Source organism: Ranitomeya variabilis, chromosome 1 (genome assembly GCF_051348905.1).
Source record: "Ranitomeya variabilis isolate aRanVar5 chromosome 1, aRanVar5.hap1, whole genome shotgun sequence".
NCBI classification, from domain to species: domain Eukaryota; kingdom Metazoa; phylum Chordata; class Amphibia; order Anura; family Dendrobatidae; genus Ranitomeya; species Ranitomeya variabilis.
This window is the reverse complement of record NC_135232.1, coordinates 215,664,926-215,809,104: the sequence shown is the minus strand read 5'-3', so window position 1 is coordinate 215,809,104 and position 144,179 is coordinate 215,664,926. Positions and strand designations below refer to the sequence as shown.

At 43.3% G+C, this 144,179-nt stretch overlaps 2 protein-coding genes and 1 long non-coding RNA gene across 4 annotated transcripts; 1 reads left to right on the top strand and 2 right to left on the bottom strand.

Annotated features, from left to right (window-relative positions):
- Positions 1 to 29,304: 29,304 nt before the first annotated feature.
- RPL6 (ribosomal protein L6) lies at positions 29,305 to 34,622 on the bottom strand. Its single transcript, XM_077292427.1, has 6 exons — positions 34,448 to 34,622; positions 34,271 to 34,369; positions 34,034 to 34,177; positions 31,349 to 31,397; positions 30,566 to 30,750; positions 29,305 to 29,495 (listed from the first exon to the last, which is right to left on the bottom strand). The coding sequence occupies exons 1-6, from the start codon at positions 34,595 to 34,597 to the stop codon at positions 29,343 to 29,345; spliced, it is 780 nt and encodes a 259-aa protein (XP_077148542.1). The 5' UTR covers positions 34,598 to 34,622; the 3' UTR covers positions 29,305 to 29,342.
- A 1,507-nt stretch (positions 34,623 to 36,129) lies between these two features.
- Positions 36,130 to 135,122, top strand: PTPN11 (protein tyrosine phosphatase non-receptor type 11). Of its 2 annotated transcripts, none has more exons than XM_077292414.1 (16): positions 36,130 to 36,659; positions 59,078 to 59,200; positions 59,710 to 59,904; positions 60,527 to 60,719; positions 76,875 to 76,991; positions 77,755 to 77,868; positions 85,341 to 85,437; positions 88,495 to 88,574; positions 88,662 to 88,820; positions 92,082 to 92,213; positions 93,926 to 94,080; positions 99,178 to 99,245; positions 109,841 to 109,992; positions 113,970 to 114,094; positions 130,898 to 130,997; positions 133,102 to 135,122. In XM_077292414.1, exons 1-15 carry the CDS (start codon positions 36,646 to 36,648, stop codon positions 130,965 to 130,967), a joined length of 1,794 nt encoding a protein of 597 aa, XP_077148529.1. In that variant the 5' UTR covers positions 36,130 to 36,645; the 3' UTR covers positions 130,968 to 130,997; positions 133,102 to 135,122. The 2 variants fall into 2 exon arrangements, with proteins under 2 accessions (XP_077148529.1, XP_077148533.1); XM_077292418.1 differs by having other exon boundaries at positions 130,898 to 131,009; positions 133,102 to 133,219.
- On the bottom strand, positions 95,203 to 133,654 carry LOC143809347 (uncharacterized). The gene is made up of 3 exons (XR_013222226.1): positions 133,525 to 133,654; positions 113,696 to 113,758; positions 95,203 to 95,325 (listed from the first exon to the last, which is right to left on the bottom strand). It is a non-coding gene; the product is annotated as an uncharacterized LOC143809347 (long non-coding RNA).
- Positions 135,123 to 144,179: the final 9,057 nt, after the last annotated feature.

The window sequence follows — 144,179 nt, the reverse complement described above, 5'->3', positions numbered from 1 at the left end:
CTGGAGGTGTGTTTGGGGTCATTGTCCTGTTGAAAAATAAATGATGGTCCAACTAAACGCAAACCGGATGGAATAGCATGCCGCTGCAAGATGCTGTGGTAGCCATGCTGGTTCAGTATGCCTTCAATTTTGAATAAATCCCCAACAGTGTCACCAGCAAAGCACCCCCACACCATCACACCTCCTCTCCATGCTTCACGGTGGGAACCAGGCATGTAGAGTCCATCCGTTCACCTTTTCTGTGTCGCACAAAGACACAGTGGTTGGAACCAAAGATCTCAAATTTGGACTCATCAGACCAAAGCACAGATTTCCACTGGTCTAATGTCCATTCCTTGTGTTCTTTAGCCCAAACAAGTCTCTTCTGCTCGTTGCTTGTCCTTAGCAGTGGTTTCCTAGCAGCTATTTTACCATGAAGGCCTGCTGCACAAAGTCTCCTCTTAACAGTTGTTGTAGAGATGTGTCTGCTGCTAGAACTCTGTGTGGCATTGACCTGGTCTCTAATCTGAGCTGCTGTTAACCTGCGATTTCTGAGGCTGGTGACTCAGATAAACTTATCCTTAGAAGCAGAGGTGACTCTTGGTCTTCCTTTCCTGGGGCGGTCCTCATGTGAGCCAGTTTCTTTGTAGCGCTTGATGGTTTTTGCCACTGCACTTGGGGACATTTTCAAAGTTTGCCCAATTTTTCGGACTGACTGACCTTCATTTCTTAAAGTAATGATTGCCACTCGTTTTTCTTTACTTAGAATTTGTATTATGGCAAGAAAAAGCAGCTAACAGCCTATTCAGTAGGACTATCAGCTGTGTATCCGCCAGACTTCTGCACAACACAACTGATGGTCCCAACCCCATTTATAAGGCAAGAAATCCCACTTATTAAACCTGACAGGGCACACCTGTGAAGTGAAAACCATTCCCAGTGACTACCTCTTGAAGCTCATCAAGAGAATGCCAAGAGTGTGCAAAGCAGTCATCAAAGCAAAAGGTGGCTACTTTGAAGAACCTAGACTATAAGACATATTTTCAGTTGTTTCACATTTTTTTGTTAAGTATATAATTCCACATGTGTTAATTCATAGTTTTGATGCCTTCAGTGTGAATGTACAATTTTCATAGTCATGAAAATACAGAAACATCTTTAAATGAGAAGGTGTGTCCAAACTTTTGGTCTGTACTGTATATGCATTGTATATGGGCAGGTGGAATTGATTGTATGCAAATGTCCACCAATGAAAGTCTCAGAGGAAACTACTTAATTGTAATATCTTGCTTCTAATGCAGATCATGACTAAGACCACAAGGTCAAAACGCATAGATCGTCATAAGGTTCTATAGCCAGTGTGTACTGAGTGCTGGATACCATATATATGGATATGTTTTTAATTTATTTTCATGAAAAGTTATTTTTTACCTTCACCACTCGCTGGACACACCTGCTTTTCTATTGGATTCATTGTGGCTACTTCACCCTGGTCCATGCGAGGTGTTTGGAGATCACACAGGAGGTCAAGATGAAAGACATGGTGAGCTGATTCTTTTTTCTCCTCTTCAGAATATTATCCGTCTTTCTATCTATCGGCTCTCTCAGGCTCGAGGAGTCCTGAAATGGTATAGAAGTTTTCTTAGCCACCTTGGCCACAGGCACATCAATCTTGGGGATATCGTCCCATATCTTAATGTCCTCAAGTTCAAAGGGCAAACGAATCCTGAAGTCCCGGGGTATCACCAGACATTTCTCTGCATCCTCCTATTACTCCAGGATCATAGCACTGATACGATTGTTTACTGGGAACACCCATTTGCTTAGGGGATTTGAGACCCCCAAGCAACTTGTCTTGGATTGACTGCGGTGTTGTGGCTTCCTCTACCTGCATAGTGCTTCTGACCGCCTGGATAAGCTTGTCAGTCTCCTCAGAGGCAAAAAGATATCTCTTGCCCGAATCTGGATTCTCCAGGGCTACCTCTCCTTCCTCATCCTGATACGATCCTAGGAACTGGAGCTCTTCCTCTGAGCTTAACTCCACCTCCCATCATGGTCTTTTAGCAAGTTAACGTGGATTGGTAGACTGTGGTGGAGCGAGGCTAGAGATAGAAGCCTGGACCTCCTCTTGGATCATGGACTGCATCTCTGAAAGAAAGGACAGCTGTCCTTCTCTAACAATTTTTGTAGTGTAGCCCTCACAAAGTAGTTTTCCATAAGCATCATGTAACTTCACATTACAAACAGGGCATTTCTTGGACTTCATAGAGGCTTTGCCAGACCTCTCAGGTGTTGGGAATGCAGTGGCGGGGGTTCCCTTATTCTGATTCAGGACAGAGAAAAGGGGAATAATCAGGCTGCTGTAATACAAGTGGGACTGCATCAATATACAGTAACTTACCAACAGGGGTGCCTTCCCGACCCATGACGCCTATGCGGCGTCATGGAATGATCGCATCCCTGCAGATCGGGTGAAAGGGTTAATTCCTATTTTACCCGATCTGCAGGGAGAGGGGGAGTTGTACTTCAGCCTAGGGGGGGTGGCTTTGCCCCCACGTGGCTACGATCGCTCTGATTGGCTGTTGAAAGTGCAACAGCCAATCAGAGCAATTTGCAATATTTCACCTATGAAAATGGTGAAATATTGCAATCCAGCCATGGCCGATGCTGCAATAGCATCTGCCATGGCTGGAAATCATGTTCTGGCCCCCCCCACCGCCCCCGATCTCCTCCCCAGTCGTCCGTTCTGTCAGGTACCCCCCTCCGTCCCCCTGTTCGCTCCCCCGTGCTCCTGTCCGCTCCCCCGTGCTCCTGTCCGCTCCCCCCCGTCCTCCGATCCCCCCCCCTGTGCTCCGATCCACCCCCCCACCACCCCCTCATACTTACCGATCCTCCCGGTGTCCGGCCGTCTCCTCGCTGGGCGCCGCCATCTTGGAAAATGGCGGGCGCATGCTCAGTACGCCCGCCGAATCTGCAGGCTGGCAGATTCGTTACAGGTACATTTTGATCGCTGTGGTAGGTTCTACCACAGCGATCAAAATAAAAAAATAATAAATAAACCCCCCCCTTTATCACACCCATAGGTAGGGACAATAATAAAATAAAGAAAATATTTTTTTTCTTTTACCACTAGGGTTAGGGTTAGAACTAGGGGTAGGGTTAGGGGTAGGGTTAGGGTTACGGGTAGGGTTAGGGTTAGGGGTAGGGTTATGGCATGTGCACACAGAGCGGATCGGCCGCGGATCCGCAGCGGATCGGCCGCGGATCGTCCGCGGATCCGCAGCGGATCGGCCGCGGATCGCAGCGGATCCGCAGCGGATCGGCCGCGGATCCGCAGCGGATCGGCCGCGGATCCGCAGCGGATCGGCCGCGGATCCGCAGCGGATCGGCCGCGGATCCGCAGCGGATCCGCAGCGGATTGGCCGCGGATCTGCAGCGGATTGGCCGCGGATCCGCAGCGGATCCGCAGCAGATTGGCCGCGGATCCGCAGCGGATCGGCAGCGGATCCGCAGCGGATTGGCCGCGGATCTGCAGCGGATTGGCAGCGGATTGGCCGCGGATCTGCAGCGGATCCGCAGCGGATTGGCCGCGGATCTGCAGAGGATTGGCCGCGGATCCGCAGCGGATCGGCAGCGGATCCGCAGCGGATTGGCCGCGGATCTGCAGCGGATTGGCCGCGAATCCGCAGCGGATTGGCCGCGGATCCGCAGCGGATTGGCCGCTGCGAATTCGAAGCAGTTTTCCATCAGGTTTACAGTACCATGTACACCTAAGGAAAACCAAATCTGCTGTGCCCATGGTGCGGAAAATTCCATGCAGAAACGCTGCATTGTATTTTCCGCAGCATGTCAATTCTTTGTGCGGATTCCGCAGCGGTTTACACCTGTTCCTCAATAGGAATCCGCAGGTGAAATCCGCACAAAAAAACACTGGAAATCTGCTGTAAATCCGCAGGCAAAACGCAGTGCCTTTTACCTGCAGATTTTTCAAAAATCGTGCGGAAAAATCTCACACGAATCCGCAACGTGGGCACATACCCTTAGGGTTAGGGTTGGAATTAGGGCTAGGGTTGGAAATAGGGTTAAGAATAGGCTTGTGGTTAGGGTTACGGATAGGGTTAGGGGTGTGTTGGGGTTACAGTTGTGGTTAGGGTTGGGATTAGGGTTACGATTGGGATTAGGGTTAGGATTAGGGTTGGAATTAGGGTTACGGTTGTGTTGCGGTTAGGGTTGTGGTTAGGGGTGTGTTGGGGTTAGGGTTGTGATTAGGGTTATGGCTACAGTTGGGATTAGGTTTAGGGGTGTGTTGGGGTAAGTGTTGAAGTTAGAATTGAGGGGTTTCCACTGTTTTAGGCACATCAGGGGTCTCCAAACGCAACATGGCGCCACCATTGATTCCAGCCAATCTTGCGTTCAAAAAGTCAAATGGTGCTCCCGCCCTTCCAAGCCCCGACGTGCGCCCAAACAGTGGTTTACCCCCACATTTGGGGTACCAGCGTACTCAGGACAAACTGGGCAACAACTGTTGGGGTCCAATTTCTCCTGTTACCCTTGCAAAAATAAAAAATTACTTGCTAAAACATAATTTTTGAGGAAAGAACAATTATTTTTTATTTTCACGGCTCTGCGTTATAAACTTCTGTGAAGCACTTGGGGGTTGAAAGTGCTCACCACACATCTAGATAAGTTCCATCGGGGGTCTAGTTTCCAAAATGGGGTCACTTGTGGGGTGTTTCTACTGTTTAGGCACATCAGGGGCTCTGCAAATGCAATGTGACGCCCGCAGACCATTCCATCAAAGTCTGCATTTCAAATGTCACTACTTCCCTTCCGAGCCCTGACGTGTGCCCAAACAGTGGTTTACCCCCACATATGGGGTATCAGCGTACTCACAACAAACTGGGCAACAAATATTGGGGTCCAAATTCTCCTGTTACCCTTGTGAAAATAAAAAATTGCTTGCTAAAACATCTTTTTTTGAGGAAAGAAAAATGATTTTTTATTTTCACGGCTCTGCGTTGTAAACTTCTGTGAAGCACTTGGGGGTTGAACGTGCTCACCACACATCTAGATAAGTTCCTTGGGGGGTCTAGTTTCCAAAATGGGGTCACTTGTGGGGGGTTTCTACTGTTTAGGCATATCAGGGGCTCTGCAAACGTAACATGATGCCCGCAGACCATTCCATCAAAGTCTGCATTCCAAAACGTCACTACTTCCCTTCCGAGCCCCGGCATGTACCCAAACAGTGGTTTACCCCCACATATGGGGTATCAGCGTACTCAGGAGAAACTGGACAACAACTTTTGGGGTCCAATTTCTCCTGTTACTCTTGCAAAAATAAAAAATTCTGGGCTAAAAAAATATTTTTGAGGAAAGGAAACACATTTATTATTTTCACGGCTCTGCGTTATAAACTTCTGTGAAGCACTTGGGGGTTCAAAGTGCTCACCACACATCTAGATAAGTTCCCTTGGGGGTCTAGTTTCCAAAATGGAGTCACTTGTGGGGAGTTCCTACTGTTTAGGCACATCAGGGGCTCTGCAAACGCAACCTGATGCCCGCAGAGCATTCCATCAAAGTCTGCATTTCAAAACGTCACTACTTCCCTTCCGAACCCCGACGTGTGCCAAAACAGTGGTTTACCCCCACATATGGGGTATCAGCGTACTCAGGAGAAACTGGACAACAACTTTTGGGGTCCAATTTCTCCTGTTACTCTTGCAAAAATAAAAAAATTCTGGGCTAAAAAAATATTTTTGAGGAAAGGAAACACATTTTTTATTTTCACGGCTCTGCGTTATAAACTTCTGTGAAGCACTTGGGGGTTCAAAGTGCTCACTACACATCTAGATAAGTTCCCTTGGGGGTCTAGTTTCCAAAATGTAGTCAATTGTGGGGAGTTCCTACTGTTTAGGCACATCAGGGGCTCTGCAAACGCAACCTGACGCCCGCAGACCATTCCATCAAAGTCTGCATTTCAAAACGTCACTACTTCCCTTCCGAACCCCGACGTGTGCCAAAACAGTGGTTTACCCCCACATATGGGGTATCATCGTACTCAGGAGAAACTGGAAAACAACTTTTGGGGTCCAATTTCTCCTATTACCCTTGGGAAAATAAAAAATTGTGGGCTAAAAAATCATTTTTGAGAAAAGAAAAATTATTTTTTATTTTCATGGCTCTGCGTTATAAACTTCTGTGAAGCACTTGGGGGTTCAAAGTGCTCACCACACATCTAGATTAGTTCCTTGGGAGGTCTAGTTTCCAAAATGGGGCCACTTGTGCGGGAGCTCCAATGTTTAGGCACACAGGGGCTCTCCAAACGCGACATGGTGTCCGCTAATGATTGGAGCTAATTTTCCATTCAAAAAGCCAAATGGCGTGCCTTCCCTTCCGAGCCCTGCCGTGCGCCCAAACAGTGGTTTACCCCCACATATGGGGTATCATCGTACTCAGGACAAACTGTACAACAACATTTGGGGTCCAATTTATCCTATTACCCTTGGGAAAATAAAAAATTCTGGGCTAAAAATCATTTTTGAGGAAAGAAAAATTATTTTTTTATTTTCACGGCTCTGCGTTATAAACTTCTGTGAAGCACCTGGGGGGTTATAAGTGTTTACTATGCATCTAGATAAGTTCCTTGGGGGGTCTAGTTTCCAAAATGGGGTCACTTGTAGGGGAGCTCCAATGTTTAGGCACACAGGGGCTCTCCAAACGCGACATGGTGTCCGCTAACGATTGGAGCTAATTTTCCATTCAAAAAGTCAAATGGCAAGCATCGGATTATGTGTTTACCGTACTCATTGGGAGGTCTGGGTGTCCCGGCGGTTCAATCTTATTATAAAGCGGCGATCCTTGAGCCCCTTAAAATATGGTGGGAAGGGGGTTCACGTCTACCCTGGTTTCTTATCGAATCTCACTTTGCCCCCCAAAATTCGTTAAAATTGCTCTTGGAACTCCAGTTTCTCCGGATTCCCCTTGTGGGCAGGTGTCTCCGCTCTGTCAGGACTGCTACAAAACTGTGGTCGCTGCTCATTCCCTCTCTACTGGGGTTCATGCATGATCATGTCTCTCTAAGGGCTCTGGAATATGCCATTGGACACATATCTCTCTCCTCTTGGAGGAGGCGCGGGGTGCTTCGGGTGGCGGACCTATTCGGCTCAGATGGCCTTCTGTCATTTGAGGTGCTTTCGGGGAGGTTCTCCCTGACCGCCTCTGACTTTTTTCAATACTTCCAACTCCGTAGTTTCCTCAAGTCTCGTCCCTCATTCGGGGCCCCCCCGCCTTTGACAGAGGACTTGGTCCATAGATTTTTTAGACCTTCCACTATACTGTCCCATGGCATTTCCATTATTTACAAAGCCCTCCTATCCTGTGGCGTTGCTGACAAATTTCAATTCATGACCTCCTGGGAGTCCTCGTTGGGTTTTGAGGCTTCCCTGGAGGACTGGCGGTTTGCAATGATACATCCCGCTAAGTTCTCTTCATGCATTGGCCACTTGGAACAGGTAAAAAAGATACAATTACATTGGTATATTACTCCGTCCCGTCTGGCGAGGTTCTCCCCATCTTCCTCCCCCCTCTGTTGGAAGGGTTGTGGTGCTGTGGGGTCGGCTTCCCATGTCTGGTGGTCATGTCCGCGGGTTCGGGCTTTTTGGCGTGAGGTGGAGGCACTGATTTCTGAGCTGACGTGTCTCCCCCTTCTGCTGAGTGGGCAGCTTGCGGTTCTGGGTATTTCTCTCATCGACCTCCCCTCCTCTCTCCGGCCCGTAATCTCTAATGTTCTTGTGGCCGCCAGACAATGTATTGCAAAGTACTGGAAGTCCCCGGCCCTCCCCTCCAGAGCCGAGTTGATTGCGAAAATTGAACTGCATTTCTGTTATGAGGTGATTATGGCGCAGGATCTATCGCGGAGGTCCAGGGTTCTTTCGTGGTGGGACCCATGGATCTCCTCCACACACATATCTCAGTCGGCACTTGCCCTCATCTAGCATTTTAATTTAAAATTTTGTTTTTCATTTAAAGTTTAAAGTTTTATGCAAGGCCTCGCGTCTACTATTGTCGCTCGTCATGACTGACTCTATTATTGTGGATTTTATGTGTTTTGCTTTGTCTACATTATGGTCCTATTGTATTATGTACTGGGGTTTTTGTTGCCCTCCTTTCCTTGTTCTCTCCCCCTCCCTTACTCCTCTCCCCCTCCTGATGTTTCTTTTTGAAATGTTGTTTGATATACAATCTTTCAATAAAAATTTATTGGTTTAAAAAAAAAAAGTCAAATGGCACGCCTCCCCTTCCGAGCCTTGCCGTGCACCCAAACAGTGGTTTACCCCCACATATGAGGTATCGGCATACTCAGGAGAAATTGCCCAACAAATTTTAGGATCCATTTTATCCTGTTGCCCATGTGAAAATGAAAGAATTGAGGCTAAAAGAAATTTTGTGTGAAAAAAAAGTACTTTTTCATTTTTGCGGATCAATTTGTGAAGCACCTGGGGGTTTAAAGTGCTCACTATGCCTCTAGATGAGTTCCTTGGGGGGTCTACTTTCCAAAATGGGGTCACTTGTGGAGGAGCTCCAATGTTTAGGCACACAGGGGCTTTCCAAACGCGACATGGTGTCCGCTAACGATGGAGATAATTTTTCATTCAAAAAGTCAAATGGCGCTCCTTCCCTTCCAAGCCTTACCATGTGCCCAAACAGTGGTTTACCCCCACATGTGAGGTATTGGTGTACTCAGGAGAAATTGCCCAACAAAATTTAGGATCCATTTTATCCTGTTGCCCATGTGAAAATGAAAAAATTGAGGCTAAAATAATTTTTTCGTGAAAAAAAAGTACTTTTTCATTTTTACGGATCAATTTGTGAAGCACCTGGGGGTTTAAAGTGCTCACTATGCATCTAGATAAGTTCCTTGGGGGGTCTAGTTTCCAAAATGGGGTCACTTGTGGGGGAGCTCCAATGTTTAGGCACACGGGGGCTCTCCAAACGCGACATGGTGTCCGCTAAAGATTGGAGCCAATTTTTCATTGAAAAAGTCAAATGGCGCTCCTTCCCTTCCGAGCCCTGCCGTGCGCCCAAACAGTGGTTTACCCCCACATATGAGGTATCAGCGTACTCAGGACAAATTGGACAACAACGTCCGTGGTCCAGTTTCTCCTTTTACCCTTGGGAAAATAAAAAATTTTTTGCTAAAATATCATTTTTGTGACTAAAAAGTTAAATGTTCATTTTTTACTTCCATGTTGCTTCTGCTGCTGTGAAACACCTGAAGGGTTAATAAACTTCTTGAATGTGGTTTTGAGCACCTTGAGGGGTGCAGTTTTTAGAATGGTGTCACTTTTGGGTATTTTCAGCCATATAGAACCCTCAAACTGACTTCAAATGTGAGGTGATCCCTAAAAAAAATGGTTTTGTAAATTTTGTTGTAAAAATGAGAAATCACTGGTCAAATTTTAACCCTTATAACTTCCTAGCAAAAAAAAAATTTGTTTCCAAAATTGTGCTGATGTAAAGTAGACATGTGGGAAATGTTATTTATTAACTATTTTGTGTCACATAACTCTCTGGTTTAACAGAATAAAAATTCAAAATGTGAAAATTGCGAAATTTTCAAAATTTTTGCCAAATTTCCGTTTTTTTCACAAATAAACTCAGAAATTATCGACCTAAATTTACCACTAACATGAAGCCCAATATGTCACGAAAAAACAATCTCAGAATCGCTATGATCCGTTGAAGCGTTCCTGAGTTATTACCTCATAAAGGGACACTGGTCAGAATTGCAAAAAACGGCAAGGTCATGAAGGGGTTAAGGATAGCCAGGGCCCCGGGCTGTTCAGACATTGTGGGCCCCCCGGTCATGTGACGGGGGGTCATGTGACGGGGGGTCATGTGACAAAGATTTTGTAAGCCGCCACCATAATACGGTAGACACTTTTGGCCAGGCCCTACTCTACTGTAACCTATTAAATATTTGTTAAGATATGCAATACAGTTTAAGTATATTTTGATTTATTTTTCAATTTTTAAAATGACCAATAATATCACATACAAGGAACAAATACCACCGCACCATGACCAGACCACATATTACAACTACAGTGATCGAATAATATCACATACAAGGAACAAATACTGCTACACCATGTCAAGACCACATATTACCACCACATGGTGACCAAATAGCACATACAAGGGACAAATACCGCAACACCATTTCCAGACCACATGTTACCACCACATAGTGACTGAATACTACAATACTGATCAGTGATAAAAAAACAAACAAAAAAACCCACAATACTATCACCACCATAAGTGCCAGTATTCACAGGAGATCTATACTTAGTATGCAGTGTCTGTGTAGAGGTTATACAGTGATCACCGGTGACATTATACACAGGAGCTCTGTATATAGTGTATAGGTAATACAGTGATCACTGGTGACATTGTACACAGGACCTCTGTATATAGTATACAGTGTATAGTGTCAGTGTATAGGTAACACTGACTCACCAGTGACGTCTCTAGGTGAAGTCCTTCATCTTTCATCCAGCACAGACCGCCATCATTTCTTCCAGCCAGGGCTCGTCTCTGCAGGAAATAACACAGTTATCTAGAGCTGCGCTTGCAGAACACATTACTTAATTTTTCCCAACTTCTACATTACACAACATGAAGAAAAAAGGCGACATAGTGTCACTCTGCAAAGTAACAGGACAGCCCCCCCATTTAAAACAATATACTCAAAATAAAATAAATACATCACTGCAGTAATAATATCCCTTAATTAGCCCCTATGATAATAATATTTCCCATCCTGGCCCCGTGTGTCTCATTCCTGGCTCCAGCCATATGTTCTCGCATCCTGCCCTCATGAGTATCCATTCTACCCCATATGATCTCCCCATCCTGCCCCCATCTATCCCCATCGTATCCATCCTGACCCATGATCCTATCCTGCCCCATGTCTTTCATTCTACCCCGTGTCTCCAATCATGCCCCATATCTACATTCTGCCCATGCCTCCAGTCCTGCCCCCAGTGTGTCCAGCATACTGCCTGTTGTGAATTCTGTTGTGGGTTCTGCTCTTGGGCTCCCTCCGGTGGTTATAAGTGGTAGTGCTGCTGTTTGTCCTTCACAGCAGTCATCAGGTGCTTCCACTTTGGACGGGGCTATTTAGTCTGGCTTCACCCTTTTGGGAGTGCCAGTTGCCCATTGTTTTTCTGGAGGATTCACATCTCTGCTTGGTTTCTCCTGCTGGATTGTCCAAATCATCAAAGATAAGTCCTGGCTTTGTTTTTGCAGTCCACATGCGGTGGACTTTATAGTTCAGTGAATTGCTATGTTTTTTCTTGTCCAGCTTTGTCTGTGTAAGGATTTATTCAGCCAAGCTGGAAGCTCTGGAGTCGCAGAGTTACCCTCCATGCCTTTAGTTAGGTGTGGAGATTTTTGTATTCTCTGTGGTGGATTTTTGTAGTATTTTAATACTGACCGCACAGTACTCTGTCCTGTCTTTTCTTTCTAGGTAGCGTGGCCTCCTTTGCTAAATTCTGTTTTCAGTCTGCGTTTGTAATTTCCCTCTCCTCTCACAGTCAATATTTGTGGGGGGCTGTCTTTCCTTTGGGGATTTTCTCTGATTTTCTTCACCAGTTTATTAAAAAAAGGTGTTTTTTTTTCTATTTTTCTCCTCAACATTTGGGATGCTTCTTAAAATCCGCTGCATTTTGTAAACTGCAAAATACAGTATATAGAATATATCCTACAACCGGTCATCTGGTTTGCATTGCTGTTGAGAATACGCAGGGATGGAACATGGGAATGGTCAAATAAACAGCAAGATTTCCTCCGTTTTGAGGACTGAGACATAGTAAGAGTTTAATCTGTATGGATGAAAAGAGACAAGAATGGATTAATATACTGTTAACATTTTACTTTTTCAAAATGTTACCCTTGTGGAGAACTGTTTATGTATCCTTTTTTGCTTTTTCATCTTTGTGGTTTGTTGTCTTTTTCTTCCCCTACATTTCCGGTAACTAACGCCTTTTTCCTGGTACAGGATTTAAGAATGTACACACAATTATTGATATTCATTTACTGACACAATTATTCACGATACCATTATTTATGAGATGTTTTGTTTCTTTTTGGCATTCACACACCTTTTCCTTTGGTTTCATTGGGATCCTACTTGCCATTTTATATTATCACACTACACTGTAATCTTTGTGTTTTTATAGTGCATTGCTTACACACTATGGCAGTATTGTTTGTGGTTGCATATTTAGGGTCAGGTGGTTTATTGTGCGTGATTTATTATTAGTTGTGAACACTTGTAACATTATATAGCATTTATGCATAATGATTCATCTTCATTTATTTTAGTCATTTACATTATTTTTCTGCTATTTTTTCTATTATATCTTGTTCACTATTTGAATGTAAAGTATATTAATAGGCACACTTATTGACATCTAAGTAGATACCTGCATGTTTTATCTTTTGTCACGAAAAAAAAGCTCTTTATATTTTATATCTATTTCTGTGTTTCTATTCCACTAGAGTTTTTTTCCCTGCTCTTAATTCCTTTTTGGATGACATTCCCATATATTGACATGGAGTACAAGCTCACCTATGGAGATTTTTTTTTTCCCCCTCAGTTGAACATTCGTTCTCCGTCCCCATATAATATGGCTGACTCACAATGTTATTGCCTTAAAGGGGTATTCCTATCTCCCAGATCCTGTCCCAATAAGTACAGTCATGGCCAAAAGTTTTGAGAATGACACCAAAATTATATTTTCACATGATCTGCTGCCCTCTGATTTTTATTAGTGTTTGTCTGATGTTTATATCACATACAGAAATATAATTGCAATCATATTATGAGAACCAATAGGTTATATTGACAGTTAGAATGAGTTAATGCAGCAAGTCAATATTTGCAGTGTTGACCCTTCTTCTTCAAGACCTCTGCAATTCTCCCTGGCATGCTCTCAATCAACTTCTGGACCAAATCCTGACTGATAGCAGTCCATTCTTGCATAATCAATGCTTGCATTTTGCCAGAATTTGTTGGTTTTTGTTTGTCCACCCGTCTCTTGATGATTGACCACAAGTTCTCAATGGGATTAAGATCTGGGGAGTTTCCAGGCCATGGACCCAAAATCTCTATGTTTTGTTCCATGAGCCATTTAGTTATCATCTTTGCTTTATGGCAAGGTGCTCCATCATGCTGGAAAAGGCATTGTTGGGCGCCAAACTGCTCTTGGACGGTTGGGAGAAGTTGCTCTTGGAGGACATTCTGGTACCATTCTTTATTCATGGCTGTGTTTTTAGGCAAGACTGTGAGTGAGCCGATTCCCTTGGCTGAGAAGCAACCTCACACATGAATGGTTTCAGGATGCTTTACAGTTGGCATGAGACAAGACTGGTGGTAGCGCTCACCTCTTCTTCTCCGAATAAGCTGTTTTCCAGATGTCCCAAACAATCGAAAAGGGGATTCATCAGAGAAAATGACTTTGCCCCAGTCCTCAGCAGTCCACTCCTTGTACCTTTTGCAGAATATCAGTCGGTCCCTGATGTTTTTTCTGGAGAGAAGTGGCTTCTTTGCTGCCCTCCTTGAAACCAGGCCTTGCTCAAAGTGTCTCCGCCTCACAGTGCGTGCAGAAGCACTCACACCAGCCTGCTGCCATTCCTGAGCAAGCTCGGCACTGCTGGTAGTCCGATCCCGCAGCTGAAACAGTTTTAAGATACGGTCCTGGCGCTTGCTGGTCTTTCTTGGGCGCCCTGGAGCCTTGTTGACAACAATGGAAGCTCTCTCCTTGAAGTTCTTGATGATGCGATAGATTGTTGACTGAGGTGCAATCTTTGTAGCTGCGATACTCTTCCCTGTTAGGCCATTTTTGTGCAGTGCAATGATGGCTGCACGTGTTTCTTTAGAGATAACCATGGTTAACTGAAGAGAAACAATGATACCAAGCACCAGCCTCCTTTTAAAGTGTCCAGTGATGTCATTCTAGCTTAATCATGACTGATTGATCGCTAGCTCTGTCCTCATCAACACCCACACCTGTGTTAATGGATCAATCACTAAAACGATGTTAGCTGCTCCTTTTAAAGCAGGACTGCAATGATGTTGAAATGTGTTTTGGGGGTTAAAGTTCATTTTCTGGGCAAATATTGACTTTGCAAGTACAGTAATTGCTGTTAAGCTGATCACTCTGACATTCAGGAGTATATGCAAATTGCCATTAGAAAAAATGAAGCAGTAGACTTTGGAAAAATTAATATTTGTCTCATTTTCAAAATTTTTGTCCATGACTGTAGAAGGTGTAATATTAGCAGATATCTCCAATTGGAAATGTAATAGTTTGATTCGCCATGTCTTTCCTCATGTGCAGGACCTTAATGTATCAGTGGTTGTAACCATGGATACCTGAGTTAGCTAGTTTCTAGTGGTCATAACCATGGATACCCAAGGTCCTGTAATGCCTGCACACTAGGGAAAGAGACACAGCCAATCAGAAAAACTATACATTTCTAATTGGAGGTATTTGCTAATATTACTACAGCTCCTACATATTAATAATAATAATAATAATAATAATAATAATCTTTACTTATATAGCGCCAACATATTCCGCAGCGCTTTACAGTTTAACAGTTTCAAACACAAGTCATAGGTAACAATGTTAACAATACAGTAATAAAGCAAAATAAGACAAAATAAGACGACCCTGCTCGTGAGAGCTTACAATCTACAATGAGGTGGGGAGATACAAAGCACAGGTGTGTATTTACAATTATGTATTTACAATGATGGTCCAACCATCTTCAGGGGGTGGGGGGTAGATGGAGAAAGTGAATGGGCTACACACACACACAAACATAAAATGACTGATTAGGGAACATGATAGGCCGCTCTGAACAAATGAGTTTTGAGCGAGCGCCTAAAACTATGCAAGTTGTGGATGGTCCTAATATCTTGGGGTAGAGCATTCCAGAGGATTGGCGCAGTACGGGAGAAGTCTTGGAGTCGGGAGTGGGAGGTACGGATTAGTGCAGAGGTTAGTCGAAAGTCGTTTGCAGAGTGCAGCGGTCGGCTAGGCCGATAGACAGAAATGAGGGAGATGTAAGGGGGTGCCGCACTGTGGAGAGCGTTGTGGGTGAGAACAAGTACTTTGAATTGTATCCTGTAATGAATGGGCAGCCAGTGTAATGACTGGCGAAGAGCGGACACGTCCGAGTAACGATTAGCCAGATGGACGACCCTGGCTGCTGCATTAAGGATAGACTGGAGAGGGGAAAGTCGCGTGAGGGGGAGGCCAATTAATAGAGAGTTGCAGTAGTCCAGACAGGAGTGGATTAGGGCGACAGTGAGAGTTTTTGTTGTCTCCATGGTGAGAAAAGGGCGGATTCTAGAGATGTTCTTTAGGTGTAAGCGGCACGAGCGGGCAAGAGATTGTATGTGGGAGGTGAAGGAGAGATCGGATTCAAACATAACACCCAGACAGCGTGCCTGCTGCCTAGGCGTTATTATGGTGCCACCCACGGAGAGGGAAATGTCAGATTTAGGGAGACTAGTAGAAGGCGGGAGCAGAAGAAGTTCAGTTTTGGAGAGGTTGAGTTTCAGATAGAGAGCGGACATGATGTTAAAGACTGCAGACAGTCAGTGGCGTTCTGTAGTACAGCGGGGGTAAGGTCAGGGGATGATGTGTATAGTTGTGTGTCATCAGCGTAAAGATGGTACTGAAAGCCAAATCTGCTGGTCTGTCCAATTGGGGCCGTGTAGAGGGAGAAGAGAAGGGGGCCAAGGACTGAGCCCTGAGGTACCCCAACAGTGAGAGGAAGAGGAGATGAAGTGGAGCCGGAGAACAGAACACTGAAGGAGCGTTCAGAAAGATAGGAAGAGAACCAGGAGAGAGCAGTGTCCTTAATGCCTAGTGACTGGAGCCTAGAGAGTAGGAGAGGGTGGTCAACAGTGTCGAAAGCTGCAGAAAGATCGAGGAGAATGAGCAGAGAGTGGTCACCGTTACATTTTGCTGTCAGAAGGTCATTGGTCACCTTGATGAGTGCAGTTTCTGTTGAATGTAGGGGGCGGAACACGGACTGTGAAGGGTCTAGGAGGGAATGAGTGGAGAGGTAACGGGTAAGGCGGGAGTAGACTAGGCGCTCCAGGAGTTTTGAGATGAACGGGAGGTTGGAGACCGGTCTGTAGTTGTTTGCGCATGATGGGTCAAGGGTGTTTTTTTTTTTTTTTAGTAATGGAGTAATGATAGAGTGTTTGAAGGAGGAGGGGAAAATGCCAGAGGAGAGGGAGAGATTAAAGATTGTAGTTAGGTGAGTTGTGACGACTGGAGAGAGAGACTGGAGGAGGTGTGAGGGAATGGGGTCGGTGGTGCATGTAGTCGGACGAGGAGAGGAGCTTGGAGACTTCTTCTGTGATGGGATCGAATGTGGAGAGTGAGCCAGGGGAGATGCAGGGAGGAATGGGAGTCATTGCACTTGGTGTCTGGGAGCGGATTTGCTGACGGATATTGTCTATTTTCTCTGTAAAGTGGGAGGCCAGGATTGGGATAGGATCACCCCTGTAATCTCACTTGTACCCATAGAATGGAAGTCTGCAAGGACAGGGTCCTCTCCCCTCTGTACCAGTTCGTCACTGTAAACCTGTTTACTGTAAACGATATTTATAACTCTATGTAACCCCTTTCTCATGTACAGCACCATGGAATTAATGGTGCTATATGAATAAGTAGTAATAATAATACTTAAACTAGCAGCTAGGAGCTCAGCGTCGCTGTCTTTGGCAATGCGTCCACACCGCATCTTGCTCGCGCCACCCCTCCATGACACTGTCGGTGGCACGTCAGCACCACTTGGTTTGTGGGGAGCCTGCACGTATCTGCTTGCTGCATGGAGGACATGTGATGCATCACCCCAACTTGTGTCTGCCCCATATTACAAGGCAGTTTGCTCCAATATGTGTGTAAAGTGCCAGTGCTTTTAGATTTCAGAGGCATGTCATGACACCTGCTTGTTATTTCTAATATCCAGGATTAAGACCCCATAGCAGTCTACGGATAAGCCTTTTCCATGTGGGTTCTTAACATGTTTAAAGATAAACTAATAATATACCACTAGGTGTAAACATTGTAACATCGTGTTTAAAGCCATTCTAGCTTTTCTCCATGTGGGCCCTTTACATTTTCAGATGTATATATGAATTGTTTGCTACTCTAGATGGCATGTATATATTCTTCAAGACATACATAATTAACTCTTACCTGAGACTAGAGTCTGCAGTTTAAATCTCTTACTTGATTTTGTGCATTAATTTGTCAATTTGAATCACTTAAGATGCAATTATTTTAATTGTGTATGGGAGTATCTTTTTTGCCTTAATATTATACGTGCAATGCTTTAACGCAATGTACTTGGACAGTGTGGGTCTCTGGCCTGAAATTCCCACCTCCTTCAAGAAGGCACATGGACACCAGTTTTTTTTTCTTCCTGTCTGCTCTGTTGATTTAACCATGTATAAGCGAGGGAATCGCAAGAATCCCGAGGCAAGAGATTGCTGGTAAGTTCTTCGGTTCATAGACAAAAAAAAAAAGTACCAGATAACCCCTTTTCAACGGTTAAATGCAAAAAGACACAGAGGCCGGCTACATAATGCAACTGCAGCATATGGAGAGATCTCCACACAACGGCACCCCAGTACCAACATTTTTAACTGGTTTTTTTTTGGCAGTAGTGACTGATGATGGCTCTCCTGAGAAAGCATTAAGCTACTTACGGGTAGCGGCATTTTTCGGAGGCCCATGACAGCACTACGAGAGAGGGGATCCGCCCTTCAGGAACAGGAAACCTACAGACACAAAAGGGCGGCACCTCTCCCTATGCATCAGTTGTATATTAGAGCCTGAGAGGACAACCCGGTTAGTAGCACACAAATATTATATACAGTTTATATACAAAACTAAACCAATGCAAATACCACACGTGAGATCTATATATATCTCATTATATACATTATAGGAAGTGCAACCCCCACGTGAATAGGGAGGGAACTAAGGGTGCTGTCATGGGCCTCCGAAAAATGCCGCTACCCGTAAGTAGCTTAATGCTTTATTCGGACTCCCATGACAGCACTACGAGAGAATTACAGAGATGTAAAACTACCTTAGGGAGGGACTATAGCTTGCAGCACCCTTAACCCGAAGGTGAGATCAGAGGAGCACCCCAAGTCCAACCGATAGTGCTTGAAAAAGGTGGAAGGGGACGACCACGTAGCTGCCTTACATATCTGGTCGATTGATACTCCAGATCTTTCCGCCCAGGATGTAGCCATGGCCCTGGTGGAATGTGCCCTCAGATTCTGCGGAGCCGGACCTCCACCTGCAGTATAAGCCAGAGAGATAGCCTCCCTAATCCACTTCGCTAGTGTGTACTTCGAAACTCTAAGCCCTTTCCTAGGACCTTGGAAGGATAAAAATAACGCATCCTCTCTCTTCCAAGCGTTAGTGACTGTGATATATTCTAACAGGCATCTCCTAACATGTAACGTATGGAGTAGTTCTTCCTTAGTATTAGAGGGGTTAGGGAGGAATGATGGTAACACTATCTCCTGTGATCTGTGAAAATGTGAGGCGACTTTTGGCAAATAGGCGGGGTCCGGTTTTAGGACTACTCTGTCCTGTAGAAACTCTGTATACGGGGAGAGTCTAGAGAGCGCTTGTATGTCCCCTACCCTACGAGCAGATGTTATTGCTACCAAAAATGCTGTCTTGAGGGACAATAATTTAACTGAAGCCGAATGTAAGGGCTCAAACGGTTCTCTAGTCAAGGCTGACAGGACTAGGTTGAGATCCCAAGGTACCGACCTGTTCTTGTGTATAGGTCTAGCTCTACTAGAAGCTTTTATAAACCTTGATACCCAATAATTATTAGCAATGTTACAAGAAAACAGGGCCCCTAGGGCTGAGACTTGTACTTTTAACGTACTTGTAGATAGATTTAGCTCTAACCCCTTCTGCAGGAATTCTAAAATTTGGTTAATTGGTAACCCTTCTTCGATTCTAAAATCTGAAGAGGCCAAGAACTTCCTCCAGGTTCTAGAGTAGATCTTTGTTGTTATATTTTTTCTACTCTTCATAAGGGTATCAATTAAATTTGGGGAAAAACCTCTGTTTTTTAATAATGACCTCTCAAACTCCATGCCGTCAAATGGAGCCCTTTCACCTGCGGATGGGTGATCGGACCCTGATGGAGTAAATTTGGAATGTCCGGGAGTACCCAGGGGTCTTCCACCGACATGGTCCTGAGCCAAGCGAACCAAGCTCTCTTGGGCCAGAAAGGGGCGACCAGTATGACCCTTGCTCGGTCCTCCCTTATCTTCCTGACCACAAGAGGTAATAGGCCCAGCGGGGGAAACGCATAAGCCAATTGGAAGTCCCATTTGATCAGGAAGGCGTCCACTGCCAACGGATTCTCCCTGGGATTCAGGGAACAGAATTTTTTTGTTTTTCTGTTGTCCCTGGTGGCAAACAGGTCGTCTGGATGACCCCACATGTGGACAATCTGACCGAAGATGTCTTTGTTCAGGGACCATTCCCCTTGTTTTAAGGTGTTGCGGCTTAGAAAATCCGCTTTTATGTTTTCTTTCCCCTTTAAGTGCAGAGCAGTTAAAGATAGTAAATGGTTCTCTGCTGTCTGGAGAAGGCGGTCCGCTACTCCCATCAGAGATTCGGAATGTGTTCCACCCTGGTGATTTACGTAGGCTACTGCCACCTGGTTGTCGGAGAGGATCTTGACGTGGTGACCCTGTAGATACACGAGGAGTTCCTTAACTGCCAATGCAATAGCCATTAACTCTCTCTGATTAGAAGAGGCTGATGTTTGAGGGTCCCATAGCCCTTGAACTACGATGTCACCCATGTGTGCCCCCCATCCCGTAGGGCTGGCGTCTGTTATTACACAAGTCACATGCGTCACCCAGGGAACTCCTGCCGATAGATTGTCTTCTACTAGCCACCATCTGAGAGATGTAAGCACTACCGGACTTAACTTCACCTGACCCTGCAAGGACCCCTGTAAGGCTCTATCATTATCCAGAACCTCAAACTGTAAAGGTCTGGTATGGAATTGGGCCCAAGGGACGGCAGGAATGCACGAAGTTAGGGATCCTAACCGTGACAGCCTGTCTAAGGGTCATGGATGGTTTATTAATCGCCTTTAACACCTGTTGTTGAATGTGGAGCAATTTATCAGGCGGCAGACAGCATTGTTGGGTTTCTGAATTTAATAACAGTCTGAGGAATCTCTGAATTTTTAGGGGCTGTAAACGGGATTTGTCATAATTTATAATCCAGCCCAGACGTTCTAGTTTGACTATGGCTGTCTTTGCTTGTGAAAGGCAATGATCTGCTGAATTCCCCACAATAAGAAAATCATCCAGATAAGGTATTATGAGGATATTGAATTCCCGCAAATGTGCCATAACCTCAGCGACTACTTTAGTAAATACCCTAGGTGCTGCTGAAGTGCCGAAGGGAAGGGCTCTATATTGAAAATGACGAACAATTCCCTCTATAGATACCGCCACCCTCAGGAACCTCTGGAAGTTCTCATGGATAGGTATATGATAGTATGCGTCCTTAAGATCTACAACTACCATAAAGCAGTGTTTGAACAACATCTTTATTGTAGAACTGATAGACTCCATTTTGAAGGTTTTATTAACCAGGAACTCATTAAGGGATTTAAGATTAATGATAGTTCTAAACGACTTATCTGGTTTTTGAATCAGAAATAAAGGAGAGTAGAACCCTCTTCCTTTTTCTGAATCTGGAATCTCAATCAGCACTTTTTTAAGACATAGATTCATGACTTCCGCTTCCAAAGCTGTCTGTTCCACAGTGGAGGAACGTAAGGGGGTTAGTTTAAATTTATCACGAGGCCAATGGTTAAACTCCAGTCTCAGACCGTCTGATATAATGCCTCGGACCCAGTCACTATTAGTGATGTCAGACCATGCGGAAGAGAAGGCTGCCAATCTCCCTCCCACAGGGATTGCTAGTCATTGGTCTGACTTTTTCCGTTCTTTTGAGGAACGGCGGAACATATAGCCCGTACCTCTCTTGCGTCTATCCTCCCATCTGAAATTATCTCTAGAGGGTGAGGACGCGCGTTTCCTTCAGCGACCAAACCTCCTCCTGTTGAAAGGGCGACGGTAAAATGCTGATGCCAGATTAGGGAACTTCTTCTTATCATCTCCTGCTTTTTCAAGCAACTCGTCCAGAGTTGGTCCGAAGAGATATTCCCCCTTGCATGGGATAGCGCAGAGCTTGGATCTTGACTGGATGTCACCAGACCAACACTTTAACCATAAGGCTCTACGAGCCGCGTTGGAAAGACCTGCTGCTCTGGCCGCCATTCTGACAGAATCCAATGAAGCGTCCGACAGGAAGGCCGCAGCATCTTGAATTACTGGGAGCGCATTCAGGATTGTATTCCTGGATGCACCTTCCTTAAGTTGTGACTCCAACTGATCCAGCCAGACCATTAAAGATCTGCCTGTACATGTTGCGGCCACTGCTGGTCTCAGAGATCCGGCCGCCATCTCCCAGGTACCTTTAAGGAAGGTGTCTGCCTTCCTATCAAGTGGATCTTTAAGGGTCCCCATATCCTCAAAGGGTAATGAGGCTTTTTTGGACGCCTTCGCCACCGCAGCATCTAGTTTAGGGGCCTTGTCCCAGGTATCAACGGCTGCATCCTCAAAGGGATACCTGCGTTTTAATGCTGGTGGTAACGAGCCTTTCTTCTCCGGTTTCTTCCACTCTCGGAGAATTAAATCCTGAACTTTATCAATCACCGGAAAAGATCTACGTATTTTATGGTCTAATCCGCTGAACATTATTTCCTGTCTGGAAGGTTGCGTTTTAGGCTCTTCCAGGCCCATCGTACTTCTGACTGATTTAACTAGTTTATCAACTCGGTCCAGAGGTAGACAAAATTGGCCAGAGTCCTCTTCCGATGACGAGGAAGAGGGAATAGAGCCATAGGAACTTTCCTCTCTTTCTTCCTCCAAAGACTCAGAGATTAAGGGAGTTTTATGTTTCGAACCTCCCGCCTGGGATAGACTGCAGGGATTCCCTTACTTCCATACGGATCATCTCTTTTAAGTTAGCCGTACTTGCAGATTCTTCCGCTATCTAGGGGAGGACAATAAGGTGATACCATCTATCCGACCTGATGTCCCTTAACTCCTACCACACCTGTAGACCTCACCGTCTGCTGTATACAGGGGGAACATAATTTTTTGGGACAAGAATCTGGTAAAGGGATTCCACATAGGGCGCACTCCTTATGTTTCGTCTTTGCACTTTTCTTTCCCTAGAATGACAAAGTATAAGGGGGGCCCGCGTCACTGAGTGAACATTCACGTAGATCACTTACCAGCGTACGCCAAACAAAGGTACCGGAACACAAGGGGGTTCTTTCCCAGTCGAAGCTCTCGATCCCTGCTTGGACGAGCTTCTGCGGCTGGATTGGTCACTCCTGACATGCTCCTTCTCCAAGGGCTTCTGTCGCACATCCAGTAGCTGAGGCTGCTCACCATCACTCACCATGATGGAAATGTGGCCAAAAGCAGGGCTCTAAATCCGACACCTGCTTAAATCCCCCTGAGTTCCGGTCAGCAGGCTGCCTGGCGTCATCCCATTGGATTCTGCTGACCAGACCGCAGCTGGGAGGTCAGCGGTGGTTAATGAGGAATCCGGTGTCCAGGATCGATGGGTGCCGCCATCTTGGATAGAATGCGCATGCGCAGCCATCCAGTAACCCGGAAGCTCCTGCTGACTCCACCCCCGGCATCACAGCACTCCGGAAACGCTCCTGAGAGCGGTGCAGGACGCCGGAGATGTACAACAGCGCTCCGGTCGGCGTTTCTCTCCTGCCACCGCTACCCCACCACACCGTCGCACTGCTGCATGGACCAAGGGGGATGGTTATACTCACCAACGCCGGCACAGAATGGAGATCAGGAATCCTCCGGACCCTGCTCCCTGCTGCAACACGCCACCGACGTGCAGTCCAGCCAGGACCACCGTGGCGTCTCCAGGGAGATCCGCAACGGCCGAGGTAGGAGACCCCCCCGCTACCAGATTCGGCCGGCCGGCCTCGGATCCATTACGAGGATTTTCATCTGTAGGATCCTGTCCCTCCAGGAACAGGAAACCAACTGATGCATAGGGAGAGGTGCCGCCCTTTTGTATCTGTAGATTTCCTGTTCCTGAAGGGCGGATCCCCTCTCTCGTAGTGCTGTCATGGGAGTCCGAATAAAAAGAGGACTTAAAACTCTATAGCGCCACCTGTTGGAAGTAGCGATCCTACAAGTCACAATCAACCCTTTAACGAGTCGTGCAATATGACTTAGGATAAAAGCCAAATCAGTATCGCAATTCGCAGACACGGTGTTTTGGGTTGTTGGCCCTCGTCAGTGCGAATCATGAGAACTAATTTGGCTAGATGAGAGGCTCTGGACTGGGGTCTAAGGGGTAACGTTTCTCCTTATGGAGAGTGACATACCAGCTCTAATGATGGCAAAAGTCATAGTTACTCACCGTTAACGGTGTTTCTCGGAGCCCATGACAGCACTACGGAGAGAGGGGATCCGCCCTTCAGGGACAGGAAACCTACAGATAAAAGGGCGGTACCTCTCCCTCGCATCAGTTGGTTTACAGAGCATCAGAGGACCTCCAGGTTAGTTACAACAGAGAGAACATTATATTTATAACATTCCTTAAAAGAGGAACCCCGTGCCTAAACTATAGTATATACATCATATAAATTATATAAATTATATTTTAGAAAAAGTGCTCACCGCACTCGTGATGGGAGGGAATAAGCAGGTGCTGTCATGGGCTCCGAGAAACACCGTTAACGGTGAGTAACTATGACTTTCTCGGTCTCCCATGACAGCACTACGGAGAGAATTGCAGAGATTAAGCTTAGGGAGGGACCACCGCCTCAAGGACCCTTCGTCCGAAGGTTAAGTCAGATACAGAGGCTAGATTTAGTCTATAGTGCCTAAAAAAGGTTGATGGTGATGACCAGGTGGCCGCCTTACAGATTTGCTCTATTAATACCTCTGACCTCTCAGCCCATGAGGTAGCTACTGCTCTTGTGGAATGCGCTTTTATACCATCCGGGATTATATTCCCCGAAGATGAATATGCCAAGGCTATTGCCTCCTTAATCCATCTGGCTAAGGTCCCCTTGGACACCCGGAATCCTTTTCTGGGACCCTGAAAACAGATAAACAAAGAGCCTTCCTTCCTATACTCCCTGGTGGAATCTAGGTATTGGACTAGGCATCTTCTAACGTCTAGATTATGGAAGTTTAGCTCTTTCTCGTTTTTTGGGTTTGGACAGAAAGATGGCAGGGATACTTCTTGTGACCTATGAAATTTTGATGCCATTTTCGGCAAATAGGCTGGGTCGGGTCTAAGAGTGACTCTATCATCCAAGATCTTAGTGAAAGGTGGATTAGAGGAAAGGGCTTGAATGTCACTTATCCTGCGTGCAGATGTTAAAGCAACTAAGAGAATAGTTTTGAGTGATAATGTTTTTATCGGAATCGTCTGTATAGGTTCAAATGGAGGGCCCGTTAATGCTGAAAGGACTAAATTTAGGTCCCATGAGGGTGTTTTTTGAATAACTAAGGGTTTTGATCTTGTAACCGCCTTAATAAATCTTATTACCCATGGGTTAGCAGCAATGTTTTGGTTATATAAGGCTCCTAAAGCTGCTATTTGTACCTTCAGGGTACTGACTGCCAGCCCCTGCTCCAGACCTTTTTGTAGGAACTCCAGAATTTTAGGAATTGAAGGCCTGTCCTGGATCTTTACCTTGGAGACAGATAGGAATTTCCTCCATGTCTTCCCGTAAATTTTAGTGGTGATGGGCTTTCTACTTTTTAAGAGTGTAGCCACTAAGTTATCTGAGAAACCTCTTTGTCTTAATAGTCCCCGTTCAAAAACAAGGCTGTCAAATGGAGGTTCGACTCCTGTGGGTGGAAGATTGGACCTTGATGTAGAAGGTCTGGCATGTCCGGTAGAACCCACGGGTCTGATATCGATAGTATCCTTAGCCAGGAAAACCATGCTCTTTTTGGCCAGAATGGGGCAATCAGGATCATTTTTGTTTTGTCCTCTCTGACTTTCCGAATGACTGCTGGAATCAGAATGGTTGGCGGAAAGGCGTATGTCAGTTTGTGTGTCCATGGAATCAGAAAAGCATCCAGAGCCTGGGGATTCCCTTCTGGGCTTAGAGAACAAAATTTGCCTACTTTTTTGTTTTTGCAATTGGCGAACAGGTCTATTGTTGGTGTCCCCCACATTTTTGTGATCTGATTGTAGATGGATTGGTTTAGGGACCACTCGCCTTGTTTTAACTGAGTCCGGCTCAGGTAATTTGCCTTTTCGTTGTTTGAACCCTGGATGTGTAGTGCCGAGAGGGATAGTAAGTTTTCTTCCGCCAGTTTGATAATTTTGGCTGAAGAACTCATCAGTGAACGAGACCTTGTTCCCCCCTGGTGGTTTATATAGGCTACAGTCACTTTGTTGTCCGAAAGAACTCGGACATGGTGTCCCTGAATATCGGCTAGGAAAAAAAGAAGAGCATGATATACTGCCCAAAGTTCTTTTTGGTTTGAGGATGCCAATAATATTTGATCTGACCAATTTCCCTGGGCTATTTTGTCCCCCAGGTGGGCCCCCCACCCTTTGGGGCTCGCATCGGTTGTTATTATCCGAGAGATGTTTGGTACCCAAGTGACTCCCTTTGACAGGTTTTGGTCTTTTCCCCACCAGAGAAGGGAATGAATAACTGATGAATCTAGGGTGAGCCGGCTTTCCAATTTGTTTTTTAGTAACAATTGCCATTCCAGGATATGCCACTGAAGCTCTCTTGTATGAAATTGCGCAAAGGGTATCGCTGGTAGGCATGAGGACAGAGAGCCCAGAAGCGACATTGCTCTCCTTAGAGTCATTGAGGGATTGTGTAACGTTCGCGCTATCATGGACAATATGTTGTCTTTTTTGGGACCCGGAAGCCGGCATTCTTGGACCCGAGAGTCCAATGTCAGTCCTAGGAACTCTTGTACTTGACAGGGTTCCAATTTCGATTTTTTTATGTTTATAAGCCATCCCAAGTCCGTCAGGATGGTCATCACTTGGTCTCTCTTTTCTCTGCAACTTTGTGCTGAGTTGCTTGTGATAAGAAAGTCGTCCAGGTAAGGGACTATTAGTATATCTTGTTCCCTCACGTGGGCCATCATTTCCGCTATTATTTTCGTAAATATACGTGGGGCTATTGAAATCCCGAATGGAAGAGCTTTGTATTGAAAAAACCTTATTTGGCCCTTTATGGAGACTGCCATCCGGAGGAATTTTTGGGATTGATTGTGGATGGGCACATGATAGTATGCGTCGGTTAGATCTATTACGACCATGTAGCAGTTCGGGAAGAGAATCTTTATAGTGGACCTTATCGTCTCCATTTTGAATTTGTGATTTACGACGTATCTGTTTAGGTTTTTTAGATTTATGATTGTCCGAAAGGACCCGTCGGGCTTTGGTACTAAAAATAGAGGGGAGAAAAAACCTTCCCCTATCTCCTGAGGAGATATTTCCCGAATCACTGATTTTTGTAGTAGGGACATAATTTCCTCCTCTAATGCAGTTTGTTCTGCAGCCGAAGATCTTGTTTTTGTTGTTACATAATTCCGGGGAGGGAAAGAGACAAAATCTATTTTTAGACCATACCGTATGATATTTAAGATCCAGATGTTGTTGGAAATTTTTTCCCAGGCGGGAAGGAATGATGTCAGCCTTCCTCCCACCGGAGGGTAAATGTCATTTGGAGAACTTTTTATCACGGGAGGTGTTGCCAAAGAGGTAACCCTTATCCCTTCTCCTTCCTTCTTCCCACTTATTCTGCTCTCTGGGGGGTCTACGGCGAAAAAATCTGCGGCTCCGAAAAGACTGTTTAAATGGAGTCGGACCCAGATTTGGAAACCCCTTCTTCTTATCTCCCGCCTTTTGGAGAATGTCATCCAGGGTTTCTCCAAATAAAAAATTTCCCTCACATGGGATAGAACATAATTTTAATTTTGTTTGTAGATCCCCCGGCCAGCTCTTTAGCCACAAGGTTCTTCTGGCAGCGTTGGAAAGAGCAGCGGCCTTAGATGTTAGGCGTACAGAGTCCGCCGAGGAGTCCGCCAGGAACGCTGCTGCTGCTCTCATTGCAGGGAATGAATCCAGCAATTGTTTTCTGGGTAACCCGTCTTTAGCTGGTCGATCCACACCATAAGGGATCTTGAGGTGCAAGTAGCTGCAACTGCAGGTCTCAGGCTACCCCCAGCTGATTCCCATGCCCCCTTGAGGAAAGTGTCCGCTTTTTTATCTAATGGGTCTTTGAGGGTACCCATGTCCTCGAATGGCAGCGCAAATTTTTTCGAGGCTTTGGCCACTGCAACATCTAGTTTTGGTGCCTTATCCCAGAAAGAGGAAGCCTCATCCTCGAAGGGATATTTTCTTTTAAGGGAGGGTACCGAGGAATTTCTTCTATCTGGTTTCTCCCATTCCCTTTTAATTAATGTTTGGACATTAGGATTTAGGGGAAAAGTCCTTCTCTTTTTTTGTCCCAGACCTCCAAACATCACATCTTGGGCCGTTTTGTCGGGTTTGGGTTCCTCTACCCCCATAGTAGCCCTAACTGCTCTCACTAAGGAATCCACTTCTTCTAGTGGGAAGCAATGTCGGCCAGACTCTTCCTCAGAAGAGGATAGGGGGGATTTTGAATCGTCCGAATCAGCATTTTCGGATGACGATCGGGCCGAGTGGGAATGTACCGACTCCTTCACCCTCTTCACCTCTTTTTTGGAGGATAGAAGGGCATTCTGAACCTCAGACCTGATTACATTTTTAAGTTCAGAGGCGAAGTCGGGGGTCTCCTCACATAGTAAGCTCTGGATGCATGACTTGCAAAGCTTTTTCTCCCAGGTTACTGGTAAAGCTTTGTCACAGGTAGGGCAGACCCTATTTTTCCTTTTCTCCAGGCTCTTCTTACCCTAGTAAGGGAGAAGAGGGAGCCCCATTATAAAATATGTACATTCACGAAGGTCACTCACCACTCGGATATGGAGGCAGGTACCGGTTCTGGAGGGGGCGGGCCTGTTAAGGAAGGCGCTTGAGACGGAGTATCAGTCTTCGTAGCTGATCTGCTACGCCGTGTGGAACGGCTGCTGGATCCACTCCTGGTGCTCTTTGTGCGGCGCTGCTGTCCTGGCTGCAGCTCCTGTGGATCGCTGTCCTCCATGGTTACAGGGAGAAAGTGCGACTCCCATGTGCGCACAATCAACCTTTTTGAAACCGGCGCCAATCCCCCGGCGTCTGCCGCACTTCCGGTTCCTGCGCTCCCAGGGAGAAGATATTACTGCGCATGCGCGCGCGATGACCCGGAAGTCCTGCCGCATTTCCGGAGCGGCGGCCATCTTTGTGCACCCGGAGTGTGCGCTTGTCGGCGCAGGAGCTCCGGTGATCCAGCGCCCCGCCTCATTTGATTCGGCGGCGTTCTCCCCTCGCTCACCCTGAAGGACCCCTCGGTCCCAGCGGTGGCGGCTTCGGGAGCCGGACAAGCCGCGGCAGGAGCCTCCTCGCTGCCGGTACTCGACCGCCCGGTCCATCGGTCTTCATGCAGGTACCGTCCGAAGAGAGGTTCCCTGTCAGGGACAGGAAACCAACTGATGCGAGGGAGAGGTACCGCCCTTTTATCTGTAGGTTTCCTGTCCCTGAAGGGCGGATCCCCTCTCTCCGTAGTGCTGTCATGGGAGACCGAGAAACATTTATTGTTAATTATATAGGACTAAAATGTGTCTACAAAACTCCCACCCTACTATACTTTTATTTATTTAACTCCGTTATCTACAATCATGCCCAGAACATGTCAGTGTGGTCCATTCATTACACACTGGCATAACAGCCTGCAGGGTACCTTGATCACGCCAACATATCACATGACTTGAGCCCTAAGGCAGAGGATTCTCACATCCTCCAAGGTAAGCATTGTATTCATTCTCGCCTGATCTTTATTCTCCTGATAAGAGCCAGAATCTGATTTATTTTTGCTATTAGGACACCACTTTCCTTTAGCACAATATGAACATTTGCTTTTACCAACTTACAGCAGCCCAAGGAAAGAATAAAGATTCCATGATGCGACAGGGGATTTTCAGAAAACACAAAACTCAAGTAGAAGATGTACATCTTTTATTAACTCTGTGACGTTTCTTAGAAAACCAGTTTGTGTGGATACATTCCGTTTGACAGATAAAACATGGAGCGCAGGTATCCACGAAGCTGGGGCTCTTTCTTGATGACTGACAGGAGTTGCGAGTCAACAAACTTCTGGTCTGCTTTGCGTTGTTGTGTAACTGCGTATTTCTAAGGAGCAGATGAAACAAAGGTCACATACAATGCTCAAAACATTTATGTAGTTTGCTCAACAGAAACTCCTTCTAACCACCCTCCAAAAAAACAAAAACAAAAAAACCCCCTTAGGTTAATGGAAATGTTACAGCATGCCAACAGAAGGGTTTTGTAAATCAATGGCACTTTGTAAGTGTAGTGGTATAGTTCCAGTAATGGAAATCTAAGTGGAGCCTTTTTGGTTCTGGTAACTGGTGGTGTTCTAAGCTTTTGGTCTTCACCGATTGAGCCAAATTGAATCAGAAAACCAATCGCTCAGTGGTCATATGAAACAAGTATACTTTAAAAACAAAAAACGTACAAAATTAAGTGATTGTTATGCTTTTATTTCATAAAATCATAGTACATGTGAAAATAAGAAACTAATATATATTAATCAGAGAAATAAACTTCCTCTGCCAAAATTGATCATGATCAAAATTCTCAATTCCGGTTCAATCTATATTCGTTGAAGACCCTTTCCCATTACTGGCATAGGAGATGGCAGCTGCTACTGAGAAGATTCTGTGTAGATACTTGGGTCCGCTGCACCCTGTCAGTGCAATTGTATTGAGGCCCATTTAGACAGGTAAGCATATCTGCCTGTTTTTGGTTTGTTTTCTTGAATATTGGAGGATTTTTCCTCTTTTTGTGGTTTTCATGAGAAGATTCTGTGTAGATACAAGGGAGGAGCCCTGCCTCTAGCTCCTTCCTCCATCTACATAGAAGTGTATACATAGCAACTGCCATCTCCTATCCCAGTAATGGGAAAGTGTCTTCACCGAATATAGATTTTACCGAATTAAGAATTTTCATAATGACTGATCAATTCTGGCAGAGAAAGAAGCAAATTTTTCTGATCAGATATATCAAAGTTGCTTATTTTCATGTGCACTATGGATTTATAAAACAAAAACGACGGATACTCTAAAATTCTACCCAAACCTCCAAGTTGTAAGTAGAATTCCTATTTTTTCCTATGCAGGTTCACACTGGGCAGTGCAAGGAAAGCTTTTTGCTTTGATCCTTTATGAGCAATTACTTACTTCCTTCTCTGTGTCAAAGATCTCTCCCTCCTGGTGCTTGGGTTTTCTCAGCTTCTTCTTCTTGAAGTAGGAGTCAGTTAGGTGTTTTGGGACCTTGACTTTGGAGACATCAATTTTAGTGGATGTGGCAATAACAAATTTCTGGTGAGCTCTTCTGAGAGGAACTCTATTGATGGTCAGGGGACCTAATTTAAGACAAAGGAATACATTAAAGTTAAAAAAAATATATACATCTATTGCTAACTAATCAAGAATGGCATTTTCTTGTCAGTCTCTGTGGCTCTGGAGTAAGAGGTGCCAAATCCATTAAAACGTGGGATCGACTGGTTGTGAATTTGGCAGACGTGGTTGTCCACGACCCTCCCTCCTCCTGTGATGCTCAACGACTGCAGAGCTGGCTGGGACGGTGTAAAAATGGCACAACATTTTTGCCCAACTGTAATTTGCAAGATTTTGACCTGGTTTATGCCAGTATTCTGGCAACAACTGATGAATCGGGAACACAGGATTTGGAATGAAAGATATTAAACATGACCATGAGAATTATAAAGTGTATAATACTACTTTGGCTTTGTCCCATCAATTGTATAGGCGAAGTTTCACTCACTTAGAACCCACGCTGTTCAGTGCGGTGATATTTAGTGTGCACGAATCAGGATGACGTGACGTAGGGCTTAGCACAAGCAGAAATTCAGGATTTCATTGTAGAAACTTAATTCTAGATGATTTGATCAGATAATATATTACAGACTTGTAGGGAGAAGTGCACAGCGCGACACTTACCTGATACCAACAGAAGACCAGTCTGAAGTTGCTTCAGGAAGACAACACGCTGCAAGAAGAAAAACCATACATTAGCCCGGGGTTGGGGCGCGCTCCCTGGACATCTTGATCATATTGACTCTAAGGTAATAATATTGATGATTTGTATTTAGTTGCCTCGGAATTTCAACTATTTCAAGGAGTGATCATGGTGGATAGTGGTTTATTTACGGATAGACTGGCTTTGTGTATGTTGGTAGATGAGCATTATTGATTAGAGAGCCCAGTCATTATTATTATTATTATATTCCTAGTATTAGATGCCCAAGGAGACGCGCTTTCTTATTTTGCACAGCATTTTTCTATGGTCATGGTTTTGCGTCTCATTCCCTTTCACCCATGTTTGTAATTTTAATAATCAAATTTGGTTATTTCTTGAGTAATTTGGACTAGATTATCATCTTTTTCTATATGGTGGTGTTGTAAATGATAGTGATGATAGGTCACATTGTCCTCTGCATGTATGGGTATCTGTCTATGATATTATGATTTTTTACAATATGCAGATACGCCTTATAAGCTGTTATTTAAGTCTTGAGAAGTGTTCATTACTCAACTTTGCCTAGAGTGCTCGGGTATGCATGGAGTATCGCAGGTGCTCCAGTGACAAGTCTGCGTCCCTGTGGCTGTTCGACAGGTACATAACATGCAGCCTCAAACATGTCACTCGGGCACCCGCGATACTCCGTGCATACTCTGACCACCCTAGGCAAACTCTAGTAATGAGAACTTGCGCTCATCACTAGTCTTGAGGAAAGAAGCGTGCACGCAAAACCACTTTGGCCTGAAGTACTTTTAGGGCAGGTTCACACCTTAAATATTCGATGCAAATTTTCCATGCGGAAACGTTCATGACATAATATTGTACCAGCTAACTAGCAGCCCAACAAATTTATCTACGATACAGTTGTCTGGAGATAGACCTGTGGTGTGGATTTAAAAAGGAGTTACACGATCACCTGCTCACACAAGGGCAATACTGTGGAATCACAAAATTGCATATTTGAGTCTGCACTGTTACAGCGACTGCAGAATTGTGGCCCAAGTATGGACAACCCCTTTAAGTTTGTAACATGCCAATACTGTGTGGGGATTCAGCCGATTCAATCCTATGCAATGGAAAGTTAAAAAACAAAAAAACAAAAACACTGCCAAATACATTGATTTTGCTGCAGAAAAATGCACACTAAATATGCAGCATGTGAACCAAGCATCTTCTGCCTCCATCACTGCTGGTAGAACAGCTGTAAATCCAGCTAAGGATCTCCATCAGCGTCTCCCACTCACACGAGCCTCACTTGGGCGAGCACTCCAGGCACTGACCGACGTATTTCAGGATTAACGATGGACTTGTGAAACTTGTGAAAATGGACATGTATGATCGACATCTCTCCCAAGAATCAGTCGGCTGGCACCCCTGTACGCATTAGACAGTCGGCCCAAACCGTCAATAGCAGCGGCTTCAGCTGACATTAGTCCAATGTATATCGGTGCCCTTTATCAAAGGGGCAACTGATAAAAACTCAGTTCAACCATTCCCTCAGCTGCACACACACAGCAATGGTGCTGGTAGATAAGAATGCACACGTTTTAAGGTACCGTCACATTTAGCGACGCTGCAGCGATCCAGACAACGATCCCGATCGCTGCAGCGTCGCTGTTTGGTCGCTGGAGAGCTGTCACACAGACAGCTCTCCAGCGACCAACGATGCCGAGGTCCCCGGGTAACCATCGGGTTACTAAGCGCAGGGCCGCGCTTAGTAACCCGATGTTTACCCTGGTTACCAGCGTAAAAGTTAAAAAAAAAACAGTACATACTCACCTTCCGCTGTCTGTCCCCCGGCGTTCTGCTTCTCTGCACTGTGTAAGCACAGCGGCCGGAAAGCAGAGCGGTGACGTCACCTCTGTGCCCTGCTTTCCGGCTGGCACTTACACAGTGCAGAGAAGCACAGCGCCGGGGGACAGACAGCGGAATGTAACTATGTAGTGTTTTTTTTTTTACTTTAACGCTGGTAACCAAGGTAAATATCGGGTTACTAAGCGCGGCCCTGCGCTTAGTAACCCGATGTTAACCCTGGTTACCAGTGAAGACATCGCTGGATCGGTGTCACACACACCGATCCAGCGATGTCTGCGGGAGATCCAGCGACGAAATAAGGTGCTGGCCTTCTAGCTCCGACCAACGATGTCACAGCAGGATCCTGATCGCTGCTGCGTGTCAAACACAACGATATCGCTATCCAGGATGCTGCAACGTCACGGATCGCTAGCGATATCGTTAAGTTGTTCAGTGTGAAGGTACCTTTACTCCAGTCCTAGGTAAAGAGCACAATTGTGCTCATTTCGGTGAACTACAGGTATGTCAGGTCTTCCTTTAAAACCTTCCCCTTACAGCACATAGTTTGGAATTGTATTACAAGCACATCGCCATTTGTCAGCTCATCTGTAGGAGGAACATGCTGGGCACAAGCTTGTCCATGTGGCAGTAATATTTCAGTTTTAATGGCAACCTCCATTCATGTGCCCTTTTCTACAGAGCCGTTGTTATGAATGCACGGTGGCATTTCACATATAGGGGTCTTGTCCTGGTTAACCGGTGCCATCGCTCTACACTAGTTTCCACTTCTTGTCCCAGAAGCTACTTGCCTTCCCCCTGTGACGTCCTTGAAGAAGAATCAGCACAGTCCCAGGGGTGATGCTGGAGCGCAGATTGCGCTTGTGCTCGCTGAAGGGTTTCTTGCCGTGATTCAGAAGCTTACGTGGAACATCTTCAGTAGGATAGTAACGGGGCTGAAAGTAGGAAAACGGAAAGCCAAGTCAAAGACCTCTCGTTGTACCCGTCCCCCAATATGGAGGCAGACACAAGCGGAGAACACCACTTACCATTTTGCGCTGTTTAACCACACGTGTTCCTCCATTCTTATCTCCACCAACTGTCTTACTCACGGTAGCACGGGGCCTCTCCCGCTGCTTCTTCTCAATCTAAACAAGTCAAACAATATTATACGGCAAGAAAGAAATAAAATCATATTAACCTGTATAACAAGCAGGGCTGCTTACCTTCGTCTCTGGGGCTTTGTACTTGCGCTTGTACAGTGCTTTCCTTGCAATCATTGCAGACCGGGAATACTTCCCAATTCCATGTACCAGGACTGGGTTGCGGCTGCCATGATGCTTCCTGACCTTCTTCGCAGCCTGTTCTTCTGCCATCTGTAACAAATAAGCTGGTTAGAAAGAATTGGACTCTGAAGCTAAAACTGGTAACTCAAAATCACGAAGGTGGAGAGGCATACTGTAATACTACAGAATCAAAATCACATCAGGTGGGGTCCGATGTAAACATGTGACTGAGCTCCGTGCAACGGCCGCTGCCGCACATCAGCTGTGGCTCCATGTTTACCTCCGGCCGCTTATCAGCAGGGGACGTGGGGGTCACATCCTCACCCACCTGATATTGGTGAGCAATGCTTAGGACTGGTGAGACGCATGGAGAAGGCTTTGCACCAATTTTCTAAAGATAATTTACTAGAAGATTCATTTTTGTGTCATTCAGATTGAAGTCAATGTCTTAAAGGTTTTATCCTGTGAAGACAAGTTATGGCATATCTGCTGATTAAGTTGCAACTCACTGATTCATGGAGGTCCGACCGCTGGGACTGAACCCTGTGAGCAAAGAGGTAACGTGCACGCTCAACTGCTGCTCCATTCATTCCCTGTGGAGCTCATGAGCACTATGGTCCCATCAGTTTGACAGAAAATGAATGGATCAGCACCGAGGCCCCCCCACCACAGATCAGCACGGTATTACCGATCCCAGAGATCAGCAGCGAGGCGCCCCCCACAGATCAGCAGCGAGGCGCCCCCCACAGATCAGCAGCGAGGCGCCCCCCACAGATCAGCAGCGAGGCGCCCCCCACAGATCAGCAGCGAGGCGCCCCCCACAGATCAGCAGCGAGGCGCCCCCCACAGATCAGCAGCGAGGCGCCCCCCACAGATCAGCAGCGAGGCGCCCCCCACAGATCAGCAGCGAGGCGCCCCCACAGATCAGCAGCGAGGCGCCCCCCACAGATCAGCAGCGAGGCGCCCCCCACAGATCAGCAGCGAGGCGCCCCCCACAGATCAGCACGTATTACCGATCCTACAGACAGGATAGCTTGTTTTCCCCTGACAAGCCCTATAACACACAAGCTACCCATCAAGCACCAAGAAGCATAAACGGGTGTGAAGCTGGTGAGCCCTCAGCGCGGCCCGTACTGTTCCCTGCATCAGTGATGTGCCCGACACACTACACCTGGCACAGAGGGTCCCGGGCTCCTAACGGGGGCACACAGGCGCACCACAGCCCCCTGGGGCCCTCACTCCCTGCTGCCCGATGGTAGCGCGAAGCTGCGCACACTCTCGGCTCTGCGACACCTGACCAGCTCACTAGTGATCTCCGCGGACACAACGAGACGACAGCCCCGGGAGCCACGCACAGCTCCGGCATGTACACAGCACCAGGCCGGCACTACACCCCGGTAACGGGCGATATCGGGCCCGCAGTGCAGCGCCGCTCTCTGCCGACAGCCCCGGGTAGTGCGGGTGGGCGCAGGCGGGCCCCCGGGGCAGGATTACATCGGATTACACGGCCAGGGCCCCGCTCTCACCACAGAACATCCGCCATTCCTACCTTGGCTGAAAGGAAAAAGGGTTAACATCCGGGAAATGGCGGTATAAGAACCCGCCGCTACGTCACTTCCGCCGCACAGGATTCTGGGAGATGTAGTTCTCCCTCCTGGGCTGCACTCTCTCTGGACGACTTGCCGCCCGTCTTTGACGTCACGTTACCGCGACGTTGCAGGAGGAATTAGTTCATTCGGACGATGTTTTTGTAAATGATCCGGTCGGACTCGAGTTTGATGCGTATTCCGGGAGAGGCGTGTGCACGGAGCCCAGAGGTTGCGGTTTTCATCCAAACTGACGGCTTCCGCTGTTTCCACTAGTTTCTCCATGGCCGTCCCAGTACGGAGCCGCACCACATAGCATTGTCCGGCGCTTTCTGCTACTTCTGTCATTCTGAGAAAAGTTACCGGAGCGCTGTGTGTGGTGGCGCGGTCTGATGACGTCATTGGTGGCCGCCCGGGTGGTGGAGCTGCTGCTGGAGGCCTGCATCTGATCTCCGCCCGATTACTAGCTCTGCGCTGGGAGTAGCGCCGCTGTGTGGAGGCCCCGGGGCCCTGATCCCAGCAGCCAGGAGAGCCTGCAGCTGAGCTGGTACAATGACATCCAGGAGGTGAGACCGCTGCTGCCCCTGTGGGTGCACCACTGCCCTTGTGTGCGCTGCGCCGCTGCTGCCCCTGTGCGCTGCGCCGCTGCTGCCCCTGTGCGCTGCGCCGCTGCTGCCCCTGTGCGCTGCGCCGCTGCCGCCCCTGTGCGCTGCGCCGCTGCCGCCCCTGTGCGCTGCGCCGCTGCCGCCCCTGTGCGCTGCGCCGCTGCTGCCGCTCCTGTGAGCGCTCCACCGCCCCTGTGCGCGCTGCCCCTGCCGCCGCTGCCCCTGCTCCAGCTCCTTCAAGTTCCATGGTTTCCTCTGGTGAACAGCAATCTTCAAGTCTGACCACAGATTCTCAAAAGTTTAAGGTCTGGGTTTTGACTAGGCCACTACTAAACATTCACACGTTTCCCCTTAATCCACTGAAGTGTTGTTTTAGCCGTATACTTTGGGTGATTCTTGTTGGAAGGTGAACCTCCATCCCAGTCTCACATCACTGACAGACTGAAACAGGTTTTGCTCAAGAATATCCCAGTATTTCACACCATCCATTTTCCCTGTCCCTGCTACCAAAAAACATCCCCACAGCATGATGCTGCCACCACCATGTTTCACTGTGGGAATGGTGTTCTTGGGGTGATGAGCAGTGTTGGTTTGGCACTAGACATAGCGTTTACCTTGGTGGCCAAAAAGTTCAATTTTGGTCTCATCTGACCACAGCACCTTCCTCCTATATATTTGGGGAGTCTCCCACATGTCTTTTGTCAAACTTAAAACAAGCTTTACAATTTGTGTGTAAGTAAAGGCTTTTTTTCTGCCCTCTCTTCCATAAAGGCCACCGCTATGTAGTGTACGGCTTATTGTGGTCATATGGACAGATACTCCCGTTTCTGCTCTGGACTCTGCAGCTCTTTCATTGTTACCTTTGGTCTGTGTGCTGCCTCTCTGATTAATGCCCTGTTTGCCCAGGCTGAGAGTTTTGGTGGACGGCCCTGTCTTAGCAGGTGTGTTGTGGTACCATGTTCTTTCCATTTGAGTATAATGGATTTGATGGTGCTCCGGGGATCATCAGAGATCATGATATTTTTTTTCATAACCCAACCCTGACTTGTGATTCTTAATAACTGTTTCCCTGACTTATTTGGAGATCTCTTTGGTCTTCATGGTGTTTGGTTAGTGGTGGCACTTGTTAATGGTGTTGCAGCCTCTGTGGCCTTTCAGTAAAGGTGTGTGTATATACTGACAGACCAGGTGACACTTGTGACTTATGACGGTAATTGCTTGCACCAGAATTTTTTAGGAGCTTCATCACCAAAGAGGTAATTACATATGCACATGCCAATTTGTAGCTATTTGATCCCATAAATTTAACTTATGCCTATATCTTCCCCCTTGTACTTCACCAACTTTAGCCTAATTTAGTTCTGATGCATCACACACATCAGATTACAAAAATATTTAAATACAGGTTGTAATGTAAAAAATGGGTAAAAAGCCAAGGGTGTGAATACTTTCGTGAGCCACTTTAAGGCTGCCCAGTTCAAGTCAGGAGACTCTTGGCCTGTCCGTGCATCCCGATCCATATTCTGATGGTGGCACAGGGAGGTGTGAATGCTGCCTATAACATATATACATTTTATTCACAAGAAGAGTCCGTGGCGGCCCCAGCGGTGCACTTGGGGTCCAATATGCTATACCAGGTCCAGGTGACAACAAGTCGTCCAGACCTGCTGCGATCACCCAGTTTCTAGGTGTAGTGTCTTTGGCATCTTGCTCTAGTTTAGGACTAGCATCCACTCCCTTTCCTGCCCCCCTTGAGACGTTTAGAGGGGCGGCTGCCTGGGGTGGAGTATGACTGTTGGGCACTTGGTTTGGGGCAGCCTTTTCCTGTCTGTGGTCAGGTTACTACGAGTTGTGCTGTTACTTCTTGCGTGTCTGTGGAGAGGAAGTGTCTGCATGACGGGGATAAAGCAATAAAGACAGATTGCATTCGATTGTTCATACTTCCCTGAATATGAAATTAATGGCGCTTTCACATTGTGTTTTGGCACCTGTTCAGTGGCTGACATTGGAGCTAACGTCTGAAACCTCCCCCTTCCCCCCAAAAGCAGAATTCGGACGTGTGAGCTAGTGGGGCCATAGAGTACTGGTTCCGGCAGAGCGAACGTGCATGTATGCCTACTGGAGGCGGACATTCTGACATAGTAGACTGTGCCTGTAAATGATGTACGGCATAGCGCACGTTCACTCTGTCGGCACCATTGTAGTGTATGGCCTCGTTGTCATGTAAGCCACTGAACGGCGTCCTAAACGCACCACTTTTTATAAAATTATGATCTCCACGTCATGGAGACTGCAGAACACAGACTTAGACTGATGGCCATATATTCGTTTTCATTGATGTCCTATCCCTAGGATAGGTCATCAGTGTCTTATCAGTCGAGGTCCAACACCCATCACCCCCGTCGATCAGCCGTTATCGGTGGCGACGGCCGCTGGACAGAAATGCTCACTTGCGGAGCTGTTCCAGCTTCTGATAGTTGTTGATTTGAATTTTCATTAATCAGGCGCCGGTTACTTCTGCAACAGCCGTTGCTATAATGGCAGACTTTAGAGCGACTTATCAGGCTGCCCCACCTTAGCGACTACAGTGGGGAAAATAAGTATTTGATACTCTGACAATTTTGCAAGTTTTCCCACTGTCAAAGAATGGAGAGGTCTGTAATTTTTATCGTATGTACACTTCAACTGTGACAGACAGAATCTTAAAAAAAAAAAAACAGAAAATCATATTGTATGATTTGCACATAAATGGCATTTTGTTGCATGAAATAAGTATTTGATCGACTACAAACCAGCAAGAATTCTGGCTCTCACAGACCTGTTAGTTTTTCTTTAAAGGGAACCTGTCACCCCCCTCAGGCGTTTGTAACTAAAAGAGCCACCTTGTGCAGCACAAATGCTGCATTCTGACAAGGTGGCTCTTTCAGTTATGATGCCTGCACACGCTGAAATAATCACTTATAAAATGGGCCTGTGCGCGCCGGGTGCCGCCTCCTCTTGCTTTATTATCGTCCCCGGCGCCTGCGCATTAAGTTTTTTTTTCGGGCGTGCGCAGTTGCTCTGCCCTTTGTACTTACGGCGCCGGGGATGATAATGAAGCAAGAGGAGGCGGCGCCCGGCGCGCACAGGCCTGGAGTGACGGCTGTGCTGCGTCTGATTAGGAAGGCGGGACCCTCCTCCCTGGCGGATTCAGGGTAAGAGGGGGCCCATTTTATAAGTGATTATTTCAGCGTGTGCAGGCATCATAACTAAAAGAGCCACCTTGTCAGAATGCAGCATTAGTGCTGCACAAGGTGGCTCTTTTAGTTACAAACGCCTGAGGGGGGTGACAGGTTCCCTTTAAGAAGCCCTCCTACTCTGCACTCATTCCCTGTATTAATTGCACCTGTTTGAACTTGTTACTTGTATAAAAGACACCGGTCCACACACTCCAACCTCTCCACCATGGCCGAGATCAAAGAGCTGTCTAAGGACACCAGAGAAAAAATTGTAGTCCTGTGCAAGGCTGGGATGGGGTAAAGGGCAATAGGCAAGCAGCTTGGTGAGAAGGCAACAACTGTTGGCACAGTTCTTTGAAAATGAAAAAAAAAAGAAAGTGACTGTCAATCTTCCTTGGTCTGGGGCTCAGAAAGGTCAGGAATCAGCACTGAACTACCAAGGAGAACCTGGTCAAAGTACAAAATTAAAGGAATAATATGATTGAATAGTATGATTGCATAAACATTAGTATATTTTAAGATACAAAGGTTAGGTACATATAAGGATTAAATGCATATAATGATTAAGTACATATACTCAAATCATCCGTCACCAAGGAGCTTTTAAACATCATCCGTCTTGAAAATCAGAGAAGCAACACCAAGACAGAGAACCCCTGGAAAATTCACAACACTGCACGGGCGTCCCCAATTATGCAGGTATCACAACACTGTACACATGTAAGTACAGGTACACCAGTTTATGCTTCTGCCTTAAGGTACCGTCACACTCAGCGACGCTGCGGCGATATAGACAGCGAGCCGACCTAAACTAGATCGCTGGAGCGTCGCTGTTTAGGTCCCTGTAGAGACGTCAAACACAGCAACTCCAGAACAATGCAGGAGCGATCCAGTGACGTAACGGCAACTCACTTCTCGTTCTCGCTGGTTGTTAGCTCCATGTCAAACAGCCGGAGTGTACCGACTGGCTAGAAGTAAATATACATGAGGGCGTCTATCCATTTCTAGGGCATGGCCAGCTAGTTAATCACTCTTATTTCCCCTCCCCATTGATCCTCCATTTTAGATGAAGGCATCTTGGTAGGAGAAAATGATAGACCCCTCAGTTGGGCTTTAAATTCTTGTATCAAGGATTTGACTTCAGCATAAAGATCCTCAATCCCCGGTGCTGTGGGCTTTGACGGAGACGAAAAGGGAGTGGGCCCTCTCTCTCCCCGTGTCCTCTCTGGCCCCTGCTGTGGAGATTCAGAATCTTTTACTGTAACCTTTTTATTATGTGAAACATCTGACTTTTTATTAATTCCTTTCTTTTGATACAATTTCCACATCTCGTCAGTACCAATCCCATCTATTTTATCCCTGTGGACGCCATCCTTTATTAAGGCCCTAAACATATATTTCCGTGTAATACGGGTCCTAGGATTGTAATTACTTTTTACATCATCATGCTGCTCTTCAGAGGGAAAATTACCCTTTTGTTTAGGACCCCAATCTCCCAGATCCCTTAACTGTCGAATTGCCTCCAATGTACTGGCGATTGTTTTCCCAGTCTGATTTACCATTAGCGTAATCATGACATGTTTATAAGCTGCAGGGGCATTTCTAATTATACGATTTCTAACAGATACACTTACAACAACTTGCATATAATCATCATAGGTGTTTGCTGAAATAGCATTTTTCATGACCTCCTCTTTCAACCTCTGAGCACAATCTTTCAACGTAAACCATGGTTTTTCATTGGGCGGCCAGTCCGCCTCAGATGGGTATTTATGCTGCAATGCCATAGCCACAACATCAAGCATACTACACACCACATGTGGTCGCTGGATTATCAAAGTACGGAATGCCTCCTTCACTACAGGCTCATGACTGAGTTGGACAAATTTGGGGCCATCCACAGCGTCCACCTGTACTCCATGAGCCCCCATCTCCCACAATCTGACTGCCCAAGCTACCAGGGATTCATTTGACTTTTGAGAAAAACGATCATGAAGGTCATTAAGCTCCTGCTGACTGTAATCCTCTACTGCAGTCTCATTCCGTCTGCCTGTCGCTGTCTCTACAATCCGTCTCCGATATATAGGATGAGCTTTCACTGGGTTAAGAGGAGGATCAATTTCCCTCTTCCCATCGAAATGTTCATCCTCAGACTGGGATCGGTGATGATTTCGGAGTCAGTTGAATTCCATACATCACCATCCCACTGATCAGGGTTCCACTCTATCCCTGCTTTGGCTATGGCCAAAGCTACTTTTGTTTTATTCACCTTCACTCGCCTCCTTCTGTACTTTTACTCTGCTACACGCACGGCAGCCTTTTCTGCCACATGCTGATACCCATCACATCTGTCCATTAATAACTTATTCTGACATTGGGCTCTAACCAATGCATTCTGGGCCTCACACAACTGTTTTTCCAATTTCTGGACTTTTGTTAACATACGTATTCTTTTCTCATGCTGTTTTCTATATGCAGACAACAATATCCATCCGCGCCTAGCAACAGCGCCCAACTCTTTACCTTTCTCCACTTTCACTTTCTGCAAGCATGCAACAACATCAGCAGGTTCAGCATCCTTCAAACATGTCTCCCATGCTTCACCCAAACCAGCACTGTGCGACCACTTGGTTGCCAAAATATGATAAGGAGCCCGTTCCCAACCTGGAATCTCAATAGACTCACTCACCGCCACCTTTTTCTTAAAGAGAGGCATGTTTTACACAATATCACACTATCACACACAGTCCTGCTAATATTATAAACCTCTGAGCCTTCTGCGTATCCTGCCGACTACGCCAATTCTGTATTGCCAAGTTTTTAACACTAAGGTTCGGATACGGCTTTAAAGAAGGCTACTATTTGCGATATAACGCAATTTTATTTCAAAGTACAAAATTAAAGGACTAATATGATTGAATAGTATGATCGCATAGACCTTTGTATATTTTAAGATACAAAGTACATATAAGGATTAAATGCATATAATGATTAAGTACATATACTCACATCATCCGTCACCAAGGAGCTTTTAAACATCATCCGTCTGGAAAATCAGAGAAGCAACACCAAGACAGAGAACCCCTGGAAAATTCACAACACTGCATGGGCGTCCCCAATTATGCAGGTATCACAACACTGTACACATGTAAGTACAGGTACACCAGTTTATGCTTCTCTTAGGCCATGTGCACACGTTCAGGATTTTTCGCGTTTTTTTCGCTATAAAAACGTGATAAAAACGCGAAAAAAAACGCTTACATATGCCTCCTATTATTTACAGGGTATTCCGCATTTTTTGTGCAAATGTTGCATTTTTTTCCGCGAAAAAATCACATCGCGGAAAAAAAAGCAACATGTTCATTAAAAATGCGGAATTGCGGGGATTCCGCACACCTAGGAGTGCATTGATCTGCTTACTTCCCGCACGGGGCTATGCCCACCATGCGGGAAGTAAGCAGATTATGTGCGGTTGGTACCCAGGCTGGAGGAGAGGAGACTCTCCTCCACGGACTGGGCACCATATAATTGGTAAAAAAAAAAAGAATTAAAATAAAAAATAGTGATATACTCACCTTCGATGGCCCCCGGAGTCTTCCCGCCTCTCCGGTGCATGCTTTCTCTTCGGTTCCTATAGATGGTGTGGTTCAGGACCTGTGATGACGTCGCTGTCTTGTGATTGGTCGCGTGACCGCTCATGTGACTCACGTGACCAATCACAAGCCGCGACGTCATCGAAGGTCCTGAACCACACCGGCATCTATAGGAACGGACGCCGCTGAGGAGATTGGCTGTCTGCAGAGGGTGAGTATAACCATTTTTTAATTTTTTTTATTATTTTTAAACATTCTATCTTTTACTATAGATGCTGCATAAGCAGCATCTATAAGTAAAAAGTTGGTCACACTTGTCAAACAGTATGTTTGACAAGTGTGACCAACTTGTCAGTCAGTTTTCCAAGCGATGCTACAGATCGCTTGGAAAACTTTAGCATTCTGCAAGCTAATTACGCATGCAGAATGCTTAAAAAAAACGCGAAAAAAACGCGAAAAAAACGCAAAAAAAAAAAATGCGGATTTCTTGCAGAAAATTTCCGGTTTTCTTCAGGAAATTTCTGCAAGAAATCCGAACGTGTGCACATACCCTCAGTCACGTTTCTCTGGCCTTATATAGTGATTTGCGCTATGCTTCATTTGGTTTCACCCTGCCCTTCAAGTGGCCAGCTTTCAAGATAAGATGAGACCAAGATATCAGTCATACATCAGACAATGGGCCATAAACCCATAGATATATAAAAGCCCACAAGGGTTAACGTATCGTCACACTCAGCAACTTTGCAAAGAGAACGACAACAATCCGTGACGTTGCAGCGTCCTGGATAGCGATCTCGTTGTGTTTGACAAGCAGCAGCGATCTGGATCCCGCTGTGATATCGCTGGTCGGAGCTAGAAGTCCAGAACTTTATTTGGTCGCCAGGTCGGCGTGTATCGTCATGTTTGACATCAAAAGCAACGACGCCAGCAACGAACATAGGGGGCATTGCAGCGTCTCCTTCTAGCCAGTCGGTACACTCCGGCTGTTTGACATGGAGCTAACAACCAGCGAGAACGATCAGTGAGTCGCCGTTACGTCACTGGATCACTCCTGCATCGTTCTGGAGCTGCTGTGTTTGACGTCTCTACAGCGACCTAAACAGCGACGCTCCAGCGATCTAGTTTAGGTCGGCTCGTTGTCTATATCGCCGCAGCGTCGCTGAGTGTGACGGTACCTTTAGATAAAACTACCACAGACAGAGGTTAATTAAACCTTAATGTTTTACAATAATAAACAGAAACTTAAGGGCTTGTTCACACTTTGCAGATTTTGCTGCGGATTTTTCCGCAGCGGATTTGGAAAAACCGCAGTGCAAAACCGCTGCGGTTTTCCCTGCGGATTTTCCTGCGGTTTCTTCTGCGGATTCCTCTGCGGGTTTTCAAGAGCACTTTCCTATTGGTGCATGTTGAAAACCGCTGCGGAATCCGCAGAAAGAAGTGACATGCTCCTTCTTTTTTTCCGCAGCAATTCCGCGCGTTTTTTTCTGGGATTTTCCGCAATGTGGGCACAGCGGTTTTTGTTTTCCATAGGGTAACATTGTACTGTACCCTGCATGGAAAACTGCTGCGGATCCGCAGCGTCAAAACCGCTGCGGATCCGCAGCAAAAACCGCAAAGTGTGAACATAGCCTAAAACTGTTTGTGAACTGAAAGGTCTTCAGACAATAAATAAACAGTTCTCAAGATTGTGTCACAATGAGCATTGTCTGTCTGTAAATGTATGACAAGAAATGCTGCTCTGTAATCGTCTAAATGCATTCTATATATTTCAATATGGGCTCAAAATAGCCATTTTTATATTCACACTACATCAACCCCATAGAAAATCTTTAGAGGGAGCTGAAACTCTGTGTTGCCCAGTGACAGCCCAAAACCTGAAAGATCTGGAGAAGATCTGTATGGAGGAGTGGGCGTAAATCCCTGCTGCAGTGTGTGCAAACTTGGTCAAGAACTACAGGAAATGTCTGACCTCTGTAATTGCAAACAAAGGTTTCTGTACCAAATATTGAGTTCTGTTTTTCTATTGTATCAAATACTTATTTCATGCAATAAAATGCTAATTAATTATGTAAAAATAGGGATGAGGAGGACATGCAGACCAGGATGGGGATGAGGGGGCCATGCATACCAGGATGGGGATGACTGTGCCATGCATACCGGGATAGGGATGAGGGGGCCATGCATACCAGGATGAGGGGGCCATGCATACCAGGATGAGGGGGCCATGCATACCAGGATGAGGGGGCCATGCAGACCAGGATGGGGATGAGGGGGGCATTCAGACCTGGATGGGTATGAGGGGGCCATGCAGACCAGGATGGGTCTGAGGGGGCCTTGCAGACCAGGATGGGTCTGAGGGGGCCATGCTGACCAGGATGGGTCTGAGGGGGCCATGCTGACCAGGATGGGTCTGAGGGGGCCATGCTGACCAGGATGGGTCTGAGGGGGCCATGCTGACCAGGATGGGTCTGAGGGGGCCATGCTGACCAGGATGGGTCTGAGGGGGCGATGCTGACCAGGATGGGTCTGAGGGGGCCATGCTGACCAGGCTTATACTCGAGTCAATAAGTTTTCCCATTTTTTGTGTGGTGAAATTACTGTATTTTTCAGACTATAAGACGCACCAGACATTTTGTGAAGGCTCGGAGCCCCCACACATCCATCCCAACCTGGTGTGCAGCAGTTTTGGCGATGCTCAGTGGTGTGGGGGCTCTGCTGACATTTTGTGACAGCCCAGGGCCCCCGCACTTCCATTGCTGTAATGCAGTGGCCTCCAGGAAAATGGCTACTGGAGGCAGCGCATGCACAGAATGAGATCGCGGCACCGAGATCTCGTCTCCCAAGATCTCAATCTGCGTATGTGCCGCCTCCAGGGGCAATTTTCCTGGAGGCCACCGCATTACAGCAATGTAAGTGTGGGGGCTCTGGGCTTTCACAAAATCATGCATCGCCGAAACTGCCTCGTAGCACCCTGTGATGGATGTGTGGGGGCTACGGGCTTTCACAAAATGTCGGAGGAGCTCCCACACCACTGAGCATCTCCAAAACTGCCACGCACCAGCCTGGGATGAGACTCCTGGTTAGTACATCCGGACTATAAGACGCACCCCCATTTTCCTTAATTTTTTTGGGAAAAAAGTGCATCTTCTAGTCCGAAAAATACGGTAGGTACCTTGGCTTATATTCGGGTCGTCTTATACTCGAGTATATACGGTACTTCTTTTCCCGACTGTATATGGTTGCTGTCCATTTAAGAGCGACTCTTTGGGCGCTATCGCTTTAATTCTTTAAGACCCTTTGGGCAAAAACTGTAGTTTTGCATTTAACACAGACACCCTTTTCTCATTTATTTCTATAGAGCATAATTTTAGGGGGCCAAATCTTGCGAGGGGGTAAGAGATTGTGTTTTAATATTCTCATGTATTTTTAGTCTGATGTTAAAGATAGGTTGTGCAAAATATAACTCAAATTGGGTGAAAAAATGTGGTTTTGTATTTAACGGGCTGAAACACAGAGATTTTCTGCTTTATAAATAAGGGCATACAGGTTATCGACTGCTGAAAAGTGTGATACCTGTATGCCTCATAGCAGATGTCTTATTGCTGAGAAAGCATCTTTTATCACTTTATATAAATTACCTTTTCCAGGCTCTGGGGCGGATGCTGCCATGTAACTGCCTCCTCCAGAGATTATTTTATATGAAGGACTTTTTGGCAATGCCTTTCTTTTGTTTATTTAGAGGTATGCTTCCGGCTGCTGTGCTAAAAGGCAAAATTCCTCTTTGTCTTATGATTTTTAGCAGAGGCCTGAAGGTTTTGTTGCAAAATTGATATTTGAAACTGTCAACTGTCCAGAATTCCTTCCACCTTGACTAAAGCTCCAGTTCCAGCTGCCAAAAAACACCCAAAAGCTTAATGATGCCTCCACCATGCTTCACTGTGGGTATGGTGCTCTTTTGGTGATGCAAAGTGTGGGCTTTATGCCAAACATACCTTTTGTAATTATGGCCAAAAATTTCAACCATCGTCTCATCAGACCATAACACATGCTTTTGGCTGTCTTGATGTAAGTTTTGGCAAAACATAGCCAGGCTTGACTGTATGGGTATGTGCACACGTCAGGATTTTATGCAGAAATTTCCTGAACAAAACCGGAGATTTTCTGCAGAAAATCCGCACACGTTTTTCTAGCGTTTTTTGCATGGTTTTTATGCGGATTTTTTGTGTTTTTTTTCTGGAGCTTCCCAATGCATTAAATAGCGGGAAATCCACAATAAATCCGCAAAATTAATGAACATGCTGCGTATTTTTCCGCGATACGTTTTGTATCGTGGAAAAAACGCAACGTGCACAAAAATTGCGGAATACATTCAAAATGATGGGATGCTTAATGTATGCGTTTTTTTAAGCTTTTTTGCTTTGGAAAACCGCCAAACAAACGCGAAAAATCCGGAACATGTGCACATACTTTCACTCTTTCTAAGAAAAGGCTTCTGTCTTGATACCCTATACCACAGGCCAGTCAAGGCAGTAGATTGTCACATGTAATACACAACCAGTATTTGCAATAAATTCCTGAAACTCCCTTAATGTTGCTGTAGTCCTCTTGGAAGCATCCTAAACCAATTTTCTTCTAGTCTTCATCAATTTTTGGGGGGCATCCATTTCTAAGTAATGTCACTGTTGTACTAATTTTAAACCACTTATTAATGACCGTTTTCACAGTGTTACATAGAATATGTAATGGTTTGGAAATTTTTGTTGTACCCTTCTCTTGACTGATATCTTTCAACAAGGAGATCCCTTTGCTGTGTTGTAAGCTGTTTACGGCCAAGGCTTTTTAAATGCAACTAAGAAAATGTCAGGAAAATCCAACTAGAACAGCTAAACTGTTTATATGGGGTTAATCAGAATTAAAGTAAATGATGGCAGGTATGCAGTGACTACTATTGAAAATGAGTTTAAGGGCACAGTCAGACAGTCGTATAATTCGGACGATTGCATTGTAATGCTTTGATCCGAGCGTGAAAGCTGCATAGAAATACATGTTGTCGTGCTTGGGTCTGGAGAGCCACTGGACAGTTCTGTGATGTGATTGTCATAAGTGTTATACGGCCGATTATCGAATTCTGATCACAACCACATAGAGGATGTTGACACCTATGCAACCAGTTTATTATAGTTCTGTATTTTATTTCTTTCACACAAAAAGATTTCAGTTTATTTTTCAATATAATTGTACAGATCTTGGATGGCATTAAAGGTGGAAAATGTTGTGAAATGATACTTCTTGTCATGATCTTTTTTTCTTTATATGACAAAAATCTGGAGTTTTCATGCATGTGCAGACATTTTATATCTGCCGCAAATCAGGTCAGGAGACGTGTTTTTTGTTTTTTTTTTCAAGCTGGTTGTCTAAACTAAGTTTCTCGCAAAACCCGTAAATTGAGTTTTTTTTCCTTTAAAGTCCCAAGTTAAAGGGCCACTGTCACCCCCTCCAGCCTTTATAAACTAAAAGAGCCACCTTGTGCAGCAGTAATGCTGCATTCTAACAAGGTGGCTCTTTTAGTTTTAGGTGCATGTATTCCCAAAATAAAGGGTTTTATATTTTCGCCAAAATACCTGTCTTTCGCCAGGTAGGCAGGTCCTCACCCCCCTGCTTGTAACGCCACATTGCCGTCACTCAAATCTTCAAGGGCGCCGGGCACTGCCCCCTCAGCGCTGTTTACCCATGAAATCCGGCGCCTGCGCTGTGTATCGCTGTTTGGTGCAGGCGCAGAGAGCTCTGGCCGTCTGACGTCACAGCCAGGCTTGCAGACTGCGCCTGTGCGGCCGCCCTGCTTGTGAATCCCAGCCCCGCACTCTGCATAATGCATAACACACTGCGGGGCTGGGATTACCAAGGTGGGTGGCCGCACTCGCCGCACAGGCGCAGTCTGTAAGCCTGGCTGTGACGTCAGACGGCCAGAGCTCTCTGCGCCTGCACCAAACAGCGATACACAACGCAGGCGCCGGATTTCATGGGTAAACAGCGCTGAGGGGGCCACCTTGTTAGAATGCAGCATTACTGCTGCACAAGGTGGCTCTTTTAGTTTATAACGGCTGGAGGGGGGTGACAGTGGCCCTTTAATAATTTGGTGAAGTTGTAACGTGCTTGAAAAAAAAGTTTACACCTTACCCCTTGTTAAGAGCTTAGAGGATTTTTAATAACGGAAGGATTTTTAACACTCTGGTTTACAGCTTGTTGCTTGGGTTACCCTGCTATCCCAGCATGGATAGTTACCTAGGCACGGAGTGCGCATCGTGGTCAGGTTCTACGTGCTGCCTACTTGCCTTGCTCTAAAGCTGCCGGGATTCAAGGGAACCTGACAGCTGGTAAATGCTGCCCAATTGATCCATGGGCAACATGTATCAAACACTGGTTGCATGATTTGTATAAAAGAACCTGTCATGTGCAACATTTTTAAAGCCATCACTGAAAGCCCGGCTACCGGGAGGAAATTAACTTTATTCGTCAATGTAGCATCTGGCTGTCAGTCATGGAGGCATGGCTTTAGTCACTGTTCAGTACACAGTGAGCGGCGTCTGTAACCGCATGCCAGCATTGACTGACACCCAGCCCTGTACTGACTGACTGCTGAGGCAGCTGTCACTGCCGGGGAATGGTTACACCTGCTGCCGCTCATTCTGTAGTGGACAGTGACTGAAGCCGCGCCTCTATGACTGAAAGCCAGAGGCCACTGAGAGGAATGCACTTAATGTTCTTCCGTCAGCAAGGCTTTCAGTGTGGCACTTGCATGACTTTGGAAAGCAATAATCCTTCAGATAAATCCCGCATCATCAGGTTATTAGCATTTTTTTTACATGACAGGTTCCCTTTAATGCGTTTCAGAGGGAAACCTGGTTTAACAGCCACTGTGGACCAAGCTGCATAAGAGATTAATCGGACAGATGGGTCCCAGCAGCTTTTCCGCTGGAGTGACACGCGCATGCAGGGAGAGCCCCTTTTGAAGGGAAGCCGCAGTGTTTCAGGGAAAATGATACCTGGCTTCAGTATGCAGCCAGGCTCTGATTCATGAGATCCTTGGTTTAGGCAATGTGACCCATGTGACAGGTTTCCTTTGAAAGGAGTAATTCTGATTCTTTATAATTTATGGTTTATCCTTGGAAAAGACCATACATTTTAGACTGTTGTACTGTATGCCTGAATACCGGTATTCAGGGCTTCGGACAGAAGCTCCAGCAGAGCCAGACGTGTGGCTAGTATGTGAGGTGAACCCGGCCTGGTGCATATTGACATAGAGTCCAATGTGGCTGTGCCATTAAAGTTTACGAATTCTACCCACCCCCAAAGCTCCGCTCCACTATTATACCATGGCAGTCTATTCCAGCTGTTTTCTTTATTAAGTAGGGTTAGATCGTGGGCTTCATGTGGCCACGTCCTGACAGTCGCAGTGGCTGCTAAATAAATGATAGATAAATGAGATGGTTTTAGTGGTCTTTTTTGTCATTTTGTACATGCATTTTTTGTTTTCTAGCTGTTTTCAAGTCCCATGGATAAAGGTACCTTCACACTGAACAACTTAACAACGATAACGATAACGATCCGTGACGTTGCAGCGTCCTGGATAGCGATATCGTTGTGTTTGACACGCAGCAGCGATCTGGATCCCGCTGTGATATCGCTGGTCGGAGCTAGAAGTCCAGAACTTTATTTCGTTGCTGGCTCACCCGCTGACATCGCTGAGTCGGCATGTGTGACGCTGATTCAGCGATGTCTTCACTGGTAACCAGGGTAAACATCGGGTTACTAAGCGCAGGGCCGCGCTTAGTAACCCGATATTTACCCTGGTTACCATTGTAAATGTAAAAAAAACAAACACTACATACTTACATTCCGGTGTCTGTTGCGTCCCCCGGCGTTCGCTTCCCTGCACTATGTAAGCGCCGGCCGGTCGTAAAGCAGAGCACAGCGGTGACGTCACCGCTCTGCTTTATGGCCGCACAGTGCAGGGAAGCGGACGCCGGGGAACGCGACAGACACCGGAATGTAAGTATGTAGTGTTTTTTTTTTTTTTACATTTACACTGGTAACCATGGTAAACATCGGGTTACTAAGCGCGGCCCTGCGCTTAGTAACCCAATGTTTACCCTGGTTACCCGGGGACTTCGGCATCGTTGTCTAGATCACTGCAGCGTCGCTAAATGTGACGGTACCTTTAGGCTACGTTCACATTTGCGGTCAGCGCCGCAGCGTCGGGCGCCGCAGCTTCGCCGCATGCGTCATGAGCCCCTATATTTAACATGGGGGCGCATGGACATGCGTTGTGCTGCGTTTTGCGCCGCATGGCCGCAAGCGTTGGACGCAAGAAACGCTTCAAGTTGCATTTTTTTTGCGTCCAACTTTCGGCCAAAAAGGACGCATGCGGCGCAAAACGCAGCGTTTTAGCGTGCGTTTTGCCGCGTTTTTGTTTGCGTTGTGCGCTGCGGCGCACAACGCAAATGTGAAAGTAGCCTAAGATCTGGGATAAATACTAGAAAAGTGCCATACCAGAGCTTACTGCATTTTGAACAAATAGGCCAAAATGTATGTAGGTATGTTGTCACTATAGGCTTTTAACAACTGTCTGTAGGAATAATAATAATAAAAAAGCCATGTTGCCTTTTTTCACAAAAGCACATTGTGTGTGTGAATTTTGGCCTTGAAGAAAATTAACCAAAAGTGTCAATAAAGGTACAAACATAATAAGCACTGTTTGTGGGGTGCTTTATAATTCACCATAGAGGTTTTGTGTGAAACCACCCTTATATAGACAGGAGATATCCCTTGTGGCCTTTTAGTGTTTGTACAAAACTATATTCTTTTACCTACAAGACTTGCCATTATGTGTGACAGTCTCAGCTCTGTAAAGCAACATTGTACCACAAGAGGGCGCCCAGTGTCTGTGATAGAGACGTCACCATTGTACAACTGGGGCTGCTGAATTCTCCAGTACATGTTCTACATCTTCTACATGGTGCGTGTGTGTGTGTGTATGTGTATGTGTATATATATATATATATATATATATATATATATATATATATATATATATACACACACACACAGTGGGGCAAAAAAGTATTTAGTCATTCAGCAATAGTGCAAGTTCCACCACTTAAAAAGATGAGAGGCGTCTGTAATTTACATCATAGGTAGACCTCAACTATGGGAGACAAACTGAGAAAAAAAAATCCAGAAAATCATATTGTCTGTTTTTTTATCATTTTATTTGCATATTATGGTGGAAAATAAGTATTTGGTCAGAAACAAAATTTCATCTCAATACTTTGTAATATATCCTTTGTTGGCAATGACAGAGGTCAAACGTTTTCTGTAAGTCTTCACAAGGTTGCCACACACTGTTGTTGGTATGTTGGCCCATTCCTCCATGCAGATCTCCTCTAGAGCAGTGATGTTTTTGGCTTTTCGCTTGGCAACACGGACTTTCAACTCCCTCCAAAGGTTTTCTATAGGGTTGAGATCTGGAGACTGGCTAGGCCACTCCAGGACCTTGAAATGCTTCTTACGAAGCCACTCCTTCGTTGCCCTGGCGGTGTGCTTTGGATCATTGTCATGTTGAAAGACCCAGCCACGTTTCATCTTCAATGCCCTTGCTGATGGAAGGAGGTTTGCACTCAAAATCTCACGATACATGGCCCCATTCATTCTTTCATGTACCCGGATCAGTCGTCCTGGCCCCTTTGCAGAGAAACAGCCCCAAAGCATGATGTTTCCACCACCATGCTTTACAGTAGGTATGGTCTTTGATGGATGCAACTCAGTATTCTTTTTCCTCCAAACACGACAAGTTGTGTTTCTACCAAACAGTTCCAGTTTGGTTTCATCAGACCATAGGACATTCTCCCAAAACTCCTCTGGATCATCCAAATGCTCTCTAGCAAACTTCAGACGGGCCCGGACATGTACTGGCTTAAGCAGTGGGACACGTCTGGCACTGCAGGATCTGAGTCCATGGTCGCGTAGTGTGTTACTTATGGTAGGCCTTGTTACATTGGTTCCAGCTCTCTGCAGTTCATTCACTAGGTCCCCCCGCGTGGTTCTGGGATTTTTGCTCACCGTTCTTGTGATCATTCTGACCCCACGGGGTGGGATTTTGCGTGGAGCCCCAGATCGAGGGAGATTATCAGTGGTCTTGAATGTCTTCCATTTTCTAATTATTGCTCCCACTGTTGATTTCTTCACTCCAAGCTGGTTGGCTATTGCAGATTCAGTCTTCCCAGCCTGGTGCAGGGCTACAATTTTGTTTCTGGTGTCCTTTGACAGCTCTTTGGTCTTCACCATAGTGGAGTTTGGAGTCAGACTGTTTGAGGGTGTGCACAGGTGTCTTTTTATACTGATAACAAGTTCAAACAGGTGCCATTACTACAGGTAATGAGTGGAGGAAAGAGGAGACTCTTAAAGAAGAAGTTACAGGTCTGTGAGAGCCAGAAATCTTGATTGTTTGTTTCTGACCAAATACTTATTTTCCACCATAATATGCAAATAAAATGATAAAAAAACAGACAATGTGATTTTCTGGATTTTTATTTCTCAGTTTGTCTCCCATAGTTGAGGTCTACCTATGATGTAAATTACAGACGCCTCTCATCTTTTTAAGTGGTGGAACTTGCACTATTGCTGAATGACTAAATACTTTTTTGCCCCACTGTATATATATATATATATATATATATATATATATTATGTATATATAGATACAGTGCCTTGCGAAAGTATTTGGCCCCCTTGAACTTTTCAACCTTTTACGACATATCATGCTTCAAACATAAAGATACCAAATGTAAATTTTTGGTGAAGAATCAACAACAAGTGGAACACAATTGTGAAGTTGAATGAAATTTATTGGTTATTTTAAATTTTTGTGGAAATTCAAAAACTGAAAAGTGGGGCGTGCAATATTATTCGGCCCCTTTAACTTAATGCTTTGTTGCGCCACCTTGTGCTGCGATTACAGCTGTAAGTCACTTGGGGTATGTCTCTGTCAGTTTTGTACATCGAGAGACTGAAATTCTTGACCATTCTTCTTTGGCAAACAGCTCGAGCTCAGTGAGGTTTGATGGAGATCGTTTGTGAACAGCAGTTTTCAGCTCTTTCCGCAGATTCTCGATTGGATTGAAGTCTGGACTTTGACTTGGCCATTCTAACACCAGGATACGTTTATTTGTGAACCATTCCATTGTAAATTTTGCTTTGTTTGGGATCATTGTCTTGTTGGAAGACAAATCTCCGTCCCAGTCTCAGGTCTTTTGCAGACTCCAACAGGTTTTCTTCAAGAATGGTCCTGTATTTGGCTCCATCCATCTTCCCATCAATTTTAACCATCTTCCCACAGCCTGCTGAAAAAAAGCAGGCCAAAACCATGATGCTGCCACCACCATGTTTGACATTGGAGATGGTGTGTTCAGGATGATGAGCTGTGTTGCCAAAAAGTTCAATTTTGGTTTCATCTGACCAGAGCACCTTCTTCCACGTTTGGTGTGTGTCCCAGGTGGCTTGTTGCAAACTTTAAACTACCCTTTTTATGGATATCTTTGAGAAATGGCTTTCTTCTTGCCACTCTTCCATAAATGCCAGATTTGTGCAGTGTACGACTGATTGTTGTCCTATGGACAGACTGTCCCACTTCAGCTGTAGATCTCTGCAGTTCATCCAGAGTGATCATGGGCCTCTTGGCTGCATCTCTGATCAGTCTTCTCCTTGTTTGAGATGAAAGTTTAGAGGGACGGCCGGGTCTTGGTAGATTTGCAGTGGTATGATACTCCTTCCATTTCAATATGATCGCTTGCACAGTGCTCCTTGGGATGTTTAATGTTTTGGAAATCATTTTGTATGCAAATCTGGCTTTAAACTTCTCCACAACAGTATCACGGACCTACCTGTTGTGTTCCTTGGTCTTCATGATGCTCTCTGTGCTTCAAACAGAACCCTGAGACTATCACAGAGCAGGTTCATTTATACGGAGGCTTGATTACACACAGGTGGATTATATTTATCATCATTAGGCATTTAGGACAACATTGGATCATTCAGAGATCCACAATGAACTTCTGGATTGAGTTTGCTGCACTCAAAGTAAAGGGGCCGAATAATATTGCACGCCCCACTTTTCAGTTTTTGATTTTCCAAAAAAATTTAAAATAACCAATACATTTCGTTCAACTTCACAATTGTGTTGCACTTGTTGATTCTTCACCAAAAATTTACATTTGGTATCTTTATGTTTGAAGCCGGATATGTGGGAAAAGGTTGAAAAGTTCAAGGGGGCCGAATACTTTCGCAAGGCACTGTATATTTATGTGTTACGGTTCCAAAGTTTAGGGTCACCCAGACAATTTTGTGTTTTCCATGAAAACTCATACTTTTATTAATCAAATGAGTTGCCAAATGAATTGAAAATCTAGTCCAGACATTGACGAGGTTCGCAAAAAAAAAAAAAAAGAGATTTTTATTTTTATTCTTATGTCAAAGAATACTCCTTTTGCAGCAATTACAGCATTGCAGACCTTTGGCATTCTAGCAGTTAATTTGCTGAGGTAATCTGGAGAAATTTCACCCCCTGCTTCCAGAAGCCCCTCCAACAAGTTGGTTTGGCTTGATGGGCACATTTTGCGTACCATACGGTCAAGCTGCTACCACAACAGCTCAATGGGGTTGAGATCTGGTGACTGCTCTGGCCACTCCATTATGCTACTTTCACACTAGCGTCGTGCACTGCACGTCGCAATGCGTCGTTGTGGAGAAAAAACGCATCCTGCAAAGTTTTCTGCAGGATGCGTTTTTTCTCCATAGACTTTTATTAGCGACACATTGTGACGCAGTGCCACACGTCGCAACCGTCGTGCGACGGTTGCGTCGTGTTTTGGCGCACCGCCGCCACAAAAAAAGTTACATGTAACTTTTTTTGTGCGTCGGGACCGCCATTTTCAACAGCGCATGCGCGGCAGAAACTCCTCTCCCTCCTCCCCGGACCTTACAATGAAGCAACGGAAGCGTCTTAAGACTGCTTCCCCTGCCAACGTCGGGCATTTTTTTCACAGTATGCTCGGTACGTCGGGCCGACGCAGCGCGACGGCCCCGTACAGACGCTAGTGTGAAAGTAGCCTAACAGATAGAATACCAGCTGCCTGCTTCTTCCCTAAATAGTTCTTGCATAATTTGGAGGTGTGCTTTGGGTCATTGTCCTGTTGTAGGATAAAATTGGCTTCAATCAAGCGGTGTCCACAGGGTATGGCATGGTGCTGCAAAATGGAGTTATAGCCTTCCTTATTCAAAATCCCTGTTACCTTGTACAAATCTCCCACTTTACCAGCACCAAAGCAACCCCAGACCATTACATTACATCCACCATGCTTGTCTGTGTTCTTTTGCCCATATTAATCTTTTCCTTATATTAGCCTGTCTCAGATATGCCTTTTTCTTTGCCACTCTGCCCTGAAGGCCAGCAACCCGGAGTCACCTCTTCACTGTAGACGTTGACACTTGCATTTTGCGTGTACTGTTTAATGAAGCTGCCAGTTGAGGACCTGTGAGGCGTTGATTTCTCACACTACAGACTCTAATGTACTTGTCTTGTTGCTCAGTTGTGCAGCGGGGCCTCCCACTTCTCTTTCTACTCTGGTTAGAGCCTGTTTGTGCTCTCCTCTAAAGGGAGTAGTACACACCGTTGTAGGAAATCTTCAGGTTCTTGGCAATTTCTCGCATGGAATAGCCTTTATTTCTAAGAACAAGAATAGACTGTCGAGTTTCACATGATAGTTCTTTTTTTCTGGCCATTTGGAGAGTTAAATGGAACCAACAAATGTAATGCTCCAGATTCTCAACTAGCTCAAAGGAAAGTCAGGTTTATAGGTTCTCTAATCAGCCAAACTGTTTTCAACTGTGCTAACATAGTTGCACAAGGGTTTTCAAGGGTATTCTAACCATCCATTAGCCTTCTTACACAGTTAGCAAACACAAAGTACCATACTGGAGTGATGGTTGTTGGAAATGGGCCTCTATACACCTATGAAGATATTCCATTACAAACCAGATGTTTGCAGCTAGAATAGTCATTTACCACATTAACAGTGTATAGAGTGTATTTCTGAATCATTTAATGTTGGCTCCATTGAAAAAAAACTGATTTTCTTTCAAAAATAAGGAAATTTCTAAGTGACCCTAAATTTGGAACATTAGTGTGTATGTGAATATATATATATATATAAGTGTACTAGGGGTACCGACTGCTGGAGAGACGGAATGTGCAAGGGGAACCATGCACTGGGGGGTACCTACTGCTGTAGAGACGGAATGTGTGAGGGGAGCCATGCACTGGGGGGTACCTGCTGCTGGAGAGACGGAATGTGCGAGGTGAACCAGACACTAGACTGGGGCACCTGCTGCTAGAGAGACGAAATGTGCAAGGTGAACCATGCACTGGTGGTGGTACCTGCTGCTGGAGAGACAGGAAATGTGCGAGGGTAACCTAGCACTGGGGGGTACCTACTGCTGGAGAGAGGGAATGTGCGAGGGGAACCAGCCAGTGGGGGGTACCTGCTGCTGGAAAGAGGGAATGTTACCATCCACCTTTCGTGTCTTCCCTTTTCCTCATAGATTGTTAGCTTGCGAGCAGGGCCCTCATTCCTCTTGGTATATGTTTTGATCTATGTGTTTAGTGTTTTGCTGTAATGTCTATTGTATGTACAAGTCCCCTCTAAAATGTAAAGTGCTGCGGAATATGTTGGCGCTATAGAAATAAAATTATTATTATTAATAATATGCGAGGGGAACCAGGCACTGGGGGTACCTGCTGCTGGATAGAGGGAATGTGCGAGGGAAACCAGGCACTGGGAGGTACCTGCTGCCGGAGAGAGGGAATGTGCGAAGGGAACCAGGCTGTGGGAGGTACCTGCTGCTGGAGAAAGGGAATGTGCGAGGGGAACCAGGCACTGGGGGGTACCTGCTGCTGGAGAGGGAGTGTGCGGGGGGAACCAGGCGCTGGAGGGTACCTGCTGCCGGAGAAAAGGAATGTGCGAGGGGAACCAGGCAGTGGGAGGTACCTGCAGCTGGAGAGAGGGAATGTGCGAGGGGGAACCATGCACTGGGAGGTACCTGCTGCCAGAGAGAGGGAATGTGCGAAGGGAACCAGGCAGTGGGAGGAACCTGCTGCTGGAGAGAGGGAATTTGCGTTTGCCTCTGCACCTGTTGGGGTAAGTGGTTGATGGGTTGGCAGAGGAAGTTGCAGCTACTGAGTGACACATGCAACTAGTGTCTCACAGCTTTCCTTTTGGACAAAAAAATTAACTTCAACTTTATAGCCTCACGTTCACTGAGTAGAAAGATCTCCGATTCTTAAAATTCTTCTCGTAGTAAGAATGAACACAACGCCTTATTGTTATGGTTCATGAATGTTCTACAGATGCAGCTCTCATAGTTTGACATAACCTTTTCTTTAAGGTCTTCTCGATCACACCACTTTCATGCTGATACACTAGAATTAATACTGTTGAATGTCCTCCTGTTACAGATGGTTCCACCCCAATATCACCGGCGTAGAGGCAGAAAACCTTCTGTTGACCCGCGGTGTTGATGGTAGTTTTTTGGCTCGGCCCAGTAAGAGTAACCCGGGAGATTTCACACTGTCTGTAAGGTAAGAGCTTCATGTGTTTGCCATCTGTCAATGTGACAAGAAGTATAATTACTATTATATTCCAATTTAGCAAGAATATCCGTAATGAGAATGCAATGGGTACAATTATTATTGGAATAGTTCTTGGAGAATCTTTGATTGAGTCACATAAGTAATGAAGACCTATCACCAGGTCTGAAGCTGCTCTTATTTTATTCCTTCTGTTCATTTACATTTTACCAAATATGAGAATAGTGTCTAATTCTGCTAAATATCTGCTCTACTATGAAGTAAGAGATCCTGTCTTGTGCTTTCCGAGCTCCTGTCTTTAGTACGGGGTCAGTACCATGGGGTGTCGTGAGACTTAAATCGTTTTTCAGTACCCTGCCAGGTTTATTATTGCCAATATCAGTCTTTTCATCCCTGTTGTCAGCATTTCTATATGTGACCGGATATACTGTACACTTAGTCTATCCTGCTGATTGATACAGTAGCCATATCTTACAGTGAAGGCTTATTTCTCTCTTTAGGAGGAACGGGGCAGTGACCCACATTAAGATCCAGAACACGGGCGACTACTATGACTTGTATGGAGGTGAAAAATTTGCTACACTTGCTGAGTTGGTTCAGTATTACATGGAACACCACGGACAACTTAAGGAAAAAAATGGGGACGTTATCGAGCTGAAATATCCTCTAAACTGTGCTGATCCCACATCTGAGAGGTGAGTGAGCGGTGATTGCATAATACAGAGTTACATGCCGTTTTCTGCACTGGCCAGTATAATGTATATCATGATATGCCTGTGTGCATGTTTTTACGGACAAACACGTAATGTACACGGCAGAGGCACCCAGGGCCATCCTCATTTTGCTCCTGAAATCTGCTTGAAAACATAAATGTTTATGGCACAACTGATAACTTTATGGACTTTTTCCATTTTCAACACTGGAGCGGTGTAGAGAAAAACGTACCCGGCTGCAATCGGGGTCTTGGGCAGCATGAACCAACTGATCGATTCGTTTTAATGGATTTTTCAAACAAATAGGGGTCCTGGGGCCCTGCTCCTAATTACATGACTGCATTGAGAAGTTGCAGTGGAGCGGACCTCCCGCATGTGCCCTGCCGCTCTGTTCACGGCCTGTGACCGTTGTGGGATTACCCCTTCATCAGATACATTTTTTTGTCCCGTAAGTGACGCAAGGTGAAAGGATATAGGATGTTGATGTGTCCATGAATGTATGTTTTCTCACTGATCCATCCCAGAAGCTGTACATATAACATACTTGGTGCGTTTGTAGATAAATCCATCCAGAATATTGTTACATTTTCTGTTTGCCATTTAGATGGTTTCACGGTCATCTCTCAGGGAAAGAGGCGGAGAAGTTGCTAACTGAGAAGGGCAAACATGGAAGTTTTCTGGTGCGTGAGAGCCAGAGCCACCCTGGAGATTTTGTCTTGTCTGTGCGCACGGGTGATGACAAAGGCGAGAGCAACGATGGCAAGTCTAAAGTGACACATGTCATGATAAGGTGCCAGGTAATCTATCTTAGGAAGCTTTTTACTTTATGTATCGATATGTGAAGAAACGGAAGAACATTGTTTAATAGGAGCCATTGCTCTTTCAAAAATTCATCTAATAAAGTTGCAGTATAATTGGGTACAAGCTCCAGAGATCATGACGACCATCTAGCAATCTCTATAATTAATTGCCCCTCAATGCCACCACGCAAGGATGTTGCTATAGAGAAAGGATACCATGAATTTTCAGATAGAGAGGACTAAATAGTTATTTCATGGGGGATGACAAATATTTACTAAAACAGAAATTTTAGAAGAGCTGATAGCGTCCCCCTAAGCCCCTTGTCAACATCCGCCCTAAATGTACAGCTGAGCCTGCATTATACACGCCGGGTGCCAGCTGCGTTACACAGCCATTGCCTGTCTGTAGCTGCAGCAGTACTGGAGAATTACAGTATATAGCACAAGCAATCACTGGCTCAAGTTCCTTAGGGGAATATATAATATTTTTATAATGATAACAACATTTGTTAAATTACATTTTTTTAATAACCCCATTTTTCCCAATTCAAAAATTAAAGAAGTGGAAAAATACACATATCTGCTATTGCCAAGTCTGCAAAAAGTCTGATTGATCAAATATAAAATTATTCAAGCCAATGCGGTATCATACCCTCAGAATTGCTGTTTTTCAGTCACCTCTCTCCGCACCCCCCACCAAAAAAAAGCAATAAAAAGTGATTACAAAATCATATGTACCCTAAACTAATACCAATGAAAACTACAGCCCTCACCCAAGTCCAGAACAATAAATGCGTTCTTATGCAAAACGGCCGTCGCCCACTCTGCCTCTCCATGCATGCCTCTGTAACCTGCACATCATGTTTTAGTCCTAATCCCAAGGAATGGAATAAAGGACTTTTCACATTAATTCTAACTGGTGAGTGCCGCATCTTTTTTTCTTCAATATTGTGCATGATCTATTGTAACGACTTTGGGCTCCCTGTGATTGTACGGTAGAAAAATTATGCAATCTAGAGGCTCCAATTTTTACAACATACATTATCCTTATATACCGCCTGCTTGCACAACTACACAAAATCTAAACATTTCAGGTAGAACTCATTGATCACAGTCCCAAGTAGCCCATCATCAGAGAAGTTTTATTAGTCTATGTACCGGTATATACAGGTGAAGAATGTGTGAGATCAGTGCTGAAATTTCTTGAAAAATGACATTACATGCTGTGAAATTTTAAAGTCACCGTATATCCCTATCTATGTGGATTTCTTCTGAACATTCTTATATGACGCACGCTACAAAAGATGTAGTCTTCGTCGAAATTTGCCTTTAAGATTCTTGTATGAACATGGCCCCAGGCTAGGCAAAAGTTCTTACAACTATTCTGGCTTGCTAGTGTTCATTCTATATGACCACATCAAAGTTGAGCTTACCTTTTATGATTAAAGGGAACCTGACAGGTCTCCCATGCCCTCCCACTAACCAGCATCAGACTATTTGTTGTCAAACACCCTGCCTAATAAGCCCTTTATAGTGTTTAACCCACCCCTAGACCCAAGTTTTAACAAAAGGCTTTATAAACTTTGCGCTTCATATGCTAATTAGCCCTTTGAATAGTCCATGGTGCATGTCATTGCATTCATATCTTAGGGACATATCAAATTTGCTGAAGAAATTGGATGGTATTACTGCTGGGAAGAATGTCATTTTGGCCTCAATAGACGTGGAGGCATTATACAGTTGCATACCTCATGGTCCGGGTCTGAGTGCAGTGCAACACTTTTTGAGCACTAGGTCTATTGAATGCAGGAGACACAATGTGTTTGTGGGTAAACTTCTCCACTTCATACTGCATCATAACTACTTTATTTTTTGTGGTAAGTACTTCCACCAGCTCAGGGGCACAGCGATGGGGAGCCCATGTGCTCCCACGTATGCAAATCTGTTCCTGGACTGGTGGGAGGAAACCAGCATCTTTGGTGAGGATGATGCTTGGTGGAATCCACACATCAGCCTCTGGGCCAGATTCATTGATGACATCTTTGTGTTGTGGTCTGGCCCTGAGGCTGATTTTCTAAGATTTGTGTCTTGCATAAATGAAAATCAACTAGGTCTCAGATTCACCTCTGAACATGATGTTAACAAGATAAGATTTTTGGATCTTAATATAAGCAAAGATGAACGAGGCTTTCTCAGGATGGATACATATCGCAAACCGACAGCCACGAATGGACTCCTGAGGTGGGATAGTCATCACCCCCCAGCATTGAAACGTGGTATTCCAAAGGGACAGTTCCTTCGTATCAGGAGGAACTGTTCCAGAAAGAAGACTTTCAGATACAGGCTCGTGATCTTGATATGAGATTCTCTGAGAGGGGTTGCCCTTCACATATCTTGAAAGAAGCCTATCGATTTGCTTATAATCAGAGAAGAGAGGTTCTCTTCCAGCCAAGCAAAAGGGAAAAACAGGACAATCAAACCAGAATTATTGAAACATACGATAATCAGGCGAGCAAAATATATGAGGTTCTTAAAAGGCATTGGAATGTCTTATTAGCTGATCCTGATCTTGTTGATATCTTAACAAAACCACCCAGTGTGACATATAGGAGGGGTCGATCAATTAAAGATAAGCTTGTACATAGTTTATATGAAAGAGCACTAGCCAGAATCACATGGCTGGACCGTAGGGTATGCATTTTTTTCAGATGTGGTGACTGCTGTATTTGCAGATGGACTACTACCCCATGTAAGTCCTTTTCCAGCTCTGCATCAGGAAAGATGTTTTGTATTAAAGACTTTTACAATTGTAAAACATCTGGAGTGGTTTATAAAGCCACATGTACATGTCCCCTGGACTAAGTCGGAAAGACCATTGGGGAATTCCAACGTAGAGTAGGGGAACACCTGGGTGATATTCGACACCAGCGTGATACGCGTATAGCACGTCATATGAATCAAGTACATAATGGTAGGACAGAAGAAATCTCTTTCTGTATTATAGAGGGTGTCGGGAATAATGTACGAAAGGGTGATCGTAAAAGGCATATTCTACAAAGAGAATGCGAGTGGACCTTCAGGATTGAACGAGGTGTTGTCCTATGGTAGCTTTCTGTAGTGGAAACCTGCTTGGCTAAATAAGCCACTTATAGATATTCTTTTTGGATTATCCCATGCTTGCCATGCTATGAGTTCTCGTTCTATGAACTCTTTATTAAATATTAATTGTTCATATCATGTATTGATATCATTATCAAAATTATGTATAGGTATTTTTGTTTCTCACCTTGTTTTTTGAATGAATCCCTTAGTTGGGTTGTTTCACTGTATGGGGATTAATGCGATATCCTTACTTGACAGTTTTTGGCCTCGATTGTAGTTCATGATAGCATGGTTGTGCATTTTATGATTGGCCATTTATGATACTGTAGTGTTACAATATTAGATTGCGCAGATTTATGTATAAAACATTATCAATACGCAGCGCAGCATTAAGTCTGTCTGGTGCACAGTACCGGTAATGATGCTATGCAGTTCCCAGGCATTGAGCGGCTTCAAGTCTTGTGAGTACACGACACCGGGGATGGCGCGGTTACAGGTATTCTAAATGTATAGTACCGGAAATGATGTTATGCAGGTCCTGGTTCAATAGCGCATTATGAGTCTAGTACGGTATATGGCGCGGCTTCAAATATCTTGAATGCGCATGAGGTTACGAGGGTCCTATTCTAAGATTGTGTACTACTTCCGCATGCCGTAGACCACGTGCTAAAGGGGTGGGGGATATAAATGGAACTAATATACTACAAAATTTAGCATCGTGAGTCTTGTTTATGACCACAGATACGATCGATTTGGCCTCCTGATGGACCTTTTCTGGGGAAATGTGTCGAGGCGTTCTATAGGTGATAAGTAGACCCATTGAAACCGTTATATAGCCTGTTCCGTTCTGGAAATATTTTTTATGCCAATATTGCATTTGTGTGATTGGTGCATATATGGCATAGGAATGTAGTTTTTTTTTCTAATCAATCAAGTTGTTACCTCCATATCAGTTTTGCACAAAGCACAATGCACTTTTCTCTGTATATGTAAGTATGCCACTCAGCAGCATATATGTCATTCTGTTCAGTACTTCATCTGATATAACGTTATATTGTGGACTGTACTAATTATTTGCTTGCAGTAAACTGATCTGGGAATTTTCTTGTTTTTCCCTCATACCATTGTTGCATTTATGAGATTGGCACATGTATGGCGTAAGAATGGAGTTATTTTCTTATCAATTAAGTAGCTACCTCCATATCACTATTGCACAGAGCACAATGCGCTTTGTTTTATATATGTAAATATGCCATTCGGTGACATGATTTGTTACATATGTCAGTCTGTTCAACACTTTATCTGATACAGGGCTATGTGGTGAACTATATTGATCATTTGTCTGCAGCAAGCATTTGAGTTGCTATGTTATCATTGGATGATATAACAAGAGTTGCATCCACAACTGATATTTGAAAGGCCATCAATTATATGGTTTAATTAGCTTTTTTGGTGTTATCATAGGGTTTCTATCATATTTTAATGTTTTGTCCACAATATCCCAAGACATGACAACTCTTCTATATATATAATTGTCTAAGGGGTACTTCCGTCTTTCTGTCCTCAACTTCCGTAGCGGAAATCCCGCGTCGCTGATTGGTCTTGCCAGCTGCCTGTCATGGCTGCCGCGACCAATCAGCGAAGGGCACAGTCCGATTAGTCCCTCCCTACTCCCCTGCAGTCAGTGCCCGGCGCCCTCATACTCCCCTCTGGTCACAGCTAACACAGGGTTAATGCCAGCGGTAACGGACCGCGTTATGCCACGGGTAACGCACTCCGTTATCGCTGCTATTAACCCTGTGTGTCCCCAACTTTTTACTATTGATGCTGCCCATGCAGCATCAATAGTAAAAAGATGTAATGTTAAAAATAATAAAAAAACAAAAAACCTGCTATTCTCACCCTCTGTAGTCCGCCGAGGCGCGCGCGGCTCCCGCCATCTTCCGTTCCCAGAGATGCATTGCGAAAAGAAGACTTCATGTGGGTAATTTCGCAATGCATCCTGGGAACGGAAGATGGCGGCAGCCGCGCTCGCATCTCCAGAGCTTCGATGGATCCCGGCGGGTGAGTATATAACTTTTTTATTTTAATTATTTTTTTAAACAGGGATATGGTGCCCACACTGCTGTATACTACGTGGGCTATGTTATATACCGCGTGACTGCTATATACTACCTGGCCAGTGTTAGATACTATGTGGGCTGTGTTTTGTACTGCGTGGGCTGTGCTATATATTACGTGCCCAGTGTTATATACTGCGTGGCTGCTATATACTGCGTCGCCTGTGTTATATACTAAGTGGGCTGTGTTATATAGTACGTGGGATGTGTTATATACTGTTTGGGTTGTGTTATATACTGCGTTGCCACTGTTATATACTGCGTGGCCTGTATTGACGCATCGGGTATTCTGCAATATGTATGTATGTATGTATGTATATAGCAGCCACATAGTATATAGCACAGGCCACGTACTATTTGTCTGCTATATACTACATGGCTCCTATATACTACGTGGCCTGTGCTATATACTATGTGGCTGCTATATACATACATACATATTCTAGAATACCCGATGCGTTAGATTCGGGCCACCATCTAGTTGGCTTTAAACTATATCTACTCCTCTTTGCTTGCCTTTCTGTCAAGTCTAGGCTGTATGAATTATCCATCTGAATGAGTGACAATACCTATATATCTGTTAGTTGTATCTAGGGACTTTATAGGGTCACTCAAAGACAGCCGTCGTGGAGCGGGGGTGCCACTTCTCGTATATTAATAGGCTGCCAACCTCCGCTGTCAGGCAGGTACAAGAATAGGGGAATGATAGTCCTTTAACGGGGTCAATTTTGTTTATATGTTGGTATTTTTAAAATTTTTTATAATATAGAAAATATAATTGTTGATTTTAAGGTTTTTTTCATGTACTATGTGTTTTTTGCCTTAGTAAAGGGATTTTTTTCATTTTTTCGACTGCAAGAGATTATGTCATCGCCAGCACCCTGCAGAACTCTGGTATGTGCTCGGCTTTCTTCGCCCACATCAATGCTCCTCTGAAGCTGGATTCAGAGGTGCACTGCGCATGTCCGGAGATGAGAAAGGCGCTTTCAATTATGCACACTGCCTTTGAAGTCGGGTGTTAAAACACTACAGACGGCTGGTTAGGCAGGGTGTTTAGCAACAAATAATCTAATGCCTTTGGGTTGGAGGGTGTGGGGGACCTGTCAGGTTCCCTGTAATATCTTTCTTCTTCTGAGCTCTTCTAAACTAAAGGTACTTTCACACTGAACAACTTAATAACGATAGCGATCCGTGACGTTGCAGCGTCCTGGATAGTGATATCGTTGTGTTTGACACGCAGCAGCGATCTGGATCCTGCTGTGACATCGTTGGTCGGAGCTAGAAGGCCAGCACCTTATTTCGTCGCTGGATCACCCGCTGACATCGCTGAATCGGTGTGTGTGACGCGGATTCAGCGATGTCTTCACTGGTAACCAGGGTAAACATCGGGTTACTAAGCGCAGGGCCGCACTTAGTAACCCAATATTTACCCTGGTTACCATTGTAAATGTAAAAAAAAAAAAAACACTACATACTTACATTCCGGTGTCTGTCGGGTCCCCCGGCGTCCGCTTCCCTGCACCGTGTCAGCGCCGGCCGGCCGTAAAGCAGAGCACAGCGGTGATGTCACCGCTCTGCTTTAGGGCCGGCGCTTACACAGTGCAGGGAAGCGGACGCCGGGGGACCCGACAGACACCGGAATGTAAGTATGTAGTGTTTTTTTTTTTTTTACATTTACACTGGTAACCAGGGTAAACATCGGGTTACTAAGCGCGGCCCTGCGCTTAGTAACCCAATGTTTACCCTGGTTACCCGGGGACTTCGGCATCGTTGGTCGCTGGAGAGCTGTCTGTGTGACAGCTCTCCAGCGACCACACAACGACGAAACAGCGATGCTGCAGCGATCGGCATCGTTGTCTATATCGCTGCAGCGTCGCTTAATGTGACGGTACCTTAAGGCTTATAATCTTTGCCGTCAAAACAAGCTGACTGACGGATTCACAGCTCATTCTGTCGCCACCAATGCACTGTGAAACAAAGAGTCTGTAGAAGCCAAACGGTTAAAGAGGTATTCCCATCTCCAAGACCCTTTCACAATATGTAGTAGGTGTAATATTAATAATATTAGTAAATACCTCCAATTAGAAAATTAGTATTCGCTATGTCATGTACCTCATGCAGAGCATTGCAGTAGCTTTAGGTAGCCATGCTTACGACCACTCATGTAGTGACAATTAGCACTTAGTGGTTGTAGCCATGGATCCCTAAGCTACTGCAATGCCCTGCACATGGTGTAAGCAACATGGCGAATCAGAAGATCTATACTATTTCTCTGTTCTCATCTTTTTTGGCTCTTGTTTTGGTCACTTTTGCATTTTGTCATTGCTCTCACCCCTAGAGGTAATGTGCAGCAGCATGAGGCAGTGTCTACAACCCACAGAGGGTGCTCATGTAGTGCAGCTCATCTAGGATGGCACATCTATGTGAGCTGTGGCAAGAAGGGTAGCTGTGTCTGTCTGCACAGTGTCCAAAGAATGGATCAGATAACCGCAGACAGGCCAGTACACCAGGATACGTGGAGGGGGGCCATAGGAGGGCAACAACCCTGCAGCAGGACCGCTACCTCCTCATTTGTGCAGGGAAGACCAGGAGGAGCACTGCCAGAGTCCTGCAAAATGACCTCCAGCAGGCCACAAATGTGCATGTGTCTGCTCACACTGTCAAAAATTGACTCTATGAGACTGGTATAAGGGCCTGACGTCCACAAGTTGGTGTTGTGCTTACAGCCCAACACCGTGCAGGGCGCTTGGCATTTGCCACAGAACACCATGATTGGCAGAGTTGACATTGGCGCCCTGTGCTCTTCACAGATGAGACCAGGTTCACACTGAGCACATGTGACAGAGTCTGGAGACTCCGTGGAAACATTCTGCTGCCTGCGTCATCCTTAAGCATGACTGCTTTGGCAGTGGGTCAGTAATGGTGTGGGGAGGCATTTCTTTGGAGGGCAGCACAACCCTCCATGTGCTATCCAGAGGTACCCTGTCTGCCATTAGCTAGTGGGATGAGATCCTCAGACCCGTTGTGAGACTATATGCAAACGCAGTGGGCCCTGGGTTTCTTCTGATGCATGATAATGCTAGGCCTAATGCAGCTGAAGTATGTGAGCAGTTCCTGCATGATGAAGGCTTTGGTGCTATGATATGGCCGGCCCTTCAGCAGTCCTGAATCTAAATGAGCACAGCTGGGATATCATGCCTCATTCCGTTTCCCAACGCCATGTTGCACCACAAAGTGTTCAGGAGTTGACTGATGCTTTAATCCAGGTCTAGGAGGAAATCCCCCAGGAGACCATCTGCCGCCTCATCAGGAGCATGCCCAGACGTTGTAGGGAGATCATACAGGCACTTGGAGGCCACACACACTAATGAGCATCATTTCCTTGTCTTGAGGCATTTCCACTGAAGTTGGATAAGCCTATAATTTGATTTTCCACTTTGATTTTGAGTATAAATCCAAATCCAGACTTCCATAGCGTATTCATTTTGATTTACATTGATCATTTTTATGCTTTATTGTTCTCAACACATTCCACTATGTAATGAATAAAGATTTGCCACTGGAATATTTCATTCAGTGATAATTTATAATGTGGTGTTTAGGTGTTCTGATTTTTTTTTGAGCATTGTATATTACATGCGTTGGAATCGATTGTGTATATACCATACGCTCACTGTGTGTTCTGCAATAATCAACCTAGTAGTTGTAACAACTGCAGCCTCCTCAGTTGATTGTTGGTCAATTGCGTAATTGTCCTGACCATAACGGGAAGCAGAGAACTGTTTGTGACAAAATGGTAGCAGTGTGGTGGGTTCAGTGTGACCCTCCGCCTCCACCCTCTTGGCTGTGATCTTTGCCGCAAAAGACTTTGGATTGAGACTGTTGGGGGGATAGGTATGTCTCTTGGCTCTATCGTTATAAAGACCAAGTTCATATGACCAAAACAGACAGTATTGTTATTCAATGGGAGTGCAGTTTATTTTAGTTTTTTTGTGCAAGGATTGAATCTGTGCTTGAAAAACATTGCAGCAGTTTGTTCCGTGTGTTGGATTAGACTCTCTCGTTCAAGTCTATAGGTGCACAAAAATAAATCGAATTCCATGCGGAGTCATTACATAGCATCTGATTTTTAGGAATACATTTTAATTTAACATAGGAAACTGTAACATAGTAACATAGTTAGCAAGGCCGACAAAATATATTTGTCCATCCAGTTCAGCCTATATTCCGTCAATATACGGGTAATCCCCAGATCTACCATACGTCCGTTCCATCCCCTTTATTAATTTTGTACTCGCTCTTATTCCATTATATCCTTCCTGTGCACCGGTGCCCAAAACTGTACACAGCACTCCATGTGCGGTCTAACCAGGGATTTGTACAGAGGCAGTATAATGCTCTCATCATATGTATCCAGACCTCTTTTAATGCACCCCATGATCCTGTTTGCCTTGGCAGATGCTGCCTGGCACTGGCTGCTCCAGGTAAGTTTATCATTAACTAGGATCCCCAAGTCCTTCTCCCTGTCAGATTTACCCAGTGGTTTCCCATTCAGTGTGTAATGGTGATATTGATTCCTTCTTCCCATGTGTATAACCTTACATTTATCATTGTTGAACTGCATCTGCCACCTCTCGGCCCAAGTTTCCAACTTATCCAGATCTATCTGTAGCAGAATACTATCTTCTCTTGTGCTGACTGCTTTACATAGTTTTGTATTATCTGCAAATATCGATATTTTATTGTGTAAACCTTCTACCAGATCGTTAATAAATATATAGAAGAGAACAGGTCCCAACACGGACCCCTGTGGTACCCCACTAGTTACAGCGACCCAGTTAGAGAATATACCATCTATAACCACCCTCTGCTTTCTATCACTAAGCCAGTTACTTACCCATTTACACACATTTTCCCCCAGACCCAGCATTCTCATTTTGTGTACCAACCTCTTGTGCGGCACGGTATCAAACGCTTTGGAAAAATCAAGATATACCACGTCCAATGACTCACCGTGGTCCAGCCTATAGCTTACCTCTTCATAAAAACTGATTAGATTGGTTTGACAGGAGCGATTTCTCATAAACCCATGCTGATATGGAGTTAAACAGTTATTCTCATTGAGATAATCCAGTATAGCATCCCTCAGAAACCCTTCAAGTATTTTGCCAACAATAGAGGTTAGACTTACTGGCCTATAATTTCCAGGGTCACTTTTAGAGCCCTTCTTGAATATTTGTACCACATTTGCTATGTGCCAGTCCTGCGGAACAGACCCCGTCGCTACAGAGTCCCTAAATATAAAAAATAATGGTCTGTCTATTGTAATGTGTTTAGTCTTGTGAATTTTTAATAACTGCTGATGTATAAAAACAGATTTCACATGGATTGCATACCAATGACAAATAAGAAAAAAATCAAGTTTTCTAGAAGAAGCTTAGATGACTTTTTTTTAATATGCTCATGTGAACTTGGCCAGACGTTACTGCCAGAGCCTACCTTCTGCGTGAACAAGGCATTGATCATGATAAAACCCAACATGCCCAAAGTCACTGAACGCAGACAAGCCGCGATTCTTATACTATCATCTGCCAGCAATAATAAAAAATTTTGTTTATATAGCGCTAACATGTTCTGCAGCGCTTTCCAATTGATCTGGGACATGTATAGATAATAAGGACTATACAAAGTAATGCAGTTCAACAATTACAGGAGGTGTGAGGGTCCTGCTCGCAAACTTATAATCTATAAGGAAATAGGGGGACACAATAGGTAGAAAGTGCTTGTTATGTATGGCCCAGCCATCATTATAATAAATAAAGGTTATGATATAAAGCTGCACGAGCCGATCAGCGAGTATCTAAGAACACTTGTCAAGTGCTAATGGGTGTACAGAGCATGTGGAGACAGATGAAACAGATTCCGAGGAAAAACTGGAAGGGGGAGCAGATTAGTGAGGGGATAAGCCTGTCTAAAGAGATGTGTTTTTAAAGCACTCTTAAAAATGTGGGGGTTAGATATTAATTGGATCTTCTGGAGTAGGGCTTTCCACAAAGGTGGAGCAACACGAGACAAGTCTTGCAAACGGAAATGGGAGGTTCGGATTATGGATTGGATCAGTTGCTGAATGAAGAGAAAGGGTAGGGTGAATGATCTACTGTACAAGGGAGGAGTTCTATGGTGGTACAGAACTGTGGAGATTTTTGTGGGTGAGCGCAATGAGCTTATATTGTACTTTGTGGCAGATGGGTGACCAGTGCAATGACTGGCACAAAGTGCCGGCATCCATGTATTGGTTGGACAGAAATACGATACTGGCTTCTGCCTTCAGGATGGCAACTATGTCTATATCTTTTACACCTCCTTATCCTAATGTGTATACACTGGCAAACTGAAATACCTGAAACACCTGAACCTATAGAGCTATCCTGTTACTTGTACGTCCCACCATGTATGACAGACCTCTCCATAGCCCCGTGTACTCTTTATATGGGAGCCAAGCATAGGAAAGTGCAGTCTGCTAGGTATAAATTCTAGAGGCATACAGTAAGAATAAATTATACTGCATAGTATACATCTTTCTTCAAGAGGACTCCATGGCCTACATATCCACTATATTTTGGCATATGTCAGGTATGCATTATACCCAATGTATACATCCAACAGCAGCAAAGAAGAGGTGAGGAGAGTCTGAGCTGTTGATGTATAGGAAGGAGGCCTTTTTTCAGTTGAAGTTCCTGACTGTCACATTTCCTTTTCTGCTTACTTATAATGAACATTTGGTCTTGGCCATACGCTGAGTTTGCTATAACTTGCTTTTCACCTTTTCTCTTTACGTTTGCCGTATGTGCGCTTTATTCTGCTGTTGTGTGAATCTGCTATCAGCCGAGCGGCTTTCATCTTGCTGATATAACTACGTGTGCCCACAACGCTAGGGTTCATTACGATTTAATAAGAAGCTGGAATCATATGGAAAATGCCAAGGCATTTCCAGTAAACATTAATTTGCAGATGTGGCCCTTGAGGTATACTTGGTAATCATGTCGTCAGCAGACATTTCTCTGTGTCTAGAATTTTTCTGATGTCCTAGTTCTGTCTGTCATGCTCCATAGTTGAACCTGCAAGCCCCTGAGAATGCGATCCTGAGTAAGGAATCCCATCCCCCACAGAAGAATGAACACAGTAGGATGTGCTGTTAGTGAAATGTCTTCAATTTATGCACATGCTGCTCCCAATTCATGTGTCTTGTATTTTTATTAGCTGCATAAGGAGATTTTCCTCTTGATTGACTATATGGGAGAGAAATAGGGTTATTATACCCAAAGACCAACAGATATCACCAGTCAGCTTGGTTATTATACAAGGTTCAATTGAGGGGTCTGTGGCCCATGTGATTCTCAAAACCACATAGGGGCTGCAGTTCTGATTCAACCAGAGGTCTCCTAACATACTGAAAGGTTGTAAATTGATGCTATTAGTCCAGACCAGGAAGCCCTCAATCTGGCCGGAAATTGTGGCTGTAACATGGTGTATAAAATACGACCATTGTTTCTGGTTGTTGCTAAAGTGTAGTCTAGTTTAAAAAGAATTCTGTGTTAAAGATGAGCGTTGTACAGTCATAAGGTATCATGAGCGTTGTGTACAGTCGTAAGTTATCATGAGCGTTGTATGCAGTCATGAAGTATCATTGGCATTGTATACAGTCATGAGGTATCATTGGCGTTGTATACAGTCATGAGATATCATGAGCGTTGTATGCAGTCATGAGGTATCATGAGCGTTGTATACAGTCATGAGATATCATGAGCGTTGTATGCAGTCATGACGTATCATGAGCGTTGTATACAGTCATGAGATATCATGAGCGTTGTATGCAGTCATGAGGTATCATTGGCATTGTATGCAGTCATGAGATATCATGAGCGTTGTATACAGTCATGAGATATCATGAGCGTTGTATGCAGTCATGAGGTATCATGAGTGTTGTATACGGTCATGAGGTATCATGAGCGTTGTATACAGTCATGAGATATCCTGAGCGTTGTATGCAGTCATGAGGTATCATGAGCGTTGTATGCAGTCATGAGATATCCTGAGCGTTGTATGCAGTCATGAGGTATCATGAGCGTTGTATACAGTCATGAGATATCATGAGTGTTGTATGCAGTCATGAGGTATCCTGAGTGTTGTATACAGTCATGAGATATCATGAGTGTTGTATGCAGTCATGAGGTATCATGAGCGTTGTATACAGTCATGAGATATCATGAGTGTTGTATGCAGTCATGAGGTATCCTGAGTGTTGTATACAGTCATGAGATATCCTGAGCGTTGTATGCAGTCATGAGGTATCCCGAGCGTTGTATACGGTCATGAGATATCCTGAGCCTTGCATGCAGTCATGAGATATCCTGAGCGTTGTATACAGTCATGAGGTGTCATGAGCGTTGTATGCAGTCATGAAGTATCATGAGCGTTGTATGCAGTCTTGAGGCATTATAAGCATTGTATGCAGACAGGACATGTAGAAATTTGCAGTATGTGCACATACTGATTTTAATAATGAATTCCTAAGGTCACTTTTATGTTCCCCCTGTAAACATCATTATATATTTTAAGCCTGTTTTCTGATTATATTAAATGATTGTGCCCTTAATTCTTAGAGCTTTGTTGTCCATAGAAATTATCTGATGTCTATAGAAATTATCTGATGTCCGTAAAGCCTGGCATACATTCTATTGTAAATGAGGCAAGCTTTAAAGGGGAGCCTCTGACAACCCAATCTGTTTTCTGAAACAAAGTTTAATCATGTATGCTAATTAGGGTGCCCAGCGCAGTGTCCTGCCCATTGGTTTTGCATGCCGCCATCTCCTTTTCTGGTGATTGATAGCACTGGTGCGCTTGAGCTTTCTCTGCAAACATTGCTCACTCCAGGCAAGCTGGATCTGTCAGTCACAGGTGCATGAGGCGATGGCGCACGTAACCAGTGGTGTACTGAGCCTCTTGGCCACACCAAGGGTGCACTGAGCACCGTATTTATCATGTTTGATTACAGTAAAGGCTCATTCCGACGGCTGTTAATCTCGGTCCAATTACGGTACATGCCACAATGCACAGAGTGGCCACTGGTCTCCCAACAGGAGCATGATCGCTTCCTGTATCTGCTATAAAGCTGTCATGCTCCAAGATGTTGAATGTGCAGTTTTGATTTATTTATATTTTTAAATAGGCAGCCTTTTATTGAATATAGACCATATGTGCCTTGTTTAGTTAATCAGATGCAGAAGTGCACCAGATATGTACCAGTCTTCATCCATTTTATGTTGATCAGTGAAGCACGGCGACTCAGTGGTTAGCACGGTAGACTTGCAGTTCTGGAGTCATGAATTCAAATCCCATCAAGGACAATATCTTCAATGAGTCTATGTTCTCACCATGTTTGTGTGTGTTTTCTCCTGGTAGTCTGGATTCCCACCACACTACAAAGACACAGTAATAGGAAATTTAGATTGTGAGCCCTGTGGGGATCTCTAGGATGATGTCTGTAAAGCCTTGCAGAGTTAATGATGGCAAGTAAAATAAATAACAAGAAACATTTTTAAAAAGTGTCTCCTAGATTGAGAGCTTTTACCTTACATAGTGTACAGCTTACTGATAAGGAGATCGACCACTAGTTCCTGGCGGAGTATACGCAGTAGTTACAATCCAGGTAGAAAAGTTGACTACGTAGATACCATCTAGCTCTCTCCAGTCTATTTACTTCTATAGAGAAGTTAGCTGCCCCCCAACTCTCTTGTCAGCTCTTGAGCTGCTGTTATAAGTCTTGCAAAATCACCAGCTTTGGCATCTTCCAGAGCAGGTCTCCTAATCACTGCTCTCCTGTTACAAGGCCTGTTATCTCTATATGTAAATATATGACCATAACTGTCACTTGGAGAGGAGTTCATGCCACTCATCTTCACAGACTCTAGCAACAAGGAATTAAAAAGTATTCTCAAGTTAATACATTGCTTTATTTAGACAGCGTGAGAAGAAGTATGTTAGAACAAATTTCAATCTCGTGTCATTTTTTTTCTTTACAATGAGAGCTTTTATTTTATATAGTGTACAGCTGGTTTTCATGAAAGTCTGCAGTCACCAGAACCTGGCCAAGAGTTTGCATTAGTTAAATCGCAGGAGAGGTGTTGCCTCCTAACATCTAATGAAACTTTCGCCAGCATGTTGATTTTCTATACAGCACTTAGCTGCTCACTTCACTCACTCTCCCTCTCAAGTCCTGACTGTCTGCTCTTATCATTTCTGTAAAATCAACATTTATCTTTTTGTTTTTTATTGTGTGATTGATTGAATTGCAAGTAGTAGGGATCGATTCACATGCAGCAGATTTGTTTCAGGGTGCGTGTCCATGGTCCGGAATGTCGGCGCTTTGGGCGGAGAGGAAAACCCGCTCCGCCCAAAGCGCTGCCCCCTTCTGTACGCGCGGTGATTCCGGATGTGTTTATTGCACACATCCGGAATCGCTGCACCATATACATAGGGCCCTGTTATTTACCTTGCTGTGATGGAGCGTCGCCACAAGGTAAACTGACATGCTGTGTTCTAAAAAGACGCGCCGCATGTCTGTAAACGCAGGGCCGCCGGATGCGTGTTCGCACGCATAGTGGAGACGGGATTTCCTAAAATCCCCTCCACTATGCTGTAACATCTGGACGCTGCGGTTGTACGCAGCATCCAATCCGCAGCTAATCCGGATGTAATCCGACACGTGGACACACACCCTCAGAAGTTTCGTGACTGTCCCATTCATCTGTATTGGGTTTGCTTGTCACCAAAACATTCCCCTCCAAACATATGGAGCTAATTTTCAGTTGCAGAATTATTGTGGCACCGCAGGTCGCTGTTCATATTGTGATACTACGTTTATTTTCAGGACTTGAAATACGATGTTGGTGGTGGAGAGAAATTTGATTCTTTGACTGATCTGGTGGAGCATTATAAGAAGAACCCAATGGTTGAAACACTTGGAACCGTTCTACAGCTCAAGCAGGTACTAAAAGAAAAAAATTCTTAGGGGAATATAGGAGTGAAAATGGGAATATTCTTTTTGTTGGAAATCGTTGCTATTGATAACCTGCAGCGGCTGTACGAAGTGAAGCCCACAGCCACCCACACTTTTTAGTGCCACTGCCGGTTACTGCAGATCAGCTTTAATCTCTTGAACAAGAACTGATCTACTGTACTTGGCGGCTGCAGCCGCTGGACGGAGTATGGAGCTGTGTTCCACTGTGTACACTGTTAACTTCCTGCCTCTGATAGCAGCTAGTTGGTCGGGTGCCTGGGATGGGACCATTGTTGATTTATATATAGTAGGGAAAATAACTGTTTGATACACTGGCGATTTTGCAGGTTTTCCCACCTACAAACAATAGGGACGTCTGTAATTTTTATCGTAGGTACACGTCAACTGTGAGAGACAGAATCTTAAAATGAAAATCACATAGTATGATTTTTACATAATTAAATTGCATTTTATTGCATGAAATAAGTATGTAAAAAATCATACAATGTGATTTTCTGGTTTTTATTTTGGATTCTGTTTCTCACAGTTGAAGTGTACCTATGATAAACATGAAAGACCTCTCCATTCTCTGTAGAAGGGAAAAATCAGCAATGTATTAAATGTTTTATTTTCCCCACTGTATAGAATGATAAGTCATCAATATAAAAGTATTGTTAAACCCTTTTAACCCATGCTGCCATTTCAACCAGAGTCTATACTCATGATAACTCTTACTATTGCTTTATTTCAGCCTTTGAATACCACACGTATAAATGCTGCAGAAATTGAGAGCCGAGTGAAGGAGCTGAGTAAACCTGCTGAAACTGCTGATAAATTTAAGCAGGGCTTTTGGGAAGAGTTTGAGGTATAGATGGAAATGGCCTTTTATGTTTCTAATACTGTGATGATTCCATTATGTTTTTGAAGCACATTGACATTTTTTGGGTGGGGACATTATATTCTTAATATGTCTGATTGCCTAAACTAATCAGTCTTATGGCTGCATCTTAAAATGGTTATTTAAAAAAAAAAAAAGTGAAATTGATGTAGTCAGCTATTCACCAACATATGGATGTAGTTGGTCACGTTCCTCAATCGAGCAAGATGCACAAAAGAGAAAACACTATACATCGGCTGCACGTAATGATGGTTCCACAACCAGATCAATAGTAGTCTCCAGCACTTATCCAAGAAGTTTAAACATGCTTGGGTTAATTCTCTCACCAGTCTTGATGAAGGGGTGTTTTGGAGCGGACGCCTCTTAATGAATCAGGTGATCTGTGTAGTGGCGTGTACCTCTGCACAAATCTCACCCCAGCCGTTGCTGGAGTAATACCATATATACTCGAGTATAAGCCGACCCGAGTATATGCCGAGACCCCTAATTTTGCCACAAAAAACTGGTAAAACTTAATGACTTGCGTATAAGCCTAGGGTGGAAAATGCAGCAGCTACCGGTAAATGTCAAAAGTAAAAAGATACCAATAAAAGTAAAATTAATTGAGACATCCGTAGGTTGTGTTTTTGAATATCCATATTGAATCAGGAGCCCCATATAATGCTCCATACAGTTTATGATGGGCCCCATAAGATGCTCCATACAGACATTTGCCCCATATAATGCTGCACAAATGCTGATTATGGCCCCATTAGATGCTCCATACAGACATTTGCCCCATATAATGCTGCACAAATGCTGATTATGGCCCCATAAGATGCTCCATACAGACATTTGCCCCATATAATGCTGCACAAATGCTGATTATGGCCCCATAAGATGCTCCATAGACACATTTGCCCCATATAATGCTGCACAAATGCTGATTATGGCCCCATTTGATGCTCCATAGACACACTTGCCCCATATAATGCTGCACAAATGCTGATTATGGCCCCATAAGATGCTCCATAGAGATATTTGCCCCATATAATGCTGCACAAATGCTGATTATGGCCCCATAAGATGCTCCATAGAGATATTTGCCCCCATATAGTGCTGCACATGGCCCCATAAGATGCTCCATAGAAATATTTGCCCCCATATAACGCTGCACAAATGCTGATTATGGCCCCATTTGATGCTCCATAGACACACTTGCCCCATAAAATGCTGCACAAATGCTGATTATGGCCCCATAAGATGCTCCATAGAGATATTTGCCCCATATAATGCTGCACAAATGCTGATTATGGCCCCATAAGATGCTCCATAGAGATATTTGCCCCCATATAATGCTGCACAAATACTGATTATGGCCCCATAAGATGCTCCATAGAGATATTTGCCCCATATAATGCTGCACAAATGCTGATTATGGCCCCATAAGATGCTCCATAGAGATATTTGCCCCCATATAGTGCTGCACATGGCCCCATAAGATGCTCCATAGAAATATTTGCCCCCATATAACGCTGCACAAATGCTGATTATGGCCCCATTTGATGCTCCATAGACACACTTGCCCATATAATGCTGCACAAATGCTGATTATGGCCCCATAAGATGCTCCATAGAGATATTTGCCCCATATAATGCTGCACAAATGCTGATTATGGCCCCATAAGATGCTCCATAGAGATATTTGCCCCCATATAGTGCTGCACATGGCCCCATAAGATGCTCCATAGAAATATTTGCCCCCATATAATGCTGCACATGGCCCCATAAGATGCTCCATAGACTATTATACCCCATATGCTGTTGCTGCGATTAAAAAAAAATCACATACCTCTCGTCGCTCAGGTCCCCGGCACTTGCTATATTCACCTCTCCGCCTTCCACCGTCGGCGCCGCTCTGTCTTCCGCGTCCTCTGCACTGACTGTTCAGGCAGAGGGCGGCGCGCACACTAATCGCGTCATCGCGCCCTCTGACCTGAGCGTCACTGCAGAGGATGCAGAAAACACAGCGGCGCCGACGGTGGAATGGGGGACAGGTGAATATCGCGCACTGCTCCCCGTCATACTCACCTGCTCCTGGCGCGGTCCCGGCACGTCCCTGGTTCTCCAGGCGCCAGCAGCTTCTTCCTGTATTGAGTGGTCATATGGTACTGCTCATTACAGTAATGAATATGCGGCTCTACCCCTATGGGAGTCGAGTCGGGTCCATATTCATTACTGTCATGAGCGGTACCATGTGACCGCTCAATACAGGAAGAAGCTGTCAGCGCCGGGAGAAGCAGGGACCGCGCCAGGAGCAGGTGAGTATTATTAGACAGCTGTCGCTCCCCCTCCCCTGCCGACCCCTGGGAATGACTCGAGTGTAAGCCGAGAGGGGCAATTTGAGCCTAAAAAAATGGGCTGAAATTCTTGGCTTGTACTCGAGTATATACGGTATTTTTGAGGTAGCGATCTCTGCCGCTTGTCATGCATTTGACAAGCAGGGGACATAACCACCAGGCACACCCCAGCTTCACCCTGTTTATTGGAGCTGAAGTCAGAATATTGTGAAAACGTCAGAAGACACATTTTTATGCGCTAACAAAATGCGGCTTTTCAGAGGTTTTTATTTTTCATTCATCAAAGCTTTGATGAATCACCCCAACTGTTTATTTCATGAGGTTAATAACACCTCATATCATATAGGACCAGGAAAGAGCAGAGTCATCTGAGATCTCCTTCTAATTTTTTTTAACCTCGTGGGAAAAAATTTACTATTTTCAATTTATGGATGGGGTGTTGTTCACTACTATTGATTAGATTGATTGCATGGCTGCCTTCACTTGTCCCCTTTTTTAGACACATTGAATCTTTACTCATAGACATGCTGTGTCATGCTGTAAAACTAAGGCCACAATATGTGAATGGGAAGCCATAAATCGACTCCCTTTCACATCTTCGTAGATGTCACGCATGACTGGTAATAAGTTATCTGTAGATGGAAGAAATGTGTTGTGATATTAGCCGAGATCTAGGGCTACGAGTAATGACAGCGTGACCGCACACAGTCACGCCCGCAGCTCTTCATCACCTACACAATATTACATGCGCTCGTATTAATTAATATTGCAGAGGTGATAAATGGCTGACTATAGCAGGACGTTAATAGTTGCAGAAGTTACACATTTGGCTGTATCACGGCAGATGAAAAGCTACGGCAAATGTTAAAATGATGGTGTGTGCATTTGTTAATTGTTTTGCCCAGATGTGTACATTTATGGTTATTGATAGTCATTACTTGTCGGTTTCTACTTACTTAGCGCACCATTTTACTCTAGCTCTTTCTTTTTTTTTCGGACTGTGGCATTGCAGCATTCTGTCTGTTAGAAAGCACCGCATTGCCTGTGTTCTCGTGTCTCATGCTGCAGTGTCTGAGGCAAGGTATAGTGCTGCATAATGAGAACTTTTGGAGTAAAAAAGGCTAGACCTAAATGACCATGACTCTGTTTAATTCAGACTTAACTTCTGCAAACAGATGGTCTAAGCATCACTTTGCCTGGCTTGTAAGCACTACTAATTCCTATTAATTATACATTGCACAGAAGGTAAATATATGTGATGCAAGGAGGTCACGTAATGTCTGTATGTAAAGGGCTTAATTTTATCAGGAGGTGAAACCAGTTACTTGAAAGAGAATTGTAATTAGCCGTAAAAAGAACACTGAAAATAATGCAGAAGAATGAACCTCAAGGTGTAACGCAAAGGAATTAAAGGGTTATCCGGTTATCACACTAGGAGGGGAAATAGGTCTCCTAATGTATCATGCAGAATATGGTTGGTTCCTGTGCTGCTGGACCTGGCCCTACCTGGTTATAGGATATTGCACCATGGTAGGTGATGTCTGTTATGATCCTGGTGGTTAGAACACATGAACTGACCTGATAAGTAAACCCCAAAATACGGAGAAGTTCTGGGAATGTGGGAACTCTACTGACCGCAATTCTGATCCTATCAAACCACACTATAGGCAGCCGTGGAGCGTTCCTAACTCGGCCTAGACGCCTCGTTCACAGCCTGAGAAACTAGCTACCCCTAGAGAGAAACAAAGCCTCACTTGCCTCAGAGAAATTTTCCCCAAAGTGTAAGCAGCCCCCCACAAATAATAACGGTGAGTTTAAGGGGAAAACACAAACATAGAAATGAAAATAGGTTTTAGCAAATGAGGCCCGCTAATAACTAAAAAGTCAGAAGATAGCAAGGAATCTGTGCGGTCAGTATAAAATACTACAAAAGTATCCACGCAGAGAATACAAAAAGACCCCCACACCGACTCACAATGTGAGGGGCGCAACTCCGCACCCCAGAGCTTCCAGCTAGCAATCAAATAGCATATAAGCAAGCTGGACTGAACTCATAACATACTGAGAAACATTTTCAAATAGAAATGAGCAAAAAAGGACTACCATGAACTTAGCTTCTCACGAGGAGACAGGTCACAAGGGAAGTCCCAGAGAGATCTGAACCAGTACTGAATACAACGACAGCAGGCAACAAGTAAAGGTCCAGATGGAGTTAAATAGGCAGCAGGCCTAGCAGGAAACGAGGCAGCTGGAGTCCAAATACAGACCAGCCGTAACACTAAAAGCCACCAGAGGGAGCCCATGAACAGAACTCACAAAGTACCACTCATGACCACAGGAGGGAGCCCGAGAACGGAATTCACAACAGATGTCCCCATGGAAGCTATCGCACAGTGGTTGAGTGTGTGCCATCTTCGTGGAAAGTTCACCCAAGCTAGGAGGCATGTAAAATGTTGGTCATTAGTGTATTTTTATGTTTTCCATATGGTCTGTTAATACCAGCAAAAAGGTTGCAAGTGGATTTCACATACATGAATGCTGTAGATTGTTTGATGCACTATTCTCTATGAAAACAAGTAGAAGATCTACTATATGGAGAATTTTTTCATTCAGTCCTGTAGCCAGTTATATTAAAATCCATCCCTTAGCATCTGAGGCTGCCCTTTATTAAGATTTGTGAAAGAATGGTCACTGTCTTCACCGAATTCCAGCGTGATACTGTAATAGTCCTTTGTTGTAACAAGTCAGTTTGTGGAATATTTAGGAGGGAATGAATTTCATGATTAGTTATATTAATGAAAAGTGGAACCACAGCAACTCAGCCACAAAATGACAGTCCACATAAAGTTACAGAGCGGGATCGCTAAGTGCGCGGTGCATCGTACATAAGTCACCAACGTTATGCTAACTCAATAACTGCAAAGTCCAACCGAACCTCAAAATGAAAACTCTTCCCCGGGGTCTTCATGGCATGAGTTTCCGTGGATGAGCAGTTGCACTCAAGCCTTATATAACCAAGCACAATGCCAAAGGTCCTACAAGTGGTATTTTAGGGGTGAAGGAAAATCTTCAGCATACCAAGGCATTGTGGACAATTGTATGTGGGAGTGGTTTGGAAAAGGCCCTTGTCTGTTCCAGCATGACTGTCTCCACTGCACATGAAGGTCCATACAAGCACTGTGCACTGAGTTTGGTATGGAAGAACTTGGCTGAGTCCCGACCTTAATACATCAAGCACAATTTTCGATGAACTAGAACATTGATTGTGAGCCAGGTCCAGTCATCAAACATCAGAGTCTTAACTCACTAGTGGTCTTTTAGAACAAAATCTCCCGCAGACCCACTCCAAAATCTTCCCAAAAGAGTGGAAGATGTTGGCTACAAAGGAAAGACCAGCTGCATATTACTCCGACACCTATGGATTGAGTAGGATGTCATTAAAGCTCCTGCAGGTGTAATGTGTAGGTGTCCCCATGCTTTTGTCCATATAGTGTATTTTGTTCAGCCGTAATTGATTGTGGGTTACTTATTTATGTTTTATAAAATTATTAAATTTCCATACATTTAAGCAACATTTTATTGGAACTTTTTTCCCTGAGATACATTTGCCTGAAGGTGACGGAGTTGGCTATCATTGGGTGTATTTGTACATAATACCCTGGTGAGTCATTCGTTGTCCAGCTGTCAGCGTCACATTGACTATAGACCGTACTTGTTGGTCACTTGGAGGACACATACGTGCGAATGGGCTTCTTAGACAAGAACAGTTCCTAAATACATCTCAGGGTATGAAATCTACCCAGATGATTTTGCCTTCTCTTTTACATTATTACTGACAAAGATCCTTCACCTACAGTGTGACCTTAGAGGGTTGTCCGGTTTTATAAAAGATTTGGGCCAACGCTGGTTGTGGTGTAAAGCATTACTTATCTGCCGTAGCCCCTGTCCAGTGCCACCTCTTTGTTTTCTGCCTGCTCAGTCTTTAGTGACATGGCTACTAAGCCATCTAGAGCACTTGACCACTGCAGCCAGTCATTAGGCTCAGCAGTAATTTCACGGTACGGTATATGGCGCAAGACTGCCAAGCTCATTTATTAGGTGCAACTTATTTTGGAATTTTACAGCATAACCAGTTGTTTTTTTAATAATACAAGACTTCCCATTGTAAAGACTAGGACTACATCATCTTTCTCATCGGTAGAGGGAGCCTTGAAATGTCTTTCCTATGGCGGAGCAGGCCAAGACCTCTAAGATCATTTTTCCCAAGTTGCGACCATAGCAGAACAGTACTTAATTGTGGTTATCCAGAGATTGGTACAAAATGCCAACCATTTCCTTCTAATATAAAGTGCGAGCCTGGCAAGTTTGTGGCTGAAGCATCCAAATTCAGTTGTTCTTGCTGGTGGATTAATGAGTCTATTAAAATGGCTTCCAGAATAATGCCATGAGCACATAATGCAACTGCTCTGACGGCCTCTTCCCTTGAGAAATATAATCTGAAGGTTATTCCTTGCTGTTTGCAGTCATTCACCACTTAATGGATGGAGGACACTAAAAATATCCTTTATGCAAAGCGGTCTACCTGTCTGTTACATTGTGGAGACCTCATACTGTCAGGATTCGGCTCCTCCATCACCAAGTATAGTGTTCGGTAACTCTGGAAAGTTGGTTTGGAAGAGTTCTGCGCTGTTTATCTTTCTAATAAGATCTTATTGCTTAATATTTCATATTGCCATGTTGGCGTTCACAAATAACATACATTGCTTGTTATGAGGTTATTAAAATATATTTTCCTGGGTGGTGGAATGCGCATCCTTGAAATATAGTGCAGCGGATAATGAGGTGCTCAGGTTATTTCCGCCTCCGCTTCTCCATGTAGAAACCCTTGGCATACCATCCACAAGAGGCGTGTATATTTTAGGAACGTGTTGACAGCAGACCTCATTGTAACTCTGACTGACAGGTAATTGCTCAGTCTGGGAGATGTTGCTGCAGCTGCTGGGGAGGGAGTGCAAAACAGCTGCTTTAGGTGACAGAGATAAATGTTTCTATTTCTTTTCCAAAAATGATTTTTCTTTTTATACTTTATTCTGTTCCCAGACTTTGCAGCAACAGGAATGCAAACTGCTATATAGTCGTAAAGAGGGGCAAAGACCCGAAAACAAGAATAAGAACCGTTACAAGAATATCTTACCTTGTAAGTACAGGTTACTTTTTCTCTTTATAGAACTTAGGAATACTCTGGTTTCTACAGACTCTCCAAGTTGCCTTGAAGGAGGTTATTCACTATTATTTTGAGAACGTTCTTTTAAGATAGGTCATCAATATCGGATTTAAGGGGGTTCCGGCAGCCCCATTTATCAGCTTTTAACATCTTTGGCAGTGGTTGTATACAGTGTATGGAGCAACCAATGCCAAGTACTGCAGATCCCGCCACACGTCAGCCACATGATCATGTGATTTGATAACGTGACACTTTATGGGTGGAGCAACCATGTGGCTGCTATATAGAGACATGGGGATAGTTATGAGCCTAACGTGAACATGCAGATTAGCTTTGTCAGATATGGTAAAGGGAATAAATACCATATTTTTTACTATAACATACACTTTTTTGCAAGAAAAAAAACCTTGCTAAAAAGTGCATGCGGTTTATAGCCAGGATGCAACTTCCTGTGATTGAGGAGAACTCGTGTCACAGCATCCTTCCCATTGTCTGAGAAAGCTATTCCTGGCCAACATTGATCTTTGTGCAGGGCAGGAGTGAAGGCTTCAGGACCAGCATGGATGCTGCACATCATTAGTAGTTGGAGGACCTTTCACCTAACTAGCTGAAGGCCCTTTCAGGTCATGTGATCAGGAACTTCAAAATGTTTGCATATTACGTGTGTTGTACCTGAGTTATGTGATTTTGATGTTGTAGCTTAGTGGTTGATGTTGCAGCCAAAGTTATTGAAGTTCCAGTGGATCAGAAGTCAACTGTTGCAAGTTGTTTGGAAATTTTTCCAGAAAATGATGCCATTGCTTCTGACAACTAATTGACACCTTTTCAGTTAATCCATGGTGTACATCTGGCAATACTTTTAGGACTACCTTTGAGGACTGTTTGCCTCTTTGACATCATAAGAAATGGCAAGCTAATTATCCAAAACATCATAAAGCATCTACCGTATGATCTCCACTAGTCTGGAGCGAGTTCCAAACAGCTGAAGATACAACGTTTGTCTGTTCAAACGATAATCTGAAAGGTGAAAAACACCGTAAGACCAGGCAGCTCTCATGCCGTTCTGGAAGGAGACCCATTCTGCCACCTAGAAATAAATGCACTTTTATTTTCTTTAATGGGTTGACATTTTTCGCACCAAACAACCTGAAGATGCCGGAGAAGACCGGTGCAAGTGTATCTATAACAACACTGAAATGTGTTCTACATTGACATGACAGGTAATGAAGTGAAAAACTGCCATTTACAAAGGCTACAATTTTCAATTGCACATGGGCTCAAAAGTGTTAATTTTTAAGACATGTCCACTGGTCTGATTACATAAAAATGCAATTGTTGAACCTAGTTATGTATGGAGCAAAAAAGCCGAAGGTCAGGTGGGGCTGCATCTTGTTTTGTGGGTGTTTTGCTTGAGGAGGCATTGGTGCACTTGACAAAATAAATGACATTGTGAGGGAGGAAAATGATGTGGAGGTAATAAAGCAACATCTCAATTCACCAGCATGGAAATATAAGCTTGGGAACAAATAGGTTTTCCAAATGAACATTGACCACAAGCAAACATCCAGAGTTGTGACAAAGTGTCTTAAGGGCAACCCAATGAAGTGTCATCACAAAACGCCCTGATCTCCACCTCATAGAAAATTTATGATCAGGACTGAAGATGCATGTGTGAACAGAGACATTTAAATCTATTCTGTCAGGAGGAATTGACAAAAACTCCAGCAACTTATTATGAGATGCTTGTAGAAGGTGACCCAAAATATGTGACCCAAGATATACTACTAAATACTATGTACTGTGATAATGTGGTGAAAGAAGTAAAAGCTAAAATAAATCAGTTTCTAGTATTATTCTGACTTTTTACATTTCTTAAATGCAGCAATGATAATAACTGACCTAATTTTGTGGTTTTAGTGCTGCAAAAACGTGTCTCTTGGCAGGGCAAAACACAGTGTTTAATGTGTTTTTATTTGCATTTTTGTTGCATTTTTACTTGTGTTTTTTAAGTATTTGTTTGGGTGAAAAATGCTTCAGAAACGCTGAAAAAAATGACATGTTGCAGATTTGAAATAACGCCTTGGTAAAATATGCAAGAAAAGAAAAGAAACTGCATATGCATGAGATTATAGAAATGTCATTCATTTTGCTAGCATTGTAAAAGGCAGGGTTTCTTTTTGCACGAAAAATTCACTGGAAAAATGCGGCAAAAACGAACATAATTTGAGAGAGGTAATGTGTAATATGGTTAGAGCTGGAATTGGGAAAAACTGTTTCAATGGATGTATGTAAATGTATGAGTGACAGTATGTATAAAAATGCATTGTGATGTCCCTGCGCGTTGTGCTGTCCCTGCGCGTTGTGCTGTCCCTGCGCGTTGTGATGTCCCTGCGCGTTGTGATGTCCCTGCGCGTTGTGATGTCCCTGCGCGTTGTGATGTCCCTGCGCGTTGTGATGTCCCTGCGCGTTGTGATGTCCCTGCGCGTTGTGCTGTCCCTGCGCGTTGTGATGTCCCTGCGCGTTGTGCTGTCCCTGCGCGTTGTGCTGTCCCTGCGCGTTGTGATGTCCCTGCTCGTTGTGATGTCCCTGCTCGTTGTGATGTCCCTGCTCGTTGTGATGTCCCTGCTCGTTGTGATGTCCCTGCTCGTTGTGATGTCCCTGCGCGTTGTGATGTCCCTGCGCGTTGTGATGTCCCTGCGCGTTGTGATGTCCCTGCCCGTTGTGATGTCCCGGCGCATTGTGATGTCCTGGCGCGTTATGATGTCCTGGCGCGTTATGATGTCCTGGCGCGTTATGATGTCCTGGCGCGTTGTCTTATCCTGGTGCGTGGTGATATCCTGGTGTGTTGTGTTATCACGGTGCGTTGTGCCAAGCACTATGTCAGTAACATCTGTTCATATATTCTTTGTAGATTATTAGATGCTAAATGTACATTATAGCACTCCTATTATGTGAACAACCTCTGATATATCTACTGTTAGAAACAAGCCCCGTTGACCCTCATGGCTTATTGGTTTTTTTCTCGCACAGTTGATCACACAAGGGTTATCCTTCATGATGGGGATCCTAATGAGCAGGTTTCCGATTACATCAATGCCAATACCATAATGGTGAGTCTTCGTTTTCTTCCACATAAGATTCGTCTAGTCAGCCAGTATGTACGTAATAATGTTCCTATGCCATACATTACTTTCCAGCCTGAATTTGAAACAAAATGCAACAATTTAAAACCGAAGAAGCGCTATATCGCTACTCAGGGCTGCCTGCAAAACACAGTCAATGATTTCTGGAGAATGGTTTTCCAAGAAAACTCCAGAGTTATCGTCATGACAACTAAGGAGGTAGAACGAGGCAAGGTGAGTCTGAAATGGTGATCCTAATTCATATCCTGAAACCCTGATTTATATTATTGATTTTTAGATTCTAGTATTATCATGAAAACGGCTGCACCTAAGCAAAAAATAGTGTGTGGCTTTTAGGTATATTTTAAAGGGAACCTGTCAGCAGTTTTGGCCAATATAAGATGTGACCACAGCCTTTCAGGGCTTATCTACAGCATTCTGTAATGCTGTATATAAGCCCCCGGTCTGACCTGCAAGATAAGGAAAATAACTTATTATGTTTCCCCTGGGGGTCGGTCTGGTCCGATGGGTGTTTCAGGTCCAGGTACGGCGCCTCCCATCTTCTTGCGATGCTGCCCGCCTGGTTGCTTCATTGCTCCTCGGCATCGCGCTCCTGCGCAGGCGTACTTATCTGCCCTGTTGAGAGGGCAGAGTAAAGTACTGCAGCGCGTAGGCGCCGGGAAATGCATTAAAATGTTTTGTTTTTGTTGGTTATTGTTTTTACTGTTCACATTTTACACTAAATAACCTATTGAATGAATCCTTCTGGTTCCTAGTCATGTGGATTTCTGATTTGTGCATATATTTTTTTCATTTTTATGTAAAAATGTTTTTAATATTAAAAAAAAGGTTTTATTCTGTCTTAAGTGGCAACTTTTTTACTGTGTATTATGACGGCGCATCCATGAGAGCCCAATTTACAGATAGAAGTGTACCACTATATATATATATATATATATATATATATATATATATATATATATATATATATATATATATATATATATATATATATATATATACTATATACATATACTATATGAAGCACACACAGACTGGGTCGCGGTTAGCAGTGGGGTACCACAGGGGTCAGTATTGGGCCCTCTTCTTTTTAACATATTTATTAATGACCTTGTAGGGGGCATACAGATTGGAATTTCAGTATTTGCAGATGACACTAAACTCTGCAGGGTAATCAATACAGAGGAGGACAATTTTATATTACAGGATGATTTATGTAAACTAGAAGCTTGGGCTGATAAATGGCAAATGAGCTTTAATGGGGATAAATGTAAGGTCATGCACTTGGGTAGAATTAATAAGATGAATAACTATGTGCTTAATTGTAAAACACTAGGCAAAACAGTCAATGAAAAAGACCTGGGTGTATGGGTGGATGACAAACTCACATTTGGTGGGCAGTGTCAGGCAGCTGCTACAAAGGCAAATAAAATAATGGGATGCATTCAAAGAGGCATAGATGCTCATGAGGAGAACATAATTCTACCTCTATACAAGTCACTAGTGCGACCACACTTAGAATACTGTGCACAGTTCTGGTCTCCGGTGTATAACAAAGACATAGCTGAACTGGAGCGGGTGCAGAGAAGAGCGACCAAGGTTATTAGAGGACTGGGGGGTCTGCAATACCAAGATAGGTTATTACACTTGGGGCTGTTTAGCTTGGAAAAACGAAGGCTAAGGGGTGATCTTATTTTAATGTATAGATATATGAGGGGACAGTACAAAGACCTCTCTGATTATCTTTTTAATCATAGACCTGAGACAGGGACAAGGGGGCATCCTCTACGTCTGGAGGAAAGAAGAAGCATAATAACAGACACGGGTTCTTTACTGTAAGGCTATGTGCAAACGTAGGAAATGTCGTGCAGAATTTTCTGCACTAAATCTGCATCTCCTGGCAGAAAACGCAGGTGCAGATTTGATGCAGTTTTTGTGCGTTTTTGTTGCAGATTTTGTGCAGTTTTTGTGCAGATTTTACCAGTGCGGATTTTTATCATGGAGGGGTGCAGAGGCGCTGCAGAACTGCACAAAAGAAGCGACATGCACTTCTTTGAAATCTGCAGCGTTTCTGCGTGGATTTTTCTGCACCATGTGCACAGCTTTTTTTTTTTTCACATTGATTTACATTGTACTGTAAATCACAGTGCAGTTCTTCAGCAGAAAAAAACGCTGCAGATCTGCACTAAATCTGCACTAAATCTGCATCGTGTGCACAGGCCCTAAGAGCAGTGAGACTATGGAACTCTCTGCCGTATGATGTTGTAATGAGTGATTCATTACTAAAATTTAAGAGGGGACTGGATACCTTTCTTGAAAAGTATAATGTTACAGGGTATATACACTAGATTCCTTGTTAGGGCGTTGATCCAGGGAACTAGTCTGATTGCCGTATGTGGAGTCGGGAAGGAATTTTTTTCCCCAATGTGGAGCTTACTCTTTGCCACATGGGTTTTTTTTGCCTTCCTCTGGATCAACATGTTAGGGCATGTTAGGTTAGGCTACTGTTACTATAGTGACATGTGTCACTGGCAGTGCTGATCTGGGTGTGCTAGGTTCCTGCAGCTCTGCTGTGCCAGGCAGGCACATAATGACCTTGTGATTGCTAGGTCCAGTAGAAGTATCAGCACTGCCCAAGCTTCTTTTTAATAGATACTTCTCATTGAACGCTATGTAGATGACAAAACAGAAAACAGCAGTGACTTCTAGGGTTCCAACTTTTTTCTAGATTGCAAGACCTTTAGTTCTGCACCGTAAATTTACAACACTGATCAATTAAAGCCCATTACCAAGCTTGGTTGCTTGAAGTTAAAGGTGAAAACAAGTTACCTATCCTAAGGAGGGGTGATAACTATTGATATTTGGCGTTCGACCACTGGGACCTGCATCAGTGGGCAGAACAGAGAACCTTTATACCCATTATAATGGAAGTGTGTGTACTTGACTTCTGCTCATTTAGTTTCCGATGGAGTTGCCCAGCGCTGCGCTCGGCTGTATCCACAGTCCCCTCAGAGAATGTTTGGATCAGCATCAGGTGTCGCTCCTTCTAATATAATTTTGTAACTAGGATAAAGGTTCCCTGATCTGCTGAGCGGTGCAGGTGCCCGTGGGTGGACATCCCCCGATCAGTAAGTTATCACCTATCCTGTGGATAGCTCTCTTGTTTTCACTGGACAATTGGCTTTTGAAGCTTCATTCCAAGAAACGGTCTTGTTCTGAACAATTGACTCTTGAATACATTTCCAGGATAAGTGATGATAGACACAGTAGTAACATACTTGGATTTATAACGTGGTTCACTAGGTGATAACATGGACAGATTCTCCTTTCTGAGCTAAAAAGGTAAATGCGAGAACGCATATATATTTGGAGACTGATGTTAACCTAGCCTCAGCTGAATCATCTGCTTTGATATGTTTTTTCTTTTCATCTTTGTGTTTATGACGATATTAATGCTACGTTATATGTTTTCAGAGTAAATGTGTAAAGTATTGGCCCGAAGAGCATGCGCTAAAGGAGTATGGCGTCATGCGGGTGAGAAACGTTAAGGAAACACCAGCTCATGACTACATATTAAGAGAGCTTAAACTTTCTAAAGTAGGACAAGTAAGTATTTTTCTTAGTTTTATTCTTTTTAATTATATTGTAACTTCATTCATTCATTCATTCATTCATTCATTCATTCATACATACATATTGTAGGGGTTCACTTTCTCAGGTAGAGACTAGAATTCACACAGGCGCCAGATTCTTGTGTCAAAAGAGTGAGGTTTTTTCAACTCCATAAACTTGCACAGCTCTTTTTAAAGCACTACTCCGTCGTGTTTTTTTTTCTCCCAGCGCTGGAGTGGTGCTTTAAATGTAAGCCTTCGTTCATATACTTGCCCTTTGGCGTCTTCTCCGTTTTTTAGTGCCGCTCCGGTCCTGCGGTGCCAACTTGTAAGCGCAGCTTCTGACTGGCCGGAAGTCAGAAGTTATGTCACAAGAACGCAATGCAAGTCTGAGAGCCAGATCAAGGCTCTCATAGACTTGTATTGAAAAGTGACATCTGGCTAGCTCCATGAAACACTGGAGCAGCAGGCAGGTCACTTTTCGTCGTAGACAAAAACAGAATAACCTCTTTGCGACATGTGCCGTACTAGTACGGCGCATGCCGCTTCTCTTCCTTTGATGTGGGCTTCGGCATGTAACCCTGGCCTAGTAACGCATGTGTGATCCCGGCCTAGTAACAAAAATCAGTCCTTTTTTCAATGCTGGTAAAGCAATCACAGTGTCTCACCCAGCCGGCAATTCAGGTCCTGCTTTAGGCTCAGTGAGCTCACCTTCACTGGTCACTCACCAGCTCCAACACCTCACACTGCTTAGCTCCCCTAGCTGACCGCTACAAGTGAACACATGGCCTGGTGCCTCTAATCTCAACCTTGATAGCATGGTTTTAACTCTATCCTACCTGACTTTCCTACAATACATACATTTGATTTTTTTTTTGTCAACTCTGATGGTGCATAAAAACAGAACTTAGTTGTACTTTCCAGCCCATTTGCCATGGGGTAACCCCTAAAAGATGTCTTTCAATGAGTTTCTACCTATGTTTTGTCTCCAGGAACCTCTAAACTGTTTCCACTGTAGCCTGTTTGGAATTACCAGTAAAGGGATTAAACAAGAATAATTGCTCCTGATTTCAACTTGTATATTGGAATTCAAACAAGACATTGTGTATCGCAGCGTTTTTTTCATTTTACTCTTTCATTTGGTGAATTCTTGCAACCCTCCCATCAGACACTGGTGTGTTGTAAACTCACAGAACCAAAAGTACCAAAAGCGGGTGGAGGTGATTTTCATCCATGTGCTTTAGGCTGGGTTCACACTGCGTTGAACCCATCCGCTAGACGGACTACGTTACACCGCGGCATAAACGCGGAGTAACGTAGTCCGTTAAACCCGCCATTAAGTTCTATGTCGGACGCATCGCTAGCGCACACCCACAATGGGCGTGCGCTATCCATGTGCTGTCATTGAGTGACGGACCCTGAGACGCGGGCTGCAGCGTTTCCGGGTCTGTCACTGCTAGCGCAGATAGAGCTAGCAGATGCTCTATCTGCGCTAGTGATGGTGCCAAGTCGGCACTTGCGTTACAGAAGCCCGTTTAACGTATGTGTTGAACGGGCTGCTGTAACGCAGTGTGAACCCAGCCTTATCCAAAGACCCATACTGTGCTGTATCTGCTGTTTTATCGTAATGTTTTGCCAGGAGCTTTAGTCTCTGGGTATTGTAATACGCCTAGTCTTAACATTATATTCTTGCTTTGTGTTTACCAGGGTAATACTGAGAGAACTGTATGGCAATACCATTTCAAAACCTGGCCAGATCATGGAGTGCCTACAGATCCTGGGGGTGTCTTGGACTTTTTAGAAGAAGTTCATCACAAGCAGGATAGTATATCTGAACCTGGGCCTGCAGTTGTCCATTGCAGGTAATTTGCATCTACACCAATATTTGCTATATTAATAAAAACAAAATCCCCATAAAAAGCGGAATCTAGCAAATTTCCTTATCCTAGGTGAGAAATGGAGGAAAATTGCTGCAGAATTAAATTATACAGGGCTTGCTTTACCATGGAGAAGCATGATCTGATCAGGCGCTATAGGAAATTTTAAGTGATGAAATTGAACCTGTTTTACATATGGAAGTAGTGGTATGGCTCATTAGGCACTTGTCATCCACCTAAAAATTATACCTTTTTCTTAGGGATCTGATATGAAAAACACCAAAAAAGGAAAAATTCAAGAAAACACACCAAAAACAGGCACAGATGCTTACCTGTCTAAATGGGCCTCAATACAAATGCACAAGCAGGGTGCAGCAGACCCAAATAAAATAGCAAGTGCACAGGTGCAATACCTAATGAGACAGCCAGCCTTCAATCAGGGTTTGGCCGTGTGGTACACCAATGCACTAAGATACATACTCTGTATGGATGTGATATGCTAATCATGCGAAATCTATCATAGAAGTAATATGCAAATCAGTGGAAGTGCACTGGAGGCGTGTCGGTGCAGATGAACTCCCATTTTCAAATGTATTGACACGCCCCCTGTACACTCCCTGCTTGATTTGCTTATGACTTCCAGAATAGGTTTCTCATGAATAGCACATCTGATCCTCCCCAAAAAGGTACCATTGGACGGCGAACACCTATTTCCAGAGACATACTGATAGGGAATTTAGATTGTGAGCCCCATCAGGGATAGCGATGATAATGTGTGCAAACTGTAAAAGCGCTGTAGTATATGTTAGCGCTATATTTTAATAAAGATTATTTAGTCAATATTACTACTTCCAAATGTGAAAACATGCTAACAGGTTCCCTTTTAAGGTTGGAGAATTTTTTATTTTAGAGTTATTTTAATAGAAATATTTTGTAAAGGTTTGCGTAGCCTTAAAGGGAATGTGCAAATTCATAGTTAACGGTCTCAGCTTGTTTGGCTTTAAAATATTCAAATTTATGTTCCTTTTACATCTTGTGACCACTATGGCAAATCACTGAGCTCTGCAATCCTGTTCTGTCTACCTCCCCATGAACGCCAAGCCAAGTGATAAACTGTGGCAACCACGTGCTGTAGACTTGATGTCATCGCTGCAGCCTTCTGTTCAAAAAGCGGCAGGGGCCTAAGGCGTCCTGGGGGCCTCTTGTTATTAACAGGCCTCTGGTAATTCCCTAGTAAGACAAAATGTATCTTAAATCATTTTATAGTTGATAAGGTAGAAAAAACGACACAGGTCCTTTAAGACTAATCTTTAATCCAACTCAAATTCTAATTACCCCATATTAGTGGAACAGTTCCTTCCTCTTGCAGTTCTATTGCTGACTGACAGTCACCTGATCTCAACCCAATTGAGCATGCAGTTCACTTGTTAAAGACTAAACTTCAGACAGAAAGGCCCACAAACAAACAGCAACTGAAAACCACCGCAGTGAAGGCCTGGCAGAGCATCAAAAAGGAGGAAACACAGCGTCTGGTGATGTCCATGAGTTCAAGACTTCAGGCAGTCATTGCCAGCCAAGGGTTTTCAACTAAGTACTAAAAATGAACATTTTATTTAAAATTATTGAATCTGTCCAATTACTTTGGTCCCTTTAAAAACAGAGTGGCACATGTTAAGGAACTGAAACTCCTAAACCCTTCATCCAATTTTAATGTGGATACCCTCAAATGAAAGCTGAAAGTCTGAACTTCAACTGCATCTGAATTGTTTTGTTTAAAATTCATTGTGGTAATGTCTATAACCAAAATTAGAAAAATGTTGTCTCTGTCCAAATATATATGGACTTAACTGTACTTTACATAATTATTATTATTTATTTTTAATAGCGCCATTGATTCCATGGTTCTGTACATGGGAGATGGTTGCATACAAATATACACTACAGTGAACAAATTAACAATGACCAACTAGTAGAGAAGGGAGAGGGCCCTGTTCTTTGTGGGCTTACAGTCTACCGGATAATGCGAAAGGTGACATTAGACTGAGGGTTTGCGGCAACTCAGGTGTTGGTGAGATGACACTGGGGTCCGTGCAGGCTGGAAGCTTTCTTGAAGAGATGCGTTTTCAAGTTCAGTCTGAAAGTTTCAAAACTGGTGGATAATCTGAATTGTTGAGGCACAGAAATCTAGAGCATGGCGGATGCTCTGGAGAAGTCCTGGAGGCAACTGGGTTAGGAATGTATAACTGTGGATGAGAGAAGAAGATCTTGATAGAACCAGAGATTACATGTTGGAAGGTAACTGGAGATTAGTTCGGAGATATATAGGGGAACAGATTATGGACTGCTTTGTAAGTCAGTGTTAATAGTTTGAAAATGATATGTTGAGGAACTGGGAACCAATTAAGAGATTTGCAGAGGGGAGAAGTGGAGGAATTGTGAGATGAGAGATGGATTAGTCGTGCAGCAGAGTTAAGGATGGACTGGAGAGGTGCGAGAGTGTTAGCAGGGAGGCTACAGAGGAGGATATTGCAGTAGTCAAGGCGGAAGATGTTGAGGGCATGCACTAACATTTTAGTAGAATAATGGTTGAGGAAAGGACGGATTCGGGAATTTTTTTGGAGTTGCATGTGGCAAGGACTTGGATGTGCAGTTTGAAGGATAGGGCAGAGTTAAGAGTTACCCCTAGGCAGTAGACATGCGGTACAAGGGAAACCATGATATAATTTATTGTGATAGATAGATCAGGTAGGGGAGTTAGGTGAGATGGAGGAAATATGAGTTCGGTTTTGTCCACAGTGAGCTTTAGAAAGCCTGATGAGAAGAAAGAGGATATGGCTGATAGTCATTCAGGGATTTTAGATAGCAGAGAAGTGATGTTTGGGCCAGAGAGGTAGATCTGAGTATCATCTGCGTATAGCTGGCACTGGAAGCCACTAGACTTTAAGTTGTCCCAGGCCAAAGGTATTGATGGAAAGCAGCAAGGGTCCCAGAACAGAGCCTTGAGGGACACCAACAAAGAGCGGGCGGGATGAGGAGATAGCGTGGGAGTGGTAGACGCTAAATGTGCAGTTGCAGAGCTCTGAGGATATCTAGGAGAGGGCAAGGTCTTTGATGCCAAGGGAAGAGAGGATTTATGGTAGAAGGGAGAAGTCAACTGTGTCGAATGCTGAGGACCAGTCTAGGATGACTAGTATAAAGAATTGTCTATTAGCTTTGGGGGGTAAGTCAGTCCTTAGTAATTTTAGTCAGGGCAGTTTTGGTGGACTGTTGGGGATGGAAACTGGATTGTAGGTTGTCAAAGAGTGAGTTAGATGAGTGATGGGAGGCAAGTTGTGCATTGATGTGCTGTTTGAGGAGTTTTGAGGCGAGTGGGAGCAGTGATATGGGGTGATAGCTGAATGTAGAGGTTGGATCGAGGGATGTTTTTTTTTTTTATAGGTGAGATCGTGGCATGTTTGAAAACAGAAGGGAAGGTAGTGATATGTTGAAGAGATGGGTTAGGGCCGCGATAAGTGTGGTTGTGAGGTTGGGGAAGAGGTGGGATGGGATGGGGTGAGGTGCAATTTGGAGAGGAAATTAGTGCGTTCTCCTTCAGTGATGGTGGGGAGGAAAGTTATGGGGGAGTAGCAGTGGTATTTTATACATACTGTAGGTGTTGTGGAAAATGGGCAGTAAACACTTGCCGTGTTTGATCTACCTTTTTTAAATGTGCAGCGAAGTCTTATGCAGAGATGAGGGAGGTCGGAAGTGGCTGTGGAGGGTAGAGGAGGGAATTAAGTATTGAATTACCGTTTGGGGTTGTGGGAAAAAGGATACAAGGGTTGTGAAATAGACTTGTTTAGCAGAGGCGAGGACCGATTTTGAAAGCTGTGAAGTTTTCTTGAGTGTGTTTTCACCACTCCGCACCCCTTGACGCTTGTCCAAGCTTTGTAGTGAGGATTTACCCTCTTTTAAGAGTTTGATAATCCTCTCCTTTGTTGATATCTCTCATGTTTGAGCCATGATTCATGTCAGTCCACTCTGTGCAACAGCTCCCCAATGTGTGATCACTCCTTTTTAGATGCAGACTAACGAGCAGATCTAATTTGATGCAGGTGTTATTTTTGGGTATGAAAATTTACAGGGTGATTCCATAATTTTTTTTCTCAGAATTGAGTGATTCCATTATTTTTTCCCTATGCTTGGTTAAAAAAAGTAACCATTACTGACTACCACATTTTTTGTTCTTGATTTCTTTTAGTGTTTCTTAAAGCCGGAAAGTTGCCATTTGAAATGACTTTAGTTTTGTGCCATGTCTGGGATCTGCTTTTTTTCTACAAAATTAAACAACTGAATGAACATCCTCCAAGGCCAGTGATTCCATAATTTTTGCTAGGGGTTGTAGGCAGGCTGCACAGTGGGAATGAAGAGCCTTGGGATTCCAAATAGGTTTTTATTGATACCAATGCTTGTTTGCTCCGGACTGGTGCCTTCTCAAGTTATACTTGGTTTTTAAACCTTGAGAAAGGCGCCGCTTCGGGCCAACAGTTTCTATTTTTGCCATACTGCTTTTGGAGGAACCCTTTCCTTCAGCCACCTGCAGCAGTGCCTTTGTTAGGTGTACGTGCTACCATTGCTTAGACTTATCCTTGCCCTATTTTGTGGGCGCTTCTGTCCCTCTCCAGAGCTTCTCAATTACTTTATACTGCTGTCACTGCAGCATAAAAATTGTGACAGTTTACCTTTAAATTCTCCTTTCTATGTCTGACTTCTTTAGCTATTTTCCATTAATATAAAGTGACACTTTTCTGAATACCTTTACACTTGGAGTGATGAATTGTATACATATTACAGAAAGAATAGAACATCCAGCTCTGGCTGTTCCGGTGTTGGCTGGAGATAATTCTCTGCTCGGATTGTACCTGACATATATTCCTAGTGCAGAAGCCGCAGACTATCATTTTGGCATCCACTGTATAATAAATGTGTATTTATGTGCTGCCAGCTGGAATGTGTTGCCATTTGGCCTGCACAATAAAGTCAGTGTTCTCATACTTTGGGACTGTCTTTTGCTCATCTCGCTGTTGTTTTCTTTATTAACAGTGCAGGAATAGGACGTACAGGCACTTTTATTGTGATTGATATTCTCATCGATGTCATCCGAGAAAAAGGTAGGTTTGAAAGTCGCTGTTATCTGCAGCTACCAGGGATTTGGATCAGAGACTTGAGCATATGGTTCTAGAGATATGAGGATATTGTATATTCATTGCTATCTTGCAGCACTGATTGCTTTCATCATAATTTAACCCTTTTCCATGAAAAAATTGACAAGATGCATTGTCAGATTCGTCAATGTTGAGTGGCAGTCAAATATAGCAGATTAGGAACGTTCTTCCAGGCACATAATCAATGTATTATATTGCTCATTATAAAACTAGTACAGATTCCTGTAGCACCTGAACCTTTTACTGACCTTTCCAGTCTTCATAGTACCAGTGCTGTGATGGTGGTGTGTGACAGAGCACATAGGGATGGTGGACTTAATCTCCCAACGTTTGTAACACAGCAACAACAAATGGAACAAATCGGCAGGCGCCGACCAGTAATCCAACAACCAAAAAAATCACACTTAGTAATCCGTAGAAGAATGCTCAAAATCCAGCGGAGAAGACAAGGAATGTGTCCAAAAAGTGCCAGATGATCCCCATTTTCTAATAGTCCATGCAGTGGTACCAGTATCTGGCCTCAGCAGATCCTAACTTTCCCAACACACAACAACCAAACCCAAACATGCCATTTATGCACAATCCACTCCCTTAAGCTTCTGGTCTATTTGACCCAAAGTGTGCAAGAAGGTCAATGAAGTATTTTCTTTGTTTATCAGACAATCCACTGAAGTACAGAGCAATGACAAACCCTCCTCCACCACCACCAAAAGCAGGACATGGAATGCTAATGGAAGATCTGATTGCCTTATGGTCTATGAAGGCAGACTGGGGGTATTGCACTGTTAAACCTTCCCGTAATGAAGTTCTCTGAACAGATAGAGCAATAACGTATTTTGCACAGCATATTCTGAGAAAACTTAGACCACATCTGTGCTTTCACATTGTGTTCAGGCACGCGTTCGGTGGCCCCGTTGGCGTATGCGCCAAGTGGGCCATAGAATATTATGGTGCCGAGAGAGTGAACATGCGCTCTGTCTTGCATCATTTTCCGGAGAGTACTCCTACTGGAGGCGCACACTGAGACTTAGTAGACTGCGCTTGGGTGTTCACCTCCAGTAGGCGTACACGCCTGAAAATGATACACTACAGAGAACGCGTTTGCTCTGGTAGCACCATAATATTCTATGGTCCTGTTGGCACATACGCCATGTCAGTGGAAACCAAAATCCTCAATCAGCTGAGGGCTGAGTTTAGAATTATCGCCCCTCACCTGCCCCTCAAAAAAAGTTAATCACAGGCAGATCACCCAATTTGTGTCAATTTAATAGCGGCAACTCATAATGTGACTCAGCGTGACTGTATACACTCCTGATCATTTCTGGGCATGCTCTTCATGAGACAGAGGATTGTGTTCTTTAGAATCTCCTTCCAGACCTGGATCAGGACGTCAAGGAGCTCCTGGACAGTCTGTAGCTCCACTTGGTGGCATTGGATGCACTGATACATAATGTCCAAGAGCTTCTCAAATGGATTCAGGTCTGGGAAAGTGAGGGCCACTTAGGCCCCTTTCACATATCAGTTTTTTGCCATCAGTCGCAATCCGTCGAATTTTGAAAAAAAAACAGATCCAGCAACTGATGCCACCGGATCCGTTTTTTTCTCATAGACTTGTATAGGCGACAGATTGCGACAGATGGTGTCACGTTTCATCTGTCGTTCGCCAGATCAGTCGAAAATTGTCTGTCTGGCGGCCGGAGACAACGGACAAAGTAACTTTTTTTTGTCTCTGTCGATAAAACGGACAGCGACGTATCCGTCACCGTCTGTCGTTTGTTAGAATGGAAGCCTATGGGCGCGGGATCCGTCAAATGACGGAATCTGGCGACTGATTCCGTTTTTTTAACTGAGCATATTCCGATTTATTTTCTTTTAGGATCCTTAAGCCAGCCCCCCTAGTCGTGTCCATTGAAAAAACAGATCCGTCGCATGAGTTTTTCACAATCTGTGACGGATCCGTTTTTTTTCAAAATTCAACGGATTGCAACTGATGGCAAAAAAAGCAAAAAACTGATGTGTGAAAGGGGCCTTAATGAGATGAATGCCTTCATGATCCTGCAGCTGCCTACATACTCTGGTCACGAGTCTCAGGGTCATTGCACCAGTGTAAGATCTGACAGTGGCTCTGAAGATTTCATGCCAGTACCCATGACGTGGAGATTTGTGTGCCCTTCCAAGGATAAGACCATCACTGACTCATCTCCAAACCTGTTGGTTGATGTTTCAGGTAGCATAATATTGACCATGGCATCTCCAGACTGTTTGATATATGTCACATGTCAGTGTGAACCTGCTCTCATGAAGAAGATTGACATGCAAATGGCCCACGTGACAATCCTGATGTTGGCAAACGCCACTAAAGCTTCACAGTGAGTCGACCTTATTGCAGCGCTGGAGTGGTGCCACTAATCTAAGTCCGCTGGGTATTGTCTCATTCTTACTTCATCTCTTCCCAGCGTTGTTCCTTTCAGTCTCCAGCAGTTTGTTACCTCTCTGGTGTCTCCAGTGTTTGCTGGGCGATCCTTAAGTCATAACTTAGTGTAAGTCTATGAGGGTCAGAACAGGGCTAGAATGAGGCTCTCCTAGTCTTACATTGAAAGCATGTAGCTGTCATCTCTGACTTCGTCTAGTCACAAATTGGGGACACAAGATGGCGGCTTGGGAAAGGAGTGGCGCCGAGAACAGCTGAGGACGGCGGCTGGTGAGTATAAAACAAGGGTCAGGGAACTTAGATAAGTAGCACCTTTCCAACGCTGATATAAAGAAAAGCACAGAACATCGGAGTGGTGCTTTAAGTGTGGCATAGCATGAGAAACTGCTATTTTCCTGCAAAATTAACAGTTTGTTTAAAGAACTGTTAAACCTGTAGCTGCTCAGGGCCGTGATTTAGGCTGATGTCATTGGACGACCTTAACCCCTTAGTGACCGCCGATACGCCTTTTAATGGCGGCAGTTAAGGGTACTTATGCCTCAGCTCCGCTTTTTAACGGCGCTGAGAAATAAGTGTATAGCGCCCCCCAGCATCTTAATTTCTCCGGGGTCTTGGCTACCGGGGGTAGCTGAGACCACAGAGAACATGATTGGGGTTTCCTTTTTCCTGACATAAGTGTTGCGATTGGCGTTATTAAAGGTATAACGGCGACCACAAAAAAAAGAGTCACATTTCCCATTTAATTTCTTTCCTCTGATGTGATCGCACATCAGAGGAGAGAGAAATTGGGGCCCCTGATTCCCCCTCCCCAGTACTTCTGGTGTCCCTTCATCACCTCGTGAAGTCCCCATGCCGGCGGAGTCTTTCTTCCGGGAAGAAAATGGCGGGTGCATGCGCAGTGATCAAATAAAAAAAATAGTAAATAAAACACCCCTTCATCACCCCCTTAATTAGGTAAAAATAATAAAATAAAATAAATGTATTTATTCCCATTTTTCCATTAAAGTTAGAGTTGGGCTAAAGTTAGGGTTGGGGCTAAAGTTGGTTGGGCTAAAAGTAGGGTTGGGCTAGGGTTAGGGTTGTTGTTATGGTTGAGATTACGGTTAGGGTTGGGATTAGGGTTAGGGGTGTGTTAGGGTTAGGTTTCTGGTTAGGGTTATGGTTAGGGTTGGGATTAGGGTTAGGGGTGTGTTGGGGTTAGGGTTGTGGTTGGGATTAGAGGTGTGTTGAAGTTATTGTTGGAGTTAGAATTGGGGGTGTTTCCACTGTTTAGGTACATCAGGGGGTCTCGAAATGCAACATGGCACCACCATTGGTTTCTGCAAATTTTGCGTTCAAAAAGTAAAATGGTGCTTCTTCCTTTCTGAGCCCTTCCATGCGCCCAAACAGTGGCTTTCCTCTACATACGGGGTATCGGCGTACTCCGGAGAAATTGCACAACAAATTTTGTGATCCATTTTTTCCTGATACCCTTGTGAAAATAAAAAAAATTGGTTCCAAAGTAAATTTTTAGTGAAAAAAGTACACTCCCTGACAAAAGTTATGTTGCTTATCCTTGTTATGTAAATAAAAGCTTATAACCTGACGTTAAGTTCATCCATTGGTTGTATAAATTATTCTTTTGAAAGCTGAAACCCTCTGAAATGTGGTTTAGGTTAAGAAAATAAATTGGCATCAATGCAGAAATATTGATCAGTTAATGGACACAGAATGGTCAGATTTTGGCAAGACAAAAGTTTTGTCACCTGATCATATAATGCACCCAATCCTAGTTTACATCATCACCTGTGCTCAGTAAATGATCGGTTAATTAGTGTGTGTGTGTGTATACAAAGAAACTCCGCACCCCAGACCTTCACTTGAACTGCAACTTGAGCTCTAACTACATGCCAAAAATCCACCCTGCGACCAAAGCCTGGATTATCAAGAGGCTGAAGACCAGATCCACTGCAGAGGTGGCTGGCTCCTTTAATGTGTCTCAGCGTCAAGTACAAAGAATTAAAAGAAGATTTGAAGAGACTGGAGATGTTTGACAAGCCCAGATCCGGCAGACCCCGCAAGACAACTGCTCAGGAGGAACGTTTGTTGGTTAGAAAATCCAAAGTAAGCCTCCTCTTCCACTGCAGCAGAGCTCCAACAGGCCTGGTCACCTCAAGTCCCTGTGTCATCTAGAACAGTTTGTAGAATTCTGTCTCGAAATGGCCTCCATGGTCGAATCAGTGCCTAAACAAAAGGCAAATAAAAAACCGTGTGGCATTTGCAAAGTCCCACAGTCTGGTAAACAGATGGACCCTGGAAAAGTGGCAGAAGGTGGATTTCTCTGATGAATCTTCAGTAGAATTACACCACAGCCGCCGCAAATACTGCTGGAGACCTACTGGAGCCCGTATGGATCCAAAATACACTCAGAAACAGATACATTTGGTGGTTGAAAGATCATGGTCTGGGGTTACATTCAGTATGGGGGAGTGCCAAACATTTGCAAGGTGGAAGGCATTATCAATAGCCTAAAATATCAAGAAGTATTAGCTACCTCTTATATTCCAAATCATAAAAGGACTCAAATTCTGCAGCAGGATGGTGCTCCATCTCATACATCCATCTCTACAACAAAGTTCCTCCAGGCAAAAAAGATCAAGGTGCTCAAGGACTGGCCAGCCCAGTCACCAGATATTAGCATCATTGAGCATGTTTGGGGTAGGATGAAAGAGGAAGCTTGGAAGACAAAACCAAATAATCTAGATGAACTCTGGGAGGCATGTAAGACTGCATTCTTTGCTATTCCTGATGACTTCATTAATAAATTGAATCATTGTTGAACCGCATGGATGCAGTCCTTCGAGCTCATGGAAGTCACACAAAATATTAAATATGACTCTAATAGCACCACAACTTCATTCACCAATGTTATGCAACATATATTTGTATTTTAAGTTAATTATTTGAATATCACATTACTTTCTGTGGGCGACAAAACTTTGGTCTTGCCAAAATCTGACCATTCTGTGTCCATTAACTGATCAATATTTCTGCATTGGTGCCAGTTTATTTTCTAAACCTAAACCACATTTCGGAGGATTTCAAAAGAATAATTTATACAACCAATGGATGAATTTAACGTCAGGTTATAAGCTTTTATTTACATAACATGGATAAGTGACATAACTTCTGTCAGGGAGTGTAAAATGTTCTTCTTGAATGTGGTTTTGCGCAACTTGAGGAGTGCAGTTTTTACAATGGTGTCACTTTTGGGTATTTTCTGTTATATTGACCCCCCCAAAGTCACTTCAAATGTGAGGTGGTCCTCAAAATGGTTTTGTAAATTTTATTGGAAAAATGAGAAATCGCTGGTCAACTTTTAACCCTTACAATGTCCTAACAAAAAAAATTGTTTCCAAAATTGTGCTGATGTAAAGTAGACATGTGGGAAATGTTATGTAATCACTGTTTTGTGTGACATATCTCTCTGATTTAAATGTACAAAAATTTCAAATTTTTTGCCAAATTTCCGTTTTTTTCATAAATAAAAGCAAGTTATATCGAATAAATTTTACCACTAACATGAAGTACAATATGTCACTAAAAACAGTCTCAGAATCAGTGGGATCCGTTGAAGCGTTCTAAAGCTATAACTTCATAAAGTGACTGTGGTCAGGATTGTAAAAATTGGCTTGGTCATTACGTACCAAATTGGCTCTGTCACTAAGGGGTTAATATTTTTAGCAGTGTATAGGTTACAATTGCTGTCTGTTTTTAGTAGATGTGTAAAAACTGAAAGTGAATAAAGATGGGCTGAGCTCAGCGTTGATAATTTCTTACAACAACATCCAGCCTAGGAAATTCTCCTTGAGTTAAACACCTTCAGCACAAATCTCCCATCCTGATTGTTTTCTACTGTCAGCCAGGTGAAATGTATCAGTCTGGGGTGCAGGATGGGTAATGCACAGAGGAGTGCTGGGAATAGAACAGTTATATGCACTTCACAGCTGTGACCAGGGTTAGTTCTGCGCCGATATTTTATACAGATCTCAAAAATGGAAAGGAATCGAAACACTGTGGAAAGTTACAGCGTTAAGAGATACATAAAAATAGAAAATCATTTACATTCAATCTTGACAAGTTCTGTTGCTATTTACAGATTTATTTATTTTTTTTGTTAAACTTTTGGTTGTTTTTACATTCAGTATAACATTGCAATGTTGGTTCCAGGTGAGTTTTCAGAATAGACTGCCATGTGTAAACACTATTTTTGATCATTATACGGGCTCGTATACTGCATATTTTTTTTAGTGGGTTTCTCCTTTGCAGGTTATAGACCAGGGATGGGCAATTCATTTTCCCACATGAGACCGTGGCTGTTGTGGAGGGCCAGACCAATAAGCTAAAATTATTTCTGCTATACATTAACATACAATTATTTCCATAAATTAAAAATTATAATATCACTCAATATTTAACAGGATTAAGTATGTTGACAACCCCATATACAGTGGATTGCGAAAGTATTCAGCTCCCTGGAACTTTTCAACCTTTTCCCACATATCATGCTTCAAACATAAAGATACCAAATGTAAATTTTGGGTGAATAATCAACAGCTAGTGGAACACAATTGTGAAGTTGAAAGAAATTTATTGGTTATTTAAATTTTTTGTGGAAATTCAAAAACTGAAAAGTGGGGCGTACAATATTATTCGGCCCCTTTACTTTCAGTGCAGCAAACTCACTTCAAAAGTTCATTGTGGATCTCTGAATGATCCAATTTTGTTGTCCTAAATGCCTAATAATGATAAATATAATCCACCTGTGTGTAATCAAATCTCAGTATAAATGCACCTGCTCTGTGATAGTCTCAGGGTTCTGTTTGAAGCACAGAGAGCATCATGAATACCAAGGAACACTACAAGCCGGTCCGTGATACTGTTGTGGAGAAGTTTAAAGCCGGATTTGGATACAAAATGATTTCCAAAACTTTAAACATCCCAAGGAGCACTGTGTAAGCGATCATATTGAAATGGAAGGCGTATCATATGTTGTGAATTCTGCTTTTGGGTTCCCTCCGGTGGTAGTAGGTGGTAATGCAGTTGCCCCTGGGTTGCAGTCCTGGTCAGGTGTGACTGCTGATTGCAGTTCTGACTGGGGTATTTAGGTGTGCAGGATTCATTAGTCCTTGCCAGTTGTCAATTGTTGTTGGGAGGTGTGGACCTCTGCCTGGTTCCTCCTGTCTTTCTGCCAAATCAGCAAAGATAAGTGTCTGGTTTTTTTTCCTGTGGCACACATGCTGTGTGCTTCACAATTCAGTGCTATTCTTTGTGTTTTCTTGTCCAGCTTAGATTGTGTCAGTATTTTCTCAGTTTTGCTGGGTTCTCTGGAGTGGCAGATATACATTCCATGTCTTTAGTTAGATTGTGGAACTTTTTGTATTATCTGTTGTGGATATTTTTGGAAGGGTTTTAATACTGACCGCCTAGTAATCTGTCCTATCCTATTTCCATCTATAGGGGTATTTAGTCCTCCGGCTGTGTCGAGGTGCCTAGGGTTTGTTAGGCACACCCCACGGCTACTTCTAGGTGCGGTGTTAGTTCAGGATTTGCGGTCAGTACAGGTTCCACCGACTCCAGAGAAAGTTTTCATGCGGCTCCAAGGTCACCGGATCATAACAATCATACCACTGAAAATCTACCAAGGCCCGGCCGTCCCTCTAAACTTTCATCTCAAACAAAAGGAGAAGACTGATCAGAGATGCAGCCAAGAGGCCCATGATCACTCTGGATGAATTGCAGAGATCTACAGCTGAGGTGGGACAGTCTGTCCATAGGACAACAATCAGTCGTACACTGCACAAATCTGGCCTTTATGGAAGAGTGGCAAGAACAAAGCCATTTCTCAAAGATATCCATAAAAAGTGTCGTTTAAAGTTTGCAACAAGCTACCTGGGAGACACACCAAACATGTGGAAGAAGGTGCTCTGGTCAGATGAAACCAAAATCGAACTTTTTGGCAACAATGCCAAATGATATGTTTGGCGTAAAGGCAACACAACTCATCACCCTGAACACACCATCCCCACTGTCAAACATGGTGGTGGCAGCATCATGGTCTGGGCCTGCTTTTCTTCAGCAGGGACAGGGAAAATGGTTAAAGTTGATGGGAAGATGGATGGAGCCAAATACATGTCCATTCTTGAAGAAGACCTGTTGGAGTCTGCAAAAGACCTGAGACTGGGACGGAGATTTGTCTTCCAACAAGACAATGATCCCAAACATAAAGTAAAATCTACAATGGAATGGTTCACAAATAAACGTATTCAGGTGTTAGAATGGCCAAGTCAAAGTCCAGACCTCAATCCAATTGAGAATCTGTGGAAAGAGCTGAAAACTGCTGTTCACAAACAATCTCCATCAAACCTCACTGAGCTCGAGCTGTTTGCCAAGGAAGAATGGGCAAGAATTTCAGTCTCTCGATGTACAAAACTGATAGAGACATACCCCAAGCGACTTGCAGCTGTAATCGCAGCAAAAGGTGGCGCAGCAAAGTATTAGGTTAAAGGGGCCGAATAATATTGCACGCTCCACTTTTCAATTTTTGAATTTCCAGAAAAATTTAGAATAATCAATAAATTTCATTCAACTTCACAATTGTGTTCCACTTGTTGATTCTTCAACAAAAATTTACATTTGGTATCTTTATGTATGAAGCATGATGTGTGTGAAAAGGTTGAAAAGTTCCAGGGAGCCGAATACTTTATCAAGGCACTGTTTGCCATATTATCCCACACACATTCCTCTTTATAAAATATGAACCTCAAACAGCCTTCAATGTACAGTATGAGCTCCCACATAGCCCCCTATTTACAGCATGAGCCCCCTATATACAGTATAAGCCTCCACATAGCCTCCCTACATATAGTGAGTCCCTCCATATACAAAATGAGCCCACACACTGCCCCCGTATACAGTGTGAGTCCCCATATAACACACCCCAAACACATTCACACACTATAACCCCCCAAAAAACAAAAAGATCATACTCTCCTTGCTTCCATTCCCCTGTTGCTTTGTTCTGGTTGGTATCTGCTGTGTGCGCTGACGTTATGCACAACAGACGTCTCAGTTGCACACGCTGAATGATGGAAGAAGGAGCCAACAGCTCCCTTCGCCACCATTGTATTCACCAATATCTACATCCTCAGGATGCAGGTATCGATGAAATACGGATTCCGGACCCAGGGCGGCCCATAAGCCAGCGTTTTCAGCCCTTCAGTTGTCTTGGTCTCTCAGGCTATTCCCGTCTGGCCCGAGGGGACACATTTTGTCCTGGTCTGCTGTACACATAACACTGCAGCAGTTTCACTCTGTCTTTCATTGTCTGTCTTCCACCAGCTCTCTCTAGCAACTTCTGTAGGCAACAGCTGTAATCTGATCCCTCAGAAAAAACAGAGCTGAAGATAAATTTGAATTACTTTTTTGTGTGAAGTAATCAGTGCAGGAGAACCGGCATTTTTCTCTTAAGATATATTTAAATTAACATTGGTGTGAATCATTTTGCATGACCCAATCCAGTGGCCACGTCAGCATTCTCTGGCCACTGCATAAGAGCCCTGACAGCCGGCTCCTACTTTCTGGCATTTGTGGCCCTTCTTTTCATTAGGCAAGGCTGGCGTGATGTCATCACTGTGGCGTAACCCTCGTGATATTGTACCAGGCCCGCTAATGAAAAGAAGAGCTGCAGATGAGAGAAGGTGGATGATGGTTCTCAGGTCTTCTGTCCAGCGGCCAGAGATTGCTGACCTGATATTTTAAATTTTTTAATCTTTGCTCAAAATACTGCATGTTAAAACTATGTAGGCTTATTTGTTTTATACTGTTAATATTCTGCTGTTGAGATATGTTCATATTTGCCATTTTGCTATATTTGATGGGACTAATAGCACTGCATACTCTAATCCTTTTTAATTCTGATTGAACACTAAAGGCCGTGAAGAACTGTTATAAGTCAATGGAGTCTGTTGGGCACCAGTGTTATCTGCTGTATGACAGATCCAGCATTGAGCTTTCTTTCAAAATACTGCCTCCTATTTTACATTATTTTTAATTTATTGATCTTTTTTAGGTGTTGATTGTGATATTGATGTACCCAAAACTATTCAGATGGTAAGATCCCAGAGATCAGGAATGGTTCAGACAGAAGCACAATACAGGTTTATATACATGGCTGTACAGCATTATATAGAAACTTTACAACGCAGAATTGAAGAAGAGCAGGTAAGATACGTCATTGTAGGTGTGTTTTCAGTGTATATATCTAATGCAAATGTATTTCACTATACTTGTGACAATCCCACCTCTCATCTAACTTGCTCTATGACAATATACAATCTGGTTTCCGCCCCCATCACTCAACTGAGACAGCCCTGACCAAAATTACTAACAACATACTTACAGCCAAAGCTAACGGCAATACTCTATACTCCTCCTCCTAGACCTGTCCTCTGCTTTCAACACAGTTGACCACTGCCTCCTACTACATATCCTCTCCTCCTTTGGATCAAAGACCTCTCCCTATCCTGGATCTCCTCATACCTTTCCAATCGCACATTCAGCGTCTTCCACTCCCACACTACCTCCTCATCCCACCCTCTCTCTGTTGGAGTTCCCCAAGGCTCTGTTCTAGGACCCTTACTCTTCTCAATGTATACACTTTGCCTGGGACAACTCATAAAGTCCCATGGATTCCAGTACCACCTTTATGCTGATGTCACTCAGACCTATCTCTCTGGCCCAGACGTCACCTCTCTGCTGTCCAGAATCCCAGAGTGCCTATCAGCCATATTCTCCTTCTTATCCTCTCGCTTCCACAAACTCAATGTGGACAAATCTGAACTCGTCATCTTTCCTCCATCTCGTAAATCTTCCTTACCTTGACCTATCGCCATCAACTACTTCACGCTTTCTCCCGTACCGGATGTCCACTGCCTTGGAGTAACCCTTGACTCTGCCCTGTCCTTCAAACCGCACATCCAAGCTCTTTCCACTTCCTGTTGCCTCCAGCTCAAAAATATCTCCAGAATCCGTCCTTTGCTCAACCTTCAATCTACTAAAATGCTTGTGCATGCCCTCATCATCTCCCACCTCGACTACTGCAACATCCTTTTCTGTGGCCTCCCTGCTAACACCCTTGCACCTCTCCAGTCCATCCTTAACTTTGCTGCCAGAATAATTCATCTCTCTCCTCGCTACTCCTCCGCTTCTCCCCTCTGCAAATCTCTTCACTGGCTCCCATTCCCTCAGTGTACCCAGTTCAAATTACTAATACTGACCTACAAGGCCATCCATAACCTGTCTCCTCCATATATCTCTGAACTAATCTCCCGATTTCTTCCCTCACGTAATCTCCGGTCCTCTCAAGACCTCCTTCTCTCCTCCACACTTATTTGCTCCTCACCGAACCACCTCCAAGACTTCTCCCGAATTTCCCCCATCCTCTGGAATTCTTTGCCCCAACACGTCCGACTATCATCCACATTCGGATCCTTCAGACGGAACCTGAAAACCCACCTCTTCAGGAAAGCCTACAGCCTGCACTGACCCCGCTACCTCCACCCCACTACCGGAGCTACCGCCTCACCAACACCGGAGCTGCTGCAACCCTCAACCCATTGTCTCTTTCACCACCATCCTGTAGAAAGAAAGCCCGCAAGGGCAGGGTCCTCACCCCTCTGTATCAGTCTGTAATTGTTAGTTTGCTTACTGTAAGTGATATCTGTAATTTGTATGTAACCCCTTCTCATGTACAGCACAATGGAATCTATGGTGCTATATAAATGAATAATAATACGGTAATAAAAAAAATAATCGACAAGGATGGAGATTTGAAGATATGATCCTTTGAGAGAAAACTCTACAATAGGAGTCTTTCTTCTTCTGCAAGAGGTAGTCAGTAAGGGGGGAAAGTTGTCAGTGGAACAAGCATTCAGCCAACAGTTAAAGTGGCATGTAAAAGTTTGGGCACCTTTGGCCAAAATTACTGTTATTGTCAACAGTTAAGCAAGTTGAAGATGAAATGATCTCGAAAAAACCTAAAGTTAAAAATGACACATTTCCTTTGTATTTTAGGTAAAAAAAAATACATATTTTCGTCTTTTACATTTTGAAAAATACAAAAAGGAAAATGGGCCAAGGGGTTTGGGCACCCTTGGAGATTTGTGTGCTCATATAACTTTGACCAAGGTTTCAGACCATAATTAGCTTGTTAGGGTTATGGCTTGTTCACTATCATCGTTGGGAAAGGCTAGGTGATGCAAATTTCTCAGCTTTTTAAAAACCCAAGCCTCCTCCAACACTTCTAAACAGCTGCCTCACACTCTGAAAATGAAAATGATGGAGTGTTAGCACCACGCCGGATCCCTGCTCTGACAGGCAGGGTCTCCGACGTGTCACTTCACAGTTTAATGTGTTTGAGGGCTTTACATGCAAGTCTTTCAGCAAAGCAGAGGAGCGTTGTTCTTAATTGTTAAAGGGATCATCTGTCTGATCTGTGATTTTCTAACCCCAAGATCCCCTACCATTGTTTATGCACCACGTTATCCCATATAAGGCTATGTTCAGACTGGGTGTTTTTGCTGCGTGTTTTTTTTATCCTTTTTTTAATGCTAATTTTCAGCTGCGTTTTACAATGCCAGCAAAGCCTATGAGATTTCAGAAATCTCATGCACACACATTGATTTTTTTTGTCATCAGGATTTTGTGCTTTGCTGCTTTTTTTGGACATAGAGCATGTCACTTCTTTCAGCGTTTTTCACCCAGTGGTTTGAATGGGTGTTGAAAAAACACTGCAAAAACGCAGGTATGATTATTTGCAGCCTTTTTGGTACCGAAAAGTGAAGGACAGCAACTCAACTTTATTTGCATGCACAAAGAGACAGCCCAAAAAACACACCAAAACTGCAACGAAAAATGCACCAAAAATGCACCTAAACCTGCGCTTTTGCCGCTGCTCCTTTTCTGCCAAGAAATCAGGTTTTGCAGCAGAAAAAGAACTGGTTAAGGACTGCTCGCCGCACAGATGAAGCCAGGCCTGCAACTCAATCGCTATGCTTGGGGACCGAGAAGCCCCTGTCAATGGCCCAGAGAACGCTGACCTGGACCGGGAACCAGGGATGTGCAAAGCGATACGCTTTACTCTACTATGATCGCTTGTTTCCCAATAATCATGCAGTCTAAGCAGGCCACAAATCACCCGAAGGACGAGCAAAATGGTTGTTCATCTGGAGAAATGATATTTTGCGTAAACAGGACCAGTTGCAGCCTATATGCAAGGAGTGATCTATTACCGATAGTTCTGTGCACACCTGAAGCGTGGTCGGTCAGCCTGAACAGGCTATTAAATGACCACTGACTGTCAAATTTGTTTATCAACGGTTGTTTAACGCTGCGCGACGGCTGGTGTAGCTGCATCTTATATCTGAACAGCCATCATCTGTAAGAGGTGTATGTAATAATGGCATACGAATCCCAAGATACCTTTACTCAGGGCATCACCCTGATGTATTTAGTGCTAGAGACCTTTGAGTCTGACTACCCTACATTTTTGGCTAAATTTCTATTGGGAGTCAAGGACAACCCAAGTAAAGAGGGAAAATAAAGGCTTTCCTTTACTCCAATATTATACAGTATTTTGACTTGCCACTGCATTTCTCAAGATCAAACATCTCATTTGGTCTCTGTGCACTGTCACCCACTCAGTTTGGACATTGTAGCCTCGAGGATTCACATGACCAACTGAATGGCATCTTTAGCATAGCAATGTCATTGACCTGCACCTAAGCAATATACAATGCACAGTTCTTTATGTCACCTCATTTGTGCATCCTCAGAATTGGTGATAATTGTTCTTTATGGGACAATCCCTGTAACCTCATTCTCCAAGAGGTACTCTAGACTCCTCTGCAGTCAGCCAGGGCCTTACCTCCGGGAACAGACCAACTCCATCTGTAATCTAATGTAGAGACATCACATGCTGGCTCCATTCCTACAAATACAAAGGCTGTGGTTATGGTTATGTCTGAAGAACGATGAATATTTGCAGAGTGAATTTACTGGCTTAACAGTTCTATATTCAATTGTTTATGCTGAATGATATCAATGTTTAGATGTGTGTCATACTGAAATGTATTGATCTGTTTTAGATTTTCTGACAATATATTTATTTATTTACTTATTTATTCCCCGTTTTTGTTTAGAAAAGTAAGAGAAAAGGACACGAGTACACGAATATAAAATACTCCCTCTCTGAGCAGACGGCGGGAGATCAAAGCCCACTGCCACCTTGTACCCCTACTCCATTACCAACGCCTACACTTCCAGAGTAAGTTAAGGTGTAACTTTCTGGTGACTTTTTACAATAATTTTGTTTTTTATTTTATTACATATATCATGTAAAAAAAAATGCCTAGAAGTGTCTTCAAAGCCCAGGCAAAAGTTGTGTCTGAATTTCTGACGTGAGTGGGATGCCATAACTCTTCATGGCATCCTTCACTGTGAAAACTCAAAATCTTGCATGTTGTTGTGAATTGTCGCACTTTGAACAAAACCAGCACTGCTGCGTCATTTACTAAGCTGTTACAATTTGTAATTCTTGAATGTCTTTCTAAAAGCCAGTGAACAAGATTTTCTCCGCATCTGGTGGTAGCTACATCCTATGTTGCCCACTTCCCACCCTGAGACCCTTTTTTTTGGCATTTTTCTTGCGTAAAGGGTCTCCTGGCCAACCTCTTTGCAGTGAAATGCAAAACTGGATGGATTGAGCTGAGATTCAGTTCTCAGTACAGCAATTGGTTAAAACCATCTCTGTATAGGGAGAAACTGAAGAGGGAGGAGCACGTCATTCTGAGAACCAGTAAGGGTGCAAGACCCCGGCTGATCGTGAAGTGGCATAAAATGTAAAAAAAGTCAAATGTAAATATAAATGGTATCTCTGAAAATATCATCTTGTCTTGCAAAAAACAAGCTGACATACAGCTCCGTCAGCCGAGAAATAAGTTTTAGCTCTCGAATATATCAATGCAAAACCATTTTTTTTTAATAAAAGTTTTGTGTAAAAATGCCAAAACATAAAAAAGGATATAACTGTGGTATCACTGTAATCGCACCAAACTGAAGAATAAAGTCTCCCAAAAGTCGCAGTAAGGCTCGGCCCACATTTATCCTGTGCTCTAAGCTGAGCTCTTACATCGCGGTTTCCGTGTAAATCTCTGAAATACGTGATTCAGAAAGAACCCCCGGCGGAAGATTCCATATAATGTTGCAGATGGAGGCACTGTGGACGCTGTCTGGCCTATGCTGCCTTATTATAGTGAACGGATCCCTCTGGGGTTTCATCTGAATCACATAATTTGGAGATGTAGATGTAAACCCCAATGTAAGTGCTCAGGTTAGAGCACAGGATAAACATTATACAAAATGTTATGTAAAATCTTCCCAACAAAAGCTTCAACTCAATCCACAAAAAAGCCCCCACTCTGGTCTGCTGTCAATGGAAATATAGGGGGCTTCCACGTAACTGGTAGCACAATGGCTCTGGAAAAAGCGCTATGGCTCTTCTCCTCCTAAAAGAAATCCAGCAAATTTTGCTCTTTCAAATCCTAATTCCTCCATCCCTTCTGAGCCCCCACAGTGTGCCTAAACTACATTTAGCATCTACGTATTTGGCATTCCTATAGCAATGAGCCCCTCCGCCACCAAAGAAGTCAGCAAAGATGGAGACAGAGAGCAGGCAGGCACGGTGCGGACCGTGGGCCTCTGGTTTCCATCCCACAGCTGTCTTAGGCCGGACTGAGACAGCCAGAGGGCCGGATGTGGCTCCCAAGCCGCACTTTGGTCAGGTCCGTTATAGGACATTGTGGAACTGCAGACATTTCATTTTTTTTCTTGCTTTGAGGTTATGGTTAGAGATGAATGACCGTGTTCGGAAAACGTTTGCCAATCTCAAATTTGGCACGAACATAGCAGATTCGGATTTGTGTTCGCTTTTACGAGTATTTTTACTCAAAGTCTGCTAAAGTTGGTAAATGATTGCATTTCCACTAATGTTTTTGTATGATACTGGCTAGGATAGAGTTGCTGTATGATGAGCGGGGGCATGGGGGATGAGTTTGATGAGGGGAGGTGGTGTGGAGAGGTTAAAGGAGCGTCTGAAGAGATTACAGGAGCGATGCACTCTTTTTTTTTTTTTGTCCACTTAACTTTGTGTGCCTATTCCGGCAACCAATCAGGGCACAGAAACCATCCACACTGTCATGACACAAAGTCTTGTGTGATTGGCTGCCAAAGTCATATGTCCCTGGCCATATAAAAAGCGGACATTTTGTTTTGCTGGCACCATTTGCTCAGTGTCACAGTGCAGAGAGGTCGCTCCTGCACTAGTGCTGGTGCTGAAAGTGAACTTGTCAGTAAAATCGATAGGATCCTGTCCTGTGTGAAATTGATCTTCCAGCATCAAAGTAGATTGTGCAAAGACTGTGTGGCAGTCTCCGGAAGCCTCATTTGCTACTCCAAATCGTTTGTGCTAAAACTGTTTCAGTGGCAAATCAGAAGGCCAGATTGCCACTTAAAAATCGATAGGCATAACTGTGTTGTTCAGGCACACTATCTCAGAAAATAAATAGTGATTCATTTCGTGACAGGTGACTGACAGCTGTGGGCCTAAGGTTTTGAAACAGCAGGGTACAAGAGGTGAAGGCTACTTACAACATGAGTAGGAAAAAGTGAGGTTGTGGTGGAAGGGGGAATAGGCTTGGTGTTCAATGTGTACGTGGGCTAGGTGTAATATGAATGTAAGCTCAACTCAACAAACACCATCTCATCCTATCTAAAGACCACTGACAACATATGTTCCTTCCGGCCTACTCAACTCCCTTTCTTTGGCAGTCGCACAGCGGTACATCTTGTAGATGAGCCTCAGAAAGATCATGTGCTCAAGTGACTTACAAGCGCTGTAACAAGTGGCCTGTCCTCCTCTGCCCAAAATTTTTTCATGTTGGATCTGGGGCTGGATTAAGTAGGGTCCAAGCAGAATCCAAACCCTCATCACCAGACGTTAACTACCAAGGGTGGAGGTGATCCTGGTGTCAGGGCAGGAAGAGGAGGAGGGTGAGGAGTGTGAGAACAGAGGATGACGATGTGGTTGTAGATCCCACTTGGTGTGAACCCAGAGGTACGCAGCTGAGTAGCTCAGCAGAGGAGTTGGAGGAGGAGGAAGAGGGGGACGTTACGTTGCAGTTTCCCACACAGACACAAAGTAATGCAACAATGACAAGCACTGCATCCTCAACCCCAACTCTAGGCCAGTATCGGTCGTGAGTGTGCAGTTCGCAGGGGCGGTAAGGGTTGCTTAGCCTGGGCGTTTTTTGAGACTGCAGAAGTTGACCCAACATATGTTATCTGTCAAATTGCAAAAAGCCTCAGTAGAGGCAAAAATTGCAATAACTTGACAATGACATGAATGATCTGGCACATGCCCGATCAACATGCCTTAGTGTGGGAATCTCACTGCGCTAAAATGTGTACTAGCGGGTCTCGCCAACCACCGGCTGTCCCATCAACCCCATTTGCTGCTTCTTCCTCCTCCGTCACCATTCCAAGTCTTCTCACACAGGTCTCCGGCTGCAGAAACTACAGTTGTTTTCCCACCACAGACTGGGTGAGTGACGGCCGGTCAGCTGTTATGGAAGTAGGCATGACTGCTGCTTTTGTGTCACCTAGCACAACACATCTTTCTTAATTCAGCATAACGTCTCCACCTGCACCTCACTCACAGTCCAGCAGTTTGTCCTGTTCTCTGTACTCCGCCCTTTCTAAGCACAGCAGCCAGCTCTCGGTCCCACAGTTTTGGCTACGTAAAATAATTTTTCCTCCTACACATAGCAAAGCTAAAAACTTGAACTCCACCATCCCCAATCTGTTGGCCACGGAAATGCTGTCTTTTCGCCTGGTTTCCCGAAAGATTATGACCATCGCAGTCCCCCAGTACCAGTTGTCCGGTCGCCATTTCTTCTCTTAGAAAGATGTGCCTGCGCTAGACCAGCATGTCACCGACAACATCACCGTTCCCTGAAAAAATCTGTCTGCCAGGATGCATTTCATCACTGACACCTGAACGAGCAAACATGGGCAGGGGCGTTACATCTCGCTGACTGGGCACTGGGTGACTCTGGTGGCTGTGGAAGCAGATGATCAAGAGGCTGCTCCACAAGTTTTTGAATCCCCAAGACTTGCAGGACAAACTTCTGTATCTAACAGTTCCTCCACTGCTTCTGCCCCCTCCACTTCCTCTAGGGCCTCAACTGGTGCCCTAAAATTCTCCCTTAATTAATTAATTAATTTCCTACAGTGCAAATAGAATCACCCTTACCTCCGTACTGCGCAGCCATGGCTCACTACAATCAGGCAGTGTTTAATTTAATAATCCTTGGCAATCACAGTCACACAGCTCAAGAGTTGTGGACAGATATTCAGGCCGAGTAAGAGCAATGTCTGTCATCACTAAACCTGGAGCCAGCTAAAGCTGCGTGCGATAATGGTGCAAACCCGGTGGTGCTCCTACGACGTGGCAACCTCACACACGTGCCTTGGTGGTACAGCAATTTCTTCCCTACTATCCCAGCCTGGATGCTCTGCTGCAGAAAGCACGGTCTCTGTGTGCTCACTTACGATGATCACACCCTGCAGGTCATCAACTTTCATCCCTGCAGAGGTGTTTTGGCCTACCAGTTAACTGTTTGATTAGTGATGTTCTGATACAGTGGAATTCCACTCTGCACATGTTGCAGCAGCTGTGTCAGTAGCAACGAGCCCTGGTGCAGTATGTCCTTTTGCATAGCCTGGGCCAAAGCAGTCCGGACATGTTTCAAATCACGCTTGCAGAATGGGCACAGGTGAAAGACCGCTGCAACCTTCTGCACAGTTTTGAAATCGCTACTAAGATGGTTAGCACTGACGATGTCGTCAGCATCACTATTCCGGTCATCTACATGTTGGAGCACACTTTCAATAGTCTGCGTGAGGAGTTGATGGTCCCAGAGGAAGAGTTAAGCAGAGGAGGATGTGGAATAGATAACAATATCTCAATTTTTGGGACTGTCGTCGAACAGGCGGGTGCCATGGCAGGGTGGCTTACAGCGATCAAGGAGGACTCCTGGTACCAGACAAACTGGCTGTTAGTGAAGGTGCAGGAGCCAAGGAACAAATTGAGGAGGATAAGGTGATGGATTCGCAACAGTCAGGAGATGTGGAGGATAATGATACGCGCTCTGTTGTCCATGGTTGGCAGGAGTGGATGGAGGAAGCAACCTTGAGTGTTGCCTCTTTACCAACACAGCATGGACTTGGACCTCATGAGCGTCTTCTTGCTGCATGATCTTCAATAGGATGCCCATATTCTTAGGGTTAGAAATAGTGCTGACTACTGGGTTTCCACTCTCTTAGAGCTACGATACAAGAGTAAATTTAGCCAGATGCTTCCCCCTGGAAAGTGATGCACACATGCTGGAGTATCGAAACACGCTTGTAGACAGTCTTTCAGAGAGGATTTTGCCCAAGACAACAGTGAGGCACACATTGTGGATCCCAGTTGTAAGGCATATAATACACAGCCGCACTCATGAGGCTTCCTTCAAAATATATACTTTTTATTTTTCTGCACACAAGTTCACAAAAGTGATAAATGACAGAAGAGTGAAAAAAAATTTTTTTATCCAAGCGATTATTTAGAAATCGCTTGGATAAAAAAAAATTCACTCTTCTGTCATTTATCACTGTGGGTCTAATCCCAGTCTAGCCAGCACCGCTCCCTATTTTTTGAGTGCGCATCTTTAAGACTGTCCATCCCAGTTGCAGACTTCCAACCCCGGGAACGTCAAAGCTTTGTCGCCAAAACATTAGCAGCAGCAGTGTAAGTGGCATAGGCAATTTCTGTGAGTCGTTTAACACATTTTTTAGACCAACACGTGCACCAGCAGAACAGAGTACATGTCTGTCGACGACTGAACGACTAGAGAGGATGGTGGAGGAGTATCAGGGATGTCAATATCAATACCATCAGGGGTGGTTTGGACCCTTTTACATTTTAGTCTTCAAAAATGGAAGAGTGGCCTGAGCTCGCCTGTAATGCCTTGTAGGTTTTGTCATGTCCTACAGCCAGTGTTCTCTCACAACGTGTCTTCAGCGCTGCTGGCGGTGTCCTAACAGATAAGTGCATCCGGCTGTCCCCTCAAAGTGTAGACCGACTAACTTTCATTAAAATGAACAAGTCATGGATCTCCGATGACTTTTGCACCTCAGTCGCAGATTGTGCATACTAGGCGATGGTGTTGTTTTTAGTGTCATGTATTGACCTCGCATTATTGCAGTGTGCCATTTTTGTGTTGTCTTCTGTGCCTGCTGTTGCTGCTGATGTTACAAACAACTTTTTGAAATGTGGAAACTGCAAGTTGGGTCTCCATCTGGTGGGTTGACTGTAGTAGAAAGTATATCCGAGGCCTATTATACTATTTCTACTCTGCAAATTGATGGCACTTTAGTGATGTGTGACAATTATTTTTTGAAATCTGGAGACTCCAAGTTGGGTCTTCATATGGTGGGGTTGCCCTTGTAAGTAGGGTTCCCAGATAGGCAGGCCTGCACTTACTTTCAGTCACCTACCTGTGTTACTTTCCTTACATTTTTCTACCAATAGTGGTCTATGAAACTGATGTTTGCGCCATCTGAGTGTGGCTGGAATGAAAAAAAAAAATTGGAGGTATTGCAGGAGGTGCGAGGTCTCAGAGCTAAGAAGGCTTAAACCGCTCCCTTAACCACCAGGTCCTCATTGAAACTTCAATTACAAGCCATAAATGCTTGACCAAGCCCTGATACCTCATGCATGGCCCATGGCTGACTGCTTCTGTGTCATTTGCAAATTTCTACTGTGGGTCCATTGATGCCATTTTTCATTGTGTCTGCCCCTAATTGTAGCTGTTTGGAAAGCTTTTTGTCACCCCTTAAGGTGTTGTCTATGCATTTGATTTTGCCTACCATTGAATCTAATGGGGTTCAGGTACATTCGGCTAACGGTGGTCCGTTCGGCAAATTCGAACCAAACCTTAAAAGGTTCGCTCATCTCTCGAGACAAAATAAAGCTGACCCAATTATATTGTTCTAATAAAACAACTTGTTTATTATGTGCACTAATTGTATAGCTCTTTGTTGTAATTGTTAAAGTAGCTTCTAATTTTATATCTATATTTTATTTTCTATTGCTGTTTATTTTATGGACGACTTTTTCCCCCTTGCTGTATTTCTGATTTTGGAAAGCCATAAGGAATAAGATGCTATGGTATCACTTTTGTGCTCTTGAAGAATGCGAAATGAGTCTGGAAAGCCTTTCAGATGATGATTAGCATGAGCTCCATACTGTGAAAATGGGCCAATTGTGCTTGCCAGATATAGGAGAAAAAGAAGTTTTATATATTCTATTTCAGCTGGGAAACAATAGGAGAAGAGAAGGAGATCATGATTATCTTGTCTAGTGTGTATGTGTGCCTATTAGTAGACCCATAGTAAACACACTGGAACAGAGCCTGAAAGCAGAGTTTATTACAAAAAAAAAAATGAAATAACATAGTAAACTACTGAACACTGCACAGGTAGGGCATGACTTGTCACTTGCCATAAACATGTATTTTTTTTCTATCTGCTGTAAATGCCGCTGTTGTCCTGGATTTGGCATCCTTCTCTTTTTGTTCTTTTACCTCCATTCCTGTGGTTTCGTTCACTCTACCCTGTATGTAAATCTATTGTTGTTAGCCAACTGGGTGTGGCCTTCGAGAAGACTTCCATATAGAACTTGATGACCACTCCCACTTGTCTTTAAAAAAGACTTCTTGTACGTAAAAGAGGACAATATCTCAGCAATGGAAAGGTGCAGAAACAAAAGTAAAACTCAGTGGGAGGTACAGAAATATTTAAAAAAACCTATATTCAAGAGATCAGCAGCACTTTAACAAAATCATATATCAAGTGGTAGAATCTATTTAATGAAGCTTAGAGGATCTAACTTTCATATCTCACTCCCTTGTCAAGCATTGGGGTTGGCCTATGTGAGATTTCCACCCCATATAACCCATCCCCATGGGAACATTCTGATTGGGATACACTGGGGGGACCACCTTCTTTGTGATTAGTAGGGGACTTAGATCAATGCTGGTCCACCTGCTAAGGTAGTTATCACTTGAAGGGAACCTGTCACCAGGTTTTTGCTATTTAATTTGAGAGAAGAATAATATAGTCCAAGTGAACTTGATTCCAACGAAGTATCACTTAGTTTTACTGGGTGCAGCAGTTGTGTCACAATCAGAGTACTTAGATGCAGCATGAAGCAGAGCTGACAAAGGTAACCCCGCCCACACCACAGCTTTTTATGTAAGTTGTCCCTATTGGCAGTGAGCTGTTTTTCAGAGACGGGGCGGAGGCAGACCACTCTTCTCAGGAGTACCAGTATGGCAGTGATAGTCCCCAGGTGATGAAACCTTCACAGTGAGTAATCAACTGCACACAGCCAAAAAAAGTGACACATCCTTAAATTCTGTGTCTCAGCCCCTATCTCCTGCTGTCTTCCGATTAAATAGCAAAAACCTGCTGATAGATTCCCTTTAACCACTTCACGAGCTTGTACGTATCTATATGTCCAGGTCGGTAGGTACCAACCGACCTTGGATGTGTGGATACATCCAGGCGATTTTGCGCGCATGACAGCTGACTCCCAGCACTCACCACCGTCAGTTTAACCCTCTAAATACTTGTATCAATAGCAATATATATATATATATATATATATATATATATATATATATATATATAATATCCAGAAAACACACATGTGGAATTATATACTTCACAAAAAAGTGTGAAACAACTGAAAATATGTCTTATAATCTAGGTTCTTCAAAGTAGCCACCTTTTGCTTTGACTGCTTTGCACACTCTTGGCATTCTCTTGATAAGCTTCGAGAGGTAGTCACTGGGAATGGTCTTCCAACAATCTTGAAGGCGTTCCCAGAGATGCTTAGCACTTGTTGGCCCTTTTGCCTTCACTCTGCGGTCCAGCTCACCCCAAATCATCTCGATTGGGTTCAGGTCTGGTGACTGTAGAGGCCAGGTCATCTGGTGTAGCTCCCCATCACTCTCCTTGGTCAAATAGCCCTTACACAGCCTGGTGGTGTGTTTGGGGTCATTGTCCTGTTGAAAAATAAATAATGGTCCAACTAAACGCAAACCGGATGGAATAGCATGCCGCTGCAAGATGCTGTGGTAGCCATGCTGTTTCAGTATGCCTTCAATTTTGAATATGGCAAATCCCCTACAGTGTCATCAGCAAAGCACCCCCACACCATCACACCTCCTCCTCCATGCTTCACGGTGGGAACCAGGCATGTAGAGTCCATCTGTTCGCCTTTTCTGCGTCGCACAAAGACACGGTGGTTGGAACCAAAGATCTCAAATTTGGACTCATCAGACCAAAGCACAGATTTCCACTGGTCTAATGTCCATACCTTGTGTTCTTTAGCCCAAACAAGTCTCTTCTGCTTGTTGCCTCTCCTTAGCAGTGGTTTCCTAGCAGCCATTTTACCATGAAGGCCTGCTGCACATAGTCTCCTCATAACAGTTGTTGTAGAGATGTGTCTGCTGCTAGAGCTCTGTGTGGCATTGATCTGGTCTCTAATCTGAGCTGCTGTTAACCTGCAATTTCTGAGGCTGATGACTTGGATAAACTTATCCTCAGAAGCAGAGGTGACTCTTGGTCTTCCTTTCCTGGGGCGGTCCTCATGTGAGCCAGTTTCTTTGTAGCGCTTGATGGTTTTTGCCATTGCACTTGGGGACACTTTCAAAGTTTTCCCAATTTTTCGGACTGACTGACCTTCATTTCTTAAAGTAACGATGGCCACAAGTTTTTCTTTACTTAGCTGCTTTTTTTCTTGCAATGATACAAATTCTAATAGTCTATTCAGTAGGGCTATCAGCTGTGTATCCACTAGACTTCTGCACAACACAACTGATGGTCCCAACCCCATTTATAAGCCAAGAAATCCCACTTATTAACCCTGACAGGGCACACCTGTGAAGTGAAAACCATTCCCGGTGACTACCTCTTGAAGCTCATCAAGAGAATGCCAAGAGTGTGCAAAGCAGTCATCAAAGCAAAAGGTGGCTACTTTGAAGAACCTAGAATATAAGACAATTTCAGTTGTTTCACACTTTTTTTGTTAAGTATATAATTCCACATTGTTAATTCATAGTTTTGATGCCTTCAGTGTGAATGTACAATTTTCATAGTCATGAAAATACAGAAAAATCTTTAAATGAGGTGTGTCCAAAGTTTTGGTCTGTACTGTATACATATATATATGTGTGTGTGTGTGTGTGTGTGTATATATATATATATATATATATATATATATATATATATATATATATATATATATAATATATATAATATATATATATGTATAAAGAAATATTTTGTGAAAAAGAGTACACATGTTTTGGTATTATGGCGACCTATAAAAGTGTCCCACTGGTTAGCCTCTTCAGTGAACACCGCAAGAAGGAGAGTCAAAAACTATGCTTTTTCATCATACCGCCAAGCAAAAAGTGGAATAAAACGTGATTAAAAAGATGAATGTAAATAGAAATGATATAGCTGAAAACATCATCTTGTCCCACAAAAAAACAAGCTGCCATACAGCTCTATCAACGGAAAAAAGTTATAGCTCTCAGAATAAAGCGATGCAAAAATATGTTTTTTTATAAAATAGTTTTTATTGTGCAAAAGAGCCAAAACACACAAAAATGTATAAATGCGGCATTGCTGTAATCTTGCTGACCCGAAAAATAAACCGGCATAAAAATAAAACAAAAAAAAACAATACCTGAATTGCTGGTTTTTGTTCATTCTGCCTCACAAAAATCGGAATACAAAGCGATAAAAAAATGTCAAGTGCCCTTTTAACATTCCCAAGTAGTCTAATTCTAGAAAATAATCTTCTTGTCTTAGTTAAAGATATACAAAATCAAATTAAAGAAATAGGCAAAACCAATAACACTTGGCTGGGGAGAATTATGTTATATAAAATGATTGTTCTTCCGAAATATCAATGCATTTTTAACACAATTCCCTTAATCATTCTCAAAAATTGGATGCTAAAGCTACAAAAACAATTAGCTAGTTTTATATGGGATAAGAAAAAACCCTCAAGGATTGCAAAACAAATATTACACAAGCATAAGTGGAAAGGGGGAATAGGTTTGCCAAACCTTGAAGCCTACCAGCTATCTAGCATTCTCAAGCAAGTAGGAAATGGCTAGAACAAGATAGAAACAGCTGGAAAGAATTAGAAATTTCTCTAAATAATGGCAAACCATTATCCTCTTTAATTCTATTACATCTTTTAATTCCAAGCCTAAGTCCTCCTCAAACACCTATATTAAAAGACGCTATTCTTACCTGGAAAAAACTAGCCCATACTTTTAAGTATAATATCCAAAATATACCTTTGGAGACTATCCTTATATCAATGTTTGAAATCACAGTTCAAAGGATATCCTTAAAAGAATTGGCTAAATCAAGGTATATTATATCTATCTAATCTAAATACAGACTATAATAAAAATTATTTTATTACTTTTCATGACCTCATACAAAAATTTGTATATCAGACTCTGAATTTTTCAACTTTTTGGAAGTCTGGAAATATTACTATAAAATTTTAAGTTTCCCCTCACACTTCCTAAGGAGTGCTGGATGTCTTAAACAACCCTTCTAACAATAATAAATGGAAGACTAGTGAGCTTTATGCATCCTTTAATGAAGATATTGAATTCTTAAAGAAAGCACATATCTTGAATTGGGAAAAAGATCTTAACAATCATTTTGACACAGATAGTTGGGTCGAAGCGTTTAAGATATCTTATTCCTCTACTTCTTGTGCTCTTCTACATGAAGCGCATTTTAAATTATTATCTAGGTGGTACTTCACAAAGTCTTTCCAACACAATCAAGATTTTGCTGGAGGGAATGTGGCCAACATGGCCATTCTTTTCACATTTTTTGGGAATGTCCTGAAATAAGATCTCTATGGATTGAAATATCTGAGCTCATTTCAAGAATCACCAAACTTAATGTTAATCTTACACCGCACCTTGCATTGTTATCTCTTGGTATTCAAGATATTCCTTTCCCATTTCTACATATAATTATTCTTATTTTATTGGTCACTAAATTACTGATTGCTTCAAGGTGGAAACAGAAAGATATTCCCAAAATTTTAGATATTATAGAAAGAATTTCTACTCATAGTTTTTGAATTCTCGCTTGCTTTGAGAGAGAACAAATTTATAACGTATACCAAGAGATGGCACATTTGAAATAACGTTTTCCTCCTTTTCCTTAGCTTGATGTATATATGTGTGTATGTATAATTTATGTGTATGTATGTTGATTAACCTAGAACAGGACTTTCATCATCCTTGACAAACTCAACTATTAAAGGACTTCTTTGGAATATAAGTTCAATATACCGATTAGACATATGAACCCTAATGATACATGCAGTACTTGACTTTCTATTTGAAATTAAATTGGTTATATAGAGTGCACATTTACCAGTAGGACCTTAGTAGTTAATTTCCCCTTTTCCCTTGTAGTTCCCAGTTCTTCTTCCTAATCCTCTCCTCCTTCCTTACCTTACCTTCTTCCCTACCTTCTGTTAGTATTAATTATATTGTTTTGTATTGTATTATTAAAACTTCAGGAAAAATTCAGTTGAAATAAAAGTGGTACCTATAAAAACGTCATCTCATCCCGCAAAAAAAGGAAGCCCTCACGACTGTCAGCTGAAATCTGGAAAAATTATAGCTCTCAAAGTATGGCTATGCAAAAAGCGTCTTTTAGTGTGTGCCAGCACCCAAACATAAAAACCCGATATGAATCTGGTATCACAGTGATCAGCCTGAAGAATAAAGTCATCTAATCAATTGTATCGCATGTACATAAAAGTGCCGTCGGACACAGTTTTGTGCACTTCTGAAAAGGACAACGATGAACGAGGCCAGACGGAGTCCAGAGTAACTCTGCTGCCTCATTATAGTGAATGAATCCCTCTGGGCTCTCATCTGAATCACGTTACTCGGAGATTTGGATGAAAACTCCAATGTAAGTGCTCAGCGTAGAGCGCCAGATAAATGTGATCGAAAATTTTATGATAAATGTTTCTAACAAAAGCTTCAAATCAATCCACAAAAAAGCATGTCCCTACTCAGGTCTGTCAATATAAATATAAGGGCTTCCACGTTACTGGTAGCACAAAGAGTCTAGAAAAGCAAAATGGCCCTTGCCCCCCAAAGAAACTCAACAAATTCTGCACTCCCAAATCCAAATGCCCCACTGCCTGCTAGGCCTCACAGTGTGCATAAACCACTTTTAGCATCCACATGTGACATTTTTGTAGCGATGAATGAGAGCCTGCCTAATTTACGGGTGCATGTCTCCAGAAGCATGAGCTTGGGACTACAATGTACTGGTCAATACAACGTACTTGGTACTACAATGGCAGTGTGCAATTTTGACTCTGCAACATCCACTATTGCTTGTTTCTGGAAAACACCCATACAATTCCCAAAGGGGTATCATTTCCAAAATGGGGTCACTTGAAGGGAGATTCTGCTCTTCTTGCACTTAGGAGCACTGTATATGGAGTCTGCAAACTATTTGAGGAAAATCTGCGCTCCAGTAGGCAAATCTGTTCCTCCTGAGTCTTGCTGTATGGCTTTGCAGTTCTGTACAGCCACATAATGGGGTATTTCTACATTCAGCAGAAATTGTGTGACAAATTTTGTTGCCATTTTTCCCGATTTCCCCATATGAAAATGTAAAATCTGGGGCTTTTTTTCACTGCCCAGTGGTTTAAAATTCTGTGACACACCTGTGGTGTCAATATGATCTCTGCACCCATTGATGAATTCATTGAGAGGTGTAGTTTGTAAAATGGTATCTTGTATGAGGGGCTGTGCCAAAGTGACATGGCACCCTCAAACCAGTCCAGCAAAATCTGAACTTCAATATGGCACTTCTCCCTTTTGAGCTTTGTTCTGTGCCTCAAAAGCAGTTTTGACCAAATATGAGGTATTTGAGTACTCAGGAGAAATAGCTCAACAAATTTTGGGGTCCATTTTCTCCTGTTAAATGAAAAAAATTGGGGCTAAAACAACATTTTTGTGGGAAAAATATATTTTTACATTTTTGCAGATCAACGTTGTAAAATTCTGTAAAGCACCTGTGAGTTCAAGGTGATCATCACATATCTAGATAAATTACTTGAGGGTCTAGTTTCCAAAATGGGGGTCATTTATAGGATTTTTCCACTGTTTAAGCACATTAGGGGCATCCCAAATGTGACATGACACCCTCAGACTATTCCTCCAAAGTCTGGGTTCCAAAATATCACTCCTTCCTTTCTGAGCCCTGCCGTGCCCCAAATAGTAGTTTACCCCAGCATATGGGGTATATATGTACTCAGGAGTAATTGCACACCAAATTTTGTTCTCCTATTACCCTAGTGAAAATAAAAAATTTGGTGCTAAAATAACATTTTTGTTGGAAAAACTAGATTTTTTTTACCGGTATTTTCACAGCTCAACATTATAAACTTCAGTGAAGCACCTTGGGGGTTCAAGGTGCTCACCACACATCTAAATAAGTTTCTTGAGGGGTCTAGTTTACATAATGGTGTCACTTGTGGGGATTTCCACTGTTTGGAGAGCCCCTGATGTGCCTACATGTGACATGGCGTCCCCTAATTATTCCAGCAAATTTTGCATTTAATAAGTCAAATGGTGATCTGTTCCTTCTGAGCCCTGCCGTGCACCCAAACAGTGTTTTTCCTCCACATATGGGATATCTGCATGCGCAGGAGAAATTTCACAACAAATTTAGGTTGCCATTTTTTTTCCTGTTACCCTTGTGAAAAAAAAAATGGGTCTAAAGTTAAGTTTTGGGGGAAAAAAAGTTAAATGTTAATTTTTTTCCTTCCTCATTCATTCCATGAATTCCTGTGAAGCACCTGAAGGGTTAATGAACTTCTTGAATGTGGTTTTGAGCACCTTGAGGGGTCCAGTTTCTAGAATGGAGTCATGTTTGGGTATTTTTTGTCATATAGACCTCTCAAAGTCCCTTCAAATGTGATACGGTCCCTAAAAAAAAAAATGGAAAAATGAAACATCGCTGGTCAACTTTTACCCTTATAACTTCCTAACGAAAAAAATTGTTTCAAAAATTGTGCTGATGTAAAGTAGACATGTGGGAAATGTTATTTATCAACTATTTTGTGTGACATGATTTAAGGGCATAAAAATTAAAAGTTTGAAAGTTGCAAAATTTTCTAAAGTTTTGCCAAATTTCCGTTTTTTTCCACAAATAAACGCAAGTTTTATCGAAGAAATTTTAAAACGATCATGGAGAGTTATTACTTCAAAAAGTGACACTGGTCATGAAGGTGAAAACGGGCTTGGGGTTGAAGGGGTTAAGTGAATTTTTGATATTGGATATGAGCGTCTTTCTCCTCTGGCTCATATGCAACATGGGTCCCTCCCTAAATTATGTCAAATACCAAAATTTCTTAAGGACAACTCTTTAGCTGCTAAAGTGTGCCTCTTAAAATATTAAAAAATGAACTTGCCTCCTCACCGGCGCTATCCTGCGACGTCAGCGTCATATCTCTTAGTGCACCTTGTTGTGTTATACGACTGCTGTATCAGACCTCTAATCTGATGAAATACTGAATGGTTGCAGTCGATCATCTGCAATTGATTGTATGCAGCGGTCACCTGACCGAATTATGGCAAGTGACTATTGGGGGAGAGAGAGTATATTGCAGAAGCAGCATCGGTCCTAGAGATGAGTTTGTTTTTCTTTTTCTTTCATGTGGGGCACTTGGGTTATCCAGTAGTGGACAACCCCTTAAAAGTCCTAAAGGTACCTTCACACTAAGCGACTTTGCAGCGAGAACGACGACGATCCGTGACGTTGCAGCGTCCTGGATAGCCATCTCGTTGTGTTTGACACGCAGCAGCGATCTGGATCCCGCTGTGATATCGCTGGTCGGAGCTAGAAGTCCAGAACTTTATTTCGTCGCTGATCACCCGCTGTCATCGCTGGATCGGCGTGTGTGACGCCGATCCAGCGATGTGTTCACTTGTAACCAGAGTAAATATCGGGTTACTAAGCGCAGGGCCGCGCTTAGTAACCCGATGTTTACCCTGGTTACCCGGGTGCTGCAGAGGGACTTCGGCATCATTGAAGACAGTTTCAACGATGCCGAAGTCGTTCCCCTGATCGTTGGTCGCTGGAGAGAGCTGTCTGTGTGACAGCTCCCCAGCGACCACACAACGACTTACCAACCATCACGGTCAGGTCGTATCGCTGGTCGTGATCGTTGGTAAGTCGTTTAGTGTAACGGTACCTTTAGTCTTCTTTTTCGCAGCGTAATCTAAAACTATTCACATTACAAAAGAGTTTATCAAGTCTGTGTGAAGAAATAAACACCGCAGGCTTAGTATGAGATGCTGTTCTGCCCTATTTAGGTGGATCCCCAGACAATTGGGATTAAACAGTGACTTAATTTGCCTTGAAATGAAGGAATGAAGGGATGCTCATCTGTTTTCATCTCTGCAACCTTCAGAATTAAAAAACACAGTCCCATCTATAGGCTTGAAACTTTTCATTTAGATGTTTAAGCAAACACATTTCTTTCCTTTATCATCTGCATGGACTATCTATATAATCAGTAATATCATGCATGATTTGGTAATTACCAGAATAACTTTAGTCAATTTTCACAAATCACAGATCTGCAGTAGGCATAGATCTCTGTACTGGCAAATGAGTAGGGCTGAAATGATGTCTGGAAGCCTAATCTGGTAATTATGAACATGATTTCAGATTGATTTTCAGACCCCGGAGGTCTGTTGTAGCAATAATTGTAACTTCCAGGCTCCCTGGGACAATGTTTTACAGATGCAATGTTTTCCTGTAGTTACTGTCTCTTGCTGTTTGATGTAGATCTCTATTTCTCTTGTTACAGCATGCGAGAAGATGCTAGCCGTGTCTATGAAAATGTGAGCCTTATGCAACAGCAAAAAAGCTTCAGATGAAGTGAAACGCTGCATCTCCACTGCAGACTGGTAATGGAGGGGGTCACTTTTTTTCTCATATCTTATATACATACATTATTTATAAATATATATATATTTATATTTATTTTATAAAATATTATAAATCTACCCAATTAATATAGTATTCATTTCAAACTGTAATAATGTTAATAATGCACTTGACTTATATTCACATTAAAATTTGCTAGCAATGGTACATTTTCCAGAATCATCATTTTCATGGTATGACGACCCTATACAGGGGTGCACTATTGGTGAAACTCCTAAAGGAATAATGTGAATACATGGTGCTCTCAGACAATCTGTGCCCAAATAGGGTAGCAACCCATGGTCCAATGTGGAAAGAACTGGTCACTCCATATCTAAAATAAATTAAAAAAGGTTTTGATTGTAACAATTCAAAATAACACACAACATTTAGGTCTTTTAACATAGACCTTCATCAGACATACGGATTGCATGTGAATTAAAAGAAACCAAGTAGAGAGTACATGGTGAAGGAGAAACGACAGCTTCCACCGACAGGCGCTGCGCTAGGCACTCCATCTATCAGGTCCCAGGAGAACCATGCCTTACTCTAGGCTGTAGACTATGACAGGGATACTTGCCTCTTTCAGTGTTCCTTACTTAGCCAAACTGTTGTGAAACAGTCTTTCTTTACAATCCTTTCCAAATTTGGGTCTTATGGATCATTTGCAATGCAAGATAATCATAAACGAACGTTGTTACAAATGCTTGTCTCGCGATTATCTTGCCACGTAATCATGCTGCTGAACTCCTGATGAATGAGCAAAAGTCTTGTTCATCAGGTGAAATGATCCTTTATGCAGCAGAAAAGATCATCGTTTTTGGCAGTCTATTATGCTGTGTAACAGGACTCGCAATGCTGAAACCCATGGCAGCTTATGTGCAGTGAGCACTCAATGCTCATCGTTTACTTTGGTCTGACTGTGTAAACAGGCATTCAAACAACTGCTGATTGCTACAAGTTTACCAGTCAGTATTTGCATTGTGCCGCTAGTTGGTGTGAACAGACCCTTAGGGCTTATTCAGACATATGTTTTTCCGCGCAGAAGAAAAATGGTCAGATATATTCTGATCAGACTCTGATCAAAGAGTGGTAGGAGTGTCATCCGATTTTCTCGAACGTGGAGAAGTTAGAAAAGTTTCTTCACCTTCTCTATTTTGACAGTCTGTGAAAATCAAACTGGCTCGTTGACTTGCATTGCCGATTTTGATCCAATCCTCCGATCTAAATTGGACAGGTTTCTGATATTGTCCGTGGACCACTCAGTCTGAGAAAAATATTGGACCTGTGAATGGCCCCATAGATTATCATGGGTACGAATGTTGTCTGTGAAAACCACCAATAGCACGTGTACGTGAAAATCGGACGTCTGAATGAACCCTTGCTCTTCCAGGGGTTCCACACCTTTTTGAGCTTCATATTGTTCCCATGAATGGTGCTATTTAATACAAATTGAACATTTGGAGTTAACTATTCCCTTTAATCTTTAATTTGCACTGAAATAATGAGGTAGCATGCCACACAGGACCAGGAAACAGATTGTTTTTGTCCAATTACTCTTCTATAAAAAAAGAAAATAAAAAAAATGGCTGTCATCTCTAATCTGTTATTAGTTATTCTTGGCAAACTTGAATTAAATTAAAGCTGTACGTCTACACTTCAGTCACATCTTGATTGATGGGTTTGTTTAAAATCCATTGTTTTGGTTTTATAGAAGCTGCAATTTTAGAATATGAAAAAAAAATAATTTGGGGTATATTTTATACAGAATATAATATTTTAGATGTGCTTGATAATAGATATCTATTTGTTTGCACGCTATTTTTTGTGTTGAGCAGTCCCTAATTTTTCAAGACCTTAACACAACACTAGACAGGAGTAAAAGATGAGTCTTTTTGGAAAGTAAAAACATAAAAATAAAAAGTGATATTGCATATTTAGTTTTGGCCCTTTTTAAATCTCATTTTCTAGACCTCCCAATGTTATATTTGTGCCAGATCAATCGGCTTTACTGTATAGAAATGCACAAAAGTATTTGTATCTGTTGTGCTTGTGGTGTTAATTTACTTTCTTTATTTCTTACAGAATCTAATTTTGAGAAAAGGCAAACGAATGTGAAGAAAGAATGGGATAAAATTAATCTGGCTTTGCCCACTTAAACAATTGATGTGAAATTCCTGCACAGCTAAATTTACGAAATACTCAAAAACTTTAGGAAAACCTTAGACCTTTCTGTGTCTCACACGTTACCAACTGGTTCATTCTTCACAATGAAGTATCGTTATCTCTACCACTTTATCCTCATTGGAAAGGTCATGAAACTGATCCATTCTTTTTCCCTTAGAGCGCCCCCAGTGTTCAGTGTGTCTCATAGCACACTTGGTGCACCTTATACATTGGCAACCTGTACTAATAAGGAGAATGCCGACATTAGCATGGGAACAGTTTCTCTCCACTGTACGGACTGTGTCCATGGCCATTGCCCATTTACACTCTTTGTCTCCATACCTGTGTAGACCTTCATATGGATCCTTCGCTTAATGTGGACATGCTTTAAATGTGAATATCTACACTCTTCGCAATCACACAGGATAATGGTGCTTTCCTTTTCTGTCTTGACTTAAGAAAGACTTTCATAGATAAGGGATGCCGATAAGAGTATTGTATGGGCAAAATGTTTATGCCTGGTGTCAGTTGTAATGTAGGCATGAGGATGTAACTGATGCCGATGTATCCCGATGATATGTCTCCATCCCAGCACAGGTATGCCAGGTGTAGAGATACAGTGAAGCATTGACATGCACTTTACAAATGGTTGAAACCTGTTTTGTATTCTAAGACTGGCAAGGCAGTCATGCCCATCTATCTCATATCTGATTGACTAACCAGTGGGGAAGACGGCCTCGTGTCGCCCATTACTTAAATCCTGGTTTCCTGTAACATGCCTCATTGTGCACAAGTAGTGTTTTCAGTAGCAATGGCCGCTTCTCATGCTTCCCAATGGCAGGTCCTTCATTAACCATTTCCTTAAAGTGCCTTTACAGTCACAGTCAAAGTATTTAAGTGAGGCCTGGTCTCATCCCTCCATACTATGGCTAAACATAATGGATATTGCACTTTTTCAAATAATTTTTTTTCCTACAGGTGCTTCATTGTGCTCCATCTTTTCTTCATTTTAAGGTGTTTGCTAAAGATGCCTGCGTTCACATAAAATAATGTTGCATATACATAGGCCCTTTTCATAACATCATGCTATGTCCCATTGGTAATTTTTTATGTAAAAACGTCATTATTTAACCAATTTGTATAACATTCTTTTTCAGCCGTTGCTGCTTTTGTTGCCATTTTGCCTTTTTTGCTTTCCTCTTTAGACTGGTGTTGCTTACGGGACATGAGCCCAGTGTCCTTCACGTCCTGCCCAAGTTCACGTTCTGTGTCTGGTTCACCAATGCCAAGCTAAAGGTCTCACCATCTGTTATTCTCGATGTCGCTAGCTTAGTCCAATGACTGCGCAAATGGTTCTTCATATACAGACTAAACTAATCTCCTTTGTATTGTATACACTTGGCAATCTCATTCTCGGTGTAACCGTGCAGATTACATGTATATTCACACAACTTAAGCCATAGCTATTTTACTGAATGTTGGAAAGGCCCTTGTTACTTTGCATTTAAGAGGATTTAACCGTTTCATGATGCAGGAACCAATATGTTCTTTTTTTTTTTTTTTATGCTTGTTAGTAAAATGTCTACTTTATAAGGTGCACAGTACAGGTGGTGTCACTAGTTTCTATTAAATTGATGGATGCTTTCCTTTAAGTTGTCTTTTTATGCTTCTTCCCTCGAGAAGTAAATTAGTATATGTTAGTTATCAGACTGTAAGCCCCCTACAGGGGAAAGCATTGCCACATCTAATAAGTGATGGGCATCAGCTGTACTTTTTGTCATTATGCACTTACTACAAACGCCCAATAGATTTGACAAACTCTGTATTACCACTGGGAATATTGGAGACTATTAATTTACTTGTTTAGCCAAAATCATATGTGATCCCGAAATGCCAAACCATTTTTATAGCTCGAACTGCTAATAAAAAGTATAGAATATAACTATATTTTTAATATTATTTGAATCTTCATAAAAAAAGCAAAGTCGTAGATCGGCGTTCTCTCATTTTACCAAGGTTTTTCCAATGTTGTCAGAGTTCCCGGACAGCTAGTAGATTGCTTTTAAATCATGTTTTGCCAAAAATGAATTCCATTGCTTTTCGTGCACTGGGATGATTTGTCAAAGGAAGGTATGCTCGCTGCGAATAAGTATAGTAAGAAATGACGAGTGGGTGATCTATGCGTTAACCTTTTGAAGTCCAGTAGAAATAGAAAACTAGATGGCTCATCTTAGTGGACATAGGGATTCGGCGGAGGCACAAGAGAGCTTTTAGAGTACCGAGTTGTCTAGTACACTTTTATCAAATATTTATCATTTTACTCCAGCTATTTTTTTTTCTTTTTTGGTACAGCATTTGTTTTTTGTTTTTATGACCAAAACCTCAAAATAAGATGGTGAAAAGTATAAAAATGTGTATGACTTTTTAATACTATGTCATAAATAGATATCAATGCTTTATGCTAGCAACTTGCTATATTTTGTACTAAAAAAACCCCCATTGTCTTGGGGTTAACCGTTCCAATGAAGTCTGTAATGCTTCTTGAGGATTTTGATAAATGGCGATTCTACATATACATCAATGACTGGGATAATGAAGAGTTCTACGCACAATGTATTACCTTCCGGTGAATGTATTCTTCGTCACATGTGGCTTTCAGTGAACAGCACATGCCAAAAACTGAAGGGTAGGGTCACCTTGTATCATCATTTTATGATTTATCACTTTATACAGAGATTGTACTTCTTACCCGGTACTGATGATGGTTCACCGCCTGTATTGTAGTCCAGAGCTTTATGCTGGTTACTACTACAATTATTTGGTAGTGTTAGTGTATCAATGGCGTCATACCGAGCATCTTTGCTGAGATCCCATAGTGTCTTTCACCGTGGTTCTCATGTCTTTGAGGTGTTGTTTTTTTCTTTTTCTTCTTCTTTTACATCGTTATGGTATACTGCCTAATGCAATGACTATACTCTTAAAAAATGTATGCCATCAGAGCGAGCTCGCTGTAGGTATTTTACAAGAAATGAGATTGCCATGGCGAGTAAATATCTGCCTTTCAAATCCTAAATTGGTATCTAGTTGCCTCTATTGTTCCTAATATAAAATATACTTGGTGATGATATTTTTATTTTTATTTTTTTTGCTTTTTTTAAAATCCTCTTTCCATTGTACAATATGTGGACTAAAACTTGAAATATGCCAGTAGACACCTGCATTACAGTATGTCATTCATCAGTTTTAAAAGTGATTGTTCTCTTTTCTATAAGGGGTTTCATAAGGCACATAGTAAACTGATTTCCAGACAGTATTATGTATCTATTTCACTTACATTAATGAAAAGTACTTTCAGGTTTTAGCATCAGCTGTGTCTTCAAATTATTTCAGAAAATGAGACCCCGTTGTCGGCAGGAATTCTGTAAATGAATCCTTGGTAGACCTGATACTTCTAAATCTCTTCTGCATCATAATTTGTGCCTGTGGGCTGTTGTTTAGCTGCCGATGGACCTACAGTATTCATCTATAAAATGCCTTAAAGGTAACCTGTCATCAGGGTTAGTATGTTAAGATAAAGGTATGGTCATAGTGGCGCTTTTATACTGATTTAATAGATACCTTTAGGGAAGAAATCCGTGTCCTGATTCTTGAATAATTCACGTTAGAAGTTTTCTCTTCGTTCCTCTTGGCGGGACAGTGGATAGGGTTTCCGGCTCCTCTGCGCTTGCACGAGTTTCCTACTTTAAAGTTCTCTAGCGCCGCTCTAGGCACTTGCGCACACTCATCTCCCACTGGTCTGCAGCAAAATGGCAGCGGGGGAGCAATCCTTTCTTAGGCTACTTTCACACTAGCGTCGTGCACTGCACGTCGCAATGCGACGTGCCGACGCAACGACGCTAGCGTTGAAAGCGCCGCACAACGGGGGCAGCGGATGCAGTTTTTCAACGCATCCGCTGCCCCATTGTAAGGTCCGGGGAGGAGGGGGCGGACACGTCGCACGAAAAAAGTTACATGTAGCGTTTTTTTGTGCCGATGGTCCGCCAAAGCACGACGCATCCGTCGCACGACGGATGCGATGTGTGGCAATGCGTCGCTAATGCAAGTCAATGTAGAAAAAACGCATCCTGTAAGCACTTTTGCAGGATGCGTTTTTTTTCTCCAAAATTACGCATTGCAACGGAGGCCAAACGACGCTAGTGTGAAAGTAGCCTTAGAATGTTAATGGGACAGTTTGTGAGCATGTGCATTAGCAAGTTCTACGGCTGTGACCCGGAGATATCCAGTCTCTTGTACTATCAAGCAGCTGCTCAGAAACCTAGAAAAGACCGCTTATTCTGCAGTCAACCGTACATCAGCACTCCCGGTATTTCCAGTATTGGATTTGGGTACCGACAGGGAGTGCATCTTCATAAGCATGAAGGAGGGAGAGGAGCTCAGTACTGCACATGCTCATAGGTGTTGTTAATATTTTAGGACACGTTTTTTGTCATTTTAAGGTACTACAGCTATTACCTAGACAGTTTGCTATTTAAAGGTATTTAGGAGTTTATTTATAATGACAATTTATTTCTTTTTTGTATTCATGGAGAGCCACTTTAAGAAGCGGTTGATCAGAACTTATTAAGCAGACCGTTATATTCAGTTATACAAAATTATATATTTATATCAGTCACTGGCTGCATTTACTAATACCATGCCCTTGCTACCTCCATGACATATCCCTTCAGGTGACTAGAGATTGCTTCCTCTGTTTTTTTTTCCCCTTTACACAGACACCAGTTGTTGGGTCCAGATAGTCGCATAGCTTCAAAATTCCTCCCAGAAGGTGAAAGATTAATGGTTTACTTTTCCTGAACGCTGTGCAGTGTGGTAGATGAGAATTGGGCTTCTCATAATGAGACCTGCGAGAAGTCATCAGCTTATAGTCCAAGATATTTCACCACTGATGGGCAACCCAAGAGATGACCCTCACTGGAAGGCTAGCTTATGCCATGTGTGGTCCCTGTAATAGAATTTGACATATTTGACTATATATATATATATATATATATATGATTTTTTATAATAATAAAGTACCCTAATGTACAAGTAGGATGGCATACAGTAAAAGTTATGTACCAGTCTTGAAAGACATTAACCTCAAAAAACATTCCCTTATCATGACCAACCACAGTACACTTAATTTTTGCTATTATCTACTTGAGTCTCTTATTTCTTAGTGCTTTGTGTTAGAGAAAACTGGCAGTAATGGCATTTATTGACTGGGATTGTCAAATCTATTTGTATCACGTCACAAGGATAATTACAGCTGAAAGTGTTATCCTTATAGCAACATAATCGGCCATAACATACATTAGTAATATATTTGTTTTACAGCAAAGTAGTCACAAGAGTTCCATGATGGAAACATCAGATCTATGGGAATACCCATATACTAGGCTGATCTTGAATAACAAGACAAGCAGCATGTGTGGTCATGTACAACTCGCTGTTGGAGCTTCTGGTTTACCGTGGATACTGGATTTCTTTTTTTTTTTTCCTGTAATATAAGAGAAGTATGTTTTGTAGGTGATCACTCGTACCATATCTAGCACAGGAGTCAGTTTAGAAAATTAAATATAAATGAACTGTGACTCTTAGGCTGGGGTCACACTTGTGAGAAACTCGCATGACTCAATACCCGGCACTGCCGCCGGCGCTCGGACCGGAGTGTGAGGCTGCATGTATTTCTATGCAGCTGAGTTTCTCACAAGTGTGACCCCAGCCTCGGCCTTACATTGAGAGTGCCAAAAGAAAATGCCACTTTACGGAAAAAAAACATTTTTTAAGCAGAATATGGTGCAAGGTGACTGCTATCCCAGTTGGCTAAGATGTTCTACAAGATAATAGCTTGTTAGTCAAAATCTGGCAAGAAAATGTTTTTTACTGCCCGAATTACTTCTGAATTAATACCGGTCACATTTTTGTTCATACTACGCTGTGGACAGTTTTGGAGGTATTGTTGGGTTGAACAGTTTTAGATTTTTCCATTATATGATACATTTACCTTCATGTACAAGATGTGTACAAAACTTAGGAAAGTTAAAAGGAACCTGTCACACTGAATAACACTACTGACCTGTCAATATAGGGTTAATGGCAGGAATACATTAAAAAGGTTCCTGGCTGCTGTACTTAAAATACAGACCCCGTTTGCAAAAAGAAATTTATTCCTCCCGGGAGCCGCTGGCTTTCAGTCATACATGCGTGTTGCGTGACTTCAGTCACCGTTCACTATACAGGGAGTTGCAGCTGTAAGCGTACCTTGGCACTTTCACAGGCAGCTCTGTACTTCATCTATTCACAGCGAGCTGTCAATCAAAGCCGCCGCCTGACTGTAGCAGTGCCGCCATGCTTCTATGACTGAAAGCCGACAGCTGCCTGAAAGAATAAACTTCATTTTCTCCTGGGTGCCACCATTTTAGTATAGCGGCTGTGCACCTTTCTTAACGCTATTAACTTGCAGATCAACCTCACATTTGCAGATTCATTGTATTCGCCAACGTGACAGGTTCCCTTTAAAGCAAAAAGTACACTTTTGTTTACATTTGTAGGATGATTCTCATCTGGAGGACCTCAAGCTGTTTTCATGGTTAGATAATGCATACAGTACGGCAATTTATGCTCACGCAACACTTTGCAACAGCTCCTGAAAAAATTGGATATGTATTGAGTATTTACATATTGAGGTGATTGTAAGAAATAAATTGAAATGAGCACGTTCAGAAGCTGTGGAAACTGGAAGCAAAGTCAACAAATAGGATGGGCAAAGTGGTAAGAGGCTTGAGGAAAAAACATGATAGGGACATTAGGCTGTTTTTTTAAAGGCACAAAATATGTTTTTTGAAATTTGGATATTGAGGTTGGAAACAACTGTTAAGATTCCTTAGATCCTAATGGACAATTTTTTTGTCAAAACTTGATTTGAATGGGAAACCTGATTTGATCTTCTGATTTTTCATAGAAACCTTACAAAAGATCACATTGATGATGTCGGTGATCTTGGACTATGACTAATTTAAGGAATGCTTGAGCTCTTTATAGCCGATTCTTAATAGATTAGGCTAATCTCCTATTGCCCTCTCAACTGTCTGACATGATTATTATTATTTTTTACTAGAGTTTGCCTTAAAAACGTACATTTTTTATTTCTTATTGCTCGTCTTGATAGCCGATGAGCACAGATCTGTGCACTGGGTTGAGATCTACTTACACGGTTCTGTTATTAAAAACTATAAGGCTATGTGCACACGTAGAATGGTCCACTGCGGATTTTTCCACAGCGGATTTGATAAATCCGCAGGGCAAAAACACCGCTTTTTCCTTCGGATTTATAGCGGATTTACCGCAGTTTTTGTGCGGATTCCACTGTGGTTTTACACCTGCGGTTTTCTATAATGGAGCAGGTGTAAAACCACTGCGGATTCCGCACAAAGAATTGACATGCTGCGGAATGTAAACCGCTGCGTTTCCGCGCGTTTTTTTCCGCAGCATGGGCACAACGTTTTTGGTTTCCCATATGTTTACATTGTACTGTAAACTCATGGGAAATTATCCGCATCATGTGCACAGAGCCTAAAGCCTTGTGAAAGGGGAGGCACTGAAAAGCACTTCATCTTTACAGATTGATCATACTTGTGTAGCATCTCTGTATGTATGCCATTGATGTGGGTTTAGAAATGTTGGCAGGAATCCTTCCAGACGCTGACCTTTACTTGAAACGATCATTTACTAGATATAAGAAGTGTGCTCTTATTCTCAAGAATACAGGTAGTCCTCGACTTACGACGTTGATCCGTTCTTACACGGCGTCGTAAACCAAATTTCGATGTAAGTCGGACCATACATTCATACAGTACTGTACCATAATAACAGTACAGTACTGCAAACACTTAGCCTATCCAAACACCTATCCTAACACAGTACCCTACATAATTAGGGTGTTATGGCGTGCAGGAGACTCGTTTTCCTCGTGTAACCGGGTACAGTGTACAGTACTGGACTCTATTCTTCTGCCACTGCACGTAGTTGCATGTAGTTCGACTTACGACGCAGAACGATGTAAGTCGTATAAAGCGTCGTAACCATGAAACGATGTAACTCGAGACCGTTGTAACCCGAGGACTAATTAATGTTCAATCCATTAGTTTTTATGCCTCCAATGTCTCTGTCCAGTTTCTAAAGTCCGAAAAACCTCAAGTGGACATTGTGGTTCAATAGCGGCATATTTTTTATTGTAGTCTTACTCTTATGTACTATGATTTTCTTAAGACAGTGTAAAGTATCATACAAGAGTTCAGCAGATGGTTTAGGTTCTGAAGAATGATTTTTGCTTTACTAGAGTTAATTCATGATCTTTCGTTCTTAATATGTGTCAAACTGAAATGTTTCATTAGGTATATGCCCAGATGGTTCATTCAGTCATAGAAAATAAGCAGATACAGATGCCACATCTGCTTAGTCTGTCGCAAGCAAACAACGAAGGTGGTCTGTCACAAAGAATAACAGATAAAATATATATATATATATATATATATATATATATATATACACACACACACACACACCAAATTTTAAGACTTTTTTTATGACTTATGAAGTATTGTACCAGAGTATTAGTTGAATTGTAATATTGATAATTGCTATCCTTTAAAAGGAATACATTTGAGATGTCCTCAACCTGATGTGAAATGTGTAAATGTTAATGACAAGCTTTGTGTTTATTACATTTACTGTTAAAACAGGAAAAAGATGAAAAATGATTGCCTTTTTGACCACATCGATAATGTAATCCATGTACAATTGTCAAACAATGTGACATTAAAGAATAGTTTACATATAGAAATATTGGCGTCTGTGATTTTTCTCAGTTTTAAGGTCCGATAGGACTCTGCTTAATGGACATCATTTTTCCGCACCTACATTGTGTTTTTGATTTTGCTACACAGACAAACATTCTGAAGAACTGTAAAGAAGCCCTATTGCTTATGAGAAAAAAAAACACATAAAACCTGGCAGTAGATGGCAGTTATTTGAGAAAAGTCTTATAATTTCATTCCTTCAGTATTTGAAGGACACAGGTTATATCTTTTCTAGAGTGAGTGCAAGAGATTCTCTTCTCTTGATAAATGCCGAATGTGAGGAGCGAAACTTATTCCATACATCTTCTAAATCCAGGGTGGGGAATCTTTTTACTGCCAAGGGCCATTTGGATATTTATCCTTCGGGGGCCATACAAACTCTGCCCACAAAGTACATCCTGACTCTGGCACTGGTTTCAGGACGTAATCTTTTATTGCATGCCCTTCAGTGTTCAGTAGTGAACACTGCATATGTGTGCTAACAGAACAAGAAGAAATTAATCAGCTGGTTGTAATCAAAATACAGCTCCTTGCCCTACAGTGTAGTCCCTGAGAATCTGCTCGGGGGCCTGATGAAAGGTCATAGAGGGCCGTAAATGGCCCTGGGGCCTGAGGTTCCCCACCCTTTTTAAATGGTAAAGTGTAGTCTTGTGTTCAGATCTGGCAGAATTTGGCCTGTTTTGTCTACTCACTGATCCATAGAATATAACGCACATCTGTAAGATCTGCTAATCATTAAGGCTTAATGAATCACGGTCCATAAGTGCCTACAACTTGTCATGTTTTTAATAATTCCCGTAACGAGAGTAAAAAAATGTTTGTCGTTGACACCAATTGTCATTTTGGAACCTGTTGGTGTCTCTAAACGTTAGTCCTCAAGCGCACACAAGTTAAGATATATTGCTGTACTTGTTTAGCTTAACTTTTAAGTTCTTTTCAACTGTGTGTTAAGGAGGCTTTCCATGCATGTGCCCTAACTTTTTCCTACTTTGTTTTTGAGAAGATAGGCTATGGACAACTGTCATTGTCAGCATATTCAATCAAGAAGAAAGTTACGGTATCTAGCTTTTAAAAATGACAACTTATATGTCTGAAAAAAACAAAAACAAAACTGATGTAATAAAACCTAATATTACCTTTTCTTGAGATTTTATATATCCTCTTTAAATTGCTGAAATGAACTTGTAAACTAACAGCTTGATCATTCTCCCTTCTTCCTAGATGGGACTCATATCCAACACTAGCTGTTTTGATAGAATTGCAGTGTTACCTAATATACAGTACATTGAAAAAATATTTATGCTCCTCCATATGTGGCATATTTTTCTCTGTATGCTAATAGTCTCTTCACAGAATACAAGAGTAGAGACTCTAGCGCTACCTATTGGAAGTAGCTATCCTAAAAGGCAATATAATAATAATATTTTTATAGCATCAACCTGTTTTGCAGCACTTTACAATTTAAAGGGTACTTGTACAAACTATTACAGAGTAACACATAGTCAACACATACAAAAAGGAGTGAGGGCCCTGTTCGCAAGCTTACAATTTATAAGTATCAGCCACGTGGCTTAGGATATACAGCCAAATCAGAGCCTTCATTTGAGGTCATGTTTTATATTTTTGCCCCTCTTCATTGCAAAGCAGGAGAACCGGTTGGCTGGGTGAGAGATTGTGCGAAACGCGCGTTGTGGTGGTGCAGATATCTGGTGATATTTTTTATGGTTATCTTACTACTGATCTGACACTATTTCTATTTATTTGCTATATTTGTTTTACAGTTTTGCTATATTTACTGTATTTTTTGGACTATAAGACTTACTTTTTTCCCCAGAAATTTTTTGGGAAAATGGGGGTACGTCTTATAGTTAGATTGTACTTACCAGGAGTGTGGTGGCTGCAGGAGTCTGCGATTCTGGGAAGAGGGGGTGTTCTATGGTCCAACGTTGCAGGGCGATGATCTGACTGCCATCCTAGGCTGGTGCAGCAGGTTCAGTGGTGCTAGGGCTCTGCCGACATTTTGTGAAAGCTCGGTGCCAAGATCTCAATCTGCACATGCGCCGCCTCTGGCGGCCATTTTCCCTGAGGCCACCTCAT

Coding starts and splice junctions, on each gene's coding strand:
- PTPN11 (XM_077292414.1), top strand. Junction 76,992..77,754: donor CCGTTCTACAGCTCAAGCAG/GTACTAAAAGAA, acceptor GCTTTATTTCAG/CCTTTGAATACCACACGTAT. Junction 94,081..99,177: donor CCTGCAGTTGTCCATTGCAG/GTAATTTGCATC, acceptor CTTTATTAACAG/TGCAGGAATAGGACGTACAG.
- RPL6 (XM_077292427.1), bottom strand. CDS start 34,597: ATGGCAGAAGAACAGGCTGCGAAGAAGGTCAGGAAGCATCATGGCAGC. Junction 34,370..34,447: donor ACAAAGCCCCAGAGACGAAG/GTAAGCAGCCCT, acceptor TGACTTGTTTAG/ATTGAGAAGAAGCAGCGGGA. Junction 30,751..31,348: donor TGGTCTTCTGTTGGTATCAG/GTAAGTGTCGCG, acceptor GTCTTAAATTAG/GTCCCCTGACCATCAATAGA.